Source organism: Cyclopterus lumpus, chromosome 7, assembly GCF_009769545.1.
Source record: "Cyclopterus lumpus isolate fCycLum1 chromosome 7, fCycLum1.pri, whole genome shotgun sequence".
Lineage (NCBI taxonomy): Eukaryota > Metazoa > Chordata > Actinopteri > Perciformes > Cyclopteridae > Cyclopterus > Cyclopterus lumpus.
In genome coordinates, this window is record NC_046972.1 from 10,756,806 (window position 1) to 10,896,761 (window position 139,956).

Here is a 139,956-nt window from a genome sequence, read left to right on the forward strand (position 1 = left end):
CTGCAGGCAGCACAAGGGCAACAGGTGCGGCGCTGGCCAACGTTTGTGCAAATTAGACTAATCACAGGGCCAGGCTGGAACACCTGAATCATGCTAGCGGGCATGAGAGGAGGGGGGGGGGGGATAACATTAAGGGGGATAGAGGGTTCAAGCACTGACTTCTTCATGGCTCTTTGAATTCACAATGGGGCTCATCTTCTGTTAGCGCCGCTGCTCAACTCTTGGAACTCGTACATAAAGGACGAGGAGCCCACAGCTGTGCGAGCGAGTCTGGTGCTTAAAGGCTAACGTCAGCACGCTAACACCCTCACATTGATTATGGTTCTATGCTCATGATTAGCAGGTATAATGTTTTCCATGCTCACAGTCTTAGTTTTAGCATGTTGGCGAGCTAACATTTGTAAGTGCAGCTGAGTTCTTCAGGGATTCGGTCATCATGGCAAAAATAAATGTGAGCTGCTGATGGCGCTAGTAGAAAAGTAGGAGGATGACCAAAGTTTGTACAAATCCATCCTGACGGAAGCATGAATGTATGCAGAGTAAATTCATTTGACATGTATTTTGTAGCCCCGTGGTGACTATTTATACTTTTCTAAACCCTGAACTTTGACATGAAGATAAAGATGGACCAGAGCTATCGGACCGGCCCCATCGGCTTTCCGTCTGTTCGTTGGCCACCATGAGCCTCGTGGTAGAATTGATCGGTAAAGTAGGGTGGTCCGTGAAAAAGGGGGAAGGCTGCACATTCACCGACCTTGTCCTCCAAAATTGGCAAGGATTGTCACACCGAAATACAATCCACATTTTCATGCCCTTAGTGAGGAGGACAGCGAGTGAAAAAAATAATCCCAAAATCCCTCGGTGGACACCCAATGTCTTGTTTTGGAGGCTCTGCGGTACTCACAGGATTCTTCTGGTAACAGAAACCCACAGTGAATGATGGACGTTTTCTAATATTAGCATCAGCAGAATCTTCCCAACCTTTGCTTCTTCCATGCTACAAATATCACATTGCTGATGTATTCCATATTAAATTACTGACTTTTAACTGAGCGGGGCTGTGCAGTGTCTGTTATCAACAACCATAATGTGGAAGATTAGCACACACATGATGCCCACCTGTTGCCCAGCTCTGTTTTGTGAAGGTCGCAGCTGTGACACTGAAACCGGTCTTTTTAAAGGTTCTCGTGATGAGGGGGAGGAGTTAGTGCTGGTGATATTCAAGAGTCATTCAACAGAAATAAAGCTGATTGTAATGCTTGGATTTTAGATGTAGTGCAACAGTATAATCAACCAGAAGAAACAATAACAAAAACTCCCAAAGTTTGAACCTGCTGCAACCTGCTAAGAATGTTCTTGAGTCTGTGTCAGAGTAGAAGATTATGAATTAACCACAGCGAACTAATCTGTTGGCAATCGTTCACCTTCTGCACAGTTGTGTTGTTACTTAGTTGCTTAGTTGCTCAATCTGCGGAGAACGAACGTGATCGAATACTTCCTGCATCTTCTGACATAACTTTGATTTCCTCATGTACATTAAACTCAATATGCATGGTGGCCCATGAGCAATTTAAAAAGGATTAGCTGTGTGTGTGTGTGTGTGTGTGTGTGTGTGTGTGTGTGTGTGTGTGTGTGTGTGTGTGTGTGTGTGCGTGAATCCTCACATTCAGAAATATGTGTTTGTGCTAACAGAAGAAAAAAAACATTTAAAATCTCTTCAGGATAAAATCATAATTTTCTTGTGCAGACATTACAATTTGAAAGGCTTTCACAGCATTAACATGAGAATGAGTCAAGCGGTTTTACAGTTCTGTCCGTTGTGTGTTCCAGCCATCATCGCAGAGCAGAAACACCATGTTGGCCCGTTCCATCTTATTGTCAGCCAATATGCCCGGCTTTTTCCCTGAAAGAAAATGATCCCATTCCCCTCGGACTCACGTCAAATTAAGCAAATTTACAGCTTAGCACTTATGAATTCTCCGTTTGCCAAGAAAGCAGCAGCAGCGGTGCCGCGCTGTGGCAATTGAAGTGGAATGAGAATTACTCTGGCCTCGGAGAGAGCGCTGGGCCATTAGATTTTTTTTATTTTTTTTTCTCTTTTGGTTAAAGACTTCTAAAGTGATGAAACACTCCCACTCCACTCTGGAGACCTCTGGTCCAGCTCTGAAGCGAACTACTTGAGGGGTAATGGCCGCATGGCCGTGAGCCAGCGCGGGTCAACCGTTTGCTACACTTGTTTCTGGTTGCTGTCTGCTACTAGTTGTTTGTTCCGCTGGCAAAGTCGTGTTTAACTCCGGGGATGACTAATCTGTGGCAATGGGCAAACTTGAGGCAAAGTAAAACAAATAGAACACAATGTTTGGTATTTCTGAGTAAACATTTATGTAACGTGGTTGACAGGAGGCTCATTTTTCACAAGCTGTTTAAAGGGCCAATACTAATCTTTCCACGGGATTCTGTTTGTGTTTATAAGATGACAACTGCGTGTTTACCAAATAACATCTCCCGTGTAACATTACCCCCCCCCCCCCCCCCCCCCCCCCCCCCCACCTCCCCCTCTCTGGAAATGTGTTCACTTCAAACAGAGCTCGCAGAAATACAGGAACCGTGTTGGTTCCCAAGTCGGCCCCATTTGAACCTGTGGTCAAAGACATGCACACACTAACTCTTCATTCAGAATCCGACTTCCGTCAGCATTTCAAAAGCAGCAGGTGTGAAGCACCTGATCGTCTCCATCTCGAGGACTTGTCGAGTGTGTTGATTTTCAGGAAACGTCATTTGTAATCTAAAGTGTTAAAATGTCTCTCAAGAAGAGCTAAACCTAAAAAAATCTCTGGTGAAGTCATATAGATTCACAATGTTCTCACTAACCACGAGGAGCCTTCTATCAAACCCTGACCTCGCTGGAAAATCTAAAAACTAATTGCTTTTTTCTTTTTCATCAAAGAGAGAAACACAATGTGGTTCATCACCGTGACGATCTGATCTGCAGTTTCAGGACGGTTTGCTCAACTTCTTGTCTGTGTGAACTGGCCACAGTTGAATCCAGTTTTTCTGGTTTTTGAAGTGAAACACGGCTGTTGTTTGTTTTCACTAACTGAATGTTCCATAGAAACTGTGAGAAGAATACTTTTGTTATCTTTATGTACCAACAGAAGAGAAATGTGTTGAAAGATAAATACACCACCCTTTAAAGAAATGTGAGGTGTGTTTGTGGAAAAAGGAGAAGAAAAAAGAAAAGGTTACCCGACCAGAAACAACACAGGTGTTGCGCAATGTCTGATTCAAAACCTGCTGAGCAAACACAGAAGTAGATCTGTGCTTCATGGGATCTATGGGGTAATTATGTATTTGTGTATTTGGAGGAGGATGAAGTCAACACTCTTCTGAACAGTGGTTGCTCTGTTGAAAAGCTTAACAACAGCTTTTAGTGCGGTTGGATATCAAATGTGGAAAATATAAAACGGAAGGAAATCTCTCGTTTTTGCAGATCTTTTTTTTACGACCAGCTTCGGTGTTAGATGTTTGAAACCGTCTCATGTTACAGCTCAGACTTTCCTACGAATGGTTTTAACAGTGCGTTTTCCACAGAGATGACATACTTGTTATTTGGGTCACCGTTAAGTACCAAATGTATTGTTTTACGGCAACATTTTCGGCGTTGTTGCTGTATATCGATTCTAGTTGTGAGAATTTCTTTGTAATTCTAATATATATCTATTTATTTAACAATACAGGGCACCTTGCCTTAAACCCACAGACATGAGATCACTACGTACACCACACACTTTGATCCCCAAACAAAGGTGCCAAGACTACCTCAGACTCCAGTCGCACATGTCGACCAGCAGCATATCTAAACAGAGCCACATAAGGCAAAGCCACATGTTCCTATGGCCCTGCATCCAATAAGGTCTTGTTAATGGTAAATTGGATGAGTGTGTGTCCAATTCTCCATTTCCTCAGAGGTGTCTCAGCAGCAACAGCTGCTACCAATGGCAAAGCAGCTTTTTTCACACAGCCCCCTTTTCCGCCGTGTGACTGAGGTCTTTCCAAAATAAGCCCATACACATGCAAAAATAGATAAATGGACATCTATTGCAAAGGGCAGCGGATTTAAAGTGAGGTCTAACTGGGGCAGCGTGCTGAAAGAGACGAGGGGAAACATCTCATTCAAAAACGTGAACTATAAACGGGCCAATGAAGCAGTAAAATGAGAGCTTCAGCCATCTCATATACGGGATATAGTGTGTACCCGTGGGGCCTATCATCAACAAGCCAGACTGTGTCTGATGACAAAAATGTGACAGACGGCAGGTCATTTAGTTTATGCAAAAGGTTACTCTTTATTTTGTTGTGGATTGAGCACAGCAATTTTGTTAGGATCCCTCAAATCAATGTTTTAAATGTTGACCAGTAAACAGTGTCTTAAAGATGGAAAGACTTTGCAGACTATGACTGCAGAATTAGTTTTGAGGATGTAAAATACTGTGAATTGATAATATAGCACCTAAACTTGTAAATTGAAGTTCAACTGCAACGATAACAATTACATAATTACAATATTAATGTTGCCGTAAGGGTTTCATCTCTCTTTTTACAAAGCTGAAGCACGTTCCGGGGTTTTCTGTTTCTATCCTAAACCAAGTGTGTGTGTGTCTGCTACTGGTCAATTTCATAAATAATAAGGTATTGTTTAAGGTCTTTGAGAGGATGCACCTTCCCATTATTTGTTTGTGGTGATAAACCTAAATTCATAAAGTTCAAGCATTGTTTACCCAAAGGTAAAAACAATAATGTTAGCATTCAACAACTAAAGCTCGAATGAGGATTCACCGATAGGCCAATGGCTAAGAATCATAACGCGTGTTGTCGTAGAATGTAAAAAAATATATTTGTATCATCTCGTTTCAATGCGTTTAGCTTAGAATGCACACAGAGAACCTCAGAAATATGTTGACCGTTTATTATTTATTAGCTAGGAGGTCCATGTCTCTTTTAGCTTTATTTTGGTCTCCACCAGCCTCTGAGCTGCTACATGCTCTATGTTAACGTTGAGCAGGCCGTGTGCAGTGTGGTCACCACAACCTTCTTTTTGCTGAAAACAACTGCTGCAACCAAACACAACGCTATGAAAGTGGCGAGAGTTGAACTCCAATGGGTATTTATTTAATTAATTTTTTTCTTCACATTTGCTAGTCTGGCCTGACTCCACCAATTATTAGTGGGATCATTTCTGCATGGGGAATGACAGGGATATCTTCCAAAAAAATCAAAAAGTTCAAATCATGTGAGTCTGGAAGGATCAACCAGACTCGGGGAAAGATGGCAGATTACCAAACCAGTGAACGGTCTGTTTGTTTGAATAGTGCCTGGAGGCAGCTTTTGAGGACAGAACTGAAGTGTGTTGAAGCAATCACATCCCACTGAAGTATCTCCGTCTCAGGCCCGACGCTGCAGGTGCTCCGTCATGCTGGCAGCCTGCAAACACACTGTAGAGTACGTGCAGTCCAAACAGACTCAGCCAATCAGAGCGCGTGTGCCGTGACTTTAATGGTCTGGAACCATTTTATTCATTTTTCTGCAGATACGACACCTGCACGCTCAGATGTATTCACAATGTGGTGATAATGACATTATAACACACATTATCACCTTTTTCTGTTGGCTTCATGCCTATAACTAAAAATAGATACGTAATGTATATTCTCATTGACCCACTTTTAGTTATCTGCATACAGCTTTAGTTGAGATATATTGTATCATGCCTATGTCTTAACACTTTATTTCAACCCAGTATTGTGTATATATACATATACATATATATACATACATACATACATATATATATATATATACTATATATACACACATATATACAGTATATATGTATGTCTATATATATGTATATATATATATATATATATATATATATATGTACATACGGTGGTGTAGTGGCTAGCACTGTCGCCTCACAGCAAGAGGGCCGTGGGTTCGATTCCCGGTCGGAGCGGTCCTTCTGTGTGGAGTTTGCATGTTCTCCCCGTGGCAGCGTGGGTTCTCTCCGGGCTCTCCGGCTTCCTCCCACAGTCCAAAGACATGCTGCAGGTTAATTGATCTCTAAATTGCCCATAGGTGTGAATGTGAGAGTGAATGGTTGTATGTCCCTACATGTGCCCTCGATGGACTGGCGGCCTGTCCAGGGTGTCCCCTGCCTTCGCCCTATGTCAGCTGGGATAGGCTCCAGCGCCCCCGTGACCCTAATGAGGATAAGCGGTATTGAAAATGGATGGATGGATGTATATATGTATATATATGTTTTAGCTGTTGTTATTTATAGTCTTAGTGGTTTTATTGCTCATACATCTGAATTTTCTTATAACTTCTCACCATTACAAATTCGCAGATTTGATTTATCAAAATTAATTAAAAATGCACGTCAAATTTGTGTATCACAATTCTCTGATATTTTGCTCATCATAAATGTATTCTTTTTTTTCATACTATCAAAAAACTTAAACTTAAAATGTTTTACTATTGGTTGTGTGTGAATAATGCTTAATTTGCCTTTTTCTGTGCGTCCTTTTTACTTTTTGTTACAACAATGACGGACTGTCTTCCAAGGTATTGCAATAGTTTCATATCATCGTATATGATCACACTCTGGGGCTTCTTGGCTGGCACATTTTTTCTCTCCGATGTCTTTCAGCTCTCCCTCTCTGGCTATAATAGCGCAGGACTCCACAACAGGCAGGCGGTGAGTCCAGGGCGGCCAAATCTTCATAAATCCTTCCACAATGGCGACCCTCTTTAGACTCCACTGTACAATATCTGTCTTCATCTCAAGAGTGCACAGGCCCAGCCACCTGCTTTTCCTCTGTTTACCCCCTCCCTCCACGCTTTGTGAACTTAATAAAAGCTGCCATTAAGCAGTGCTTCATCTGTTTGGGCCCTAATTTGCCTTATAGGCGTCATGTGACCACATATGCAGCGCACACCTGTCGTGTGTGTTCCAGCCGACTGTCGCCTCTCCACACTGATCACTCTCCCTCAACCTGTTCCTGGCACATCAACCCACAGCATGTCAGCGATGGCCGGCATGCATGCACACATTGTTGGCACTTCTAATATATATATATATATATATATATATATATATATATATATATGGCCTGGTGTTGTGTTTTGTGTAAAGGTAGAACGTGTGCATTGGTTGTCATATACTCTTCTTCGACATTCAAAATGACATCCACACTGAAAACAGGCCTAAAGTCGTTCAGTATGTTTTTATTTCACTGAGTGAAAAGCTCAATCTTTGCATAAGACATGCAGAAACAGAAGAAAAACATAAATATAGCACAATGAAGATGAACAGCACTGTATCCAAGTGGAAATAAGCAATACGACAAGAATGAATAGCAGTGCTGAGGGCAACAAATTCAAGTAAAAAATTGATTCATTGTTTACTTTTCATATAAAATGTCTCATGAGTCTAGCCAAATTGAACGCAAACGGGAGATGGCTTTTAGTCCAAAAGTGCAATATATTTTACAAAGTCTAAAATGTTGTTTATCCACTACGCTGCAGTAAGCAGGAGGCTTTCATATTACATTTCTCCCAGCAGTGGAAATTCATCTTAGTTTATTTCTCCACCACTTTTTTATATCATCCTTTTTACTCTGTTAATTAAAACAGTAAAATGATCTGTCGTTTCGGCAGCAGCCGATGCACGATTTGGAGGTCGTTTCCGTCTGGTTTTTGTGTAATATAATTTTCATGTTTATTCTTTTTTTCTGGTAGATTATATACAGGATGCCAGCTGGCTGACAGATGGTGATGCCTTTACCCAATTTTTTTCCTTTTTTTATTTATTAAAAAAAAAAAAAACATCACAAGGAAGAGAAGAAGGAAGGACAGGAACAGCTGTAGACGAAGGGACAGAGAGAACCAGCACATTGGCCACTGGGTGACATGAGGGAGTGGGAGGAGAACCCAGCACATGGCTCAAGGCAAAAAAAAAAAATAAAAAGTGCCCTGTTAACACTGAACAAGACACAGAGAGCCATCTTGTTAGCGGTAGCAGGCCTCAAAATCTCCCTAATGGTCCTCGGCTCTGATCTTGTTCTCGCACCAGAATGTCAAGCATGAACAACGGGTGACCCCAACAACAAATATTGTTGACTCCTCTACCTGCATGAATGCAGATGTTTTTTTTTTTTTTTTTTTTGTTTTGATGGTTCCTTCAAATTCTGTGACAGAAAAGTGTCCCAGTCGGATTAAAAGCGGAACAAAGCAGGAAAAAGGCGCAAAAGGTCATAAAATATGAATCAAAGCTCTGAGCAGCTGGGACGGAGCCACAGGTCTGTGTTTCGTGGGCTGTCTGTCTCTCTCACAGGGAGACACACACACACACACACACAAACACACACTCTTAGTGTCACTGACAGATAGAAAAAGACAGAGAGATCGCTGTCGTGACCTTTTGCCCTGCCGTCGTCCAGCAGCACCGCTACCCTCCACACAGCACCCAAAATGTCCTCAGGCTGAAGCACTATCAATCACTACATGTATATAGTTATAATAATTATAGTTTCTTTATTTTCAACTTTTTACAAATCCTGCTATTTCACACCCTCACACACTCACACATACACACACACAAACACAAACTGAATTCAAGTGCACAATGTCTCCCAGCCCCTACGGTTATCTGATGAGAAAACAAAACCAGCGCTTTGCAGCAGAGTCCCGGGAGACAGTTCAGTCTGAACGAGGCGTGCCCACAGCAAAGTCAATATAAAGCAAGAATTTCAATTCATGAGGAAAAAGAACAAAAAAGCACACATAGATAAATGACAATGAATAAAATGAGTCGTTGAATAAAACAGAAACATCGATGAATGAATTCAAATCAGTGTATTTTAGTTTGAGCTTCTGACAGTTTGGAAAAAGAAAAAAAAAAAATATACTGCAAACATCATAATGGAATCTGCCAAATGCTACAGTATGAACTACTTGTTCCAAAAGATCTGGGGTAGTTAAAAAAAAAGGGCACGCACACAAGCAAACTATGATGAGGCTATTTTAATTGTTTACGTTTTATTATTCATTTCTCCTTTTAACGGTTTTCTTTTTAAAGGAAGCTGTTGACGAAAAAGAGCATTTTGTTCATATATAGTTATTTTTTACAGAGGAAAATACTGTACAACCTTTTTTTTTCTTCTCAAAACAATATCTGGAGGAATATCATCTACACACATTATTCCCTATATTATGATCGTTTATTTCCAATGCCAAGCTCAGGAGATTATTCATGATCAGTGTGTCCACTTGTCGGTCGAACATATTCGCTCAATATAAACCAGCGGGTGGCTTTGACAGATTTATAATTTAGAACTACAGTAAGTGAGCATTGCCATGAACTTCTTAAGAATTCATTTAAAATCACAGTCCGTATTAGTGTTTCTCATCAGGGCGCTGTGTGTTTCCGGTGCACCCATTTCCTTTCTTCTTCTTTTTTTTTAAACTGTCGAATCACGGAAGCAAAATAAAAACCAGTCTTTAAATAAATCACAGAACAACAGTTCTTTGTCACACTAACATCTATTTGTGCATTAAAGCAAAAGTGAACTAAAACATCTTTAAAGCAAAATTCCCTGTTAAAAGATATTTATCATATTTTTTTTCAGACGGTAAAAATGAACCTAAAAAGTGCAATAACACCCTAGAAAATTCTCATTGGAAGGTCACATAAATATTAAATAAAAACCGTTACAACAGGAGCTAAACCACAGCCATATTGAATGGAAACAAAATGCCATTAAGACATTTTCGGTCTGTAAATTTTCAAACATAAAACACACTCTCTGACGTCCCCCTCGCTCGGCATCTGAGTGACTCATCGTTTTCTCCGTCACCCCCCCATCACATCCTGACTCTCTGGCCGTTAATCACAACCTCGCCTGCTTACAGATCGATATGCTTCGGACTAACAACACAACAAAACAACATAATAATGCAAAGATGCAAATGGTAACAAAAATATTTTTTAAATATGCTTATGAGTTATCTATCATCGTCGTAATCATCGTGGTCAGCTAATATAAAAGTGCACTATTCACACACAAACTTGATTCCTCTGCAGGGGGCAAAATTACAAGGGTTGAGCTTGGTTTTGGTGCTAGTTGAATGTTTCTAGCAGAATGTCGGAGAACTGTTGAGACCGGCAGCCGAGACTGACCAAATATGTACTGGTCAATTCCACATGTCATTGAGAACAAAGAAAAACCTCAAACAGAGATGGGAACAAGCAACATGTAACTCCCTTTTCACTCAGTGTCTCATAATAATAATAATAATAATAATAATAATAATACAGCAAAAAAGATCAAATGTTTGAATGTATCCTGCTTCCCCTTAGTGATCTACCTCCCTTTTTCTATGTATTCACGGCCCTGCAGTTCATGTCGCCTGTACCAGCAATTTCCTTTTGTATATCGTCGTTCACACACACACACACACACACTCACACAAACACACACACACTTACATATATAGTTATATAGAGAGATTTGTTTTTGTTTTTCTAACATTTTTTTTTATCCACACAAAAAAGTGAAAGAAATTAAAATAAATTAAAGTCAAACATGCACGCACACAAAAAGACTGATGTGTAGTAAAATGCTTTACATTGCTGCCCTGTGTGTAAACCAGGGCCTAATTCTGTGTCTCCGTTCGTATTTTTTTTAATGCATAATTGAATTAATAATGTTGGTCATCTTGTAAACATCATAATAAATCATTTTGGGCCGTCATTTCTTTCCACGCTGTTGTTTTTTGTTGTCATCTGAAGTCTCTTGACATGATAAATGAGGCCACTTTCATTTTTGTTGGTTCATAGTACACAGAGTATTTCTTCAGTCCCTACAGTCACTGGTAGTTTTTCTCTCAATTCTTTTCCAGTTGGGAAGTATCAGTGTGGTTAAGAGAAGCATCAAAACTCTCGCCATTGTCCTTTTCACCATCAGGCTCCGGCATCGAATCATCATTTGAGTCACTGTTTAGCTCTGCCTCATCCTCCTCCTCGTCCTCCTCCTCATCCTCCTCGTCCTCTTCCTCCTCCTCTGCGTGTGCCTCCTCCTCTGGCGACAGGTCGTCCTCAGCCTCTCCGGACGTTCCCGTGGTGTCGTCCTGAGCCGCCGGCAGACACAGCGGGGGCTCCGGGTTGTGGCTGGATCGCATTGCCTCTTGGTGCATTTTCTTGCTGAGGTCCAGTGAGTCGCTGAGACCCAGACCGATGGCGTTCTTCAGGAAGAACAGGGAGCTGCTGGTGTCGGTGCCCAGGTTGAGGGAGCCGTCCAGGCTGATAGAGGACGGTGGGTACAGGTGGTTGTACTCTAACCCGATGCCACCTGTTGGATAGAGCATGGAGGGAGCGCTGCTGTTAATGCTGCGGGACAAACCGTGGACGACGCTCGGCGAAGAAGAAGAAACACCCATCGAGAGCAGAGGGACCGTGGACACACTTCCTCCCAGGTGGTGCACCCCTTCCTGCTTGGGCGACACAGACGGCAGCTCACCACGCTCCTGCTTCTCGTGCTTTCTCTTGTGGGAGTCCATCTGGGACATGCCCACCACCGTGTGCTTACACTCAGGGAAGGTGCAGTGGAAGTGCGAGCACTTGAGCTTATATTTGCAGTCGGGAACCTCACAATCAACACTGGAGCTGAACTGGCAGAAGCCAGCGGCGCTGATCACATCTTGCTTGCCGTGGTGCTTGCGGTGGGCCGTCACCTTGGTGCTGTCGGTGCAGCGGAAGCCGCAGCGCAGACAGTGGAAGTGGGTGCTGTTGCCGGAAAACTGGCAGTCGGGGAAGTTGCAGCTGAGTGAGGATTTGAAGCGCTTGAAGTCATCCAGGACCAGGTTGTCCACACGGTCGTGGTGCTGCGCGTGCTTATACATGTGGGTGCGGCCGCAGAACTTGTAGCCACAGTTCTCACGTGTGCAGTGGTAGTGGGTCACTTTCAGAGAAAACTGGCAGCCCGGGTCCTTGCAGTTCTCGTAGAGGTCATAGCGCCTGAAGCCCTCCAGCATCATCCCCTCATCCAGCATCTTACGCGACGACGGGGTCTTGCGGCGCTTGCCGAATGGTGACATGTCCTCGATGATCCAAAAGCGCTTCTTTGCCCCAGTGGCAGTGGGAATGGAGATGGTGTTGCCTGAAACGAGGAAGGCAGCACATTAAACTATAATCACTTGGTTCACAAAGTAAACTACAAGCAAATTACATCGCGAGACCGGCCTGGTTGAAACTCTAATGGGCGACCCTACTCAGCCAGAAGTGGTTCACAGCTGAGTAAGCACAGAGAGCCACAATTTGTTTTATTCCTAATTCCCAGAATGATTAAAGGAGGGGGGAAATGATAGATTGACTTTGGAACATGACACTTTTACAGGGTGTCTCCAGCCTCCAAACAGAGGTGCAGCTGTGGGTCTTAACCGACCCTCTTATCTCCATGTTGTTTTATGAGGGGCACCCACCTTTTGCTACACCCTAATAATGTGATCCCTGTTCTGCAAGACAGGAAGCAGTGGGCCTCGATAAAACTTGAGGCGTGATTAAAATAAGAGGCTGGTAATGCAACCTTGTTAATGAGAGCTAAACAAGGTCCAGGCTTCACACTACAGGGGCCAAATGTACTGCTCTGTCTCATAATCCTGGTCATAGTAAAAGTCAAAACACACGCAAAAGGTGTAGGTGAAGTCATTATACACATTTGTCTTACGCTATCCACTCGGTAAGCATGCACGTTTCTTCATGAATTTTGTTCTTTCTTTTTTTTGCATGCTGGAAAGCCCTTTGAGTTTCCCTGTCTTTCCACAACAATACTGCAGATAAAAACTGGATCACACAGTTAAATACGGCACAGGACTCAATTGAGAGTGGCAGCTGCAGTGTTGGTTTGCGCCGGGGATAAGTACCTGCAGCATCCTGTACTATAGGGACGTCATTTTTAACTGGAGACGGAGTGGCAATGATGGGGCTGAAAGCTGGTGTGTTGGTTGGCATGACAACACTCCGAGTGGCTCCCAGAGAGGCGCTGAGCAGAGAGTATGACAGACAGGATGGAGAGAGGAGGTATGGGAGTGAGGACAGAGGAGGTCGGAGGAGAGCAGGAGAGAGGGATGAGGCCTGGGACTGGAGGCCAGGCTGAAGAGCGAAGAGAGGAAGAGATGGTGGAGGTGGTAGTGGAGGAGAAGGAGGTGCATTGTGGGTAGCGCTAGTGTCAGCAGGGGTGGTAGGAGCAGAAGTGGTGGCGGGCCAGCCTTGTCCTGGAGAGACAGGTTGACCAGAGAGGGTGAAGGACAGACAAGAGGGGAAGAAACACACAGACGGGTATACACACACACACACACACACACACACACACACACACACACACATACGCGCACACAAACAAGGACCACACACACAAACACACACAGAGGGATGGGAGGTAAAAAGGGAAAGATAAAAGATAAGAGAATGATACAAAATGAGGCCCATTCCAGACAAGTAACCCAAACACCGGCCAAAACAACATTGATGCGAGTCGTGGATATTATTGGTCCCACATGGAGAAATGTGAAAATCACAGGCAGGTTCAGATTTAGAAAAATAAGCAGAGAAGAATTCATTTATTCAGTCTGTTTGAGGGACAGGAGACTGTTTCTCCTTTCCTTTCCTTTTCTCCCACAATTCAAACTACTAAAAGTGCTAAAATAGACATAAAGCCACAGGGATGATCTCTGGCCAAAGGATTGCACATAAAGTGCAATAACTCAAACCACTGATGTACGAAATAGAAGTGTTATGAGGATGACCAGGCAAACTGCAAAAGACCTTGTCCAGGACTCAGAACATAAGAATACAGCATTGCCATCAACCTCATGTATTAGACTATATGTGTCATTATGTTATTGATTGTCAAACTGCTAAATCACAAAATACATGATTGAAGAATGAAATGACAAGTCGCTGGTTTTTCTGGGTACGGTAGAGGAATGTGGACTTGAAGTATGATGTATGATGCTGAATGTCAGATTATAAAAACTGAATTCACCTTTTAGACCAAACCACAATAAAGCTCTACATGCCGACACTGATACAACCGACAGGTTGTTGTTGTTGTTTTTGATTTTTTAAAAACATATTCTCACCTGCTGGAGAACCATCGTTGCCTACAGGTGTGCTGCTGCAGCTCCGGTCCTGGTTAGAGGACTCGGAGGAGAGGCCCAAGGGGCTGCCCCCTCCTCCCATGTAGTCCATGTAATCATCAGTCTCGTCCATGAAGCTGTTGATACCAGGATGGGTCCCCATCATGCCGGACCCGTCTGGCCTCTGTGGCATCCCCTGGAAAACAAATCATCTCTCTTGTAAGTGGCGTGCGGTCAGGGTAGGCAGTGCCTCACGTGAGCTAAAAAGACATGTTGAGACCAGAGCCATGATGGGAACTCATCTGTGCTATATTTGCGTTGAATCGGAGACGCTCCGATGAGGCAGATCGCCTGGCGTCACGTGACATTCATTCACTCCCTCCCTCTTGCCCTGCTTGGCTTAACTGTGACTTGAACAATATCTGCTGAAGCGTGACAATTTCATGGACACGTCTACTTTCAGATGGCCTTAAAAAACCTCCAGCAAGTGTCGCATTGGTACCGCCCAGGGTGAGGCCCGCAGGCCCGATACCGGCATGATGTAGACATGTAAAGGTAAAGGAAAACACTGGGCGCCGTCAACCTGCCCAGCAGGAGCTAGCCCTTCGGGGGAAACCACTTCCTGAACAACATTGACGTCTTTACACATGTTTGTTTCAGATAAAGTGCAACATGGATATGTGAATTGATGTCACAGCTTTCCACAAGTTTCATTGGAAACAATTGGAAAATAGTTTGATCAAAAGAAATAGTCTGCTTCAATTCATATATATCAATCAAGTTGTTTTTCTACTTTTTTGTTTTCTCTCTGGGTGTTTATTGTGTTGTATGTCTGCCTAACTAATATATATGTTGTTTTCAGACTATAACACTACAGGAAGATGTTGTTGCATAATGTAGACATATCCATGTTGCACTTTATCTGAAACAAACATCTTAAGATATAGCCTGTCATTAATGCAGGTGTTGGCTCTTGGCATACGACCAAGCATTTCTCAAGAATTCAAAAGTCTTCTGAAAGAATGAACGTCATACTTCTGTCATTATATGATGTTCAAAATGAAAAAAGAACAAACAGAACTAGAAAATCCACATATTTAAGTCCACTTACAGAACATGATGTACTACTGAGGTTAAGTTAGGAAAAGGAGCTCCACGGTGAACATTTTCATCAAAAGAATGTCATGAGTGATTTGTAACTGACTGGTATGACTGGATATGAGCGGTGCTTTCTGTTTTAACCCAACAAAAATTGGTACTTAAGTCTTGTAGACTTTGGATACCAACAAATGATTGTTGAGCTGAAACATTAAAGATCCAAAACAAATTAAACATTTGTTTTTAGAATCAACAGTAAAACACTTTTAGCAGCTCATTTGCATTTTCCTTTTCACTTTCTACAACCAGATTTCCAGAGCAGTGCTTATTTAAGCAAAATAGTTTTTTTAAAACAGAAACTACACCGTATGTTTTTTATAGGAACATAAAATTGAAGTCATAAATCAATTGGCTTTGATAATAGGACAAAAGATCTAAACCGCATTAATAAGCACAAAACATTCCCCATTGAAGCACTCCGTCAAAGGGCGTGACAAACTTGGCTTTGTGTGTTTGTTAGAATATGTTTTAATAAACTGCTCAACGCCCATTTTAGTGTTCAGCTTGTATTTTCAGTCAATTACCCTTTTGAGTTCATCATGCGAACGTACCTGTGACGGGACTCTGTCGAAGTTCTTCCCGAGCATCCGCCTCATGTGTTTGCGTGCATGCGAGGTCATCTGGTGCTTGAGCAGGAAGGAGAACTGGCAGCCATCGCGGATGCAGTGGAAGTGGCTGTTGACTTGGTTATACTTGCAACCTGAACAGAGAAACCAGTCGCAGTTCTTAAACTCTCCATTTGCAGATTCATTTATCTTTGGCTCGTTGTGAGACGTCTGAGAACAGCAACTGCGGCGAATGCAATATTATCAGTGCGGCGGTGGTTATGATTAGATCAAACACAAAGTGAAATATTTTTAGTTTCTTTTTTTTTTTTTTTTTTCATGATATAGCGCCGACAAAAGAGGGATCGGTTTCAAAGTGTTTGGGAGTGTACATGGAGGAGGAATATTAGATCACTCCGGTGTCACACTGAGCAAGTCAAGGCTTCTGTGCACTAAACCTGTGGAGCTCTTTTATTACACTGACATGCTTTATTCAATTAGGAATTTACATAAATAAATTCTCATTTTCTGTGGGCCAATAAAGCACACACCCCTGCAAACCAAAGTAAATATACAATTATTACCATATTAAATTCATTTTTCAAAGTATCTCCATTGTCATTTTTCCTTTTGTTCTCCGTTGTGCTGCTGCGTGCTCCATATTCTTCTCTTCTTTTCTAGTGTTTTAGCCGGTCGAGCTCTAATTGCTTTATGATTTCAAATTAAATGAATGTTCCGTTTTGTGTCTGTTAATCAAATACCATTATATAAAAGCAGGCAGAAATAATTGAAAGAGTAGCATGCTGGGCATGTGCTAGCATGTCAGTAACCATGGTACCCAGTTTAAGAGCACAACACGCCCGTGTCATCAAATAGCTTTTGCACACACAATGTTTTAAACACGCAGAGTTGTGCAAATAACAGTAACCCCTGGGACACGGAGGGCTTTTTGTGAGACAGAAACCAGGTAACATCATCAGCAGTGTTCAGTTTAATGCCGCTGCCATGGATACTGGCAACCCATCAATTCTTTATGATGGCAGTGCTCGCAATGGTAATCCTTTCTGTGTTTCCCACAGCCCGAACAATACCGTTGGCAGATCAGGCTGGGGACAAAAAACAGCTGTTTAGGGCCTGTATTTGTTTGCTTTGTCTCCGCGTTCTGAAAAGCTTGTGTAACCGCCTGAAAAAAACAGATCACTTTTAATTCATTTCTGTCGTGATGGCTGTGTGGCGCAGCTTCAGAACACAAACAGGATCAACCAGACAAGCCGGATAATTAACAAACGCAAACCTAATTGCTCATTTCTGACGGGGGCAAAAGGAAGACGAAAACAACCTGGATGTGATTGCCCCCTTTGATTGCTAATATAGTAAAGGCAAGACTACCTTTGAGACATGAGGTGCCATAGTGGATATATGCACAGCAACACAACCTACGAGGCGGACTTCTTTCATGCCTCTTTATCAACTCACATAGCATGACACTGTGTTTGCCAACACTGGTCTCTCTCCCTTTGTAAACACAGATCATATATCCTCATGCAACAGCCACCAAAAGAAATCAATCTGCGTCGTTCTCAATTTAAAACTTTGTAATCCACACAATTGCTTCAGGTAGAATATTAATAAAAGCTGGAGTGTGACAAAAAGTGACAGCAGGCCAAACCTTCTACTGAACTTAAATTATATCAGATGTAATTTTTCCTTACCCAGCCTCCCACACACCTCCCTCTTGGTGAAATATTTGAAGCCATTGGCGGCGCGGCGTTCTGCCTTTTCGTGCTTCTTGACGTGCCATGGCAGCTTGGTGGTGATATTAGTGACAAAGGAGCAGCCTGGCCGCAGACAGTGATAGTGGCCCCTCATTCTGAACTCGCAGTGCTGCGGATGAAACACAGAGTTTCCAATTTCATAAGTCAAATATGTTTGAGAGCCTGACTTGATCTTTCTTTGTATCTTTCAAAGGTAAAGTCAACACAACACACAGTTTCTCCAAAAACATAAACAAACACCTCACAGCCCTTTTTCTTTCTGCTCATTTGGAACGTCCCACATTTCAAAGCACAGTGTTTCTTTTTCTCTTTTTTTCAGGTTTTCCCACAAACACCCCCCTTTTTCGAACATGTCTGTACACCACCATCTGTTTGTGAGGCCCAGTTCCCTAAGGACTGGTCCAAATATGATCAGCTCAGTTCAGGAGATGGAGACTAAGGGGCGGAGGAGGGAGGATGGAGGAGGGAGGGAAGGAGGGAGGGAGGGGGAGGGCAAGGGCTGGGCGGGGGGGGGAGACTTTTTGTGAGAGGGGTGATTTTCGACACATTAATGAATTCATTTAAATGGTTTTCCAAATACGGGCTCATGAGAGCAGGCAGGGGCTGCCATTTAGGTTTCATTTGCGAAGCATTCCCCTGATTTTTGCCCTATTCCAGACAGCCTTGTTTACTGTGCAAGTGACAATGATTTATTGGGTAATATCAGCTAAATTGGCCTTTTCTGAGAGGAGAATGCGGCAGTCAAAATGACATCATTGACATATAAACAGGCATTACTGGGGTGAGTCGACTGTCTTTTTCAGGAGAGATGGAAGACGGGGAGCGGCGGTTGTGAAAGCCTTGAGTCAAATAACCTCAAATACTGGTCTAATAGATGGCATACTTCATGCTTAGAAACCTCCGGGAGATGACAGTAGGTGATTCAGCTCCTGGCTGAGTTATCAAGCCTCACTCACCTGGTTGGGACAGAGACACTGGAGAGAGTAGTAGGAAAACTGGTCACGGACGTTGACCAGGTTGTTGTTGGGGTTGATGTGGTCCAAGCAGTGGGACTCGGCCTTGCCAGATGTCTTGCACACATACTTGCAATTCCCAAACAAGCAGTGGAAGTGGAACTTGTTACTGTATTTACAGTCGGTAGCCAAACAGGGATCACTGGATGGATAAAAAAACAAACAGAAAATGCAGTTTATGGTCGTATAAACGTACGGTACTGCAATGTAATGGGAAGATTAAAGTTTCTCCTACTTTTCCTGAAACTGCAGAAAACCAGGTTTGACCTGGGGTCTAGCATTCTCCAGGGAGGTGGTGGCAAGCGGGGAGTTGGCTGGCAGGTTGGGCATCGAGGCCGACATCTGAGGGATGCTGCCAGTCAGCTGCTTCCAGGCCAGCAGGGCGGGAGGAGGAGAGCTGTACCCACCAGAGGAGGTGAGGTGTGCCACATCCATGGAGGGATTGTTGGCCATGGAGACGGGGGCAGCAGGCTGCAGCGAGGCCCCCTCGCTGGAGTCCTTGCCCTCGCCGAACTGAGGCTCTGACTTCACTTTCAAGGTGGCACGGAGGTGGAAGCTGAAGAACAAGATTGAAGTTCATTTTTACAATTTTATCAATAAAGCCAAAAGCTAAAACGCAAAAAGGGTAGGTTTTCAGATTATGAGCCAGGGGAACACTCACTTAGCATGTTTTATGGCCCCATCCACAGTGCTGAAGAGTGCCCCACAGTCCTCCACCAAGCAGTGAAAGTGCACTTTCTGTAGGAAGTCACACTGAGCCTCACAGAAGTCATCTGTGTCAAACCTTAACGGAGACAGATAATAAAGACCGTCATAAATGTTGCACGTCTGTTGTACGACAAGTCATTACAAATTCCCGCAAGACCAGATTCTTCGTATTTCAGGGGGTTTTCAGTGATGCAGTATGGGAGGAATTGTATTGACAGAAAAAGGCCTTCTGCGTACAGACACTTTCAAACACTCTGACTGTATTCTCGCTACCAATGAGTCAGAGCGAAGTGAATCCCACTCCGGTGACTCTTTGTAGCTCCGCTATGTGTTATACCTGCGGAGGTATGTCCTCCAGATCTCGGTGGATTTTTCTGGCAGGGGCCTCTTCAGCACTCTGTTCAGATACTGTGCTGCCTCCGAGGTGTTGCCTCCCTGGCCGGCCTCCATCTCCGTCTTCAGGTTCATGGCGTTGAACAGGGCAGGGTTCACCTGTGACATCTACAAAGACACACGCTGCTGGGTTAGCTGAACATACGGGAGCTGGGCACTCGCATATGTTAGTGAGAGGGTGAGAGTTTACAAGCATGCACGCGCACAAATGTTTTGGCAAAGCAAGAAAAGCACAGCCAGATTTACAAACATCCAGGCTTTTGCTTGACTGCGGGCCAAACGTGTTTGCCAAGTGTCCTCTGGGAGTAACTGTTAACCCTTTTATGTGCTGGGGTGGCTTGAATAAAAAAAAACGAAAGCTGAGATAACGTGAGGAGCTGTCGGACAACAGGTCTTTAACCCCCTCCACTGTCTGGGTTTAATGACTGCTTTGAGGAGAGCAACTAGACGGCGCGTGTGTCTGTGTGTGGAGGAGAGGGAGGGGGTATTTACCAGTTGGCAAGGGTAAAAAAAAAAAGAAAAGAAAAAGACTGATCCCTTATTACATCATCAATGTGATTGAAACCACCTGGCACATTTGTATAAATCAGATGAGATGCATGATTAAGATGATGTCCATTTTAATCTTCACCAAAACAAAATAAATACACATTTAAATTTCCATATGTCAACCTTTAGACCAGGTAAAAAATGAGGGGCAGTGCCTTCCTGTTGTTTTTTTCTCCCCTGACTTTTTAATCAAATAATTTACAAAGTCTATAAATAAATGTAGAGCGAGGCGGGGGAAGAAAAAGTATAAAGGAGAAAAAATGGACGGCGAGTTCAAAACAGCTCATCAAAAAACAAACATCTCTATATATCTGGCATGGCACCCAGCTACTGCTTCATTATATTAATTTGTGAGAGGTGCAGTGAAAATTACACTGTATGAAAAATGGCTGGAAAATTTAAATGATACAAACTCATCTTATTAGCGGGGAAACATAAAAAAAAACAAAAAAAACAGGCCCCTCCGTGTCCCGCTAATTTGTCTTGGGATGAAAGGCGTTTGATGGATGAATCTTACCTTATTCATAAGCGAGGATAAAAGAGATGTATTCCCTGGTACAGGGTGTCCGTTTGATTCATTACTGGAACAAGGAAAATGAACAATGTTTAGTCAAGATTTGCATGAGAACAGTAAATATTACTATTTATCATGAAGGTGTGCCTGTATAATGAAGAAGAAAAATGCTGTCTTCTCGTGAAATAAGCTATAGTGTGAGTTGAAGGGAAGATTGGAGTTGACGGTTTATACAAACATCCTTCACACATGCTTTTTTGTTAATGTACGCACATGTAAGTTTGATAAATAATTGTGAACATAACCCTGGCTGCTGAGACTGTAGAAACCTTAGTTCTTTGCTCATTAATTGCTGTTAATACATTAGGTGAATCAACATTTTTCATATGGCATTAACCCTTCATACACCAGGCTGCTGTGTACCTGTGGTCTTTCTTGCTCAGGTCCAGGCTGTGCTCCTGCGTGGAGTTGAGGTCCATTGGCTCCTGCTTCACTTGAACCAGATTGAACTGGCTCGCTGAAGCCGACTGCCCATTCCCTGAGGATCAAACCAGAGACGCAGATGAGAGAAGTGACAACAAAGTTATTGTTGGTCAGCATTATTACCCTATGATGAGATCCAATCTGACTTCTGTCCTGGCCCGAAAAGAATACTCCGAGTGATAATTATTGCAAAATTATGTCAGGCCGTCAAGCCTTTTAAATGGTGATTGAGAGGCGGGAGATATGAGGGAAAAAGACTCCTTTTTCTGCAGCACTTGTCACAACTCATTTGCCAGGCTGCCTCTTAACTGGTCATTAAGTGAGATGCTAATGCTGAGGGAAAGTGGCAGTCTCAGATTGTCCGACCCCCCCCCCTTCCCACCTTCCCAGGCTGCTTGTTGGCCTGACAACGGACGGCAGCCAATGCCACTGAGCGTACCCACAAGGAACAGGGGTGCTATGTCGGTCAGATTGGAGCTGACAGCCAATCAGATTGGTTCAAATAGCATGACCTCTTGATCACATTCTCCTCCAAATAGGTATTCAGTGAACGCTGTGAGTGCTGCAATGAAATAAATAAAGACCAGGGGACGACATGGGGCAGAAATGCTGACGGGAAGGTGAATTCTGCTCCACCCCCTCCCGATCCCCAAGGGATTGAAATATTAATTTGTCCTGGGGCTACACGGAGAAAGCTGGGCTTTTTGGTCGACAGTAAGTGGGGTTTTATTTTATTTTTTTAATGTGTGCGAGGGGTGACCCTGATGTAGCCTCTCAGACACTTTAAGACTGAGGAGCACCGGCGGCCGTGATTGGTTTGGTGAGGAATCTGTTGTTTAGAAATCAGGGCTGGTGCTGAGGGATAGTGACAGGCAAGGTCGTGGGCAACCAAGTGTGTGCCCTTGGCCCTCAGCCTGGTGAGGCTCCTCTCCTTTTTTATCGCTGGGGAGAAAACAAGACGCGCCTACGTAAGGGGGAAGCTGGCCAGAGTCCTCCCCCCCCCCCCCGCTACAAGATGACCCAGAGACATATCAGGCAGAATAGGAGTAGAAAAGCCAGTCTTGGGCCTTGTAAGCTGAAAGCTGGGAGACGGGGAAGTGTCAGTATCAGTTCAGTTTGACAATGGCTGAGGTTGGAGGGGCTGGAGGTGGAGTCGGGGTGGATCTAAAGGAAAACAGCTTTTTACGTCTGGTTTGAGGTCGCCGAATGCTCACCACGTCTCTGTCCGGCGCTCCTTCCCTCGCCCCAACTTGAAAAGAGTGCACCCAAAATTAACTAACCAGACAGATCATGTCGTGTCTTTGACTACCAAATCAACTCTCAGACCAAATGAAAGCGCATCCAATCAAGAGCGGCCACTCACTATATGATCTTTACACGATCACCAGGCAGAATAAAGCATTCCTTTACTATATCAAAGGATGCATTTGCATTTCCTTATTCTGTTGCACATCATGAAGTTGTTGTTTTTTCTATTGACTTCCCAAATAGGGTGAACAAATGGTTACGACTCGAAGCAGCTTCTTTCTGGAAATTATCCAGGAATTATGTATCACCATGTAATTACTCTGGATAAGATACAGAGCTTGTGAAAGATCATTTGTACTGTGTGTCTAATTAGTAAACCCTTCAGATGCTTGAATCTCTGGGAAAAACACTTAGGGGTAAATTAGAGCGGAACATTAATATAAAAAAATACTGAAAGCAGAAACAGGAAAAATACAGATATTTCACAACCCCATGAAAAAAAAACAATACTGTGAAAAATAGCCACAAACATTGTGACTCTTCTCGCACCTTTTTGACAAAGAAGCTCAAACCACTTCCTCCTCATTTTAGCCATAAATGTCTGGTTCACACATTTTATGAAGCAAATACGAGAAACAAAACCGAGGCTGATCCTCCATCCCGTGTCTGCTCGTAAACTTTTTACCATAAAGTATGTGAGATTATTTCAAAACGGCTTTGTTTTCAAGCAGAGCGATCTGACATGCAGCCTCTGTGAGACAACGAGAGGGGTGGTGAAGGCACCATCTGTGGAAGCCCCACCCTCAGTGGGGGCCTTCCTAGTGTTCAGACTACCTGCTGGAAGCCCAGAGGTGGAGCTCCGCCTGACAGCCTGGGCTCAGCCCGGCTCCCCGGAGCAGCTGCCCCATCTCTCTCACAGGGCCTGTCCTGCTCCAGGAACACCACGAGGAATTGTAATCCTTCCCAGTCCCAACATCCGGAAGACGCACCCCCCTTGCAGCCCCATTTACAATCCGCACCCCACCTGCTCCGGCTAAGCACAGGAGGCCCCACTGCTACCGAATGCAAGACCTGCGCTCTGCAGTGTATTACCAATGTAATGCTTTAACTTCGTTTTCATTTTCAGAAGCTTTGTTTAGAGTAATATGATAAACATAGACAAGGCAATTACCTCCAAAATTTATGTGAATTGTGTTTATGCTAAACAGGTATTGACATGTTTTTGTGGGAACAGGAGGTTTCTAGAAATTCAAAAATTGTTTCTTTGCTGATGCATGCAAGTGTGTCTGAGTTCTTGTGACAGTGAGAAAAAAAAGCCCCTTTCTCAGCTCTGGTGCATTGAGTCATTTCTGCCTGAACGACTTCAGTTTTTTTATCGGTTTGCATAGAGGATAAGAGAAAAAAAACATCTTTTTTTTTTTTTTTTTGTTCTTGCAATTTCTGATCTTAATTTCATTCCACCTCCATTTGCTTGGAACGGGCGCAGGCATAGATAAGAGACCAATGATGAGGAAACATGTTCGACACAAGCCCCAGGAGCCCCCACTCTGAACATCATAAGAGACTTTTACAGGCTCTACTCTCCCCTGTCAGCGCATTTATCTCCAAATGGATTGTGGGTATCTAACAAACGATCAACACAATAACAAGCCCAGAGCAGAGGAGTATGCCTCCAGTGTGCCCCTTTAAGCCTGAAAGCGGCAGTTTTTCTGCCTTTCTCTCCACTGTGGTACAGTGATAGAAATGACCTCTGAGTGCACTCTCTGCGCTCTGGCTGGAGCGGAGCGAAGTCCACACACAGAAAAAAAGGATGTACGCTTTTAGTATACATGGAGTACATTCTCTTTGGACTTTGACATAGCTCAAAAGGTTATTGTTTCTCATTTATTTCAATAGCCTTGTCTATAAATAGAGTAACAAGCAAAGTTAACCTTTACAACTGCCAATTTATTCATGGTTTTATCATTTGCAAGTGTGTTAAGCTGGTTCAGTTACAATTTCAGGGAAAGGCAGTATTAAGAGGGCTGAATTAATTTGAGTTATTTTTAGAGTAATCAATTATTGATAGTGGTCTTCAAATTGCGTGCAATATTACAAAGCAGATACAAACAAGTATTTGATTATCAACATAGTTGGAGATTGTGTTTGAGTTCAAACTTCTATTTTCTATTGTGTAATTGGCTAGTATCCACACAAATTGTACACAACGATCACACAACGTATGACTTTTTGTGAAGTGACTGACCTATGTTGAGGTGGTTGGAGGGCTTCAGGGCAGCAGCTGCCAGTCTGGCCATCATGGGGGATATCAGACCCTTGCTTGCAGAGATCTTCTCCATGATGGAGGCGGTGGCGAAGGATGTTGGGGTGAAGGCCATGGCTCCGTCTGCACCAACTGTGGAGCAACTTTGGGTCAGTGAGTCGGTGGGCATGGAGTGAGCCCCAGAAGAGACGGCGGACATCAGGCTAGCGGCCGGTGGAGGCGGTTGGAGAGGCAGCCTGGGAATGAGGGGGAAGAACGGGTTGGAGGCGGCCATGGCGCTGTTGGAGAGAGCATGGGCCACCGGCATGTTGCTGGGCAGGGCCTGGGACAGCAGGCTGGACATACGCTGGCCCGCACTGGACAGCGAGGATGTGGGTTTGAGGGTATGGCCCGATGTAGAGGAGGAGGAGACAGAGGTGGTGGGTGTGGCCAACAGGTGCGATACAGAGGTGGAATGCTGGGTGGTAGGCGAGGCACTCAGGCTGGAGTTCTTGCTGCTGATGGTCGAGAAGTCCATCAGGTCATCGTTGCTCGATTCCTCTTGCTCATCCTTTGGCACCATGTAGGCGGAAGAGAGGCCCATGACACCGGAGGAGCGGATGTGCCGGCGCTCGTGTTTGCGCTTGTGAGAGGTCATCTGGCTAGTGGAGGTAAAGGTGAAGCCGCAGCCTGAGCGGATGCAATGGAAGTGGTTAGTGGCTTTGCTGTAGACGCAGCCCTCGTACTTGCACTCCTCATACTTGTAGAACTTCTTGAAGCCATCTTTGGCATAGGCATCATCCTTGATGTGATAGCTCTTGTGCTTCTCAATGTCACACTTGTTCTTAAAGGTGAATGTGCATCCTGGGCGCCTGAAAAAAGAATGGGGAAAACAACGGGAAAACATGATTTGATGTGACGCTCTAGCAACATAGCCTCATAAGTACTGTGGTGCAGTTGGAAATCATGGATAGGGCCCACACGATTAAAATGTTTAACAATGAAAGAATGACAACTGAGGCAGCAACGACGCCACCTGCAACCGGCTCCAGAGGGATACATTCCAGGGAGGGAGTTTGATGAATCAACCAATGATTCTTATGTCCATTGATAATAGTTACGTGGCGCATGTGCTTCAACCTACGAGCTTGATGGTTTTTTTCCCTTCTAACTCTGATTCAATGATGTTTAAAGAACCTCATGGTGGAGGACAAGAAACAGGGGAGCCATTAGTCAGGATTTCGCTTGTGTGCTGCCTATTATTTTAGTTTTAGTTTTTTTATTATGGGTCTGTGCAACTACAGTCAGCGTTTGTTCATGTGTAAGTCATGATATTGAAATTAATAATAAGAAAATATTATATATATATATATGTTGTGTTACTTGTATGTGTTACTTTTGAATGCAGTTATGCTTAATATAGTTTGTATAAATGTAAAAAAAACGCCCACCACATTAGGAGTGCAATAATTACCTGCAGTGGAAGTGTGTGGTCTTCTGCCCGTAGAATTGACAGCCGACGGTGCCGCAGTCCTCAGTGGCACGAAATCTCTGGAAGCCATCGTTGATCAGCTGGGCGTTCTTTTTATGGAAGTTCTCATGGGTCATGACATCGGAGGTGCTGGTGTACACCTTGCTGCAGCCCACCTGCAAAGAAAAGCATGACAATCGAGAATCAAGATGTTGGCCCAAAGCGGACATGAAAGTTTCAGTTTGCAAGAATGGTTTTAAAAGAGCCAGCTACTAAAAGGCAGTGCTGGTATTCTGTGCGTGCTGTAGAGATAGTGTGGTTAGGAAAATGCTAGTGGCCTAGAAATGTGTGGAAGATGGTTGTTTTCTCATGTTCACAAGTTTCAATTCAAACCCGTGAATTGAAAAAAACGATGTTGTCGCTGTGGCAATTGGAACAAAGAAAAAAAGGGACTGAAAGAGGCAGTGGTCACAGCAAGTAGCTGAAACTACAGTACCTTCCTGGCAAAGCTGCCTTTTAGTGTGTGACAATGCAGTCACCACCAACTTACTGTAATTCTGAGAACAAATTTGAGAGGTAGAGGGGGCAGAGGAAAGCAGATGGGAGTAGATGACTGTCTTGGTCTTTAGTTTAAAATGTGCTGGTACTCAGGAGCCCTCAGAGCCAACAGAGGGGGGAAAAACAGGTAATGTTTGAATTAAAAGCAGCAATTGTATATCATCTCTGGCACTTTTCACCCGCACACAAACCGGGCAACTTCTCCATATTGAGTCAAACAATGAAAAAAATGCCACTCTGTTTTTTTCCCCCACTAAATCAAGAGAGCCGATGCCAACATCTGCAGGTTCTCAGGGACTGTTAAAACAAGGGCTGAAACGTCTTAATAACAATTACGCCGTTAGAGGGGTTTAAAAGAGAATATATCTCAAGCCATCCTCCACTGCGCTGCTGCCCTGCCGGCGAGAAAGCTCTCGGCACAATGACACATTGAAAATAAGCAGATGTGAAAAAAATTAAACAAATCCAGAAGGGGGAATAATCTTCAACTGGCTGCTTGGTACTAAAAGATGAAAAATGTGTAGTTTATATAAACACCTTACTGAATTTTATCCACGCCAATTAAGGAGCGAGAGAGTGAAGAGGTGGGGAAAGCACAAGCAGCCTCACGTGTATTCTCCCGGGTTTTGTATTTGTTTTAATTTTCTATTATTTACTTTAGGACAAGTTTTGCCAAACTTCTCTTTGAAGACACTTTGGTGTAAATGGAAAAAGTGTGGAACTTTAATTCCCTTTCCCAGTTGTTTTAAGGCTCTTAATGGTCACAAAACCAGGCTTTAGGCTGGAGACGGATTCCACTTTTATTGTGTGGCTCCGGAATGTAAACTTATTGATGAATTATATTTCACATTTTTGTATTTGCATAGCTGAGTTGTGGATTGTTTGTACTGTATGTAATGCTTAAGCACGAGTGGCCATATTTGCAGATACATTTCTGTTTTCCATATCTGGGTGCATGAGTGCCTACTGCACGTATTTGTATGTTTGTTGTGGGTATGTGCGTAGGTGGAGGAGGAGCTGTGAGTCTTTGTAGTGTACCTGCATGCAGTGGTAATGGGTGCTTTTTCCATTGAGGTGGCAGCCATGGTAGTAGACACTGCAGTCGTCCAGAGGGCTGAAGCGCATGAAGCCATGCTGCAGAGAGTTGTCCCTCTTCTTGTGCATGTTGTAGTGCCTGATTACATCCTGCTTACTGGTAAACCTCTGCAAAAGGGGAGAGGGAAAATGTGTGGCAACAGGTTGGCGTTTATTTAAACCAGTCATAGAATCAGCAACAAGTCACTTTATCTCTGTGGAAGCAGCAGCTGCAGCAAGCAAGAGCCAATTGGCAGTTGGGGAGGGTTGTGCCGACTGCAATGGAGAGGGCAAGGATGTCTTTAAAGATGATGCGTTCTGTGGTTATTGATTTACTTTGCATATCTCAAAGTTGTGTCCTATCCAAATGCAGCACCAAAGGCTCTGGGACTTTCTGAGCGCAGGAGAAGCTTCCACATGGAACAAGGAGTGTGTTCCCCATACCCCCACTGTCTCGACATGATTTCCCCCCCCCCCCCCCTTCCACCAAAACATTTTTTTTTTTTAATTAAGATGAATCAATTGACATGCAAGATCACAGTTCTGATGTTTCTGTCTCTGGAAGAATTATGTTCCATGCAGATGGTTTCTCAGACATGCACAGGGGAAAACAGAAGACAACAGAAACAAACAGACAAACAAACAAGTGAACCAAAAAACGTTTTCCCTTTCTATTCGCTGACATATGATTTTTTTAATTAAAGCGTTAGCGCTCGCTTTTGGTGCAGGCTTCGCCTGTAATGATGAGTGAATATGCTAAGAGACCCGCCTTCTAAAATTAAAAAAAATTAATAAATCAAATATCCCTCCCACACCTAGGAGTCAGGAAGGGAAACCAGAAAAGTCACCCCACAGAGACTTGCAGCAACCAAATCTGCTGTAATTGGGCTTAAGCTGATGTTACAGAAACTGTAACAGGAGAAGTGCAAATCAATGAGACAGTTCTGCCTTCAATCCATATTTATCTCCAGCTGAGGGGAAAACATCAGAAAGAACTATTCTAAAAAGCAACTAATTGTTGTACAAAGTAGGGTAATTGCTCTGTGTCATGTGCTCCACTCCGCAAAAATAAAAAGCTAAGATCTCACACAGCCGTTCATTCTCTCGCTCTTGGCTTGTTTCCCACTGCATATTTCTGAGATGTTTGACTCCTGGAAGAGCAAACACTTCATTAGGATTTTATTGCAATCTAATTAATGAATGCAGTGGATTCGTCACGTTTTGAACAATTTCCCTGAAAGATCCTAATACAGGTCTGGGCTTTGGGCTCACTGGTATCTAACGGTTAATGATGACCAGTAGATAAGTTGAGCTGCGGTCATGGTACATTCGATCCATCAAGCCGTCCAAAATAGGCCATGGAGAGAGCTGACTGGGAAAAAGATCTAATTTTCAGTTGAGTGGCGATGAAGGTTGGGAGCCACTTGCTACATTTATTTTAGGATTCCCACTAGTGTGGCAAGATGCACACTCTCCCTCATGTACAAGTCCATGAAAGGAGAATGTTAAGACTCAGCCAATAGCCCGCAGGCTGGTAGTGGGATAATATTCCAGGAGTGTGTCATGTAACATTTCATGAGTTATCGCTTCGAAAGGGGCTGCTCGTCACTGCCTGCTTCTCCTTCTTTTTCCTCTCTTTTCTTTCAGGGTATTGACATCCCAGCGAGCTGGCTTGCAAAGCATATCTGTGTTTCCACGCAACGCACAACAACAGAGAAATGTGGACCTGACCATGGAAATTGCTGTGATAACCTGAACTAACACTCTAAATAATGACATGAAATGATTTTCCTTTGTATTCCTCCAAGAATGTGTCCCATCAGACTGTGAAGTGGGGATTCATGCAGAAAATGAAAGCTTAGATCTGTAATGCTTTTCACCACATAAACAATATTTATCGAGCGGTAATCTCTCTTGATCAGGAGCAGACAACGGAGATTACAGATGAAGATGGCTTAATTCAGAAAATTGTAAGGAAAGGAAAACACACACACACACGGCTCTCACTGTGCATGGATCTTTGACATCTTTGACAAATCTTCCTGTGTTTGCCTAACTCTCTTTGGCCATATGCTCCAGCAAACACAAGGCCTGTATTATGATCTGCGTTGTGTTTTTTCTCCTTCCTGTGCCATACATGACAACTCCTGGGACCAAGACTAGATTAATAACGTGGAAGGGGATTAAAGACAGGCCCCCAGTCAGTGGCAGATGTCTTTAGATAAAAAGAACACAGATAAAAAAGAGCCATGTTTTAAGCATATTTACAATAACCCTTGTGATAAAAGGCCAACTGCCAAAGACCAACTGTGCCTAGAAGATGCCGGCATACCGAGCGGATGTACACACTCGGCAGATTAAAGGCCAGCAAACCTTTCATCTGCGTAGACTTTGGCCAGGTGGGACCTCACTAATGAAAAGATGACACATTATCCTGTTTGTCTATCCTGGGATCACCACATCCCCCTTTGTCATGTCCTGAAGGAAGAGACGATGCTTAGCTTCAAGTCACCTAACGTAACCTTGCAACTTCACCTTCCCTCACTAGTTTCAACCAGTGAGGGTGGCACGTTTACCTTTAATCTCACTTCTCTAGTCGTGTGAGCATCTAAAGTAAAGTTTGCAGCAAATGTGTATATGAGGGATGCTCAAAAAAGTTGTAAGGTACTCACGCTCACCTGGTAGTTACACTCAGGGTCCATGCAGTGGTAATGCTCCCTGTACTGGTAGGCACAGTGCACGTGTCCACAGTGTTGACTTCCAGAGAACCTGAAAACCAAGTTTGTCAAAAATTAGATACTTTTGAACAGCCACACAGAGCACAGGGACTGAAACGACACATCGGAGCCTGAATACGAAGCAGCTCAGGAATATGTTGGTGTGACTTGAAAATAATCAACAGCAAATCAAGAATGATTAGTGAAGAAATGATCTGAAATACCAGGAAGAGCACAGAAGAAAAACAGGCGAAGGAGCTTTCAAAGGCACTCTGCTCGTCTCACCTTCAAAGTAACACCATTCACACCTTCAAACTGACTTCTGCTTTCCACACTGCTGCAACAATTTACCCGTCTGTCACACCAATTTCAGCCAAATTAGCTCCATTTATTTCCAAAGCAGCCGTAAGAGACACTTATTACACTGAAACCCTTTCCCCCGACACGCATACACACACCCACTCAAGGATCGGGGAGCCGATGACTACTTTATTTCTCAGCACTGTAAAAAAAAAACTTGTCAAATCAATGCACAGTCCTTTCAGGTTAACCACAGTTCTAGTGAGGAACGGGTCGGGTATCCTGAGATTGAGGAACAGCTACTTTTTCACCCCAAACCCTTTCACTGTCTCCTCTGGAGTCCAAACACAACTACAGATTTCAATCTGGCGCTGCTTGCTACAGTACAGACACTTTTACGGTGGTGATTATAAGGCTGACGACGATGACTGTTAAAATCCTCCAATTACCAGTGAAAACACACAAATAAACATTTGCACTGCTGCTGCCAAGAGCTCCATCTGCTAGAGCAGAAGAGAGGGAGAAAAGGGGGCTAAGTAATATTTTTTCCATCTCTCTTTCTGTTTTTTCCTTGTTAGGATTATCCCAGAGCTGCATTTACAGATCACTTTGCTGAGTTCATTAAGCTAATTGAACGGCATATCCACTACTCTTTTTAAGTTGGCTGTGAGGGTGTGTGTGTGTGTGTGTGTGTGTGTGTGTGTCTGTCTGGGAAATGGTGACATAGTTAGAGGGCGCTTTAGGACGGTTTGAAAGCTCTTTTAGAAAAGACAAAACTAGAAGTCAAACTACACATTAAAGGCAACATATGTCCCAACCATTAATGTTTTCTATACTCTTCTTTCACATACATACACACATGTACTCTTATGCCCCCCTCCCCCCAACCCCCCTGAGACTATGGCCCACCCTTCTGCTCATTGCCCAGCTGTATCACTTTGCCTCTGGACAATTCCCACTTGCCGCGTGAGGGGGCCTAATGGGCCGCTGCTATTCAGCAGCAGATTAAATATTAATATCGCCACGATACAGAGATTGCAGCGCATCTCCAGTTACAATAGAGACACACAGATCAAAGTGCCGCGGCAATAGTGGGTGCATGAAAGCATTTAAAGAGTGAAAACTGCAACTAAACACTACCAGGGAAGCTCTTTAAAACATCAAACTGTAGTGTGGTGAGCAGATGAAGAACTTTTTTTTTCTCTCTTTTCACAATGATTGGGTACAAGCGCGTTTACAAAGCTGTTTTTTGGTATTAGTGTGCTCTCATTAGCCCTAGCTCCAAAGAGGACCCTCCCCCGCCTCTACCTCCCCTCTCGGTGCTACATTTGCCCTTTTTATGAGCCCTCCTTTTCCATTTTTTTCCCTCCCTCCTCCTCTTCTTTCCTTTTTCTTTTTTTTTTCAACCCCAACACGGAAATTGAAACTGTATCTGGGCTTATCTGCAGCCTCCCCGTGCATCAACTGCCGAGATGTTTAGACAAATTTTATGCATTATGCAGCGCAAATATCAAAACAGTTCTTGGCAGTGCCAGCAGAAGCCTCATTAAAAATTCCTTAATTAAATCTTCTTGCAAAATGTAATCAGTCCAAGGAAGGGGTTTTGTGTGCGTGTGTGTGTGTGTGTGTGTGTGTGTGGAGGAGGACGTGTGTGTATGTGTGTGTCTGTCAGTGCCAAGGCTTTGATTTGTGCCCTTCATGTTATGCCTTGGAGAAGTAATCATTAACGCCAAAGCCACTTTGGCTTTTCAAATGCTGTTTTTCTTTCTTTTTAAACGGAATAAACAAACAAATGATAATCACCTTTCTAGTGTCGGCTCAAAATGAATCCGGAATGGGGGACATTGTTCAGTGTCCATTGAAAAGCAAGATACCTCCCTTCCCCTGATGTTTTTGTCTCTGTTGGTGTGAATGACAGACTTTTTAGATCAGTCAGTTCCTGGTGTGTTCAACAATAAGCAGCAGAACTCAAGAAGAACCCGGCCTAAGCTCATATCCTCTCTGTGTCAGTCATTGCTAACAGTACATAGTTGCTCAGAATTATGTCCTCAATGTCTTAGTGCTATACACACCGTGAGCATTTACTCAACCAGTTACAGTAAGCTACCATCAAACCATTTCACTTTCATTACCCCTCATCCTTCTTCCTCTTTTCTTAATCAATTTACTGCACACAGAACATTCTCATGCCAGTCTACGATCTAGTTACATCACTGAATAAAACACACCATCAGTGGATATATATATCTATATATATATGAAAAAAAAAAAGGTTCATCTCAGTTTTTGGGTATTTTTTTCCATCGGTGTAGCACATTGAGGGATTTGCATACCTGGCAATATATTTCTGGTAGAGGTTGATGTCGTCGCTGGCGGGTTTATCTGGTGGCAGGCCATTCCTAATGCAACAGCAAACACAAAAGAGACAGGATTAATGGTGTGGTCGGGCTGCCTGTTGTTAATAAAAACAAACTGACACAATATTTACTTACAAGCCGCTGCCAAACTTCGGACTATCAATATACATTTACTTGTGGCATAAGAGCGTTTTCATGTGCCGTATGAATCAGGGATGGAATGCGCTCACTTTGATGCATGGTCTCCCAACCAATGAAAGGCAAAATGCAGGAGCAAAGGGACATTCATCTTTTATGGGGGCATTTTGGTGAGTGCTCATATGCAAAACTGGATAATGTGGACGTGGAAGGAAAGCTCTGAAAAGGTCTTTTCCGGAAATCTCCAAGGGCCTTGGCTCTAATGCCGATGTCAAGTTGTTGAGTTGTCAATCTGTCTGAACTCGGTTCAAACAACGATCGAGGACAACACTGCAAATTCAAATGCATATGACTCAAACCTATCGACCGACTCGATCAGTTTCACTCAATCAGATTTAATTCAAAGTAGGAAATCAAGAAGGATTCATCACATTACAGTGGCGTGAGCTTTTTGTCACCTCTGATGTGGTGCCCTTTGTAAAGCTGGTCGCAGTGACAGTCGTAATACAGTATTGGTTCTGCTTGCTCCCTCTCAGAAATGGCATTTAGCTTCATGTGAGCAGCTCCACACGGGGGGATGACCTGAGGTTAATCTGGCCCAGAGGGGAGGATGCACTGCCAGACATTCTCACTAGCACCCCCCCCCCCCCCTCTCTCCTCCCTGCATACAAGCACCAGACTGGGTCAGTTAGCCAAGCTTGCAGCTCCACTGAGCCCCAACCTGACAAAGGCCAAAGCCTGAGGGAGAAGTGCCAGAGGGCTCTTGAACAGTGTCTTTGATAGGTCTTGACTAACTAGAGACAAGGTCAAAACCAATCAAACAGACTCTGGGAGCTGTTTCCTACTAGTCGTACACACAACTGTAGGCTAGCTCCCCAAACCCCTCGTTTGCTTCCTTTAAAGTGCACTCGTCAGGCAGTGTAGAGTCGGCCCCTGTGACTCGCCGGGAGGTTAGTCATGGCTCCAAAGTAATTAAAGGGAGAGTTGTTACACCCTAGCCAAACGAAAGAAGTCAGTCACTTTGCGATGACTGTGCTAAATCAGTCTCCACGGAGTGCTACAGCGAGTAAACACTTCATGTGCCTTCGCAACTCATCATGTCGTGGATCTATTGGGCACTATGCGCTATTTCACACTACATTCCTGTTGGCTGCTGTGGAGGTAGCAATTACCTTTGCGTTAGGCTAACTGACTCACGGTAGCAGTTAAGCGTATGTGAGCTTCACATGGGCTCCAAGGTGTTCCACAGGAACTTGGGATCTTTTCAATGCACCAATAAACTTTAAATTGGAATTTTAATGGATGTGTTATACTTTTTATTAACGGATTTTAAGAGCGTACGCATTGTTTTTGTGCAAATAAATTGTTCAGTATGTCATACAATATTTTGAAAATACTGTGAAATGTATGAAATTATTTTCCGACTTGATTCCCTGGTCATATAGGCCACGCCCATTTTTGGAATCACAGATTTCCCCCAATTTTTAAACGCTTTATATTTCTAGACAGGACTTAAGTATCCTCAAAATCTGCTTTATCTGTGAGTATTTTAAATCAGATTAAAAAACGCATTACATCAATAAAAAGCATTGCGTGGCCTTGGTGGAGGTATGTGCTCTCTAAAGGCCTTCTAGTTTCATATGAAGATGTTTGAGCAGACTTACTTAACAGAGGACACAGTGCCTGTGGTGATGGAGTCAGTCTTGGAAAAGCTGGACTTCAGGTAGTCAGCGGCGTTGAAGCTTATTTGTCCTGTCTGGTCCATTGTGAGCCCTGGGGCGATGCTGGCCCCAGCTGCACCCACAGTGGGGACACCAGGAGCTCCTGGGTTCCCTGGTGCTGTAGCGAGGACATTGGGCATCAATGAGGCCTCAGGATTTCCCGGCATCAGCTTCTGAATTGTTCTGACGTCATACTTCGAAGGCCGGCCCACTTTGCAAGTCTTGAAGGCTATGGAGCCGCCCATGTCAGGGTTGCCCTCACCAGGCTTGAAGAGGTGCAGAAACTTGACGTTCTCAAGGTCGTACTTGGAGGGTCGCTTGTAAGCAGTACCGTTCTGCTGCTGAAGACTTTCGCCCATCTTCAGCTTCTGAATAAAGAAGTCATACTTGGAGGCTCGGGAAGCCATGCTCTGGATGTGAGAGGGATTTGGTGACTGAGAAGAGCCCAGCTGAGGTCCTCCTGGCTGTTTGTGGTCTAGGCTGGGGGGGTAGATCTGTGCCTCGGCCCCTGGGAGGCACCCAGAGGTGTGGAGCATGGTAGCGCTCTTGTCTTGGGCCAGTTTGGGGTTGAGGTCGTCTGGTTTTGGTGGGGCAGCATGCATGGGCAAAGGAAGGGTCTCGCCGGCTTTTAGCTTACGGATGTACTCTTCGTACTTTGAGAAACGGGCACGCCGTGAGGCCTCCTCACTGCTGAGGGATGAGGGGTCTGAGGTAGCGGCTTTGAGCTTCTCGAAGCTGATTTTCTTGGTCAGCTCATCCCTTACCTGCTGGTCATCATAACCGAACATTCCCAAAAATTCATTCATGGTGTTGGCCGCATAGTCTCGCAGGGCAGATGCTTCTCCTGCACAGAGAAAGAGGAGAGTAATGAGCTCCTATGTAAGAGATGCAGCTCTTACTCTGCTTTCAGATCTTTTCCTTTTAAAGCTGCTACAAGCAACGTCGCTCGAGACATGTCAATCAGTGGCCAAATTCCCGTCAGTCAATCAGTCAACCAAATAGTGTTCACATTGACTGATTCACACTCGACAAGTGTTTCACTATCGCCATGCCGTGTAGCTAAAGAGGATAGTCTCTATTCAACAATGTATGGTTTGGTTTGGCATCAAATGCCTCTGTTACAAATGGAAGAATCTGTAGAAAATATATTTTGTCAGCCCAATTATTGAAACAACCCTCTCTCATAATATGGCGAACACACTGCATTGTGATAACAAAAGACTTCTAACCTACTGGAACTAAATAGACTACATTATAGTCAATCCCTTTTTCTGAACCGTAACTGCTTACAATCGATGTCACACTGCTATACCTGTTGTTTCTGAACGGTAGTACATTTAAAAACAGGAACAGTGATTTTAGAGCATCGGCTACCCTGTACATCTCTGTGCATTCATGTGTCTACAAGCGAGCAGTCTGAGGCAATGCTCTTCCTGTTTTGGTTGCACTATAAGTCAGTCCTGCACAATTTGCAAGTGACTGTACCAAAAGACACCCTGAATAAACACACTTCTTCTGATTTTCTATTTGTATTATGTTATACTATCAACATTGATTAGAGAATCACTTTTGATATAATATAACTATATCAAAAGTGTACATGTAAGAGCAGGAGATCTCCGATCACATTTGAGACTGAAGAATAAAAGGGAATCTATCGGGGGACATTTTTTATACAACTTCTTTGAAACAAAGTAACATCATCAGCTCACTTCACCACAGATTTTTACATGATGATGACGATTTGAAAATGACATAATTATTACTGCTATCTTCCAGGAAATGACAGCTTGTTAAGTGCAATTAATAATCCCGAGGCTTGGTGCAAGGTATTTGAAAATAACATGATTAATATGTCACCTTTAAGAGTGAAAAGAATGAATCCTTTCCCCTTTTCACACATTTGTGAACTGAAACGTCCCTTTCATTTCAAGAGTCCATTAAATTGGACAACTTCCCCAAGGACACAGGCGAAATATAGTCAATGTATATTTTAATTGCATTATGTGGTGATTAATTCTGGCCCATTAACTTTCATCCAGGTTAGTGCAAGAGGTCAGAGAGTGGGAAAAGGGGAAACATGATTTTGCCTGGAAGCAAAAGAGAAGAAAGGGTACGTGAGAGAGAAACAAGGCAGTTGTGTGTTGCTGATCCTGAACTTGATTCCATAAATCTCCTCGTTGTGTCAGTTTGCATATGAGGCAGGATACCAGAACACTGACATGGCAGAAATGTACCAGATGAGGATTTCACATGGGTCATGTTAAAGCTGTTGGCCTTCTTAACTCATCCCTGGCACGGTCAAAGGACCAAAATCCTTTTAAAAAAAAATAAAAAATGTTTTTCACAATATCACCAGCAAAACACGAGCTGGTGAGAAGTAATACCACCTACCACCCAGGTAATTAATACGCAAATATTTCTGCTCTTGTCTCAGATTTCTCAGTTATTGCTAAATCAGTCTCTGTGGCCTGCTTTTCACATCTCCCACGGAGCATGTAAAATAATCCCCAAATTTCCATTCACTGCGTTGGGGTTGCTCCTCTGCTCAGTGGATCAGTATGAAAGATTATCCAGTGGATCGAAAGAGCATGAAAATGTAACAGAAATGGATCATGTGTTTGAGAGGAAATGCCTCACAGATCCTTTCATCAAACCTACCATGTTTTCACATGAAATATTGTACATAGAGTATTTACTGCAGGGTAAAGTACAACATTAATGTATAGAGTTGTGTTTTTGTTTTTATTCAAATTGTTTAACTGATCATCATGCACGGCATAAAATAACATTTTGAACATGTCCACTCAAAATGTGTCTAAACATTCTTCCCATTAGATGTAGGTCTTGATAACCTGAGTGCTTGTTTTTTGTAAGAGTACCTCAGGTCACAGTATATCATATAGCTCTAAAGTTAGGACAGCACCCGTATCATAAAATTCAGAAAATGGAACGATACTTACTGACTGAGGGATGGTATTTAAAAAGTGCAAAGCAGATGGAAATCATATTTAAAACATTTCCAAATATAAATATATCTGTATATATACTGTATCTGTATGTATATTTTTGTATCATTCTGATCACTAATATGAAGAGTGTCAAGGCTGGTTCTGTATTGACTGTGAATGGATTCATCTCTGTCGACTTTTGCTTTGGAGTAGGTTTCAAATTAAATAAAACATCTATTATTTTTGCTAATTACTCCAGACAGAATAGTGGTTTCTGTCATGGGAGCACTGACACCTCTTTTTTTCATATTCTATTTGCTTACAGTTTTATCATCACCTTCTCTAAAAAAAAAAAATGATCCAAGTCTCTTTATTCATCAGTGGAGCCATGTGGCCTGCTATCAACGAAAAGGCAAATGATTGGACTTGAAAGGATTATGACTGGAACCGACAGGAGATAACCTTTCTAAAACACCATGTAAATGAGTTTTCTACTCAAGCCCTATCTGGCTTCCTTTTAATGATGCCATGTGACACCAGGTTGGAAACTGTGTACGGGTTAAGGTGAGATTGGCCCCTCCACTAATGCGACCACCCAAACCCATCAAGTAAAAGAAAGGAAGAAAAAAAAGAAAAGACATAAATAAACCTCACATCTGACATTTCCCTTCTGCACTCTCTCTGGTGTCACGGGAAACTCTACAAACAAGTGCTTTCTAATCTTGACACTTCAGGCAAGCAAAGCCCGACACACGGCACATACCTGCTAGTCTATATTTGAGGCTATTGGGCCACTTTTTCCCTCCCAGATATGATAACAGATGGGCATTATATCTCCTTTTGGCTGACCAAACATGGCCATCAGTGTGGCAAGCTCCTCTGCTCACAGACTGAGGCAGAGGTGTCGCTGATGATAAAGGTGCATACTAGTGGCTATATATGGACTAATCTGGGGTTTAAATACAGCTGTCACTTTTTTGAATCACACATGCACAATGTAAACTATTTAGTTTTAAAAAAAAGAAGAAGAAGAGTTTTAATAACATGCTGTGTTTTCAGAAAATTTTGCATCGTGGGATTCTTTTATATGGTGCAATAATTTAAATTGAGTTTTAAAAAGCAAATTGTGTTGATGCTGGTGAATTAGTTTAAGTGTGTTTTGTTTAAATGGGCAGTGGTAGCCTAATAAAGAGTTGCTTTGAATAAATGACATTATGCGCATTTGTTTGGACTAATTTGACACACACTCAAAAGTGCATGGAGCTTCAAACTTCGTCTCTGTTTGGTTAGTTAATTAACAGGCAGTAAATAGCGGTGGCTTTGAAACGGCTTGAAATGAACAATAACCTTTTACAGTGAACCCAGAATTGCAAATGGAAGTCACGGTCAAGCCCGTTTGATCCATCGCTATGAGCATCTCTGTCTTTGCTTTCATAGTTTTTATTCATAGTTTTTTTCCATTGACTGGCTCACGAGGGCTCTAATGCGACATCTAAATTATCTAGGAAAAGTATTCTGGGGTTTCGCGCTGATAGGAAATCCGCACGATGCCTCAATGTGAGGAGTTAAATGTTTTGAAGGTCGCAGTTTCTCTCATTGATCTTGCAATGTTTGTTAATTACATTGTCACTGATGTTGTGAGAGATAATTAAGCCACTATGTTTATATGCATAATTATGTGCACTCCGCATCAGCCTTTGAAAGACAGCGGCGAGAGAGAGAGAGAGAGCGAGAGAGAGAGAAAGAGAGAAAGAGAGAAAGAGACCAAGAGAGAGAGAGAGAGAGAGAGGGGAACATTTTTTTAATTGTGAGCTGAGCAGAAACACGGCAATATAGATGCCCTAGTTACAATCAACAAAGAGCAACTCTGAGAAGAAAAAAAAACACTCTAAAGACAAGATTTGCCACTGATGCCGCGTGCTCTCCCCAGTCTTCAAACACTCTGGCTTTGCTGTGAGATGTAAAGTAGTCAGGGAGCCAGTGGAGGGAAAGGTGTAGGCCCAACAGTAATACATATACAACACAACAGTAATACATATTTACAGACAGGCGTTTTTATGGTCATGAAATAAACACAAAATGACTAATTAAAACCACAAAGCCTTTCTCATTTGCCTCTGAAATGAAACCTGCTTCGTTTTCTGAGAAGCCCCTGCCCCCAATTGTTTGTGTGGCCAGAGCTGCTGCTGTAAAACAAAGAAATGCACACTAAAAGAGCATGTGCACATGACTCTGAGGTAGATGGCTAAACCTAGATGAAAGGCCAAAAAACTGTAAAAGTGAAGTGAGCGAGCACAAAACAAAACTTGTTTTTGTACCGCAACAACCGGTCTCACCTGCAAATTGCATTTTTTTCTTCCCCTGGGTGTCTGTGAGACACGCTTTATCTATTCTTATAAGCGAGCCATGTTTCTTCTCCTTTCTTTTTTTTTAAGCTCTGCGCTTTTACTCCTGCTATGAAAAAGGCCAAACTCTCTTATAGTGCCTATGCATCTAATGTCACTAAGTGTAAAAGGCACTTTTAAAAGATGTGTGTGCTGTTGACACACTCTTGTTACTTCTATTTGATAATCAGTGAAATATATCGTGGGAACATCATGTTTACAATTTATCAGGGGTTATTACGAGCAATTTACAAAAGCATTTTATAAAGGAATTTATAAAAATATGTCTGTGTGCTCACAATAAATACATGGAGTTTGTGACGAGAAAAGAACACACTTAAGTCATAGGAACTGCGATATGAGTTCCCTGTTTCTGACTTTATTTGACAAATGAAAAAAAAACAACCAAGCTCCCCTACGGCAGACCACAACTCCATGTAATAGAGGAGTTTGAAGCGGTGGCTAAGTTTAGTGAGCTTAGGGAAAATCAAAGACTCAATATGTAATCCTGGGTGTAATATGAAGCTTAGCCTGGTCCTGCCATGCGCTCTTGGCCCACAGCTGCTGGGAGAGCGCATAAACAGCCTTACATTGTAAGCCTACTCCATTTATGAATTTCTTTTTGCAGTTAACCACACACTGACAAGTTCCTGTCCCCCCCTCCCACCCCCGCCCCCGGCCTGCCAGTTGAATCTGTCTTTAGGGTAATAATGTCACTGGCTATTCATAATGTAACTCTAGAGTGTCTGTTCCCAATAATGGGAACACTTAAGCTTATGTGGATGTCACCCACCCTCCATCTAAGGGTTTGCCCCTTAATACTATGAAGTGTAATGTTTTGAAGGTCAAAGGTTATGTCGGTTTAAGAAGTCTAAAAAGGGTGAAGTATAAATCAGAGTATGGCGGGGACATTAGGAAAGTCAAAATGTACCTGTGGAGGAGAAAGGTGCTTGGCGACTCTGGGCCTCGCGCTGTGGCATGTAGGTGTCTTTTGAAGGCCTGTCTTCAGCTTCTTTGTCGTCACGGTAACTGCCATCCTGGGAGACTGCCACCGGCTCGGCCTCCTCCACGTTGTCCTCGTCATCGCTGCAGCCTGTGGGGTGTACCATGTACACGCCATGAGGAGGAGCATCTTCGTCATTGCTGACTTTAAGTTCATGCTCGTGTTCGTGGCCGGGTGCTGGCGGCTCATCACCGTACTCGCCGTTCACCCACTTCTCAATGGCCTCGCGTCTCTTCTGGTCTTCCTCCAGACTCTGACTGAGGTTCAGGCTCTCAGGGAAGTTGGTCTCATTGTCATCGTCGTGGGAACTGCCACGCTCACTGTTTTCTGCTACACTCTGGTCTCCCTCTGCATTCTGGGAGCTGGTGTCGAACACCACCTGACGGCTCAGCTTGGCACAGATAGCATTGAGTTTTAAGCCACCTTTCCTTTTGGCGGCCATCTTGGATTTTCCTGAGGTCGTTTCAGTGCATAAACTCCTTTTAGCTAATGAGAAGAAGAAAAAAGAAGATTAGTTCAAGTTATTCAGTATTACAATTATCTGCATAAGGAATGTAACTTTTCACTCAATTAGCAATTTCCAGTATCACCAGAAACAAAATTTGAAACAGCTTTCTTCCATATCGGTACAAGTTGTACTGATTTTCAACGTCACATTGGGAAAAACAACAGTGAACAACTGTGACTGCTGCTATTAATAATATCCAAAAGCACTTAACAATAACAGACTAGAAGGACACACAGAGATACTGTACATATCTTTCTAAGTCACACCTCTTTGGTCAGCTCAGAGTTTAAAGCAGTAATGAAAAAAAAAGAAAAAGGAGAAAAAAAGCCCAGGCAGCTGAAACCACAGGCAGATAGGTATCAGACCCCCTACGGTACTACAAGCAGCAAATACACGGCTACATAATCCTTCACATGACAGCGCTATAGAGACACTGTGAAATGTTATCTTCTCTCTCACCTCAAGAGGCTGTGGTCCTGCCACTGAGTGGGGGGCTGCACAGCGTTAAAGCTGTGAATGCTGAGCGCATTCTGGTCTTTTTGGAGCTGTGTTCTCACGATGGCTATTCAGCGGGATTACACCCGATAACTGTATTGTAACTGTATCTTTTCTGGATAGGCTGCTGGTTTGTTTTATTCAAAGGATTCAAAAAGTAATATACCATGTTCACGAGCTATTTCTACCCTCTGCTGTCTTTTACTGTTGATCTGGCCAAGCAAGTAACATGGATATTATTTCTTTTGGTCGTCACCATGTTTTACATATCTTTACGAAACAAGACAGACTGCACAGTCTCAACATCCTTTCCCCCATTGCGGCCTCTCTGAACAATAGAGCATGATAGAGTGTGCTTTGGGGCAGCAATGGGTGGCATTATTTCAACCCAAGTGGGGCTATCTTTATAACATGTCCTCTGATGAGGCAGGAACAGCTGCCTGTGGCATTCCGTATCCAGAGCTGCCTTTTTAGGGCAGAAACTGCACTCTAGTTCCTTTCACTTTACTTCCAGAGCCACCAAAGTTCACCTTCCAACAGCATTTTCCAGACTCAAAATCAAGGCCAGATCATTATCAAGTTGTAAATTACTTTTAAAAAGCGAGGAGGAGGTGACCGTGAGTTACAGTATTTATGGTACGAAAAAAAAGAAGCAATATAACCACCAGAGATCAGACAAGCATTTAAACTTGTATTGTGCTTTTATTCTGTAGTATTTAATGCTTTGTTGGTTGAGGCTCTGTGAAAACAGTTAAACAGCATGCCACAGTGGAGATAGTTCTCCCCGTGTGAAGTTGTATTGAATCCTAAGTCAGCCACACAGTGATTAAGATAATACACCATACTAAGCTATGGACACACCATTTCAGCAGACAGAAATGTGTGATATGAGAGGTAACAAAGTTCTATCTTAAAGACTCAATTCACTTTATATAACAATGAGCACGAGCCTCTTCATTTTCTCTCCGTCGTAAAGCCAAGCACAATCATGTGTGAGGCATTGGAAGCATTATGTAAATCACATCGGTGCAACATAAAATCCTGTTTTCATTTTCTTTTGCAAAGCTGTGGATTCATTAGAGGATATACAATTTGAAGGTGCTTACAGATCACCTCGTCGCCAGACAATGCACCCCCTGCTCCCCACACATGCTTTCTCAGTTACTGTATTTACGTTGCGGGCTTCCTCTCTGAAACAATAGCTTCAGGAATTATGTAGGTTTGAGGGGGCCGTATATCAGCGGCACATTACTGTGCAATTTAGTGTGAGACAATTGCAGGCGGGGGTGAAAGGGTCACCTTTTAGAAGCAGCGATTTTGAAAAAAAAAGAAAAAGGAATCAGCTTGAAAAACTATTAGGAAGTGGACGACATAAATTTTCAAGTTATTTTTTTTAGTAATACTCTCCAAAGGAAGATTGAGGTCATTTGGGTGTTGCAGTGGAAGTCATTTTTTTCTGTTTACTGTGTTCAGTATTTCATGCTTTAACTGCCGATTTCCTTTGCATTGCAATCTCAAACTCCTTGTAGGAAATGACCCCGACACAGTTGTTTCTTTCCATTAGTGAGTATTTATGTTTGATTTTCTGTTAACAATACAGAGCGTGCGTCAACGACTAAGTGCTACTGGTTGAGTATCTAACAGGCCTCTAACTGAATTATCAGACAGCTTAAGCACATATTCAGTGTTTTCTTTTTAAAGGTAGGGCGTGCTTTAAGACAAATTTAATACTGTGGGTTTCCTGTGAGCAGGAACATGCTATGGTTCGATGGTTTATGGAAGCTGTCTGAACTATTATTTATGCTGAGGGTTTCTGTCCACGGCTGCTTTTTTCCTTTGCTTACAATAGGGATTGCTATGGTAACACCAAGCTGTTTACCTCAAGTCGTTTGTGTGCATGATAGCGTACAATGAGATCAAATCTGTGGGGACCTACATGAAAGAACAACTTTTCCCTCTGGGACCAACTCCCGCACCTCTCTGAGCGTCCAGTAAGCATTCTGCCTTATTAATGAATATCAGACAGAAAAACAACACTGTCACATGGATTGGACATTATTTACAGTCTGTTTTAGCCTGGTGTGCTAATTGTCAAGGCGGTGACACCTCAGTAAGCACTGGGAGTTGGAAAAAAACAGGCCGGTTTGAATTTCAACACAACAGCTGAAACTAATTTTTCCAACTGCTTATGTTAACGGTGACACTATTTTTATTGGAAACAGTGCAGGGCTGCAAAGGAGCGCCACATACTGTCTGTATAAGGCCAAAACCTGAGGAAAAGGTCCTGAAAGTATTTTGAATACATTTGGACTCGGTGAGGTTCTTTTTCATCTTCAGACCAAAATAAGTGCATCAAAGTTCTTTCGAGCCCTGTTTCTTCTCAGCGCTGGATGACACAGCTTGTGTTTTAGTCTGGCCCTCCCCACTGGCAAACTAACTCTTCCACAAGCTCCGAGCCCCACAGGTCTTGTTGGTTTTTGATGCAGAGTCTCTGTTTGTGTGCCAGAATGATATCATTCCCAATCAAGTGGCGTTTCAAATCCTAATAACGCTGTTGGAAGTGCATTATTTGTGTGAACGTGCACAGAATGTAATCAAGGCAGCTCCGGGTAGAGGACGTGGGAGTTGAGACGGCGTGTGACGGGCAGGATCATGGCTTTACCTCTTTTTTTATCACACGAGACGAGGCAGCTTACGTCCAAAACGGGTGTTTAATCATCTTACGGAAGATTTAAAGTCGCATAAATAACATGTAGAAAATTGAATAGCTTGACTTTATTGTTCATTCAAAGTGCAGTGCTGCGCCATAAACACACCGACTCCCTGCAGTGTTTGTATGGAGCGAGCACGCAGGAGGATCTGTATATAAGAGACGTAGATATTAGCTGTTTAAACTGAAGCTTATCTCTTCACCTAATCAAACACAGGTACAGGGCTTGTTGAAGATTCCTGCTGAGTTCCAACATGACTGACACAAGGACAACCCCCCCCCCCCCTCCCCCCGCACTATCAGGAGTTAATTAATACAAACAGGTCTGGGAGATGTCTGTTCAGCTCAGGATTATTTTACAATATGCAACCGAGAGTTGCTGTAGCTCTTTAAAAGAAAATCCTAGTTATAACTTTATGAACCTTTGGCAGATTAATCGGCAAGGCTGCAGCTCCCTGTGTGTAGCTCAGTGAACCTTTTGTGTCTCTGGCTCTCAAGGGAGATGTATGTGTGAGAGAGAGCGTGTGCACGAGTGTTTCAGGGAAATCACTGAGCCACACAGGCAAACATACACAGACACACTTAACAATTATCATGTTTTAATATTTGTGAATTTACAGCTTGCAGGAGGAGACTGTCTTCCTCGTCTCTCTCATCCCGCTGCACGGTAGAGGAGCTGCGGCAGCCGCCGCAAGCAAGTCAAGCAGAAAGCCACTGATGGACAACTACGCCACGACACCCAGACCCCAGCATCTGGCCTCTCTCTCATTTTTATAACACAAGAATAACAATAAGCAGGTTGTCGACCCCGCCGTGAGATTTTACCACAGTTTTCCAACAGTCGGTGTAGCCGATGCTCAGAAATTTCCATTTTTCCGCATGCATATTTAATTGAGTTTTGTCCCAGTGGTGCGGAAATGATTTGTTTTTTGCTCTCTGTTCACTTGACTCCTCTTCGGAGTCGCTAACCCTGATTAAGACGTTCCCGTTAATTTCCCAGCGCACACCTTTTTTTTGTGCATTAATGGTTCTGATCGTCTAATTAAAACTTCTCAGCTCGGCTGCTGATCACCGCTCGTTGTGCCTCTGACCTGAAGTTTTAATTGCCGCATCAGAAGCGATAATAATAATTTTGAGGTTCTGATGATTAAAAACAATGCCATTGCCAACTAGTTGGATAGAAGGGGGTTTAGGGGTGGGCTCATCTGAGGAGAAGTTTGTGTAGAAAAGAGATTTAGAAAGGGGGGGGGGTGTAAAAGTGGGTATACACTAACTACAGAGCAAGAGGGGGGGGGGGATAACTCTAGGTGATCACTGAGGGGAAGGGGGTGGCAGAGCATATGGAAATCTCAAAGCACTATTGTCTCTCAGAGTCTTCCCGAAGGAACAGGTCGGGCTGGGAAAGGGACTTGGCTTTCCCCACCTCAACAACTAAATCTGCCACTGAAGGATCCACTTTGGAGACCTACTCACTTGGCAGGTTTGCCAGGTCGGGGAAGAGAGAAAAGAGAGCACGCGCGAGAGAGCGACAGAGGCACATAAAAGATGACGACAGTCCAATGCCCTGTGCTTATTTTCATAAAAAGATAATGGCACAATAGGTGCAGTACAAAAGGCACATTGTTCATTAAGTGACTGAATGGAAAAAAGGAACCTGCGGTGACCGTCATAAAACACGATACTGATCAGATGTATATGATACGTGGATTACTGTCGAAACAAGAGAAGTGGGTTGCTTGTGATCTTCTTTTAAACGGTACTTTCACACTGTACTTTACAGATCACACAAACTGCAGAGGAGACAGACTGTGCACCAGGGAAACCGCCACCAGCATCAATCTGTCACGTTTGGTTCTTTTTTTAACTACTGGATTTCTCATAGATTTTTCTTTTTAGGTCCCACTCCAGGATCAATGTTGTTCTGCAAACATATTGTACATGCATGCAGGACGGGGACACGCATGCAGTACACAGACATATGGAGATACAGTCGGGAGGTGGCTGTCTCTTCTTCCCCTGCCCCCAACCCTCCCCCTGTCCCTCTCTCTCACAAATGTATTTTATTATTAATCAGTTGGTTGCACATCTGCCTGCTTGTTGTTGGGTTTTTTTTCTATCAATAAAGCACTTATTGCTTTTAGTCTAGAACATAACCTTGCGCATTGTGTGCCGTCTTTCTGGGGATGCTGACCTTGAAGGACCGGTTTGGACTATTTCACTTCAGCTCGGTCCACGGGCTGTTATCAAACTCAAGCACTCAGCCAAACGCCACACTGCCGTCACACCGCCGCAAAACACAAAGAAGAAAACTGCAGGACAAAGGCAGACCCAAACGGACCCAGTAACACACACACTGACTGCACAGGACAATGGCTGAAGAATACAAAGTATATTTCAAGTCCAGGCGGAAGAGGAAAGACGTTGAACTTGAGGGCAATCAGGCAGGAAAGTTGAAATCTAAGGACAAATACGCCCTCAGGCCTCATCACAAACAGGGTAATTATGGTGTTTTCTAGAGCAGAGGACAAGCTGCTTAAAATGGTCTCAGGGAGAAGAAAAAATAAATAAATCTGACATGAGTGACAAGAACCATTCTGACAGCCACAAACCAAAACAGCCAACTTTCATTGAGTTTGCTGCTTAGGGTAATTCATGGGACACACGGCTAACTTGTTAAAATTGTACATCAAATCTGGACACCCAGCTGGCACCAGATGACAACTTCATTTCTAAGTGTTTGTGTTGAGGGAGGCAAAAAACTTTTGCTCTAAAAAAATACACAATGGCACACAGTCCCATGCTTCCACAAATTGAAACAAGGGAAATTTATTCCTGCAGCTTTGTTTTGAAGCTCAGCTCCCATGTTCAGTTTCAAGACACCGGGAGTGCAATTTGATAAGCCAACCGCCACGGTAAATGAGCAGACGACCCCTGTGTCCCTCCCCATGGTTGCCCGGCTTGGTGCGGCAGCAAGGCAGTGTGGGTAGTACAGTGGAGAAGGGGCTCAGCGGTGCACCTCTCAAGGGTCCTTGAGCTAATATCTGTACAGATTAACTGCTTCAGTTGTATTTTGGTCACGGGGATCTCTCTTTGCCTTTGTGGCTTGTTGGGAGGGAGAAGGGGAGATGTGTGTGTATTGTGAGTGTTACTTATACACTTTCTTCTGTCGCGAAGTGAGCGGCCGGCTCGCCTAAGAGGTCAGGAGCCGCCAGACTGTGTGCATGTCATTCGATGTCATTATCTTTGGGGCCATATTTAATTTACCCGAATCCGGAGCTGCACTGCTGAGTAAGTCATCCCCATCCCCTTACGATCACCTAGCCCCCCTATCTCTCCACAGGACACACACACAAATACACACTGTGTCAATCCTCCAGGGTAAACTCAGCACACGCCGCTCCATTAGTTATCAATTAAGTCTGGAAATCTCCACCTGTCTTACACACACACACACACTCGCGCGTGCGGATGAAGCCGGCACACATACGGTACGTAGCACCCCGCTCAACAGGAAGTTGCGGAGAGCGCGCCTTATTTAACTGCGCGTGTGGAAGAGCGAGTGAGTGTGTTTGTGTGTCCGTGCGGGTGGCACTTATGTCCATGAGGTTAACCTTGATATGAGGCCCTGTCAGGCCAGATAATGTCAATCAATGACAAGCCCTCACAGATAACCCCTAATGTGAAGCCTAAAAAGCAAAGCTGTTTAGATCTTTAGACATGCCCCCTTTCACCTGCATACGACTTGCATTACAAGGAAATGAGCGCTGGCATTTCTTTAATAAGACTCTCAAGACATTTTGACAGCATATAAGGCACTCTGCCGTTAAAAAAAAGAAGAAATAAAGCACGACTGACAAAGCCTCCTCACACAATACCGTGCTCTGATGGGCAGATCCAAGTCCCCGTTAACCGGAGGAGAGAAAAAGGGACGTGTCGGGTGGGGGAAGAAGGAAAAAGAAGGGTGGACCTTTCTCTTTTTTCCCCTCAAGCTCCCGGGGACTTCTTAATTGATTTCCAAGGTTACATTTCACATTTGTTTTTCAAATACGGGGGGGGGGGGGGGGGGGGGGGGGGGCCTTTGTGAATGAGAGTACGAGTCAATGTTTTTCAAGCGATTTCCCTAAATTTGGCCTGGCTCGGAATGTTTGCTTCCGATCTCGCTGACCCCCCAAAAAAACTCTTTCCTCCATTTGCTCTTTTTCTCTTCTCTTCTCTCTCCTTGAAAAGAAAGAAGGAGGTGACATTAACCCAAAACGGCATGCATTTCCAGACAGGATGCCTGCACTGACAACATCGATCCCTGGCTCCCATTAAAACATTTGCTCTGCCTGACAGACTTTTCCTCTTTTGGACTTTATACGCGGTAGAATGAATCAGAGGTGCCCGAGCAGGTTCTCTACCTGTCCGAAAATGACCCATGGCTCGCTCAAAATCTAAGGCTTTAAATGCTGACTTTTTAAAAATCGCATGATAATCTTTTAATGCTCCATTTATTCTTATGAAGCGCGATTAAAGTTTGATCACAATACATTCTTTGATCGGGCTAAGAGAGGAAGTGATGAGAATGAGTCTTCCTGCTCGTGGGATTTGCAGTTCTTAGACCCTGTGGCTGTAACTCGGCTGCCAGAACTTTAGTTTGCTTTCTTTTTACTTTTCTGATTGGCAGAATTAAAGTGGCAATAAGTTGATATGTTATGTGACATTTTAAAGTGTGTGTGTGTCCATCGATGGTCGGGGGGATAATACACTGTAAACACATATGTTAAGTGGCTGTCGCCAATATTAAGTGTGTGCGTGTGTGTGTGTGTGTGTGTGTGTGTGTGTGTGTGTGTGTGTGTGTTTGCAAGGTTGGAGACAGCAGGGCATTGTGCTTTGTGCTCTCCTTCTGCTCATCTGTCTCGTTGTTGCAGGTCACATCATTTGCTGAGACACACATTGTCAAATATGCACACCGACATATACTACACACTCAGGAAATAAACAATTTGCGCGAGGATAGACACACCACCGCGACTGCACTAAAACAGTGTGCTTTACCAAAAAAAGTTCAATGTGAACTGCAAGGCAGTACAAAACGTGGCAGTTTTCACCTAAAACAGGAACATTCTTGTTTCTGGGACTTCAGTAGAGGGAGGAATGTGCCGAGACTGAATTTGAAGGTGTGATAAAACAACACTCACAATAATAAGGGGGAGAAAAAAAGTAAAATGACTGTTAAAAGATGAAACAAACAAAGCTGCTTTACAGGAAAAAAAGAGTGCTGTCTATTTTGGGTCTGCAGCATACAAAAGGAAGTGCTGCTGAAGTTGACTCAAACAAATAAATTTGCTTTTGATAAAACCACAGCGACTACTTTTGCATTCCACACCAAACCCACTTTGTCTCCGGCATCTTTATCTTCATAACTTGCCCTATTTGTGAGAAGCCACTCGCTAAATTGTCGAGCACAAACAACTGCGGGTTTTCAAACGGTGCAGTGTTGACGGCTAAAAATGTAATTTTATTTTAAAAGTGACAGGTTAAAGGAAAGCATCAGAAGTGAACATGGAGCGCTCACCTATTTGCACTGTATCCAGCTGCCCGTTTTACATTTCTCCAACATTAATATTCCTCTTATTATTATTTTAAAGTGAAAACGGATACTCTGTTGAAGTGCAAATCTGATGAATTACGGGAGCAGATTGCTGCTATTAATTATTGAAACCTATTTTATAAATATTCAGGTCTGTCATGCATCTAATAATGAACGCTTTAGAGGAGGTTACTTCCCGTGCGCATCCTAATGTGTCAGAAATATCACTTTTAATCACGCTCGTGTCAGCGAGTTCTGGGTTTGAACCTGCAGAAAAGATTTCCACCAAATCAAGGAAACTCAGCCGGCCTACTTCTGTGCTCGTCACAGCTCCACCGGTCCTGCTGTCTGCCACAATCCCGGTTCTTCTCCAGCCCGGTTTGAAGAGGTGGAGAACACCTCTCAGCTCCTCGCCGCATTCTTACCGTGGTAATTTGAATGAAGAATAATGCATCGGCAGCACTCTACCCTTCTGGACACACCTAGTCCCAGTGCTACTGCTGCCATATGCTGTGTTGATACATATTCATAATACTTTCTCGTGTGTTGAGTGTTGGTGTGCAATGAGGCTTAAATGAGTGTCTCACATCTTCAAATGGGAAGAAAAAAAAAGAAAAGAAAAAGCCCGGTTCAAAGAAAGTTGGACTGCTCTTCCCCCCCTTTTTTCCACTCTCCTCCTTTCTTCATCCCTCTTCTGCAAAGTAGACACATTTGGGTGCTGATCGGTGATCCCGGTGCTTTTTGAGGCTGCCGGGTTTGAGGATTCTCTTCAAGAAGCTGTGAGAAGCGGCAACTGTCAGCATGCTCGGAGAAACCGTTCTGTCAGGTGGTACTACTGTTACTGGGAGGGCAAGAGTCAATGGCACTGCACCATGACCTCCATACACCCCAGCAGCATATGCTGAACAGAGCATACACACAAGCAGATAGACACACACACACACACACACACACACACACACTGTAGAGTACTCTAAGATTAACGCTGTCAGAGCTACAATGATACCCCTTCATTATCTGCACACGGGGCCTCCTTCGTGCGCCCGCTTGCCTCACTGTCCTCTCCACTGCTTCTCTATGGAGGTAGTAATTACTAAAGCTAACATTTCTTGCACTCTGTGCCTCCAACTACCCTCCACTTACCCATTATTTCTTTCTCTTTTCGCAGTGCTTCCAAGTGACTTGCCAGCCTTTTGCCAACCGGTGTCACAGCTGAAGGGATGCCAGTGTTGATGGCAGCACCAGCGTGACTCACCCCGTGTGTGTGAGCGCTGTATTATGAGATTATTTGGTGCCCAGCTGATATCCAATAAAGGCACAGTGTGGTACCCCAGATTCAGATCAGTCCTCTGGGTCAAGCACGCATTGTGTTGCAACAACAGAGAAGTGCTTGATGTACCACTGCAGTATCTGTTGTACTGTACATTGTTGGTTTAACAGGCTGGGGATCAGAGAGAGGCTCCCTCTTGCATGGCATTTTTCATTACCAACAATGCTCTTACTCTTTGGCTTTCTTCTTCCTCTCCCACTGGAGCTATGGCTTTATCAAAGGTGATAGCTTGCTCAGGCGCATTTTCTCAAACGTCTTCTTCAGCCAGCCATTTCCCAAGCCGCTCTTGGGTAAACGTCACTCATAGAAACCAGGGAAGATTTGATGGTGAGATCAAAAAGAAAGGAAGGACACCAAAGGAGAGCAGGGAGATGGGGGATGCGTGGGGGGAAGAAAGAGGAACGATACCCTCCTCCCCCATCCGACACCCACGAGTGCGGAGGGTAATTCCTCCAAGCAGGGCCTGTGTTTTCAGACGCAAATACAACAAAACGTCGGATGCTGCCATGAGACGTCAAAATGGGTGATTTTGACTTCAGAGAGTCTTCAGATGCTTGAAGAGCTGAGAGAACAGAAGGTACCAGCAGGCTGTTAACAACCAATGTGGGAACCACGCCAGAAAGATGCTCTCTTCCCAAAATGCCAATCGGCACCAGATCAGTAAAGGCTTCCTCAATAATGTAATATCCCACCTGAGCACTTTCAACTGCTGAAAGTGCAAAGCTTGAAAGTTTATCAGCTGCTATTCATCGTACCATTGATATAGCATGTTCAAAAGTCAAGAATTTCCACTGGTAGGAAAGACAAAAAACGAACCACACGCAAAGAATTGTCGAAGGAGACTGATGTCTTCAACAGGTGCCTTGAAATAGGAATTTGATGTCCTTTGCCTTACAGAAAGATTTTCATCAGCAAATTAAATACTTGCTTGGTTCTTTGAGACCTGAGTTGTGTTGTGACACGCCGAGAGGGATGTCCGCATTTTCTGCGGTGTTGTTCTCGCTCATTCTTGGAGCATTAGGCTCACTCTAAATAGCCTCGAGGAGATTAGGCTGGCACATATTCAAATGCACATTTCTTCTAAAACCCACTCCACGAGTGGGCCAAGGAGAGCCATGCAGGAGCCTTGTGAGACGGGAGTCAGAGAAGATTCTGTTATGTATAAATCAGCTAAGAGGAGGAGAAGAGACAGAGAGGAAGAGGGAGAGAGAAAGGCTGAGGTAAAAGACAAACAAGTATTGGCTCTGCTATACGAGTTTAGTTAGCTAGAGAGTTAGTGCATGAGTTATGGATAGCGAATGGCTGAGGGACGCTGTATTTATGAGGGGACTGAGTGAGTGTTAAATCCCTGGTAAGAAATAAAGTCGTCCCTGAGCGAACAGGGGAAACATTTCACTCAGTCTAAGAGGTGCCTCGAAAAAAATGAAAGCCATCCCTCTTCCAGGGGAAGCACTATTCCGTATTCCCTAAAATTGCTTTATTCCTTAAAAATGCTATAGATCACATCCAAGTGGATTGAATCTCTTATTTGAATGTAGAGGAGGATTCTGCGTCTGCATGATGTCAAGGGAGTTCACGAGCCAAGGAAAGGAAAAGAATCTGATTCTTCTAAAATTGCATGCAGATTTTCTGAGGGATCTTCGGCTAAGGGGGGGGGGGGGGGGGTGCCAAAACACACAGTGCACTTGTTGCAGTGCAAGGGTTCATCCAAGAAAAGTTTTCCACTGTGGTTTACCCAGAAAAAAGTTTAGATTTTTTTCTATTTAATTGTATCTATTTTAATTAATCGTAATATCTATTCATGTATACATCTAGATGCATCTTAAGATACTTGTATGTTGAATGAAGTCAATGTTTAAAGGTCAGAAACAAAGAAAGGCACATGGCCAATGGGAAAGCAAAAGCTTCTCATCGCACTTTGTGCACATCCAACTCTAACTCAGACCTCTCTCCAAACCCAGCAGTGGTAATAACAATTATTTCTTAAAAAGGCTATATTTTTGCATTAACTTAAAAGGCTATATCTTTTCCTTTCCCTCCAGCCTGTGCGGCCTCACTTACCCTGAGTATCTTCATAAATCACCAGTTACTGTTAACATGTACTCCACAATTCAGCCATCAATCTCCTACCAGGTCAGAGTGAAAACAGAGGGGGAAATGTCTGCTTAGTAAAATGTCTCTCTGGTGGATGCTGCAACCACCACCCACTACTCAAACACACACACACACACACACACACACACACACACACACACACACACACACACACACACACACACACACACACACACCACGGCAGTTAAATAACAAACACACGCGCCCGCCACACAGCAACCAGAGCAGTCCTAAGGGACAAGGGAGCGGTTGCCAGATCGCCACGGTAACGCAAGCCAAATTCAATTCTGACTTCACCTTTCACTCAGGAAGCTGGTTCCATTTGTTATATAAACAAATAAACAGCAAGCGTGAAGTTGGAGCCGGCCAACTTCTGCCTCGTCTATTTTTTTTCTTTTTCTTTTTTTTTGTGCTGTGGGCCTCTAGAAGAAATATCAGGCCCATCAGGCTGTGGCACTCGGCTGTTTGAGAGACACCAACAGGACCGCATGCAAATCTGTGTTTATGTTCACATAGTATTTATTTAACCAAAAGGAGAACATCTAATTGTCCATGAAGAGGATTATTCCTCTCACTGAACTCCACGAGAGAGAAAGGGACTCTTTAGCCTTTCTTCAGCCGACTCTGTTTACATCAGCTGAGTGGGAAACCTCTCCATCACAACATCTGTATCTAAACAGCCCAATCACACTCGACCAACACCGCAAATTACCTCATGTCATATCAGAAAACATCTGCACTTGACATTAGAGCAGAGGGATTTTAGGTGCTTTTTAAATGATTTTATTTTAAGATTGTGGAAGAGTATATTTAGATCTTTTTTTTAAAAGTGTATTATTATAGCCTTAAATCACTTTAATGGCCTGAACTTCCCTTATAATAGATACAACTTATTTCCTTTAAAGTGATGTGTAACTAGTGGTGGATAAAGTATTCTAATCCCATAAGTAAAAGTAGCAACACCCCAATTTAAAAATACTCAATTACAAGTAAAAGGGTTACATTCTAAAAAGAAAAGGTCAGTTCTTTAAAAGTACAAAAGTAAAAGTTTAAAAAAGTCCTCAAAGGTAGAAATAGTCACTATAACAAATGGGCATAGTGTTATATTTTTTATCATTCCTGATTAAAATGCAAAGGCTGTGTTAAGGCTGCTGCTAATTTAAAAATGTTTCGGTAGTTCAATCAATGCATTATATTTTTAAAGCCAATCATGTATTTTATTTGTAAAATAATAATCTATTGAATAAGAGTAAATGTAAACTATAACTGTGAAATAACTGTTAATGTAAAATAAAGTAAAGTAAAAGTAAATGCACCTCAACGTTCTAGAGTAAAGTACAGTACGTGAACAAATGTACTTTTCATAAATATAACTGTAGAATATTCAAAAGTGGAAGTGTGGCGTGCTATAAGGCATAGGACAAAAAGTCAATAACAAAACTTTTGAGGAAGCAACACTAATAAACTTTAAATGAATTAAACACATCACTGACATTCAGTATATCCACTATAGGCACAAATGTGCATTTGTAATTAAAAAAGGCATATTTTTTCCGAAAGGACTATCATTACACCTGCTTTGTTTCCTCACACTGGCTTAGGCACACACTCTCTCTCTCTCTCTCTCTCTCTCTCTCTCTCTCTCTCTCCCTCCCTCTCTCTCTCTCTCTCTCTTTCTCTCTCTCTCTTTCTAACACACACACAAACACACTTTGACACCACCCACCACATCACTACACATGCGTGCCTGACTCATGCCAGCTGCAACTAGTAGCAGACCCTTTCACCTCGAGGTAGCACTCAACTCCAGCGTGAGGAGAGAGAGAGAGAGGGAGAGAGAGGGAGAGAGAGAGAGAGAGAGAGAGAGAGAAAGAGAGAGAGAGAGAGAGGGGAAGGTGTGTGTGAGTCTTACCTGGCAGCAGACCGCCCTCTGCGCTCTGCCTCACCTCTCCCTCCTGCCCTGGAAGAATTCTCTCCACAAAGCAAGGCATTTTTTCCTCAACTGCTCTCTGCCAAGGCTCTGCTCTCTCTCTCTCTCTCTCTCTCTCTCTCTCTCTCTCTCTCTCTCCCTCCCTCTCTCCTTCTCACTCCTTTCCTCTTTCCCACTCTGTCCTCCTCTCTCGCTGTCTATCTCTCCTCCCTCCTTACCCACCCCCTCTCTCCTTCTCTCTCTCTCTCTCACCACTCCTTCCCCTCCTCCCTCCCTCCCTTCCTCCTCCTAGCACAGATGTCGAGGCTGTGCGAGTTTACCCACTTTACCAGTAGGGGTCCTTCATCGCCCTTCTCCACCCCACAGCCACATGGGGGAACAAAACACACACAGGCCCCAGGAAGAGAGAGCCACTTAACGGGCGCCCTCCTGTCACTGCTACAATGAGAGCCCTGTGCCGAGCAGCACGGCTGTATGAGCTGTGTGTGTGTGTGTGTGTGTGTGTGTGTGTGTGTGTGTGTGTGTGTGTGAGAGAAAGAGAGACAGGTGTGAAGTGGGTGGTGTGCTCACGGGGAGCTGGCCCTCGGCCCTTTACAGCCCTGTTCAGCACTGTTCGGCTAGGCTCGGTCCTAGCTCCTGGCCCCTGAAGTGTAGTACAGTACTGACTCTTTTTCACACACACACACACACACACACACACACAGACACACACACACACACACAGGCATATGAACACAGAGATTGACTTACACTATGTCTCTCAGAGCGAGCAGCCAGAGAGAGAGAGAGAGAGAGAGAGAGAGAGAGAGAGAGAGAGAGGAATTGTGGGCATGCACAAGTGTGTACACACTTTCACTGATACACAACACGGACACACACAGAACAACTGCCGTGTTTGCTACTGCTGCTGTTGACAGTGATAACATGTGCTGTGTGCCCTATGTGTGTGTCAGTGTGCATGTGCACGAACATACAAACACGCAAACACACAGTTGCCTATCGTCTCTCATATCTCGGGTCTTTTTTTTTTTTTAGCATGTAAAAAATTAAAATTAAACTGCCTTCAATGACACTGGCATGTTATATTTGAAGGCTCTTAGCTAGTGCCCAGTAGGGAATTTCCATTTTCTCGCCTACTTGTGGGGCACTTTTCACATTGCAATATCAATACTGGAGAATATCAGCTGTCCTCCTGAAGAATGTCAGATCTCTGTTTGCCGTTGAATAAGGGCAGATTCCCTCGGGTGAAAGAAAGGAAGATCTATAAAGAGTCCCTATAATCCTGTAATAATATATAATCTGCTGTGTACAACATTGTGTTAACATCTGAATTAAAGGTGTAAAATGCCTTTAAAAAAATTGGAAAAAGGAATGAAACCATTGTTTAAAAGGTAAGTGGAGAGAAGATCAAAGAATACTCTTTGTACACCTTAATAATCTATTAGGCAACAAACTAATTCTAGCCAAGAGAAAGGACTAAGATTACCACTATGTGGAACTTGAGCCCACATTTTTTATCAAATATTGCCCAACTTTTATGAGTTTATATTGCAGGAAAGCAATGATCCTGATCAGGATCCTGTGCTAGTAAAATATCAGAACAGTGATTATCAGGCCAACCTCTGTGTGAGGACTTGTTTCCATTTATTGCTGACTGAAACAGGATAAGGGCATCTGCACTCAAGACGTGATATCCCGGACCTGCTGTTTGTATCATTTGAACAGAGGGTGGATCGCCTTTATTTGAGTCAAACAAAGCCTTCTAATGACACAAAAATTGTAGTCACTGCTTGACAGACAAGGCTCCAACGCCCAACCAGACTGCCTTCAAAACGTTGACAAAGAGTAATAAAGAAAATAGGATGTTAAAAGAGCAGGACACGGATGTTAAATAAAGCCACTAGAAAGTGTACATACTTAATAACGTTGTGATAAGCCGATGAGAGAAACCAAGCTTTGCTTTTGGTTAACTCGTATCACTGTTTGCATCAGTAGCAAATCTCCCTTGACAGCAAGACTGAAATCAAATACAGGTTTTTAGGCAGATGAAGGAAAGTCATTTGTATTTACAGGAAATAAGAACGATGCTCTCAATCATTATTCCCTTGCTGCGCTAACTAGAACGCAGCCCCTGTATTAGATGTTGGAGGAGCAGCACAAGGACAAGTAAAACATACCTTAAATAGACTACAAATGAAGTCACTTAACACCCACTCGCTTCCCTCGCCACCCCCTGCTCTGTCTGTCTTCAACAGAAAAAGCCTGTGTTTGACTATCTCCCTCTCAGGTTCATAGTTGTCTTTTTGCTTTTTAAACAGGCACCTCGCCTGTCACAGTGCGGGAACGGGCGCATTCCCCTTAAATGGCTCCTTTTGACAACTGATCTGTAAATACAGCCGGATCTGCAACTTCCCCGTTTCTCTCACTGCCTCACTTTCTCCCTCATGTCTTTGCTCTCCCTCCCTCTTCCTAAACTCCTGCCAGACCCACGCACACACACACGCACACACACACACGCACGCACGCACGCACGCACGCCCACACACACACACACACACGCGCACACACGCATATACACCGAAACACAACCACTCACGCACTGTTACCCCCACCCCCCGCTACCCCCTCCCAACTTCCCCAACTCCATTCCCCCAGCCTCTATAAAAACACAAATATGCCATAACTCAGGCAGTGCTGCCACATAGCCTCCATCTTGCCCTGTACCGGGGAGGGGGGAGGCCTCTCAGGAAGGTCACCAACAAATGGTTTTCCGATTCACTGCCCCTGAAATAATTTTGTGTATTAAAACCTGAATCTGCACTTTCTGGCCTGAAAGCTTTTATAATTATTCCGGTGTCCTTGGGACAGACACAGATCCTTCACACGCCGGGGGAAACAAGCTAGAGCAACCACTACAGCCACAAACACCCCTCCACCTCTCTCCCTCCCTCCCTTCCTCTCTCTATCCCTCCATCTCCCCACCTCCTCTCTCCTCTGCTCTCCTCTGCTCTCCTCTCCTCTCCCCGGTTTACAGCCACCCCCCACTCCCTCCCTCCCCCCCTCCCCAATCTGTTTTCAAAGCGTGTCTGTCCTTTATTAAATTGTTTTCTTTTCCACATTATCAGTTGCCATGGAGACCTCATCTCTCGGATTATTTGAATTTCATTATATCTATTGATTTGGGAGCATTTCATCTTTTTTATTGTTTTTCTGTCAATTTTCGAAACGAATAACCATCTAATTTGCGTCAGCGCTGATTACGTTCGTCCCTCAATAGAGGTCGGCAGCTGCGCCGGGGAAACAAATCAATGGAAAAACATCATAAAACTCGAAAGTACAATCAACCAGGATATGGGTGACATTCCGTGGTTGCTGAAACGAAGTCATCAAAAAATATATACTTTTTTCCCTGCGCCTCTGCATGTATGGGGGTGCAGTGAGGAGGACACATATGTGTCTGGGCAGATATATTACTATATTTCAGCAGATAATATACTATGGTAAATTTCCATACTGATAGCAGCCCCTCCCTGCCTGACCAAAACAAAAAAATGCTTACTGTATCTAAATAATTTATGCAATTTTAGCATTTATATATAAATTTTTTAATAAGCTGCTTGGAGCAAAGTGGCCATTAACAAAACACACAGCTGTCCAATGGGCTAAGCCCAGCAGATCAATTGCGCTTTTTTATGACATGATAAAATGCTTTTAAAGCAATTTACACAAATATGGAAAAAATGACATGGGCTTCATTTATTCATAAGGACGTGTATTAGGAGAAAAAAGTCTTACAAAAGCCAGACAGGAGAGATCGTCCCGGTCCTAACTAGAACGGACTTGCTGCCCTCTCCACAAGGACATAAAGTTTCATTACTGATGCACGCAGTCAAAGGCAATTTAGCAAACACAGTGTGCAAAAGAAAACATCAGCATATTGCAAGTGTTCCTGTATTAGGCGGACCTTGCATGTTGTTTTCCAATTTTGATTCATTTTTGTGGGGGTAGGGTGTGCGGGTGATGGATTTTTTTTTCCTCCCCCTGCCCAGTGTCACCCTGACCCAAAGCCAAGGGGAGGTAGCCTCAGTGACAGGGACGTGTGCTTTCTGGCCCACGAAAGCAAGCCACACCATGTGCCAGACAATGGGGCCTTGCAGCAGGACAAATGCGTACGCACACCTTCAGCTGTTCAGTGATATACACCACATGACACCCAGGCTCATTCGGTGGGAAATCAGGCCAACAAATATTTCAGCAGATCTGATCATTTAGCATCTTAGTGCAGGCACACTCACACACATTATGCACAGGGGTATGGAGGGGGGGGGGGGGGGGGGGGGGCAGGCAGGGCCATTTGGAGGCTAATCTTGTTTCAAAGCATCCTCTCTTCATGTGCCGACAATGTGCCTGAGCCGCTGTACGAAACGCTGCTGCTGCTGAAGGCCCCATGTTTGCAACATATGTCAACATTTGACAAAGCATTACTTTCACCCCCCCGCCCCCCCAAATAATATTCTCCTGCTCAGGCCTCTGAAATGAGGGCGCTAACAAATTAGCTTTTTATGTTTATTTTCTGTGTGGGTGTGTCAGAGGGGGGAGAAAAGGAGATCTCATTTTCTATGGCACCAGTTCTCAACCCGAGAGAGCGAAAGACAAAGAGAGGACGAGAGAAAAGAAAGAAAGGCTGAATGTTTTGGAGTCACGATTCTTCTCCTGATTGCCCTAGCTGTCTCAGTTGTGCAAAACATGACCCTCCCCTCCCTCAGCCACGACAGAAACACGGGCGGCTGGATAAACACTATTTTATGCAATGACTAGATGAATCGTCAGACAGTAATTACAGTCTTCCTCTCGCCCAAACCAAACGCAACTGTACAGGCTCTTTCTTTGACTGCAGTAGCACGTACTACAAAAGTGCAGGTGTGTGACATGTTTGTCAATGCCTCTCCCAACTAGATAAATATAAATATTAGACCCTGTGAACAGTGAATTGCTCTCTGCCGCTTCCAGCGATGTGTTAATAATCTGTAGCTGAAAGAGGACTTGTGTGGACTGACGATGTTATCATGTGCAGTCAAACGTTGCCGGGCTGGCTTTGTAGAGAAAGTTTGGTGAATTTTTTTTTCCTGCCACCCTAGCAGTTTGTGCTTTCCTCTCCTCGATGTGACAAAAATAACACGGTTGTGTCCCAAACTAAACATTCCCACAGAGTGGCCGGTAGTCTGCGTGGTCTCTGACTCCAACGCGGCCAGCGCCGACAACTCGGTGCTGACGTGCTTAAAAGAGATCCAAACTTTAGCAATATGCTCTGCAGAGGAGGCGATGTGTTCATTTGTTGTTGACGCGCATTGAGATTTCTGAAAGGCAGATCGTGGCTACATCCGTTATGAGTGGGCGAAGCTGGAGCAGTGAAACACACTCACACACTCTTTCTCTTACTCTATACTGATTTATCCGGTCAGGCCATGCCTCAAACGTGGTGCAGTAAACCATGCTGTCAATGTCCGAGCTCTAAAAAGCACAATTACAGAGGACCTCGACTGAATAATTTAAAGAGCATAATTATTGACCTCTATCCGAATTCCTCTGAAAGGTGCATTAAGATATAGAAAAGCTCCAGAGGTGGAAGTGAAACTAAGGAGAAGAGAGGGAGTGTGTCTCCCCAGGCCTCCCTAATGCACTCTCCTGCTGTACTCTAACTTCCTGTGGACCCCTAATGTGCCCGCTGCTCACTGGCCTGATGAAGACTATGGTTAATGAGGCCCCTGTTTCTGAAATGAAGTATCTTTGAAACCATCAACATGCATTACTATCAAGCCGCCACCCCCCGCCAAACCACACGTATACACACAAACACACATCCCCACTGTCCCAAACCAGCACACACACACACACACACACACACACACACACACACACAAAGACCAGTTCTTCAACCCCCTCCCCACCTTTTAGTGCCACCACAGGTTCTGGTAGGCTGGACCAGTCTGGGGGAAGGGTGGCAGTGGGGAGTGAGACTGCACAAGAGGGTGTTTTTTTCTTTTGGAGGTGGGGGGTGTTTGAGGGTTAACTGTCCCTCAGGGGGCTATCAGTGAACTGGGCAGCCGTCACTGCTGGTGACGGTGGTCCCTGGTTCTCAATTGACAACCAGGCTCTGACAGATTAGCAGCTAGTCAAGAGGAATCCACGGCCCAGCACACAATTAAAGTAATCACTTTTCTCAAATGTGGCTCAATGTATGTGACTGTGAGTGTGACTGGATTTGAACAAGGCATCGCAAGAGAGTGTGTGTGTGTGTGTGTGTGCGTGCGTGCGTGCGTGCATGCGTGCGTGCGTGCGTGCGTGCGTGCGTGCGTGCGTGCGTGCGTGTGTGCGTGCATCTGCAAATGTGAGTGTGCACGAGAGGGGTGGGGGGTCGGTGGGCGCTGGCAGCAGGCTTGGGGGAGGATACAGCGAGATGAGGCCTTTTTAATTAAAAGAAAATATTTGTGTTTGCATACTATCGAGGTTTGAACCTGGGACAATTCCGAGAATTCTGGCTGTTTAATAGCTCGCTCTTTAAAGTGATTTGGGGTATTTCAGAACCTCTATGCATACATGCATTTTAAAAATTTCAATTAGGCTATACATCTTTTAAGTAAGATTCGGAAGTTGTATGTTTGGGTTCTTTATTGACATTTAGTTTTATTTCCTTAGATAAATGACCACCAATTTCTATTAAAATCAATTCAAAGAAGAAAACCTTTAAAGATGAACTTATTTATCATCAGAAGAGTGATGCTGTCTCTGCTGTATTTCAACCAGGAAGGATAGAGGGCACTGAAATAATTAGGCGACTTCTGCAACATCCTGAATGCCAAGGACAGGTGGATTAAAGTATTAAAACAATCGCATTTCAGTCTTGAAATAGTCTTGTGCACGACTCAGCACCATGCGCATCCGTTCAAGTTCAGCTGCCAGCTCCATAACGCCACAGGAGAGGGGTAGAAAAAAAAGCCCAATCCCATTAGCTACGTACATGCATCTCAGCAGACCTGCTGGAAACGTGAGCAAATCTCAGTGATGATTATCCCCTAAAGCTCTCAAATGATAATACATAATCAAACCGTACAGCAGGCTTCTCTGAAATCACAAAGGCAGCTTGCACTAATGTGGGTTTCCCCATTTGTGTTCAAATCTGGTGCTTTCCAAATGAAAAACAGAAGAGGCTGCTGCAATCAGCCGCCTCTGCACCCGAGGAGACATTTAACTGCTGTCCTCCAATTAGAAGCACGAGAACAGAGCTCTACATTGGGAGGAGAAATTATTTAAGACAAAGGTTACGACATGAGTTCACATTTGATTCTATTTACAGTGCAAAATTAATAAGAAACCAAAGGGCTCCGTGGTGCTGGTTCACTCAAACATTTGGGTGAGTGATCTCCAATTTCATCAAGGGTGTTGAACACATCTCTGTGCCTCGACAATCAGAGACTTTAGGAATAAAAGAGTATGAACAACATGAAAAATGTTTGTTCTTCTATAACATTAGAGTCAAGAATTAAACCACCATCACTTTTTACTACTGTGAAAGAGGGGTTAAGGGTACTTGTTCAATTCTTTTTAAAACTCCATTAGTGAGCTCATTACTATCCTGGGGATTTTATCTTATCAGAGTGAACCATCTTTTTTTTAAAGATAGCAGATTTATTTCATCAGCATCAAATGGCCAGCTCTCAGCTGAAGAGAGCTTACGTAAATGCCTGAGAAGAAGACCAAAAGAGAGATATGATATCTACTGTAAAACCACTCAAAAACAGTTCTCTATTGAGAAAATAAGTGATGCGGTGCAGATCGGTTCATTTCATTGTGTGTGTGTACTGTATATAGGTTACACAAGCAGTGAAAAGATCTTTTCTTACAATTGACAATAATTAAGGTGAGTGCTCCGATGAAATCTAAGCCTCTTATCCCACCTCCTGCCATCTGTGGCTTCAATATTAGAGCTCAGGGAGGTTCACTCTTTCACCTTCCTGAAGGAACAGGGAAGGAATAAGTGCCGTCGATACTATGAGTCAGAGTACCACGGTCAACCTGCTTTCACGGCCGTGCCGTGGAGGTGGAATAACCCTCTGTGACACAAAACAAACAGAAAACTGAGAGGAGAGAGAGAGAGAGAAAGAAAGAGAGAGACAGAGAGAGAGAGAGAGAAACCTGTGCCCTTCAGTCTTCCCCAGTAAAGACGCTCTTAACCAGGTCTGACAGCTGACAGCTCCTTGGCAATTGGGGTCAGTTAAAGGAAAAGTAGCTCAAGTTTTGTTGGGGCTTTGGCTTCAGAGATGTTCAGGAGCCACTGCCCACCGCAGCATCAAAGGGGATTATAGGGACAGGGCCATCTGTTGCCAGAATACGCGTGAGCCCTTTTATGTCTCTGCCTGTATGTGTGCATATGTGCGCGAGTGTGTATGTGTTTATTACGGAAAGGCAGCAAGAGAGAAAGACCCTTGTGTCTTTGTACTTTTAACTTAAAGGGCAGCAGAGAAGAGGGGGTGCTGACAACTGGTTTTAATCTGGGCCGGGGGGCACTAAAGGTTAAAATCAGAACAAGCAGGGCACCGCTGTTAAATAGTGGAGTGAAGTCTGCCAGTCAAGTATTACACTAAAGCAGTGTAATGGAGTCTAAACCATCAGTTAGGATTTACGGATTGTATTTATGTTCGGCACTGGCTTGCTGAAAACAGGGTCCGGCGCTAATCATGAAATGTCTGTCTTTTGTCGTTCAGGCAAAACCGGGAACTTGTTTTTGTTGTGGGTTTATTGGAACACAGTGCCAATCCTGTCCCCCCTTCACCTCTCTAATTTGTTTTGGTTCCTGTTCCTGGCCTCCGCCCGGGAATGTTTTCTCCTCAATAGTCTGCTACCTTTTAGCTGAGCCGCCCAGTGCTTGACCTACTGCTGACACTTACTTTCAGCACTCTAATTGTCGTTTAATCACATATCAACCTGTCACTTAAAGACCCCCTTTTTTTTTGAAGGGGGAACATTTGCATATGTTGTAAAACTAATTCCTATCAAAAGCTCCAGTGGCTGTGAAAGCCGGCGCTCGGTCTCTCTTTTACTTTCACACATGTGTAGACACAGTAAAGCACAAGAGAGAGAGAAAGAGACAGACACACACACACACACACACACACACACACACACACACACACACATATATGATACAGATAATACAGTAGTTTACTGTATCTCACCTTAACAGACAAAAACACACATAGGCAGACGCCATTCCTGATATTCTCGATTCAGGTGGTTTTAGCACACAGTGTGTGGTGACACGTAACGTGTTAAAATAGGGACGGCGACAAGACTGATTCAGAGCGCATGTACTCGTGCGAGCCAAAGGGAAGGTGACAGAGAATGTATAGTGTTATAGAGGAATCAATTAGAGTTAATAATGTATCACTCTTTCAAATGTTACATTCATTTGTTCACACTTAGATAAAGCCACTGCAAAATAGCTTGTGCCGGGTATGCCTGGCAAACTACACTACATTTACATTATCACCCTTATACATCGAGGCGCCATGTTCCGCTTGAGTGACGGCGGCAGAAAGGGGGGGGGGGGGATTGCGAATCATGTTTTTCGGGCCCATGGAAGGGCAGTCCTCAGGAGATCTCCCCCTCTAATTACAGATCGGGGGAAAAGAAAGCTCTTTGTTCCACCTTTTATTACATTAATTGATAAAACGGAGCTCGGGTGGAGCCATCTTATAGGGATGGGAGGTGTGGGGTGTGTGGGGTGTGTGTGTGTGTGTGTGTGTGTGTGTGTGGGGGGGGGGGGGGGGGGGGGGGGGCAGATGAAGGTGGGTGAGAGGCTTTTGGAGCTGAGGTCCTATTTTCAGAGGACCCCTAATCCCGTTAGGGGCCCCGCTGGTGGCGCAGCCCTGGCGCTCTGCTTTCCCACAGGCCCCGGCGGCTGCAGAGTTGAGGAGGGGAGTGGTGGCGATGGGGGCAGACGATGGTGTGGAGGGTGAGAGTCCCGGCAGCGCTGTCTGGGCCCAGGCCTTAATTAACTGTCTCTTCAGGGGGTACTGAGGGCCACACTGAGACCCTATGTCACAAACACCAGAAAGCACCGAGAAGCTTTAAGAGGAAGTGGCATCTCAGCCAGTGTGGAATCATGGGAAACCCTGTGGATCTTTAATATGGACCCCATACAGCTCAAAGCCATATAGATGTCGCAGGACATTAGCTGGGCTATTTTATGACTGGTTATTAGCTGAGCACAAATTGCACAGGTGGTTGATATTTTTAACAACGTCCCAGCCATTCAATTAAAGCTTAAAATAAAAGTTTGGAACACCAAGGGAAAAATATTGTACTCGGCATTTACTTTAAATATGATTTAGATTTCTTTAAATAAATAGGACAACAACTTCCATGTCTTATTGTACAGGATTGGCCAATCTTTTTTGTCAGTGGTTAAGTAGCTGTAACAGGCTTTGTCATGGCTGTAATCTGCTTCTGCTCGTTTAGGCTACCTGCAGACAACAGAGGCAGGGAGGTGCTGCTACAGCGGCCAAACGGAGTCCCAAAATGTTACAGAGGCAATTAAGCATGTTGCTGTGTGTGCACGCACACAACCGTGTCAGAGGTGCTAAGCCGGGCCAAACACGCCTCATTGAAATGTCCGTCTTAAAGCCACCCAAGTTCCTCATCTCCCCCGCCCTTCGACAACCAAGATGCTTCAAGACTGTCAAAAGCATTTTCCACAAAGCTGAGGAGAGGGCAAGGGGAAAAAAGGACCTGCCACTGTCACATGCATACTTGCGCGTGCACACACACTTGCAAGGCTGTCAGGTAAATTAGATCTGAAAGCTGACAATTTCTGACCATATTTCCTTGATTATTTCGAACAAATGCACACCAGCCGCTCTAAGGAGATTAAAGTGACATAAAAGTCCCGAGTGGGAGGAGGGAGGGCAGAGAATCCAGGTCACCCCCATTTGTCCCCCTGTCTGACAGCAGCTATATCGCTATCCAATCCAATAAAAGTCCCCCCCCCCTCCTTTTGCTTTAATTAATTTTACAGCTAGCTTGCTTAATTACTTTCAATCAAAATCCTCTTGCCATCACAAAATTAGAAATGGTTCAACTCCATTAGTCTAAATTCTTCATTTACATACACAAAGACTGTCAGCTCTTGCTAAGCAAACGGCCTCCTGCTTGATGAGATTGTTTTTTTTCACACACTCTATCACTCTCTCGCTCGCACACACACACACACACACACACACACTCGCACAAACATGCGCGTGCAACTGTGGTGTTAATTTTTTTGAAAGGAGAAAAGTAGCATAAAATTATTTGATCCCTTTACTTAAGACATTCTCTGCCTAATCGGGGTGCAGGTAAGCTGCGGTGCACACCATCCAAGGTAATGGAGAGTTGAGTGTGCATCTACAACTGTCAAATTTGATAACATCCACAACTCGCAGTCGAAGGAAAACTGCTCGACCTTAAACAATGCAGCACAAAATAAACGCCGCATATAAGGGATAAACTGAATTAGTGAGGCCGTGGCCGAGATCATGTAAATGAAGCCAACTATTTCTTCCTCAGGATAAGATATTATTTCTAAAGCAAGAGATGAGCTGCGGATTACCCGCTGACAAATAGAGCCCTATAAATCTGTCTCCTTTGTGGCAGGGTGTCACTAGTCCTGACTAGACTGTGGAAACTGGCGACGCACTACTGCCGGTCGGCTGCTGTGAGCAAAGCACGGGTATTTTTTTAGAGGAGGACCTTGCCCTGCCGTCTGATCACTTCAACTTGGCACACAGGCATCCTCTCCATCACACACACTGCCTAGGGCCTACACATCATCAAGAATTAAGGACATGCAGATAGCGGTTGTGCACTGACCAAAGTGAAAACCCAGGCACACAAGCACATCACCACATGTGTGTGCACATATACTTTCCACACACAACTAGTGTCATAATTAGGTCCCGAGATGAGGGCACTAAACTGGTATACTGCACCCACTGCCGCAGCACACTACACCACAGAATATATGGAGACGGAACCTGCGCGCCAAGTGACACCCTGCTATCGCCTTTATTTCCCCATTCACATGCGTCCTACTCAGCCGGCCCAGCGCAAAACCACACAACACAACTGCCTTTGATCCGCTGTGTTCAGATCATCTTACAGTTGTCGAGTTGTGGAGAAGAAAAAAAAAACACCTTGAAAAGGAAAGCGATAAGGGGGATTTGTCGTATTTCCAAACGGTGTGTGGTAACACTCATAAAATAATAATCCCCAACAACTGACAAATACACGGAAAAAAAAGAGAGAGAAAAAGGGCCATCCCTTTGGGCCGCCGGGCCGACTCCAACGCAGGTCTGACCTGTCCCCTTTACTCCGTGTCTGCAATCACCGGTTTCCTTTTGCCCTCTTTAACCAGTCCCCATTAACACTGTTAATTATCCAAATCCATCATTCTTGGGGTAAATGAAGACTGCCTCTTTAATTCAATTTAATAGGATCATTTTCCAACTCACGTTCACTTTGGCCCCAGCTGCCCGCCCACTAGTCCCCCACTGTGTCTGCACCCCCACTGTATCTTGACTCCCTTGGCTGTATCTTCCATGGTCTGGCTCTCTCCCATTGGTGGAAGGGGAGGGGGATGAGGGTTCAGGCTGCATGGCAGCAATGGGCTGACACACTGTTGATCTCCCATGTCTTGTCTTGGCTCGGCTGGTGGCGAGCAGCAGTTCTGGGTTCCCAGTCTGCTGTGTACACCGCTCGCTCGGCGCGCACACACACACACACACACACGCACACACACACACACACACAGGCTCACAGTACCAGCCCTGCTCACCGGGGCTTAGCTAATCCTGTCACATCAGGCCACATTGGCTGAGTTGAGGCCTTTAGTAGCAACCCCCCTCCTCAACCCACCACCTCCATTCACCTCCACACTTTGCCACCACTCCTTCAATGACTCCTCTCACTCACTTTCTCTCTCTCTCTTACTCCTTTGTTCATTTCACAAGGTCACGGGTGGCCGACTACAGCACGCGAGTGGTGAAACGGGACAGCAGGCGAATCCCTGTGTGTCCCAGCCATGCTGGTAGACCATATCTTATGGTTAACGTGCAATAAATACTGTGTTATGGAATAAATAAATACATTAAAGAAGATGATTGCACATTAACTTTATCTATTTTCAAAAGAAAACTTTAAAGTGGCAACTTTAACAATCACTGTTACTGGCATGCATGTCACTCACTACGAAGGCGTGTTTATAAAATATACAGGTGTCATTTTCTCTTTTCTTGCCTCTAGTGTGTCATAGTGGTATCAGTATCAAAACACATTTTCCGTGCAGCATTGCCTGGCTGTTGGAACTTGACACTAGTGCCCTTTAATCTGACTTTCTATCTATAAAAGTAGAGCTATATCAAGACTGACTTAGGTAGTGTTTTATATGCCTTCTGAGAATTTCCTTACAGAGCACTTTCCATGCTTAGGTTGTTGACATTTTACCATGAATTGTAATAAAATTACAAATTACAGCAAAACTAAATACAGAAAATAAAAGTTCATTTCTAAATAACTTTATACTTTAAATTAACAAAGCACCATGTCACAATGCTGTCCTTTTAAATTATCTTAAGAATGTGTTAATATTGGCTTCCCTTATCCCATTATGCAGTGTAAGGGTAAGTTTGCCCCCATATCCACAGTACACCCCCTCCCATCCCCCGCAACTAGACACACTTGAACCCATACTCACGCACACCCAAACGCACACAGCGTTCCCTTTTAAAATGTTCCCAGACTTTCATTGTTTAGTCATTTGAGACAGACTCTGGGAGAGTTTCAAACGATTTTAGCCATGATTTAATTTTGTTTGTTAAAGGGTGATGTCAGAACAATGGGAGACGAGCCTCTAAATCCACTACATTCACCCAAAATGCCCAGATGAGATAATCATTGGTGACGTCTACGAAAACACTTATTATATTTGCCCATCGCCTGGCTGAAGCTGTTAAAACTCATCAGCGTTATTCCCATTTTTTTTTTCTCTGGGAAGAGAGGAAAAAAAAATGTGCTCAACTTAGTCAAAACTGTCACCCCTTTTAAAGAGACAGTGCGACATTGTTGTGGCTGTAGACAGAGTTTATAAATGGAAAAAGACAGGGCAGAGGGCTATCGGGTGTCTATTCAATACTCATTTTGTTTGCACCCAATACTAATTAAATAAAACACGCACAACTTTTTAATTGGTTTTACAGAGATGAACAGTTTCAAGGAAGTAGAGTATCTACTGTAGTTATACATACCATTGTTCAATAGTTAGTACTAATAACAGGATCTTTTTATATGCTAGAAACTGTGAATGAGGACTGCTTGTCCCTTAACTTGTCCACGTATTTGAAAGGACTTGGGGCTGACAAGGCAGCAGAGGAGATAAGAAATGGATCAACGTGAGCCTTTCTCATAGCTTAATTTATTTTAAATCCAAGCCCTATTTACACACCACACACCGGCAAGCCTTGTCAGCTCCAACTAGCATTGAGATATTTAAAACCATTAATGCTGTACAGCGGCAGCCTGAGCGTGTATGACACAAGCTGTCGCTGTGGCTGAAGCAAAGCCAGATCTCTAACTGCCACAGCTTCTACTTTTGAACAGAGCACGGTTAGAAAAAAACTTGACCACATAGTCAAACGCTGCGATAATACTGCCAGACATTCATGAATGTGAGGAAAGAAAAGTAAAAGTACCAAAAAAAAACCTACAACGAGCCATAGAAGAAGAATACTATATTGTTCATCTTGTGAATGCACGGGCCAAATAAAGTGCATCTTTAGTGCAGGGGCAAGCCCAATAGAGGCAGGGTTCAGGATATGAAACACACCGGCTATCCGCCTCCCGACAGGCTATCCTCATGGATCAGCAGCGGTAGCCATGTTGACCCGCCCCGTTATTAAAGAGGCTAATCTGTTCAACATGTCAATGTTTGCACTTTTAGCTGCGATTAATAAAAGAAGACCCCAAGAGTGCTGTGTGTGCTTTTTCAGAGCCCCAGGTTGTTTTCATTTGGTTTGTATTTTTAGAGGTTTTCGCTGTTTGGTAATTCAACGGTCCTCTTTCCTCCTATTAGCATAAACAGTGTAAATTATTAACTTTGTTTAAAGAATTATAATCGGCCCTGAATCCTAAGCTCTGTAGTGGCATTGTGTGTTTTTTTCCCTTTCTGCCAGTGGCAAAGAGGAACTATGGCATATCAGATATCATTAAAGCAAATGCAACTTTTTTATTTTATAGATACGGAACAATGTGCATGTGATGCCTGACTTTGTGGCCATTTAGGTGATGCTTAAAATGTATGGCCCAGTGGCTTTCACAGGCTGGTAGTAATAGAACTGCTCTCTAACAGACTTGCTTTCTAAGTGCCTGGTGCTGTGTCTTAATTTGTAATCTAGTCAAACCAATTGTCCGCTAGCTAAAAAGGTCATCGAGACAATAGACTACAAAGCTTTCCGCAATGTAGAGAAAGCCCAGGGTGTCTTTTGTAGCTTTTTAACCAAAGATGTAATTAAGACACCCTCATCTTCAGGGGAGAGAAGGGCACCAACGAGAGTCTGCTGGAAACACAAGAGTAACTTCACATTTGTGGGGACGGAAGTGACACCGAACTAAGAAAGAGCATTTGGTTACAGGTGAAAAGCACCTCTCTCCGCAGTAAAATGTCACCACGGAGGACATTTGCTAAGTTAACCTGCTCGTGCAGTCAAAGTGAGATTTCATACATTGTGACCAACCACTGTGGCGAAGAAAGCTTGTTGGGGAAAACTGAGTGATGCAAAGCAACACAGGAGAGGCAGAGGGGGGGACTTAAAGGACGTGATTTATCTGGGCTTGATTGCGTGTTAATCGAGGTTACGTGTATTAAGTGGAATCTAATTGGAACAGACACTGGCAGTCTGACAGATCGACATGATGCAGATGGATTGAGAGGGGGTTGGGGGTTGGGGGGGGGGGGGGGGGAGGAGACCGCGAAAGGAAGAGGGAAAGGGAGAGAGAAGGGTAGTGCAGTCGAGGAGAGCCAGAACGGAGGCAAATGAAACACCATTTTGCGACTATAGACGGCCAAACGGAAAGAGTTTTGTGACACCAGACGTTAGAAAAAAACAAAAAACACCACCAGAACCTTTTAAGCAGTCGATTCATAAGAAGGACGACTCTGCCGGTAGGCTCGTCTCACGTGCATCTCATGATAGGCGGCTGATGAGACATGTAACCCTTCTAGAGGAGGACACACATGGGCGAGATTGTGAGTGACAGGGCACAGCACTGGAGTCTGCCCTCCCCCTCCAGTTGCCACAAACATTCATTTTTGCTTTATTGCAAATGAAGGAGAGAAAAAAAAAAAACACCCATCCAAAAAAAAACATGAGGTAAAGAGGCCAAGTGACAGCTGCTGGAAAATTCTCACCTCGACGAGGGGACGAGCAAGTGTTTCACCGGTGCTCCGGACTCTCGGCTCCTCTTGACAGGCGACAACTGTTTACTCCTCTCCCCAAATCTGAAGTGTTTAGCTAGTGGGCTGAATGACCCTTTCAAATGTTACCAGAGTAATAGACCGTTAAAGATGACCACCTGTTAAGGCCAAGCAACTGCTGCTAAGTCATAACTAATAAAACACAGACTCTGTGGACAAAGAAGGAGAACATAGTTTGTGGAAAAGGTTCAGAGAACAGAAATTAAGATTTTAAATGGAAGATATGGTGTCGCAAAGACATCATTTGGGTTGTAGCATTGTTTTTGAATTGGTCAGTGTTGCTATAATTGGTAACGAGGACATACAAAGCGTGAGTGACATGAACTGCCTCAAAGCAGCGAAAAGCCCAGAAGCAAAAATGACTGTCACAGTGCCATTATCTAAATCTGGGTTAAAAATACAGTAGTTCCCAACGAAAGGGTCACTTCTACTGATAGCTGGCCGAAATGAAGGATGGCAATAGCAAATGGATGTTCAAAGAAAGTAAAACTGATTAATAAAATGTTTACAAAGAGCAGAGGACGGAGGGAGAACAAAGTAAAAAAGAGAAATAGATAAAGAGAGGAACTTACAGGCATAATTTAGTGGCAGTTTGCAGGATACGACAACACTCGAAACTTCACTCATCAACACAAAATACCCAAATTGTTCCCGACATGATCCCGTCATAGCGCAGCGACAGAGGAGTTGCTTCGGTCATCCGTTGATTTGATCCATTATGACTGTTACACTAATGGCATTAATAAGGGCAAAATTGCTATTTTGAAACACAGAATTTTCATCCTATTCATTTGGCTAACCGTACCGGCTTTCTCCCACATGAAAGCCCACTGCGCGCGCGCATGTGTGTGTGTGTGTGCATGTGTGTGACTGAGTGTAGGTGTGTTTGAGTGCATCTGTGCTCCCACCATGTAATGGCTATAAGGTCATCTCTATTTTCCAGGCTTGGTGTACAATGTCGTTGAATTGCAACATTTTACATGGTCTAAAAACAACAACAAGAGCTTTGAAATTTGACTCCATGCTATTTTAGATTGACTACAATGCACTCACCAGCTGGCCCTGATGAAATAGCCAAACCACATTCAACATCGTCTTAACACATTTTGATTGAAACATTGTACATTCATTTAGTTGTAAAAATTAAAACATGCAGTAAACTGAAGAGCACACCAATACATTTGGTATAAAATAAGATACCAAGAGAGATTGTTTGAAATGCAAGTGAATTCATATATTTGCCCTTTTCCTGTTTGTTTAATATAAACACACTTAACATATTCTATCAGAACAGTGAATGTGTCTGCATTCCCTGTATATTTGTGCTGAATGTGAGTATATGCGTGTGTGCTCAGCCCTCATCAGCCTCTAACATTGAGAGGAATGACACCCTGTGATCAAGGACATGAATTGCTCATTGATTTTTAGGGGCCAGCTTAACTATCCATTCCAATTGATTTTTAGCTTTGCTGGGTGTGCGAGTTATGGCAGTTTTAATGTATCATCTGTATGTGTACTCATCACCCACTGCAAGAGGATTTACAATAGTCTGTGGAAAATGCATATACAACGCCGTGTGCAAATGTGGGACAGGGACTCTTTTTCTTTTATATTTTCCAAGAAATGGAACCCATAAAACTGCTTATGTCCTAAAGTGAGTGAAAAAAGAATCCCTATAACATGTTTGTTTTATACCTTTTCCATTATCTGCTTCTGAACTTGGTAAATGATCTGTAGGGAATAACCTACGTAGTTTTTTTTTATCTTGAAACCAAAGAGTGTGAAGGAACTGAAGTCCCCTTTAATACTAACCTGTGTTGTTTAGAGCATGCATTTCAGTTTCAGTATCACGTTGCCACGCTAACCATTTCAACAGGACTCAGGCTCCAAATTCAACACCAACAGACTTACTACCATGGAAAACATGGTTTTAGACTTTTTATGTTTATAAAACACACCAAACGGTAATCTTTTATGTTTATGTTTAACTCATTGTATGTTTATGTTTAACTCATATTACCAATCAATTAACAATTCATATAAACTATTAATAATCAATGGTTTGATGATGTAAGAGACAAAGTCAGAGCAATGTGATCCAAAAGGCGGTCTAAAGTCATCTGTCAGGTAGAAAGTCATTAAAATAGGGGCTCGTTTTCCTGCGCCAAGCTTAGGTTTCACTGAGGCAGGGATACATTTCTATTCTTCAGCAAAAGGCTGCGCTCTCGTATGATATCATCTCCTTTGGAACATTACTCTCAATGGTTTGTCTTTTTTGTCTTTTATGTTTTTCTTCAATTTAAATTGCCCTTTTTTCCAAAATGGTTTGGGTGAAGCGGTTCTCTATGTGAGGTAAGTGTCTTTTGTTCAGTGAAAAGGACTGCATAAAGCACACTTTCCTCCATCCTTTAAAAAAACAAGTCTGCTTAATTAATGTTTTACAAGTGCTGCTGTATTCTTAGTAAAATTTTTTTTTAAAAAGCCTCTATCAAAGCCGGCAGGTTCAGATTACGTACGCTAATTGAAATTCTGAATATCTAAGCCAACTCCTTTTTTTTCTCTGCTCCCGCTCTTTCTCCCTGCTCACACAATAAAGCCTAGTGTTTTGTAGTCCACAAATGACATCAAATCATCTAAGTAATATGGGCTTTTCTATTTTCCCTGTATTCTCATGTTCTGCTAGTGGGTTCATGAGACAGCTTAATAAAGCAGTAAATGCTTGGGGAAGCCTGAGAGCCTACTGTGTGTGTGTGTGTGTGTGTGTGTGTGTGTGTGTGTGTGTGTGTGTGTGTGTGTGTGTGTGTGTGTGTGTATGTATGTATGTGTGTGTGTGTGTGTGTGTGTGTGTGTGTGTGTGTGTGTGTGCGTGTGTTTTACCTCCACCAGGGACCTCAAAGCAGAGAAGGAAAAGCCTGGTTCCATACTCAAGCAGATTTTCCAAAAGAATAAAGCCACTGAACAAAAGAGAATGACTAATACCAAAACCAAAGCCCAAACTAAGACACTTATCTCATGGGTTGACATTGATAGAGCCCACATTAATGCAGTTTGAGCTAAATGAATACAGCATAATTTACAGGTTATACATGCGTTAGGTGCTGGAGGAAGGCAGGCTGTGTGAACACCTGCAGGTGTGGGAGCAGCGGAGACGAGGCCGAGCTTGGACAATCATCACAGACACCAAACGGCACAATAGAGGTTTCTACGCTCTGGTGGCAAAGATCTGAGATTGGATCAACTAGGATATGGAACACCATGTTTTTAGCTCAGCTCATCGTCTGCATATACAGGTATGTATGTTTTCTAGGGGAAAAGTTTCGACCTTTTCTTGCGTCCCGATTTATCTGGAAAGGTAGCTATAGCAGGCAATTAAAAAAAATATATCATCCTTGATAACCTTTGTTCTGAGTTAATCATTGCAGGGAAAGAAAAGTGCTTCTCTTTTCTTCTCTTTTATATTTACCCAAACTCCTTCCTTTCAACGGTGTAATATTTTATTGGCTTGTTTTGCAAGCATAATAACTTTGCATTCTTCTCCCAAGGTCAGTTTCTAGTGTGCCACGAGGATTATGTACACACAGGGCTTTTCAGGTCAGTTCCATTGTATTTACATCAAATAATTTTTGATAAGGGATGTAAAAGACCTATAAACCCAACATCATAAACAGGAGAGGTGTAGCTGAAATAAGGACAAAAGATCAACGGCTGAATTTGTTCTTATCTTAGACACGTTGATATTTTTGAGCCAACTATCTTCACCTTTCTCTCTCTCTCTCTCTCCCTCTCTCTCTCTCTCCCTATCTCTATCTCCCTCTCCCTCTCTCTCTTTCTCTCCCTCTCTCTATCTCTCTCCCTATCTCTCTCTCCCTCTCCCTCTCTCTCCCTCTCTCCCTTCCTCTCTCCCCCTCTCTTTCTCTCCCTATCTCTCTCTCTCTCCCTCTCCCTCCCTCTCTCCCTCCTCTCTCCCTCCCTCTCTCTCTCTCTCTCCCTCTTTCTCTCCCTCTGTCTCTCTCTCTCTCCCTCTCTCTCTCCCTCCCTCTCTCTCTCTCCCTCCCTCCCTCTCTCCCTCCCTCTCTCTCCCTCCCTCTCTCTCTCTCTCTCTCCCCCTCTTTCTCTCCCTCTGTCTCTCTCTCTCTCACCCTCTCCCACACACACGGAGCTTGACAAGAAGCGTTGACTTGTTAGATTTAGTCCAATGGCTTCCCAGTGCGGCCAGCAAGAAAGCTCTTGTTTCATAGAGAAGTACCTCCCCTGTTATCTCCCCAGCACTATAATCACTTAACAAAGACTTGGGCATTTGCACAAATTAAAACATCAATAATGCATAAGTGCTTTTCAGTTTTGAGCTGTAGTGTCCCTGTATTGGGATGAAATACCACCTCTACCAGTGGAAAAACTCTGGCTCGCCATACTCCGTCCCACAAATGGCTTAAAGAAGCCACGGCCCTGCTTTGAGCCACAACCCCCCCCCCTTCTTTCAAAGTCTAAGCTAAAGCTCTGGTGAACATTTGGGATCTGCTCTGGTAACGGGACAAAATGGCTGGGCTGAGTGGGAAGTTGTTTTAAAGCAAGAGGCGGTAAGTGGTGGTGGTGCATCAATGCAAACAGGCAACACCCTTGAGTGGCGCAGTGTGGCATCCTTCCATAAACAACACCACCGCCGTGTCCCCGACATTTATGATTTGTGGTCAGAATGGCAACACGGGCCTGATTCTAATCCAAGTCTGCATGTTTGCCCTATCGTTACATGGCTAAATCTGCCCGGCCGAGTCTCTTATTTTCCCAGATGAAAACGCCAGACGTTTCAGACGGCTGTCGGAGAGCTTTGCTTAAAACAAGTCACACTGTATGAGAACATTACACTTGGCCAAGGAAGGGAAGGGCATCATGGGAAAGCAGCTCAGTGACACTTTAAAACCAAGATGCTGTTCAGGGCTACTGGTTAATTTGAGAGAAAAAAACCCTCCTTCATATTTATTACTGCAGTTATGAATATGAACTGTTTCACGCTGACTATGGAGGTTGGAGGAGTTAAGTATTATTATTGGACTTGTAAATCCATGACCAGTACCGTTCCAACACCAATAGAGGACGAGCCATCCTATACAGATGGCCTCAAGGACAATTAGCAGTAATCATTGGTTGCCACATAAATGAGGAAAATTATATTTGCTGCTGCACTTGCGGATGATCACAGACCAAATTCTTTGACAATAATATGGATAGCTGCTTTAAACCTAATTGTTACTCGTAAATGTCTGAAAAAATATACAATACGCTGGAAAAGAACACTTAGAAATATGTCTTTGTCTATTATTCAAGAAATAATCCAAAGAAAGGTAGAACCTGAACTCTTAAACAAACAACACATTACCATGAAGAATAAAGAGATGAGATAAATAGCGTGGTGATCTAAAATATTATCTCTTCAATCATATTCTTTTCCCCAGATATCTTCATTTCCCCCCTCCCCTCTCTGTCAGTTAGTCTGGCAAACAATCCCCTTGTTAGCAAACTGTTAAGACAGCCGCTTGGTACACAAATTGCGCTCGACCAAGCGAATTTGTTTTGCAAGGGTGACCTGTTTAATCATCTCATTTTCTTTGGCGGACATTTATTCATCTGGTTTCCACGGTTACAGAGAACATTAAGGGGCTACAGTAATAAGGCTGGAGAGTCAAACAGGTAATAAAAAAATTAACGCCATTTTCCAGCAGCCGAGGACAGTGGGTGAAATGAATCAAGGGAGAGGGGAGAGAAGCAGCGGGGGGAGCAGGGGGGTGGGGTGTGTGGGGATGGGGATGGAGGGGGGGGGGGGGTCCAATATTGTCCAAACAATAAGCCTTAGCGGTTATTTTACTCTGTAGATCAGGTGGTGCTGTTATGGACATGACACTTTGGGCACAGAGCAGGAGAGATAAAGCTTTTAAAATGGCCCTGCTCCTTTTTTTATTGTCATTTTGCGATTACATATCAGAACAATTAAAAGTTAGCCTGCGATATCTATTAACTTTGCTCTTTTTTATTTCTCCTGTGCTTCAGAAGAAAGATAATATGGCAATGCAACGTGTCAATAACGTGCAAGGGACGACATGACATTTAGTTGCCCTGGTGAGAAATGTGTCGTAGTCCTCCCAAGTTGAATCATGTTTTCTCATATTGTCTTCGGATCAACCGAACAACAGCAGAAAAAAGAAAAGGAAAAGAAAGGAGAATACACAGTTAATTTCTAACTATTAGAAACATTGTCCTCCCCACCAATTGAAAGGGTTTCAACTTCTTGCCAAATATAGAAAATTCCGGCACAATAGGGGGAACAGGTGCTGAGAGCCCATAGAAAGTGACGAAGCCAAAGAGCCGGGTTGCTGCTGAATGCCAAATAAGGCAGTGAGACACGTTGCACCGAGGCACAAAACAAGCTACTGTAATGCAATTTTCTGAGTCTGACGACTGTCACCGATTCCTCCGCCAACGGTCTCCTGCACAATATTTCCCGGTCTTCAGACAATATTCGGGACTGTTTTTCACTTTAATAAATCGCCCAACAAGAGAAAACAAGCAACAAATTTGATGGATTACTCATTTCTCCACTCCTTACAAAAGTATTTCTAATTGACAGCAGGGCTGTGGCACTCCTAAAATATGCAGAAACGTTCTCAACCTAACCCGTAATCATTTAAATCGTCTGGTTTAACCTGTATTTGGGCATTTCATGACCCTGCCAACACCTGTCCCCCACCCTTGTGGAAAACAAACCAAATTGAATTTGTTCTCTCGTTGCTGTTGTGTTACTTATATATACGTTGTTCCGGGGGTGGCTCCGGTGTGACTGAGGTCGTGGAGGAATACACAACTGATGGCAGATGTGTCTCAGGAGAGGGAGGGGAAAAAGAGATGTCAGCCGACCCGGCCTCCCACACACAGGGACGCTTAGGGTACGCTCCCGAACATCAAACACACACTGCTCACGTGTCACAAGGAGCGCTCCCCCCGACCCACCCCTCACCCCCGACTGAGGCAAGAGCCCGGAGAGACACAAAACTCTCGTCATACATGCCGGGTGAAATCCTAAAAAGCGGATGCAGAATGGACAGCAGCAAGAAAAGAAAAAAAAGCAGCAAGAAAAGAAAAAAAAGCTAAGCTGTGGTTATGGGACTGCCAACTGTTGTGCTAACAGCCTCTTAACAGGTGTGGGCTCTGGAACCATGTAATCCTATCAAGTTACCAAGTAAAAAAAGAAAAAGAAAGAAAGACAGAAATCCGGCAAACTGGGCTCTGCCTCTCTCTCTCTCTTTCTCTCTCTCTCGCTCTCTCTCGCTCTCTCGCTCTCTCTCTTCGCTATCTTTCTATCTGTGTTGGCAGTGACAGAAATGAACAGCTGGGCTTCAGATTTATCATGTACAGACAGTAATTATTGCTGGTGCTGCCTGCTACTGACCCAAGTGAATAGAATGTCACATGAAAAAACACATGGCAGAAGGGGGACCTGAGGCTGAGGGGTGCCGGGTAGGCGACTGTGTGTGTGTGTGTGTGTGTGTGTGTGTGTGTGTGTGTGTGTGTGTGTGTGTGTGTGTGTGTGTGAGGAGGGCAGTGTTTAAACGTCACTACGTTCCTGTTTGCAGTCAATTACGGACGAGGACAGGGGTATTGGCTCTGTAACTCGGCAGAGCAAACACTTTCCTGCACGCGCTGAAGGTGACAGAAAAAGGGCTCCTGTGTTTGTTTGTGCTGATTTTTTTTTCTCCCCACTTTCCTCCTATCAAAAATAAAGCCACAGTCGGTACAACAGCCACCTTAATCCTGTCAAAGAAAAGCTGATAAAGAATTGAAATTAAGAGATGTGCTCAATGCTAAAAAAAACAACAACAAAACACAGCAGTAAAGTGAGGAGACAGATTTAGCTCAACACCTACTCTCCTCGTCTTTTAAGCCTTACGTGTATGATTAACTAAACTCACCTACATATTGATTAATAAAAAATACAAGGAAAAGTACAGCACTGATGTTGGACGACACAAAGTGTCTCCATCATTATATCAAGGCTCACCCCACCTGCTATATTTGTACCAGAGATAAGAGGGTCAGCAGAAAAACTAACAATTTATTACCTTTGCCAATCCCTGTCCTCATCATTAAATAATTAACCCCTCATCTGCTGCTTCCTTTTCCACACATTCAGCTGTATGAAAGTTGTGGTCTGTCACATTCCTTACCCACTAACCTACGTACGGACTGGTTCGCACCTTAAAGACCCCCTGCCACATTTAAAAGGATTAGTCACCACATTTTGTGCTGGCTTAATCTCTCTTTCAGCTGGCCTAATAAGTGTGCTTCCATAAACTAAGCATGCAAATTCATTCATGGCCAGTGGAGACCATGCTTTCAGACAAATGTGCCAAAGTCTTCCACTCTGCTAATTACCTCTTCATTTTCCCTCTTTCCCCTCTTATATAGCATATCAACGACGAGAGATTATTCTGCCCCCTTACTTTGCATGAAATTATAATTTCATATGTAAGATTAGGAAATCGAGTCGGGGAGGATAAAAAGTTACCGGAAGCTTTTCTCTTGACTCTCACAAGAATACATGACACGGCATATTCAGCTGTGAGATTAAAAGCAGGATTTCTTTTCAGCTGGTTACGCTGAGACAATTAAGACAGAAATATGGAAGAAAAGGACTTTAAAAAAAAAGAAGAAAATAATACATAATTCTAACTTTTTTTTTTTTAATTAATGACATAATGTATAATTCATTGCCATCCTTTTTAAGATAGTATAATTAAAAAGGATACTTCCCCGGTCTCATTTCCCTTTTTTTTTTAAGTAGTGTAGTTTAACAAACATGCATTATCTGTGATAATAAAAACTTGGCCCGTTACATTTTAGATAATAAAGGCAATGAAGACCCAAGGTGCAACCTGTTTATCATTCTGGAATATTTCTTCACCGAGTATTAATTAGGCCATTACTCCAGATTGGTGACGGGGAGCTTTGAGGTTTTAATTAGGTGCTGGCCACTGCATGAGTGCACAGGATTGAAGAAAGGGGGTGGTGATGCCACTTGCCTCGCTCCTGGCCCATATCAAGTAGCCCTGAACACTTTGGCTACCGCGGGAAGATGCATGGCAGCCCACGTGCATCTGGAGTTTATTTGATCGTTTGATCTCTAATGTTTCCTCTTTCTGCCGGTAAAAAAAAAAAAATGCCAGTTGGTGTGATTTGGGTATTAAAAGACGGGGGGGTTAAGGTAATTATGGTGTTGGGTGGCTTGTGTCTGATGACTGGGCACATGCTCAACCAGGACTCAGCTGTCCCTCTCTTTCTGTCTACCCCCAACACACACACACACACAAAAAAAAAAACACACACACACACACCCCTCCCCTTGTCTGCTGTCTATATTCCCCCTTCTCTCCCCCTGCCACTCTGCTAAAACCAGGCATAACACACACAGCCTCGCGTAACATCAATCAAATACTGAGAGCGGACCATAAAACTACACAAACATATACACTGCCATTAACTACTGTATTTGACACTTATTTAATAGTTCTTGTCGGATGCGGTGTAAAATCAGAAAAATAAATTTAAAGATAGAAAAGGAATAATTTAAGGCAGGGAAATTAAAAGAATCGATTGGAGAGATATGGTTTTAAATATAATATTTCAAATATTGCAATAAAATGTGTCTATTTTTGACATTTGAAAAATAAAAAAACATGACTATGAATATATTCAATTCTGATTAAACACTCAATTTATACTAACGCAAAGAGAGTGATGTGAATTGCGTCAGTATTATTCAACATGCATATGAAAGTGATAACAAAAACCATATATTTTGGTATAATTTGAACAAGGTATTTAAAAAATAAATCTTGAGAATGTGAGTGTTTTTCCTCGGTTGACAAGGCGATACTAATCACCTCGTTGCTGAGAAGCACTCTTCCCTGACAAGGCTCCTTAGAATACAAGGATCCCCCAGGAGAAATCGGCATGAAAGAGGTTAAAGACAATGACTCGCATTTTTTTCCTCCAAATGTCTCCCTGTTAAATTTATTTCAAAACTCTGTTAATCTGCTGTACACAACATTCCCATTAGCATAGCCCAGCCCCCTAATAAAAATTCCGGCTAGTTTAATTAAAAAATGTAAATTTACTGTCATCCAAGGAGCAGCAGAAATAGGAGTGCAACAGCATATTTTATTGCTTAAGACATCAAATTGATTCAGGTTATTGCTAAATTGTGATAAAAGGTTATTGAGGGCCTTCAGAACTGGGCTTGTTTTTCTCCCTCATTTCATCCTGGTTTTGTGGAAGGCCGTAAAAGATGGAGAGGGCCACAAAGGGTTAATGAGACAACTCAGTGAGGGAGAAGGCAATCAACATTATGACTCATATGAGGGTAGAAAAACATTTTCCGAGCTGACGAAAAGTTTTAAATTAGGGTGTGTCACGATGACAGTTTTACTTGTTTGTTGTTATTTTAAACTATCATGCAGGACACCTTAAATAACCTGACATAATAGCCAAGCCTGCATGTCTGTCTCACAAATGTGTTTGTGAAAGCCTGTGCTCACAGTGGTCTGCTATGCAGTCTCTCAGAGTTTTATTTAATTAGAAACAATATCTTTAGATTGGGATTTATTTTTCAATAATGCTGCCAGAAAGAGCAGAAAAGCCTTCGTGGTGTCAAGAGTGAAAAAATAAATAATTGTTAAGAGAATTCAAATGAGAGAGAGCGAGTACATAACTGGCACATAAACGTATTAAAAAGAACAGCCTGGAGCAAAATCAGTTTGAATTAAGTTTGAATTAAAGATAATTTTTTTCTAGAAAAGTGAAAACACCTCAAATAAAAGACAATATAATAATATTTTTCGCAGCATCCTTTCTGTAATTTAAAACCCTGATTATCATTTCAAGCTCATTTTAAAAAGAACACAACCTTGACTAAATATGTATATACTGTATGAGTTTATAGTAAAGTGTTTTTAAAAAAAAGGGCAGATAAGATTTAAGATTTAAAGTCAAAAGAAACCCATAATGTCTCTAAAAAGTGTAGTTATTGAGTTGGTACATTTATCTGTAGTGCAAATAGTGACATACGGAGGGGCTATTAATACACACACGTATAAAAGGAAGACACCACTGCATGCAAACAGAGAACACGCATACAGACAGAACTGAATGTGAGTGTGAAATAGGACTTATTTTAAAACACATTACAAGTAAAGTGGCGAGGAGAGTGACGCTTATGAGTATATGGTGCAATCCAGTTAGAGCAGGACAAGTTCATCCTCTCAAAAGTACGCACAGAGTGACTGTTATTAACCCGACAGTTACAGGTCGCATTAAATATAAAAATATCTGCCCCACAGATGCATTTACACAAATAATATGAAACAATGAGAACGGTCTTATTAAACATTTTAAATAAATGTTGTGTTTTGTCCTAGTTTTATCGAACATGTCATGCACTTGATTTATCAGACTGTTCACATTTTAATGTAACAGTGGCCAATGTACTGGCTATAAACTGATTGGAAGTACCTGGAAAGGTGTTAGACCTGCTCCCGTTGCCTTTACATGTGTGACAACAAGAGCAACACAACAGTTTGTTTGCTTTGTCCCCTTGGTAACAAACCCTTAGGCCATTATATGTACTCTCATGGCATTGCCAGTGCCTCTGTGGGTAAAACCTATACCTGTATTTCTACAGTACCAATACTGGCTCGATCAAAAACATGTAATTAACTGAAGCGACTAAACAAGCAGGATGAAGAAAAAGAAAAGCCTGACAGGGAGTTTTGCTGGTCTCATGTCCTAGACGAGAAATAGACTCTGACAAGAGAAAATGAAACTGGCTTTGTGAACTTTCTTCTCGTGTGCACTGCATGTAACACGGCGTCCTGAGTCCTCTGCTGGGAAAATGGGCAATCATATTTGATATTGCAGTCACCTTTGGGCACTGTCAAAGAGCTATAAATAAGGGTGTCGCAACACTTGGGTATACGTATGCTCTGGCACATAGTTTAAATCATGAACAACTTCCACCTCTCCGTGTATTCAGTCAGAGATAAAGGCACACCTTAAACTGTCAGCTAATAAAACATCTCTGGCAAAGATAGAAAAGAAGAAGAGTACTCACCATATTCAGGGAAGTCGAAGTTAAATCCTCTCAGACATGTAACTTTCATAATATTACTCAACTCTGTCAGAAAGTCATTTGAATGTTGGTTGGTGGAGGGGGAAATAAAGTGGAAAAGTAACTAGATAAAAAAAAAAAGGCTTCCTTCAATCATGCACTAAACTCCTTGACATGTAATCTGTCAATAGTTTGTTGCTGAGATAATGCCGGCTGCCATGAGCGGATTTGATTGGCAGTTTAGGGTCTGGCCCCTCCTTCCTGTGGTTTGACGGGGGGTAGGTGAAAGAATATGGAGCCTCCCCCTTCTCTTCTCTCTCTCTCTCTCGCTCTCGGTGTTGCTCTCTCTCTGCCTCTCACACGCTGCCTCTCTGTCGCTCTCTGCTTTCCCCCATACACACACACACGCACAGACCAAGCTGTTGGTGATGTTGTCTGAATAGGCTGATAGGAAATTATGGCAGAGGAACCGGAGCAGTTTTTTTCTCCCTCCCTCAGTGGGCTGGCCTTTTCCATCTTTGTGGTCTTCTAGCCTTTCAACTCTCTTGGGGTGGAGCCTCTGCTGCCTCTATTCAAATGAAGGGAGCACAACACTTGGAAAAAAAAACGTTTTGGTAGGAAGAGATTACACGTTTGTTCAAATATATATTATACTTTTACTGCGCACAAGTATTCAAGGCTTTTAGAATAATTATTTAAATCAAATATAGTACAAAAAAGAGATGCTTTTTAGCCACCATTATCCCTGTATTGTTTTATATCTAGTACAACTACAGTATGCAAAATGGTTATTTTGACAATTTTGTAAGCGAGTCAAGTAAATATTAAATCATTATTGAAAGGGACACAACTGCATATGATGAGCATGCTTGTCAGAAGCAAAACATATTTGACGAAGATGTTACTTCAACATTTTAGCTTGAAGCAAATAACTCTTTCACTGCTCTCACAAAACAGAGATCCTCTCTATTTCAGTGCCGTGTAGTGTACTTTCTTCGCTTCTCTCCCTCGGAGCACACTCTTTCTCCCCCCCGCCGCCCTCTGATAAGCTATCAGTTTTCATTGTAATTTCAGGTGAAATGATAAACGACAGCCGTTACCAGGTGACAATTAATACTTTATAAGACAAACCCTTTTATTTGCCTGGCAGTTTTTTCCGCAGTGGCATGCAAAGTACCTCTGGACCATTTATACATAATGGTCCATATCTGTAAACATGACTCCGTATGTCAAGAATGGGGAATTTACATAGTGACACCAAATAGCAAAAAACTCTCAACTTTGAAAGGTCACTGGGTATTCCTGTTTTCCACAGCAGTTGTATTTTTAATAAAGGTGATGTATAACTAGCATTTACTGGTTGTAGAAAAGAGGAAATGAACAACTTTATGGCTGTGAACCATAATGCAACAATACGTAGTCCGGGCTTCAGTTCCTGAGTGCTGTCAGCAAAGTCCAAAGTATGTACATAAAACAGGTTTTGGTTGATTTTGAAATGATGATGACTCATACCGGTTAATACAGGGGGGGGGAAAAGCTTTGTCTCCTCCTTCCTAACTCTCATAAAGGGAAATGTCCTTAAAGCATTTCTATCAAAAGGTCCCACCCTTGATCTAACATTGCACTGTAAATACAACTTTAGTTTTTGTTAGCCTTGATAAAAAAAAGTATCTAGTATCTAAGGCAGCCGGGCCTGTTCTGTTGTAAAGGTGTTGGACATTTGTCAAATGTCAGCCCTGTTTTACATCAATCATATGTTGAACAAACAAACATATTTTGTGAGAGCAGGTTCTACGAGGTGAGCTCAACATCCTATATTCTGGTTTTCTGACCAAACTAACCCTGACAACCGTAATCCCGTTAAGCAGTCCTACGATGGTGATTATCAACTCGGTAAATCAACCTGGGTTTCTTAATCTCGCGAGCGTGTTCACATAAAACGAGCAGTGTTAGCAGCATATGACCGATAGCAAACAAGTCTACTGTCAGAAGAGCTGCATATTTTACAAAAATGATGAGCACACTATGATATTAGACAAATACGATTAAGATAACAACGTATTCCAGGCTAAACGTGACACGGTTGCAACTGCTCAACGCAGGAAGTATAGCTGGCATAACATTGCAGACTGTGTTCATATCTTATAATCACATACAGTACACATAAAAGTACCAGTCAACACAACTGTTAGGCACGACTCCGACATGTCGCACTGACACATACGGCTCAAGAGGCTGACACATAAGTGAAGATATGATATGAATATATGATAAGGATATTAACAAATGTTGTGTTATTGTGGTTTTGTAAATGTAATTAGTGGTGCTGTTAGATTGCTGCTAGACCAACTCGTTGATATTGGTAAGTATTGCATGCGGAAGACCAACGATTTTGTTTTTTAAAGGCTAAACACAAAGAAATATGGAATCTTTTTTTAGAAAGAATTAAACATACGTGTTGCAGCGTATCTTGCAGTTTACTAACCACTTTGTATTATTAGAGCCTTTTTTTTTTCACACAAAATAAGGCTAAAATATTGTCGCACACGCCATAAGAATACTTCTTAGCAACACATACATTTATTGGAATACCCACATGTAATTATAGTCGGATCTAGGCTCGATGAACCAGTGATTTTATAAGCCTTAAGCAGGTCAAGTGTGCAACTTAAGTTGCCATGGCAATCTGGACCCGTAAAAAGTGAACCACCACCGTGGAACAAACAGAAACGGGTTCAACCTGAAGTTACCTCGCTAAACCCTAAATACTGCTTCGTAGCACAGGGCCCTGGTGAGGTCTTACACCCATGGACAAACTTGATCACAGTGTTTATAAACATATTACTGTAATGTCGTGCAAAAGACATAAAATGAAGTCATTCAAGTAAAAATATATTAGTCACTAAAAGACTCTGGTGCTGTAATTATTAAAATTGCTGAGCTCTCGTGAGAATCTTTGTATAAACAGCACAGTATATATGCACAGTATATATGTATAATATAGGGGGGGGTGTTTGTCGTCCATGCATTACAGCCCTCTGGCCCTTGAGCTGCCATCTTTGGGGCCGAAACCATTGCTTTTCAAAAGGAGCTGTGGGGATTTTCGTTTGATGTGGTCTGAGGGTATTGTATGGAGCATGCGGGAGAATGTTGAGGGCAAGGTGGAGTGTGTATGCATGTGAGAGTGTGTGTGCACGCTTCCGTGCGTGTGACATGGCAGGGGTACACCAGTCAAAGGGCCGCCGGGCCAGACGTTCGGCTGCCCCTGACAGTGCACTCCAGGAGGGGCTGGTCTGGTGAAGGGCCCACTCCGAGTCCTCCATTCCCCGGGACAAAAGCTAGGGCCCAGTTGATAGATGTGAATTCAGTGGCTTTTGTGCCCAAAGCTCAGAGACATGCCGAGTGAGAAATCTGACCTTTGCCGAGAGTCAGATTGTGTTTTTGAACCCCTCTTGCTGTCTCTGGCAGTTCAGGGCAAAGAGTGAGTGAACGAATGGGAGGGGATGGAGTGGGCGTGAGTTGGCGGTGGGTGGAGGTCTGTCCTAACTGGTGGAGTGTACAGGTAGGAGGTTACACAGGAGGAGCGGTACAAAGCCCTTCTGCTGCCTCAAACTTTAAACGCAACTAATTAATAGTTGTGTTTTTCAGCAGACAACGGATCAAGTTTGTTTTGGATATTCACTGTCATGTTGTTGTCAATTTGGCAGGAAATTGAACGTGTAAAAGCTTAATTCTGAAGCAAGGTCTTTTAAAGTGGGATTCAACAAGAGTTCACCCTAGTGTTATTCTAGGTTGTCTGTGATGTGGGATATTATTCCCTCTCACGTCTGTTTATATTGCATTATATATTTATTTTTAAGCAGAGAAGGAGCTGAATATTAAACGTACACACAAATACAGCCAGAACAATGATGATGGCAATACACCACTTCTTGATGATCATCATTTGCATTACTCATGACAATGATTCTTCAGAATCTCATTTGATTTTCATAATTGCTGTATAGCTGCATATACAGCTACATACATATACTATGAAAATCACATTGCAAAATCTCATTATAGGTACACACTTGAAAGTAATTAACATGGAGTTTGTATGAGGTATAAGGTGTATTTGTATAGTTGTCAGCGTGCTGCACTGCGTTTCTTATATTCATGCACTGTTTATGATATTACATGAATTATGATATAGCACGTTGCTTGGCGGCAGTGTGCTGAGAGCAAAGATTTTGTAGATAGAATAGGCCTATGTTTTTGAGTCATACATTTTTCTTGACACTGCTTTCATCCCCCGGCCGTAATCATCATATCTCCCCTTCTGCTCTCCCGGATGCAGACATCCATAATGCAATCTTCCTAATTTTGATCCCTCGCAATCTGGTTTTTAAAAGGGAGGGGAAAAAAGGGACATATTTCTGAAGGCTTGCTCCATAATCATTTTAGACAGATAGCCTTTCCCATCGCAGATGAGCAAATATTTGTAAACCAGCTATCTAATGGAAAATTAGAGTGAAATTAGAGTGAAATTCATGACAGTGAAATCCGATTATGAGTAATTCTATTATGCCATCTTAGCCCACACAGCATATTTTTGTAGAGTTTTTTCCATAAATACCTATGCCAGGGGTCCTGCTAATCAAATAAAATTGAAATTCATCTTCCCATTAAATTCAATTAGCTGCAATTTCTAAAGCCTAACAAAGATTTTAATTACTAAATTATAAAATTCTCCCTAGCCAAATTGGGGTGAAAAAAAATCGCATACCCTGCATCTGAAAAACAAACCCATGAAAGGAAATTGTTGATCAAAAAAGATATCCAGGGGAAAATAACATTAGGGAGAGCACTGGGGCCTTTATTCAGCGAGTCTGGGTGGGGAGTGACGTGTGCCAAGCGCTAGGCTCCTGGGCCGGAGGAAATGAACTTAGCTGAGGTTCTCTCGGTCTCTAAATGTCTGCCCTCAGAGTTATTATGCTGTAATTGACTAATTGACACCTTAATTTCATTTATGGGGCTCCTGTGTTCATAAAGCAACCTCTGGGTGGGGCAGTGGTCTTGAGCGGAAGCAAGGAAGTCAACATCCAGGACACCAGGTAGGGCCTTAGGCCTTCAGTTCTGTGCTCGGCAGATGACGATTATGCATTTGATAATGAAATAGTCAGGAAGAACATATTGACTTAGCAGAGGCTTAAGGAGCATCTTACTCATATGCTTAAATCCCTCTGATTCATGCTGATGGGTAATAATCATGCAAGTCCAGTCTTACAATCTGTCACTGCAGATACGAATGACCTCCTTCAGGGTCAAAGGAGTTTAGTCTTGGAAAGAAAGGTTCTTAAATCATCAAATGGGTATTCAAGCAATGTTTTTGGCTTCTTTAACTTCACAGGTGACCATGGGTGAATGTTGTATTGTTGTTTTCCGGCTCCGTTTCACCCCAGATGTGATTACCACTGAAAGCAGGAATTGTTGCTGATAACGTTTAGTGGCGACCACACTGCTAATAGGACAGCTCTGGGGTCTCAGGTCAGCCACCAGGTCCATTTCCCAGCCACCCCCTGCTCCTCACCAGTGGGCCACTAAAATAACAGCTCAGCACCCTCTGCAGACTACAAAGCTCCATCTGAAAAGGCACCTGCTGCTGTTATTCACTTTAGCCCCTTTGGCAGCTCACTCTGTCTGTTTAAAGGACACGTAGAAGAGAAAGACTGACTGTGAAATTATGAATTATTTAAGTGTGATGTCTAATTGTTTCAAGGCAGACATCTTGTTTCTGGAAGGTAAAGGATTGGGGGTGGGTGTGGGAGTGCATGTGGATGGAGGGAGGAATCTTTGTGAAGAGGTCTGTCTGCTGTGTAATGCAAGGCTGTCTCGTAGTTGAAGTGGCTGGGTAAATATGACCAAACTGAAACTTTAATCTGCTTTTTCCACACCCAAGCTGGCTGGGTATTAAAGATAATCTTTTTTGTGTGTCATATGGCGGGAGATATAGATGGAGCTAATTTTTTAGAGACAAATCTGATATTTGTCAACTGGCTGTAAAAAACCAGGGGATTTTCTCCTAATCCTCCCTTGGATGTGAAGGCGCGTTAACAGCAAAATGCAGATGGTGTTCTGTGCACGGAGAGTACCCAGCACTCAGCGCCGTGCATACGGAGAGGCGCAGCTAGCCTCGCTAGGGCTCAACGCAACCTGCAGATAGCGAACTCCCCCTACATTCAATTAACAAGTCACTTGTGAAAGCAGTGAAGGCATATTAGTTTATTCCAAAGAGCAAACTTTGCAAAAAACATTTCTTGGTTGTTTCTCTTTACTTTTGTTTCCCTGCTGACATAACATCCTCACTTCTAGGCTTTGTTCATCAAATATTCAGTTGCAACTCAATTCCAATAAGGAAAAGAAAAACAAATTATAAATAAAATGGAGGCATAAATCTTTCAGGATCCTAATTCTACCTTTCCCTTGGAGTGTTTCTGTCTTTATTTTGTCACATTAAGCAGTTTTTCTTTCCGTTCCCACTGCCAGGCGTGGCTGATTTTACACTGTTGGTTGGAGCCCTTTATTCTTCTTGCTCTCTTGTTTTGGAACACTTCTTTTATGCACAATTATCACTTGTGTAACTTCTGGTTGTAGATCATTTTCTGACTGAGGTATGTGCACCTGTGTGTGAACAGACAGAACAATTAAATCTATGTGATGTTCTTTTTGGTGCAGTGGGACTGTTGTAAAGCTGCACTTCACCCCATCAAGTATAACTACATTATGACTACAGCCAATTGCCACAGTGATGCAAATCTGCCCCGACTGCTTTATCTTATCAAGTATTTTCTCTGGTCATTTTAGCACCAGAATGCAACATGGCACAGCACTTTGAATGCATTCCTAAACTGCTTTGTGGTTCTGCATTACATTTAGCATTGGATTGATATTCATTGAGTGGCCTTTTACAGGCATCAGGTCAAATATATTTAGTACCACATTCTAGCCTCATAATGAATAAACAACTCAAGAAACCTACCTGAGAGGACCGTATGGTGCATGCACTGAAATACAGCATACCTTATTACTGTGTATGGGCTTATGGTTGTGTACTTCTAAACCAATTATTAAATATGTACCTAGTGAGGTTGACAGTATGGGACAGAGCAGATTAATGTCAAGAGGGGAAGGGAAGACCCTGATAGCATAAAAAACTACAATATGTGCAGTGGGACAAACAATACTACCTACAAACTCCTGATGAACTGAACTTATTTGCCTTCACTTTGCTTGAATGTTAAGAAGAATCGCTGTTTCCGTCCTCGCTATAGGTTCCACAACAAGGGACTACTTCTCCAAGAAAATTAAATCAAATCAGTAATTTATGCATTTACTGGAACAAAAAATATTTCACTCATGGATCCAAACAAACTGTTCACTATTAAAGACTATGTTGAAAATACTTATGTGAATACTACGGGAATATGAAGCTGCAGTGTGTCAGCTCTACATTTAATGGTAATAGCAGTAAGGAAGAATCTAAATTGAAATGCTACAGGCGAGGAAGCCATATTAGTCTGCCTTGTGTGTATTTGTTCTGTACAAACTGACTTCTATTGATTAGTACTACAATGGAGAAAAAAAGTTTACATTATATGCACTATGAAATTCAGCATTTTTTTAACCTTCAGCTATGCTTGTCATTTGCTTGTAGAATAAATATTTAAATACACACCAGGAGGAAGAGAAGGGAAAAAATCACTAAAGCTCTTTTGCTGTAATTGGATGAATAGCAAGGGCAGCAGAAAATGTACAGGCAGACAACAGTGTGAAGGGGACTCGGTCACAGTGCAAAACTAAGCCCTCAGCACCAACTAGGGAGTAAGCAAGCCAGAGCAGCAAGCAAGTGTCTAGGTGCCTGTCTGGCATATCTTAACTAGCATGAGGCACTTGTGTCTCCTTAGCTTTGGCAGTAAGCTGCAGATCACAGTCCATTTTCTGGACAAGTTAAGTAAATAACCCAAGCAAGCATGCATAAAACAGTGTCAGGGAAAGAAAAAAAAAACAAAGTCACAGTGGTGACACTCTACTAAATCCCATCAAACTGAGGAGGGAGAGGGAGAGTGGGAAGGAGGGAGGAAGGTATCCCCTTTGCGGCAGGTGTGTGTCCAACAGCATTGATGCAATAACACCTCATTCAGTGTTTAGCCCTCCTCAAAGGACAGGCAGGGATAACACTTTAAACCCTGTGGCTTTATCTCCTGCAGATTTTCCATAAAATGCCAAGCCAGGGAGCCCGGGCCATGTGACTACCATGTAGGTCAGGGCAGATGGGGGGTAGAGAGTGTGGAAGGTGAAGGGAGATACGGAGTGGGGGAGGATGGGAGTTTTCTAATGGAACTGTTGAAAATAGAAAGCAGTAACAAGATTAGATCAATTAAGATTCTGCCTGTGTGTGTTGCTGACTAGAGCAAGACAAAAAAAAAGACAAAGCTGTCAAAATACAAAACAGAGGGAAAATATTGTTTTGTGACAAAGTTAAAGTATGTCAATTTCAATGGAGTACATTGCTGCCAGATTTGACTTATTCTGTATTGTGTGTACTTAATTATATTTTCCTCAGATCCTTGCATCAGGTTGATAATCATGTAATATATTAAAAGAGATGCAACAGAAGGGACTGCTACATGCTCTCTGCAAGGACGTAACTGAGATCCTGAGAAAGATATCTTTACTGTCAGTTATTGTATGGATACCCAAACTGCACAGCCAACAACACCATGCTGCACAACATGGTAATGCAGATGTAAGCCAAACTGTTAAATTCTTCTAGTGGGCACAAATATCCTTCTGGAGTGACTGAGAAGCGTACTGTACCTTTGAGCAGCAAAGGTCTGACCTTATAGCTACAGTCCACAAATTCAATGCACTCCACATAGATCTTGGTTGGTATGAAAGTATTTTCTGGTGAACTGGTTCATCATTATCCATGACATTTTCAGAGTACAGAGATATGTCAATATTCTAAAGCTCAATGTGCTTGTATAATTGAACTATGGGCCCTTAGTTTCCATATGCTGTGGGCACAGGTTCCCAGTGGAATACCAGTGACGCTTGATGGAATACAAAAGATGGACAGGATTAGGCTTTGTGCTGTTGACTGACCTTGACCTATTTGTTGACCCACATCTTCACTCAATCACATGATTCTATTTTGATCAATAAAACTCAGGTGAAAGTGCTAGAAAATGTACCCCAACCAATAGTGACTGTGCTCTCTCTGAATATCTACATTTTTGATATTAGTACTGAGCACCGCTAGCTAGCTTTGTATAACATGGCCTCCATCAAACTCAAAGGCACTATCCCTGTGAAAATAGTATTGATCAAAACAAGCATCTATTCATAAATAAGAGCTTGTTTCAATGGATTTGTCCTCTTTGAGCTAAAAAAAAAACAAGAGTTGATATGAATTACAGGGTGTTTTGTAAATTCATCAATTCATCAACACAGCCCAGATAATGCTTACCGTTGCCAGAGAAACAGGATAACAAGTAGTGTCGGTTTTTTAACAATCAATTACTTAAATGGATTTATGCTACTGTTTACAGAGAAATACAAGACAGAAATACTGTAATTAGGTGGTGTGTGACAGAAACAGACAGCATGTAGGGTTCTAAATGGGCTGGTGATAATCAAAACATTTCATGCCATTGCAAAACATCTGAGTTTGCCACTGCATAGCAAGCATAGTTAGCATATTATGCTACATGCTGCATAGTAGTTATTGGTATCTAAATTGTAGGTTATCCCCATGATATTACATGTTGTTCTATAATATAGTATGTTCTTAAACAAGATGATAAATTCTGTAAAAAGCTGTTTAAAATATATATAAATTGCAGCCTTGTATCCCTCCGAACAATCCCAGTTGTCCCGTTATGCTCAAAGATTTGCAGTCTCTAATTCCCGAGCTCAAGGCTGATCAGTGTTATGCTAGTGACACTTCCCCTAAAGCCTCCGGACATTAAGCCTTTATAAGACAGTTATGGGTATTACATTGGTCTTGCAACAGAAACTACTTTGTATGCCTTGACCATCATGTTTAAATGAAATAGATATAGTAACAGATTAAACTGGCTAGTATTGGGTCTACTGTAGGTTTTAGGCTTGGGGCCTCAATATTATTGACGTAGCGGAGCTGCAGTGTTATATAATATATATGTATAGTGCCTGTTCACATGTATTTTGCTGCCCCTGCTTGAATCTCCATTCATGTAAATGTGGGCCAGTGAGACAGATAATAATAAACCAATATGAGTGGGCTTAGGTTAAATAATTCACAAGGAAAGACACTGAAGAAAACACGGAAAATCAACTGATTCTTCAAAACCAAAATAATGTTGCTGATCTGACGCTTCATTCTCACAAACCACCTGAATAATTAACAATAATGAACTTCAACTTGAATGTGCATTCACTGTTGTTCAAGATGTTACTGCTTGGTCGCAATTTCATTGACATGGTGCAGAAGAACAAGATGTGGTGACACCGGTTTTGATATTTGGTGGTCAAAAGATACACAATATCTGCAGTACTGTTACGGTCATCAACAGGTCAAAGTATCACGTATCAGGTGAAATATCTTGAGATGGATTTCCATGAATTAGCAAAAGTAAGCATGCTAACCCACTAAACTAACGTCTCCCATTGTTAAGAATAGCTAGTAATAGTATATGAGGATCGTATTACTTTCTTGATAGAAAGTAGGTGCTTGCAGCTTGGCTGGTCACCTCAGTGAACACAAGTGTCAGTGTTCATAGGTGAGATCATAGTGAGGGTTCACACTATTGTCACCGAACTAATGACTTGTAGTGCTTGGCTGAAGCTACACTCTAAACCTCCATGTACATTGCATCCTCCCATTAAAACGCCTTGCTGTCTGGTGCAAACAAGCAACATAACATCCTTGGCAAAAAGCAGAGATGCAATTTTGTCATCACCGACCAAACACAACCCAACTAATCTGAGAGGTTTGTACAATGGCCAGATGGCCTCCTCAAAATCCATGAAACACGTGTGGAGTTGATGGCCACTTTTCCATGACCAGGAATCTGCAATGCTCCTCTTAAATCTGATATTTGACTCCATTCCAGCAGATTGGTATTTGCTTCCTCAGGGAAGCTAAAGAGTGTGATACCCAATTATTATAACACACCCACCAGTTTCATTATTTAAAAAAAGGGAACCACCACAACATATCAGGGCAAATCTTATCTCCCCCGTTTCCTTGCCACTGCTATACAGAAATTGTCTGGACTCAGTGACAAGGGTTCCCTCAAGGTTTCATCTTTTTTTGCTCTGCATCCTCTACAGACGGTAAGTTTCATGGATCAACATTGTTGCCTCTCTTTCCCATCTGAAAGCTTCCCAGAATCTCTTTAAAGCCAACTGAAAGTTCTTCTCTATACCATTCTCCATTCTTCAGTTGTATAAGGAAGACAAACCAAATGTAATAGCTGCAATGATGTATGCGGAAACTCGAATCAGAGACGAACCGTAATGCAGCATGATAAGAATCAGTTTCAAAGAGGATCAACCAGCATGCATATATAATGCCACCATAATAATTTGCTAATAAAAGCGTCTTTTGAATTAATTAATTATTTGCCCCAAAAGAAAAACAGCATTTTGTTTATAGAATAAGAGCCTAACTTAACCTTGAGTGTTTTTATAAGACAATTGATATGTTTAAAAAACAGATTGTCTTCTAGGGGGAAAAAAAGTGACTTGTTCAATCTCCTCTTCTTTGACCTTGAGAAGCACATCATTTTGATTGTCAATGTTTAGGCCAAGATTCAAAGAAGAGGTTCCTCTGAGCAACATCGAAACAGATTGCAGTTCCTTTATCACTAAAGCTGAGGCAGAACTATACATAATGGTGTTGTTGGCATAAAAATAGATTGTTATATAAATAATGTTGCAACACAAATTAATAACACATTGTAAAAATAATAGGACCCAGTATGGACCCTTGTGGGACACACGTGTGTGTTTGCTTTCACAACCCCAAATAATCCAGTTCTCTTGGCTTGTATGACATCATGTTGAATCATAAGGATCTCCAAAACATGGAGATGAAAACCAGGAACTTGTGACAAACCCAGCACAGCGTGGCACCTCTCACTCATCTCTCACTACTCAATTGCACTGACCTAGTATCCAGGAGTTTGGTTTCAGAGCCAATGCTATGTGCATAAAGGTGAACCCAACTAACCTGGGTAGTACTGCTAGTTTTGGCCTCATGGCAATAACCCAGGGCTTTAGGAAGCACAGGTGATTGAGTTCAAATGTGTCGTCATTGCTCCATAGCATACCACCATTTGACCAATGTGTGTAAATCATAGATATCCTTATTCCATTAGTTTTTTTTAATTTTGAAGTAAATTATTATAATATTTTAAAAAGGCTGCAAGGCCATTAGAAATAATTGCAACTGTTGAAAGAACTCAATGTAAATTAGTTTAAGTGAAGCTGGGGTTCTTCAAAAGATTTTAATAGTATGCAAAAATGGCAAGGATAAAAATAAATATGACAATTTTCACTAAGAAGTTGAGCTGTTAGATATTCAGCTTCTCATTACTGGTCCATTTTTATGGAATAATTTGTCATATTGAAATATCAAGAAAAGCCTTTACTGATCATAGGTGTGCTTTTGTAACAGTGTATATAGGTAATTTCATTTCATCAAGACAATTGTATAAACTTAAACACTATTTCCCAACATAGCATAAGCTCTTCTGACTTCACCTTATTAGATGAACAAAATAACATACTTCACTTATTGACAAAGTTTCTTAAAGCTCAACCGTCTTCCCCTATCCAGGTCTTTCGACTGAAAATAATATGATGCTCCATCTTTCAAAGATGTACTTTTCCTAAAGCATTGTTGATTGCCCTGTGTCCATTACTTGGAAGGATTATGATAATATTCCACATTGTGCTCGGCGTGATGCACAGGAAATTCAATACTCAAAAGGTTAATGCAATCAATTAGGATGACAAAGGAGTAAAGTAAAACCCTCCTGCTCGTGGAAAAAAGAGACAGGAGAAGAGAGGGGGAGAAAAGGTATTGAAAGCTTGAATGGATCCACAGAGAGTAAAGAGGCACTTGAAACGACAGAAAAATGGCATTTATTCAACGTTTCTCGTCCAAGGCCAACTAAATGAAACACACAGAGTGTATTCACAAAGACAGAAAAATAGCTCTTAGATAGTGAATTGCATGACTCAGCACTCAACCAGTTATAAGTGAACAATAAAGGGACAACATTTTAATTTGAAGGTAATCAGATACCTAAGCAAAGGAAAAAGTGCAAGGTACTAGAGGCTTAAACAGCGATTCATAATGCTCATAATGTTCTATGGACTTTTCCCCCTTTCTGAGTCAAGTTTGTCTCATCACTCCATTCCCATGTGCATTGTTGCATGGGCTGAATATTAACAGCACGACAATTGTGTATGGGAGAGATATCTTTTGTTATTTAGATAGATGTTACAATGCTATACAACACAAAGGAGTCTCATCATTGCAGATAAATGGATAAACGTGGATGGCGGTATTGAGCTCTACAACCATTGTAATAATCCATATTACCTTTTCAGGCTCAGTCTGTCAAAATTGTGATGTATTAATCACATTTCAGCAATCCTCCATGGCTAATGATAATGTTATGAGAGTCTGGTTGGCAATATTTCGCTAACGTCTGCAACGCCTATTTTCTGCCGATAAGTTGTGCAAGGAGAAAAGCCTAAAACCTTGTAATCCACTTAGGTAAGGCAGTAGACTTACCTACTTCTGCAAACGCACAACCTCATAAATCTACTGCACCTTCACATTCTTAAAGACTGCCGAGCTTGAAAAAACTGCAGCAGATCCTTCCTCCCACATTGTTTGTACCAAATGAAGACACGTTTCACATTTCAAATAATTGCACAATTCAAATAATTGTGCCTGCAAAGGCCGTAACAGATAGACTGTATTTGACTGTAAGTCACATCCACACTTGCAAGAGCAAATAACATTAAAATACAGGACCTCAGTACAGTCTCCAACATAATAACATTTATAACATTTTACATTTTGTTCCTGTGTGGAAGGATATAAATGCAGAATATTATGGATTAGACTTAAAACATAGATTTTCTGCCAAGCACTTTGAACTCCAGCCTCTTTATTCTACATTCCCCAACTTCCATTCAGTTCTACAATGAACAAATAAAGAGGTATGAGGACAACAAGCACAAAAGCTAGGGTTAGGTGGTAACCAGGGCTTTATGTTTTGACCGTAAGAATTCCTCTTTTTTTCAGGGACACAACTGCTGTAATTTGACCTACATCACATTTTTCTGTTTGGGCATTTTTCGGGTCCAGCAGCCACGTCACCGAAACAATGGACCAAAATGGGCTTTGAAGTCAGTCCTGAATGAAAACGGCAGGGCTGACACATGAAATGCCCTCACAGTTGGGCTGCCCCTAGTCAAAAGAAAAACAAATACTTTGAATAAGAGGGGGACACGCCGCTCCTGTCTGAGCTTCCTAAGGCCCTGAGCCACCACCGGGAGGTGGGCTTTCACGATATGCCCGTAATGATGGATGGATTGGGAGGAAAGTCTATTCACATGGAGATGTTACATCATAAATATTTACACAGGACTGCCGTTTCCATGTAGCCTTTGCTTGTTTTGACACATTGGAAAAATTTAAAGGACAAAAAGAGGAGTGAGAAAAGTGCAGAAAATGAAAAGGTGGGGTTGCGTCTTTGTTATTATACTATACTGGGAGGTAGGATAATACCAAATTGAGTTTCATGAATTGTTGCTCTTTTTTTCCCTCTGAGACAAATTGTATTTCCTAAGGCGAACTGTGGACTTTATTTACCTTTATCCATGACTGAATGATCTTTTATTAGACAATCATTGCCCGCCTACACACAAACCTTGAAAAACCAATAAAGCACAAAACAAAGTGACTGTGACTTTCAATTATAAATCATTGTCAAACACATTTCCTTGTTTTCCATGAATACCTACAAGTAGAAACAAACCTTAAAAGTGTTTTGTATTTCTATTGCCTCTGAAAGGCTCTCAACATGGCAACAGCTGAGCCGGCGTCCTGCAGCTAACGATGCTAAAGGCGCTAGCAGAGCAAACTACAGCAAAAGTGTTGACGAGCTCACAGAGTTTACCTTAAGAAGACCCAGAGGGCGGGTGCTACGCTCTGTGATGATGCTGATGGTTGGAACAACATTATCCGCTGAAACCGCTGCACGAGCACAGTGCAGAGCAGTAGCCATGCGCTAGCCAGCACTAAAAGCATGCACGGCCGGCCCGAAGCTCTGATTACATGCAGAGATGGATGGCATTCATTCTCTGCTCAGATAGAAATTATTCCACTACATCAAATAGTTGTTTGCTGCTATGCTAATGCTCTTAATCCCATGTATTGCACCAAATCTTTAGCAAAGTGTCGCATTATTTAGAAATCTGCCTGATCTTTCACTGAGACTCAAGAGAGGTAAAAGGGAGACACCATTGTTGTTGGTAAGCAGCCCTAGAAATTTCTGCTCAGTGAGCTCAATTAAAAGCCTTGAAGTCCCCTGAGAATGTCCCTGGAACCAATGAAAACAAATTTGGCAGTTTAATTTTCTTCCCACTGTCTAAGAGAGGGACTCCGCTCTGGGTGCGCTCTCTTGCCTGAGTCTGTGTGAGCCAAAAGGAGAGAGGGGATGTCATTTCAGCCCAGTGTTAGAGCCAGTTGGCCTTTATTATTAGTTGCATTAACATATATCAAAAGCCAATTAAACTAACTACACTCTGTTATGTTGTTGTTATGCGGTTCAACAAGGGAAGACTTAAGTTATTATATGTAGTCACACAGTTGACTCGTACTTCACTTTGCTTCCAAAGCAACCTGTTTAAAGATGTATTTTTGTGTCTGTCCACCCATGCATCTGGAACTTATGAGGGGAAATGTGGCTGCACTGAATCTGATCTGCAGCTCTCATCCTCCTGTTGCTGTTACCTATTGTATCTATGTGGACATTTGTGGATAGTGTCATCATCATGTTGTAGGGAGGTACACTGAGCATGTTTCTGGAGCTCTGATTGATGCAAGGAGTGTGTCTGTGTCTGGTGTGTGAGTGACACCACCAGAAACAAAGCAGTGTGGTGTAGCCCTCCGCCTCAATTCACGGCCATGCCACCCCCCGGTGATAGTGAGGGTCTCTGGCTTGACATGAGACAGCCCACGGTGTCACTTCTGAATGTTTAGATCCCTCTTGACTAGGAGGCCAGGGGCAAGGGCTGTTGTATGCATCCTCATGACAGACTCCCACATCAGCATTGTGCTCATACCAGCTAACATCATTAGCACAGAAGGTTTCATCTCAGGGAGAGAAAAAAAAGCAACCCAGTTTCTTCAAGTCACAAGTCATTAGCGTCCTCTCGAGAGTCAAATTGTACAGAGGCAGATTTTTTATCAGCAACAAAAGGTTTTATACTCTTGTTAATTTGGTGGATGTCATCTGTACTTAGATGTCTGTGTCTAATGTCTGTTACAGTAATAAATGCCATATAGTGGAAATATTATATTATTTTATCAAGATGACAATGTGGGATGTTGCAACAACAACATCTAGACATAAAGCAGACATAAAAGAATATCCAGTTATAATTAATGGAACAACGTAACAGGGTAGATAACAAACAGAATATGGCATACGTGCTGGCATATTTATAGGAAGTTAGGGTGTTAAAATACATGTTTATTACACCACAGAAAAGCTTATGTAAATTCAAATAGTAGCTGTTTCTTTTCCAATTCTGTGTTCATTAACGCATTTTTGTATTTTAAGTACTGCGAAGCACTATTCAACAGCTGTTTATGTCAGAAAAGTAAAACAGCAGTTCATATATTTCAAAAGCTGCTTATTGCTCTTGTAGTTTTGGAGTCGTTGCAGCCTGGCAGGGTTTCTAATACGGAGTGTTAGAGGTGCATTTTACTGTATAGATCCCTCATAACACAGAGAGAGTGAAAGAGAGACAGAGAGAAAGCCATCTTTGGAAAACAGATACATCAGTGTGCCTGTATAGTGTACGACATTGCTGTGAGTTAATCAGTTGGAAAATAAAACGGTGGGATTCTAATAAGTCATTTGTCAATTTTTACAACCCCCAGACACATTGATCCATGGGGATTAATGAAGATGCCTGATATTGTTGTAGATATGAACAGGGGAGATGGTGGGGACAGTAATCAGTCATGTTGGAGATTTGTCCTACCTCGTTTTCTCTTCCTGGGGAGTCACTCCATACGGGGGCTCACTTCATCTGAGAAGGAGCGCAAAGGAGAAACATTAAAAACCCAGACAGACACTGATTATTCCCGATGTACATACGCATGCACATGCATACATGTGCTGCAGAAATCCATACATTTACTCAAGTCATCTGATCTACAGTGGTTGATATAATAGTAACAAGCCTACAGATGATGCAAATGGAATTTGTTTTTACTTTTGTTCACTCCTTATGATATACCGTGTAAAGGACCACAGACACCAAGGGCGCACATCCTAGCTAGGGGAAAGGGGCAACAGAGAAGCTATAGTTTGTAAAAGCCCATGGAAGCCGGGGAGCAGTCATAGAGTACAGTAAACTATGTCATTGCATATTTCAGCAGTTTGCCAGGCAGTAATCCTAAAATCACACTTGGGTGAGAATAAGTCAGAGCAGTTTCCTACTTCCTAGCTGAGAGTGACTCAGTGTCTTGCTGAATAAAAAAATAAACAAATCACTTAACCATGAAACCTCAGTTATGACAGGAATAACAAGATTTCTGGATCAAACACTGCTTAGACTAAGAACATATCTGAAGGCTCAAAGTTGTAGTAGTAGTAGTAGTAGTAGTAGTAGTAGTAGTGGGGGTTCCTTATTCATACTGTTCTAAATCCATATAAATGGCTAAAATATAAAGATTATGTCTATATGTCTTTCTCCTATATGCAGAAAAGCACAGCGCCCCTGTATGACATCTATTAACCCAGAGGCAGTGTAACATCAGGACAGGAACTGACTTTGGAAGAACCAGTTGAGTCACTCTTAAATCCTCTAAAAAGTTTCCTAACCTTGAAAGCCCATGCATCCCCGAAAAAGTAATAATAATTCTAACCTGATCTTCCTACTTATTTTATATCTCCCCTCAGCAACCTAACTTCTTCTCAGCAACAGTGCAGTTATTAATTCATGAGGCACTAATTAGTTCTTTGTTTAATTTTGTGTTAAACAGACTGACCGGAATGATAACGACTCGCGCTGTAGCGCTTTGGTCCCATGCCACTCCTGTTTGCTACAACAAGGGAGCATCGTGCGACTAGCATGATGAACCCAATTCCCTTCTAAGTTGCACTTCATTAAGTCAAAATGTGACAAGGAGCTTAGAGGAAGAACTGGCAGATCTGATCATACATAACAATGCAGGCCCAGTAAGTTTGAGGGGGTGCTGGAGCGGGAGGTGTTGTGGAGGGTAGTGGATTCCAGCATGCATGTTGATAATTTTCTATTTTTAACCCTTGGGGGCCGTCTTTCATTTTCCTTTAATTGTTTTTGTTCAGAGCTGCAGTGTCCTCTTTTTAAATTGCAGCTCCTATCAACTCCCCTGATCAACCCCCTGTGCAACATTGCAGGCAGACAAGTAAACAACAGGGTTGCCCTTTTCCATGATGTAGTGCAGATGCTCTAGTAAAATCGGTGACACTTTCATACTGCACACACATATTCATATATATATATGCATCCGCGAAGGTCAGAGGTGCAGCGTCGAGAATCACTAAAAAAACTAAAAAAAATCACTTTTTTGTCCGCGTAAGTTGAAAAACCTGCCGAGTGAAAGCAAAAAGTAAGAGACAAATGCTCGTTCATAACGGAAGAATGTGACACGGTGCTTCCATTTGTCCATATTTCACATATCTTGTTCGAGAGTCTTTTCTTGAGTATGTATTTGAAAAATGTATTCAACGACAATCTCAAAGATTTTATTGTTATCTATAGAGCTGATGCCAAGTTTTCTGTCTGCAGGCTCATGACTAATAGTCCCCAAAAAGTTCAATGCTGTCTCGGTAACTCATACCTTACATATTCAGGTATGACGTGGCAGCATATATATTTGTATATAATATGATCTCAGGAGAAGCCCTGCACAGTGGGTAAACCCATCAATAAACTACAATCGTCGGCTTTGTACATGTGGCAGATAGTACTTTCGTTTGCAAACTGGGGTTCTTTTTTTGTTTCCACTGCAAATCGTCAGCTAAGATGTTTAGCCTCTCCAAGTATCTTCCCACTGGCTGAAGATATGATAACATCAAAAAGCAGACAAGTAATTACACTGTATAATAGGCAAGATTGGCATTTTCAAAATCATTTTCATGTGGATGGAAATGACATCGCATAGACTATTCTGTATTCAGTGGTGCAGATAAATAAACAAGGCATGGAGAAGAAGGAGGGCACACAGAACGCACAGTACAATGGCAAGCAGGTCAGTAATTAGAAACTCTGTTTGCACAGTAATAATTTTAATATATTCATCAGGAAACAGAGCATGCCTAGCATGATAAAATCCTATCAAGGAACATATCCCGACTGCCTTAACCTTTTAAACAGGCTGGCAGCACATTGTTGAGAACCTGAAATAACGAAATAAATAAATAATACATACATACACAGAAGTTACAATAAGATGCAGCTACACCTATACCTATATTTTGACATTTTAACATTACCGGCTATCATTACAGTATAAAAGGGATATGCAATCCTTTTTTAATGCTTAATTTCCTAAATATGATAAATGTGCTTCTGGAGCTTTTGACCTCCCTCATCCAAGTGTGAACAGGCTAAAGCCCTCCAACAGTAAAACACATTTAGCTGTGATTGCTTGTGTGTAAAGAGCAACACGTGTGTGTAACCTTGTTTGTTATTGAAGGTGGCAGTGATGATGCTATGAAAATTATTGCAAATTGCTTAAAGGACTCCTGACATGCAAAAACCTTGACCTCACGATGCCATTTCCCAAAGACAGAAGAATGCGTAATTGTGAGAAGAATTCGACGTGGAGCACAAAGGTAATCACTACACAACAATTTAAAAAAAATAGCTCTAAACCATTCATGTGTGAAATATAAGGCTGCATGCAAATGTTTACGCAAACCAGACCTGCATACAGAAAAGTCATTTAAACTTTAAGTTAAAAAACAAGTTAAGCTGATAAATCACACCGTAGTGTCTCCTTTGTTACACATTTAAATAACAGGAAGACAGAAACAGGCCCTCAACTGAACAGAACAGTTTAAAATAATAATCCTTTTTGCTGTAATGATTGCCGATCTATTGTCTAAGTTCCCTGGTTTCATTTCCCACACATGAACTGAGAAACATACAAGTTTAAGTGACCTCATTCTACGTAAAACCACATCTATTTATGAAGTGAAATTCGCAACAAGCATACACTTCTCACTCCATAGGTCTGTACTTTAAGTACTTTGTGTATTCTTGTCTGTGTTCCGTTCAGACTTTTTGAACACACTGCGGAGTGAAAAACTGACTATTTACTCATGCATATTTGACAGCACCTAGTAGGCCCCTTTTTGTGTTGTCACTTCTGGCTCCTATTCTCCCTTTCCCCTCGGAGGGAGCAGACTCGGGGGGGGGGGGGGGCTTGAGGGCAGCTACCTCCACAGTCCCGCTGTCCCCTCCTCGCCTAATTTTTGTTGTCCAGCCCTTTGAAACCTCAATCTCATGCAGAACCAAAGAATGGTGATCCATGTGCAACAAGTGCCGGTGCCATGGAAACCCCCGTTTTCCCCCCAAAATATTCCTTTTTATTCCTTTTGAAGAGCTGTCACCGGGAAGACCAGGCATCACACGACCCCAGGCCAAGCCATGACAAAGCCTATTTTCTGCCTGCTTCTTGATTGATTAAAAAAGACTTTTTAGTAAAACCATGTTAAAGGACACAAAAAGTGACACACAGAAGAAAGGGTCCTTGGGGATGGCCCAATCAGACTGGTTCCCCAGTAATATCACACAGAAGAACGGACAACATCATATTCGCCTCAAAGGAAGGGTCAGAATGAGCATGAAACTTGAAGAACAATGATCATTGTGGTAGTGATCGAAAAAGTTTGGTTTTGGTGGGTAGGTGACATCAAACTACGCATTGTGATATTGTATTCTGTTATATGAGAGGAGTGTTGGATTTTCTACAAACCGCAGTTTTCACTGTAAAACCTTTGTTATCAAACAACTGTGCCGCTGGATATTTCAAGTCATTAAAACTTATGTGGATCTAAACATACAGACTTCCCTTTAGATTAACGACTCTTTGCCCAGCCGATTCAAATAACAGCACAATATCTCAACATATTCACACTGTAGTATGCATTTGGATTATTACAAATGCTTTTAGTATTACGTTTCTGCCGCACTTGAGAAAGAAATCTGACATGTAGTGTTGTTGTGGTGTTATTGTGTGTGGTTTGTGTGTGTGATATGGGATCAATATCCTATGCATCGGACATTTTACTCCTCCAGTTGACCTAAGTGACAGACCATTTAAAACAGAGAGAGACTGGCTCAGCTACTCTGCACAGCACCAAAGGGAGACCACATTATTAATTTATCTCAAAAGCACAGGTCGATACGAGAAGCCTATTGCTTACACGTTTTCTTTTTGTTGGCAGTTTTTGTGTCCTATACAGTGGCTTTAAATAACTGGCCTTTTTTTCTAAGATTTGATGATTGAACCGGAGGTGTTAAACAGGATTGAAAAAGAGTTGCGTCATGTGAAAACTGTTGGTCTATTATGTGATACTTTCAGCAGCATTAAAGAAAGCTGCTTCTGTGTCTTTGTTTCTGTGTCGAGATGTGGAGGAGATATTTACCAAGACGATAGGGAGGGGCGGGGGTGTAGAGAGGAGGAGAGGCATTAGAAGCGTCCACACATAAGCAATTAGTATTCCAGATCCTGATGGTTGGAAACACAAAAAGGCCTCACCAAATCCCCACGGCGGAGGTGTCAGACGGAAAATGACGAAAATCTGCTCCTTGACAGGGAGTCATTTATATTTTAGCTTCGTTCCATTATCTTAACGAATCCATCATCAGCCAATGCAATATTAACAGCAGAAAATCAACTCATTAGATCCAGGGGGATTTAATCAAGATTGCAATCATGTATGCGGTTCCTGGAGAGTTGGCTTCTTCTTTTTTTTTTTTTTTTTGGTCCTTTCCACGTAATTGCCGCATCTCAGATCTTAATAAATTATTCTCGATCTGAGATTGATGCCTTTTTTTCCCTGCCTCTCACGCCATGCACTCACTGTCTCCAACTATAATATTTACCATAAACATTATTATGTCATGGGCACACAGTTTAAAATGGCCTTTAGCTAACTCACAGAAGTAATTGGCTTCTCCATTTCTCTCTCGTTTCCTTGCTAATTGCCGAGTGATATTGCTAACAGTTCCCTCAGAAAGAAAGAAAAGGCCTCTTTTGCCCAAGCTGGGCTATGTTGCTGCATTTATATGGGGATGTAGAAAAGATTTCCTGTGTTTGATATTGCTTAACAAGACATGTGAGCAGATGAAATAACATTCCACTTTTGATATGTAAAACTTTCTGTGAAACCCGGGCATCAAAGAAAAAAATAGAATGAGCTCGTATTTCAGGTGGAGATATTTTAGTCTTGTTTCTCAGAAAAACGCTGAGCAAAAAAGAAGCTCCACCCAATAGATAACTGACAGAAATACATCATTTTCAAATCTAAATGTCTTAGCGTATGGAGGTTTTATCAAGGAAGAGAACAAAGGCTCTGCAACTGTACATGTATATGTGCATTACCACCAATACGTGCCATTTATTATTAACACCTAATTTGCTGAAACAAAATACAACTGAAATGTATTTGTATGAAAACAACACTCAGATGATAACTGGTTCATTGTTCAACAAAGAGAAACACAAGATACATTGCATCAACTGGCAAAGGTGACATGATTTACCGTTACATAATATTGCTATTGATAATTCTTACTTGCACTCTGCTCCTCAAAATATCCAAATCATCATTTTAGATCTCAGAAGACAAAAACTAATATGTTTTTGGGATACGACTCTATGGCTTGTATACGGTTCTTTCTACAACAGGAACAAGAAAGAAAAGAAAAGCTCAGAATGATGTTGAAATACATCGGAAATAAACCATGATAAGCCATTAGCTGCATCCCTGAAAGATAACAATAGGTTGTGAGTAGCAAACTGTCCTCAGACCAGGTAAAAACATTGACTTGAACAGAACGACCAGGAAATGTATTCTTCGAGACAACTATCCAGCTCACAAACAAAACAATCTCAAGACTACTGTTAGTTTGTTTCACTCAAAATGGTTATGACATCATTGTTTGCGAACGTCAACAACATGACCAGAAGACCAAGACTCTTATCATATCATCTCAACTCAAAGCTGCTTCATTATCAGTGAAAAAGAGACATTGAGCAAACCAAGTGTCCTTAAATTATCGGTTTCATTTCAGATTTTAAGATTCTGCAAAGGAAAATGTATCCTTAACTGTAAAAGGTCAGGGGCACTGTCTTCACATTACACAGTGGTGTAATCATGTTGTATCTGACCATGAGAGACTATAGCAGCTGTTTCTTTTAAATACAGGCCAAAAGTGGCAGAGGATAGACAATAAACATACTTCATAGCTTCATTTGTTCAACTTTAAATGTCCCTTGTTTTAAACTCATTCCATCACTAGCACCCATTGTACTTACTCCTAAAACAATATGATTTGGCATCAATGGGTCAGAGAGAATATGGTGAAAACTAAAAAAACAGGATCACTAAGTAACTTGTCTATAACATAAAAAATAAAAAAAATACATTCATTGTCAATTATCTGAAACGTGTGAAGTAATTTGGTCTGGAGCTCTTTTTTGTTGAACACAGTATGCTCACCATTCTCTGCACCTATCTCCCATTTGTGTGGCAGTGGGGCTTCTTCCCCTCACAGACAGGATTAACTCCTAACATGTTCAACATGATCCAAAAGTGTAAAAACTGTCAAAGAGACCTTTAATCTGCCTATGGAACAAAGCCTTTTGTACAAGGACTAACCTGACCTTGTCACTGTGAGTTTAACTTGATGTCTGTTAGGCAATATAAAGCCCTAGCCAGCTCTTCTCCTCCACTCCCTCCCTCTAAGTCTTCTTCCCTCCTTCACTGCCTTGGCCTCTCTCTTTCTCCCTATGCACAGAATTGGGAGTGTGTAGCTACAGCACCAAATGCTGTGTTAATCCCTGTTTCTCTGAGATGGCCAATAGTAAATCCAAGCCCTCTGTAAACCAATCTCAGAGTTTTTTATCTTGATTTATTAGATTACGAGTCCCGGGTCCCTGAGCCCATGCTACACATACTAATCCTAATCGGAATAGACAAGTATTAGCCCAGTTCAAGGGGAGCTAAACAGCAGCAGTGGCCAACTTTCAGCAAGAGGGAAACTACAAGCTTATAGGCTTGATGGGGCTTTTTATCCGTTTTCCTTTTTTCTCCACTTACATTAGTAGAATGAGTGTGTAATTAAATACATAAATCCTGACACACAAACCCTCAAAAGGCCTAAAACCACTGAACCCCGTCCAGTTTGGCTTTCTTTTCCCTGCACAATGAAGTTACTGAGCCAAACCCAATCATTTGTATTTTTCTCAGATTTTTAACAGTGAGCAAGGCAAACATGAAACTCCCATTGAAAACAACTGCAAGAATTAATTTTACATCTCAGTGAATTCAAGGCAGTGTTGTCAAATTATAAGCAACAGGGCTAGATAACTAATTTCCCTTGGTCTAGAGACTGTTGAAAAAAAGGAATAAATCACTTTTCATCTGTGATAATAAATCGCATATAATTAAAAAAGTGTGTGTGTGGGGAAACAGAGGCCAACCAAATCGCCAGCACTGGTCACATTATCGTTACTAATCTTCAACCAAAATGAAAGCATAGTCTTCAGCATATTGTAAATTGCTGGTCTCACACCGCTTTCCACCAATCCAGTCATTGCGGATGGCAACTGGGTTAGGCTGGATGAAGTCCATGTGACACATGAGGCCAGGGCTGGGGAACATTAAGAAGTGTCTGCTTGTACACTAATGCTGGTGGCAGCTGTTAGTCTGCCAAAAACTGCAGCAGCAGCAGCAAGGATATCCTGAAATACTATTGAAAACCACTAAACCTCCTCCTCACTGATGTAAAGCTATACAGCTGCTCGGCGCCAGCACAATCATTGATCAATCTGGGAAAGTTAAAAATGGAGCCAGGTTTGTGGACTAAATCTGCTTCTTTTCAGCTTGGAAGGTCAGACTGGTAAACTCAAGAGGGTTGTTCAGGTTCAACACCACACTAGTGTTTCTGCTGTATTTGAGAACGTTTGTCCAGAAGCCCAAACAGATATATGCATGCAAATTTGTTTGTATGCACTTTAAATGTGTATGTCTGGTCATGCATTTCTGTCCCTGCATGAGTACATGTAGATTTCCGTGGCACTACTACAGCGCAGAGGTTGCCCCTGCCCACTGCCCTCGGGGGTGACAGGGAAGCTAAGGGAGATGTGACAGCCATGTCTGCTCCCTGTATGTGTTTGTTTGCCCCTGAAAATGAGACACCGGTTTCACTCTCGCCCCCTGGGCATGTTTAGCTCTGCCTTCACCGCATCGCCTCCATCTGATACAAAGTGGAAGTCCACACGATAATAATATGTATCTCTGCTGTTGGGGTGAAAGTAGATACATATACACTACACAGCATGGAAAACGTTGATTGATTAATTCCGATTTTAAACTTACACTGAAGATTAAAGAGGTTGAAGAATATTTTTTAGCCATTGTTACTTGGTATCACAAATCATAATACAATAAATGGTGTCAGAACAACACAGCTTATTTTATAGTAATGTCACCATAAAAAGTCTAATACACCGTGTAAGGTATTTTGTAATGAAAAAAAAACTATGATCCAGTGCTCTTGTATGCCAAATAAAAGTGAGGAATGGATTTCCTTTGCTCTTGTGTTTTGTCCTTAGACCTAAGTGTCACCAAGTGTACTTTGCAAGGAATATTCATTTCCTTAGGAAGGCCTCGTCAGCCTTGTGACCCAATCCATATCCATTCTGTCCTGTCTGCCCTCCCTAGTCTCTGCCTCTTTTCTGTAAGTGGCAGATATTTCACCTGCCTATCAGTTTCCCTTTAAACGTGCTGGTATGTGCAGGAAAGGCGCCCATATAGGGTCACTGACTGTCCTCTACAAGGCCCTCTTTGAAGCTACTATCTTGCTTGCTCTACCCCCCTCCTCCGATCACTCAAATTACAGTGTGTAGAGGTCACTGGTAGAAATGGGATTAATTTTGATAATAGTTTTACATATTATTGGGATGACAAGAGCTCAAGTCTTTGGTAGCTCATGACTTAAAATGCAGACCACGAATTTAGGCTAATTTATATTTACAACAAGTCAATTGTGGCCTTCTTTAATTTTTGTGGCTTGAAAAGAGCCTAAAAGATGTTCGGCAATGCGGTCTATCGACAAAAGAGCAAACTGTATTTGCAGGAGTTTGTTTGTGTATGCAGCCCGTAGCAAAATACAGTTTACGACCAAATAATGGGAATCAGATCATTTCCATGCATAAATATGCCGCGGGAAGGAAAGCAGCTGCTTCAATGTGAGGAAGGTAGGAGGAGGTTAAAAGGAGTCAATAGAGGCTAAAGAGACAGCAGGTCTACTGATGACAGAAAGAGTGGCCAGGGACTGCAGTTCAGGACTTCTGGAAACCACATCAAACAGACTATGGAGCACTGCCAAAACGAACACACAACAACTGTTGCAAAAAAGGAGGGGGAGAGCGAAAGAGAGGGAAGGTGGGGGTAACAAATATCTAAACACACATGTTGTATATTACAGGATCAGAGAAAAATAAACATAGATATTCTGGGCATTTTGGCTGAATGAGAGACTGAGAAGCAAGACAAGACAGTTTGCTTACAGGAATAGATCCATTCATCAATTATATTACGAGATACATTACCATTATTATTATTTGCTGTGGTTCCTTTGTGAGTGAACTCAATTGGCCTAACCCATGTTATTATTCAATGTTTTGCTATAGTGCTTTTTAAGAACCCCCTGAGAACAGGTATGAACTTACTGCTAAGTCAAAAGTGTGGTATGAGAATATAATCACAGACAGCTTAAATGAATGTGAATATGAAAGGCATTTTAGTTCTAACTGGGGCTTACAAACCAGCAGTAGCAGAGGACAACTAGGCCTTAAGGTGGCACAGAAATAAAGATGCACACCTCTATGGACACAGGCACCCAGTTGCAAATTGCAGTGTATTCGAGTGGGAGGCCTGCAGGGGGATCAAGTCCATGTCACTGTGCTAGCAATTCCTGCTGGTTGGTTGGTTGGCCTGCTCAGATGGGAATGTTTTGTCTAATGCCAATAACATAGCTATTTCTTAAGTTGTCTATTAATTGGCACACAACCTGAGATGGTTGCTTAATAAAGGTCTAGTGTGTAAGATCTGGAAAAATATCCAGCGGTGAGGTTGCAGATTGCAGTTTGCAACCAACTGAAACTTCTAAAAGAACTACGGTGGCCAACACGAAAACACAAAAAACACTAATGGCCCTATCTATAGCCAGTGTTTGGTTTATCCGTTCTGGGTGGCCATCTCCATGAAGAGGACCCGCTTCGGTCACAATCACATCTGCTCACCTTGTTTCCAGCATCACACACCATCTCACTATCCCTTTGCGTTTACAATCTTTTCGGACAGAATCAGAACGACCAAAGGTTTCCAGCACACGCCAGCAGACCCTGCTACAGAATCTGAAAACTCCTTTGCTGCCCCCGTGCTTGAGACACACTTTCCCCAATCCAAAACTCATCTTGGAAGCGAGTGAGTCCAGCAAGCCATTACACAGTATCTTCAGTATCTACCATATCATCTCTCCTCAACTTACAAAACTACTACAGTTTCACCCAACCAATCTTCCAGGTGTCCCAGTCCACCTCCCTCATCAGAGTAGAAAGGATGAGTCCATTCAAAGACAGTTATCACCGTCAGAGTTCCCAAATTCCATTGCCTCCAAGAAAGAAACTAACCTCCCCCCCATCGCCCTGACTATTCCGGCCTCACTATGAGCAGCCGGTAGCAGCATCAACATACTGCAACCAGTCTTCATTGATCTCAGATTGGACTATAGCCCCCTGCTGCCCACTTCCAACTGCTGCAGCTGCAAGCTCTAGCTGGGGCTCCTGGAACTAGGATTTGAGTATCCCCTGCTACCCTCTCTCAGCAATCTCAAGAGTTTGGTATAGCTTCTGGCATCGTGATGCTCCCTTTGTGGTCCGTTGCATCCACCCTTTTCCTGCTCTTCTCTTGCCCAGCTGAGCGAAAGAAAGTCTATGGGAGAGCTTTGGTTTTCTCTCGCCAGCCTCACCTCCAGCACCCATACCTCCAAAGGCAACATTGTCAGACCCATCCGTTAAGAGTTCCCACAACAAACAGCATAAATAACACCATCTTGATCCAACATTCGTTCAGTTCAATCAGGGAGAGACCAGTTTAGATAAAGAAAGGATCATGTTTATTGTTAACAGATGATATGAAATGATGAAGTCTCAGAGTCTTTGACACTTGGACTCCAGGGGAGATTTGAAATTGAGGGCCGATTGCCCTGATCAGCAACAAGATAGATCCCCCCGTGGAGTCCAGACCTGGTGGTGGCTGATAGAATGATGAGTTGATGAAGCTGATGGATCCGTGAAGACTGGGCGGAGATGGGGAGGTGGAGGGGTGCGTAACAGCAACATGAATGAACTGAAGGTAGAGAGACAGTCATATTTAAATGAGAAAGCAGCAAGATGATTGGCTAACCATGTCATTGTTTCCGTGTGCTTATTGGATAGAGGGATCAGCTGATCTGCTCAGCTGGTGTCATGATTGACGGCGCAGAACAATGACAGCGAGTAAACAATGAGTGAGCATGTGTGAGAAATGATTGCCCCTGCCCTACGCATTATTTACCACGGCCTTTACAGTATATCTCACCACATCAATCACCTCGTCCATCTGATCTCTCTTGGACTCCATCGCACTGGACAGTCCAAATTGTTTAGAACTCCGTTTTTGGCTCAACCTTCTTGCCAACTGGACAGGGAAGACCTTTTTCTATGATGATAAACTGATACACTGGCACAACTTACATCTCTACACCAATGATACTCCTTTTGTCGGTTTTAGTTTTTTTTACAATGGAAGATGGTTTGCAGCAGAATGGCCCTCTTAAATTGTAAATGAATGCCAAGTTGCTTCTACCACAAACTCTTAACTGGCAGCCCATGCCTGGCCACCTGAGTCAGTTCTTAAAGGTCTTCAGGTAAAGAGCCCACTTAAATTCCTCGTCACCTTCCTCTTACTATCAACTTGATGTCAGTATGCATCCACTCCACATGCTCCGGATACAGCAATCCTTATGTTGCTCAAACTTTAGAAGCCATGTTCTCTCTTGCCTTTTTGGTTTCCTTAGATGTTCACTGCTGCAACCGTTCACTTTGACTTTTGATATCAGACAGTCAATCCTGCTAGCGTACACTTGTTTTTTTTACTTCAAAATACAGTTACCGCTGATTTCTTTTGAGATTACTTGAAGTTCCGGAAATCCCAGAGCTTAACCTCAACTAATCTACTATTCATCTCAGAGTCAGGACAAGAAGCTACTCGATTTTGGTTTCATCAGTACTTCAACCACGTTCTTTTTTTGTCTGGCATTTCTCCCCTTTTTCTACAGACACTCAGGGATCAGGGCATCCCAGAACACTTCATTCAGATCATGGGCCACTGGTCCTCCCAAGTGTGGCTACATCCGCTAAGATATTTGTCAATATCTGCAAAGTACGTTCATCTTTACAATTGTAAAGCTGCATGAGCCCGTATTCTTTTCTGGACAAAGTAGAGAGCAGTTTATAGCTTTTATATGCTGTGGTGCGGAATCCCAAGCATTGTCTTGAGTGGCTGCAATTAGCTCTGGCGGCCCAGTTGCTGTGCTCCAACTGCAGGTGGCAAGCCAAGGGTACTAGTTAGAACTACACTGAGCCTAGCCCAGCAGGTATCTTGATTTGTCAAGTCTGTGTTGTTGCCTAACATAGAAATAAGGTATCTGTTTGCTTTGATTTGAATGATTGATTGATTAGTCAATCGACAGATATCGGTATCATTATCGGTGCATTTATCATATTGATGCTACATATTTTCTGGTTAAAGCTGCTCAAATGTAAGCATTTTAAGCAGGTTTTGCAATGAGGGTTGGCAAAAACAAGCCAAATGATTAATTCAGAAAATAATCAGCAGATTCTTTGTAAATAAAAGCACACTAGTACATATTTGTTTATACTGGTTATCCGACAACAATGATAACGTCAACCCCTGTATTAATGCTGATGTGTGGCTCAGGATCCGCCATTGATCTGCCAGTGCCCCCTCATGAAGGGAGGGAAAATTCTAGGTGGCTGCATTCTGCTAACTCGTGCCTGGGAACAAATACAATAAAGATACAGAAAGCAAAACAAAGAATTAACCAATTTACACATTTTGACACAATGCTATCAAAGCTAATTTGAAAATGATATTGATTTACTGATGTACCCTAGATGAATGAGCTTTAAGAAAGTTTTTTTTTTTTAAAAGAGATACAACTTACTAATTCTATCAGTCTTTCCACAGTGTGTCTCATCAAGTCTGGCCTCACAGCCTGCAGCCCCATTCTTAGGCCTATCAGGAACCAGACACTTGTTCAGAGGAGCACCTGACTAATACCCACTATAATGTCACTTCTATATTTGTATCCTGCTAATCTGCTCTCAGGCTCCAATCTTTTCCACTTTCTTGCAAATTTATCACGAGACTGAAAGACCGGTGCCAGATCCTAAGTGCCTCACCCTTTTAAATTAAATAGTGGCATTTGTGATAAAGCCACTACATTCCTTATCTAACTGCCCCGAAGAGTCTTTCAAGGCAAAGTGTCACTTTTCCTAAACTGAAGCACTTCTGACGCAATACACCCCACCTTGTACGACAGCCACACAAACACACACATGCACGTATGCAAACACACACAGACTTTCAGTTTTCTTGTCCTTTCCAAGGACAGAATCAGGTCAATAATAGAACAAAAGACAAGTGAGGCCTGTTATGGAAAAGACTGGCCACTTTTTTTCCAAGTGCATCCATAAGTCTGTATTTGGTTATCTATTTCACAATTTATTTAACCAATAATGACTAATTTTCAACTAATACTTTACTGAATAACAGTTCCGTAGTTAGACTCTCATATGAGTAGAGAGCCATTTCCAACCTTACTACCCTAATATAAGAGGGATCTGAAAAGCTTCAATATGCTTCACTGCCAGTTATGTGGTAAGTTATTAAATTACTCATACAGGTGATGTGCCTCTATAAGCCTGAAGCAATAGAATATGTTGTTGTGTGTGCCTTGTCTGTACATTGTCCAACATAATTTTACCTAAACTAATATAACTAAACCCAGTTTAATGTATGCAAACATTTTGTAATTGTTGTCTAAGTAAAGCCCACAACCAAAAACTCTATCTTAGGTTATGCTGTCCTTTGCCGAGACTCAAATGAACATTGGCATGTCAATATATTTTTTGTTCATTTCCTTCCCACCGTGGATCCATGTCCTAATAAGGCACTGTCAGAATTCTGGGGTTATTTTGAGTTTGTGTGATAATGCTCACCCTAACTGTGTCCCTGTTTAGAGATTCTAAGAAGAGGCAGGCAGGGAACCTTTAGAGAATGAACGTTTGATCAGATAATAGGGATAGCTCAAGGACTCTGAATCACTGCTACCAATACTATCACTACTACAACTACTGCTACTCCTCATAATATTGTTCATTGTATGAGATGTATAATCGCTGTGTTATATACAAATGCAGAACAAAAAAATGTGTGGTCCATGTAAGACATATTCAGTAAATGTACATGTCTAGTATAACAGCATTAGCAAATATAATAACAAGCACAACCAGTACTAAAGAGGTTTATTTCAAAGACATATGGGGGGGGGATCTTGGGTGCTTCTATGTATTTCATTGCAACTGCTTTTGTTTTCATGTATTCATTTATTTTGGCCTTTTCTTCAGGTTCTAATCTGTTTTTGATATGGTGATATGTGACTTCCTGCCCCAGCCTGTTCCATTGTTGTCCTGCATTTTTAGAGGAATGTGGTTAAAACAAACTGTTCCTATGTAGAAGGTCAAACAACATTGTTATGAAACTAAGAAAATGAGACTAAAGGTGACAGCATGAGACCAATAGGGTATTCCTGTTCCTGAGCAAGGCCCCGTAAACACCACTCTGTTGATCTATAATTAAGAGGAAAAATCTTCACTTTGGCAGTGTGGGCTCCTTGCAGTGAAACTACCTCTTAATCTTAGCCTCTTGTGTTTATTTATCAGTTTTCACATTTGTACGCTGAAGGACTCCTTTATTAGGAGTATTTCCTGGGCCAACAGAGGGAAATCTCTGATGCAGAGCTCCAAGCAGGCAGCTTGCTTAATGCTTGACCCTTGACCTCTCCTGGGTAATAATGCCTCCATATCTATCCTCACACACGTAGCGGCACAGAACAATCACATATTCAGATGCCTGGAGAGGTTTCACAAAGCAGTAAGAAACACTGTTGAATAACCAAGCCTTGATAGAAAAGTTTCTATTTCTAGTGACTCTTATGTCATAAACTCTTTGAAAACTGATCCAGCATGTTGAACACTTTATCAAAACATTTTATTTATGGTATGAAAATATAAATATGTTGACTCCATCCTGCAGGAAGTTAGAAAACACTTACCATGTCCCAGCCCCCGACCCTTACCAAATGTTTTGCCCTCCGTTCCTTTCTCTTCTAACCAAGCAAAAGGAAATCAACATTGAGCACTTTAAGCAGCACTTCCAAAGATCCAGATTGCTCTCTGGTTATTATATCCATTTTTTTCCAGTTTCTTCACAATTTTCCACACATTCACCCTCTCAGCTGTTCCCCCCTTTAGTCATAGTAATTTCACACAATTCATCCAATCTGCCACAAAGTCATGAAAGCAGCAACTGCAAGCTAAGAACTGCTTGCAAAAATAAAAGGCTCTCAGAATAGATAAATAAAATCTCTGTTATCCAGCTGCCCTCCCTAAATCACTCCTAACCCCTTCAACAAGTGGTCACAAGCCAGGGCGAAGCAGACTCTTTCAATAGCACATCACAACCACAAAAGAGAATTCTTTGAGATTCCAAACTGATTACTCAAGTTTTACAAGTAAAAACTGGGCTGAATCTGTATCTTTGAACATAATTACAGTATGTCCTTGTATCATCCTTCCTGTTGGTAAAGTAACCGCTTACTGCACTGCATACATTCCTGGGAATAAAAAAAATAAAAACATTCTTAAAGAGGGGAAGTGGGAGGTTTTGTCAAGATTATTTTCAGTCAATATTTCAGGACTTCTCTGAGAGAGGAAACTGACTGAGAGCACCCATAAGCACAAAGTCAGACATTCCCCATATTTCACATTTCCTTCACATTTCCTTCACAGTATGGGGGTTCACATGCGGACGGAAGGTTCAATAAACTAGGAGGTTAAGCACTGTCAAAACATGCTTGTTTTCTTCTTTTTCATGTTTTGTTGAGTGAGACTGAATCCCACAACTACATGGCCTGCCGAAGAGATTAAGCTTTTTACTGTGTTGGCACCACTGCCTCAGTTTCTGCAGAGCAGTCCCAAACACTTCATCTCCAAAGGCCCGAAACATACACTTGCAGCCACAGTGCACGAGTGAGCATGAGTTGCCAGAGTTACTTAACATGTGCTGCTATGAGCCTGCCAGATTTTCAACCAGCTGCTAATATTAGAGCATTTTAGCTTTTTTGGAGATTGATCAAATAAGCTCAGAACACCCTTACCACATTGTAATGGAGTTACTGTGTGTGGAATTCAAATGCCTTTCAAAAAAGATATGAATTATGATACAATTGACGTGATAACATTGTTACACTGTATCGGCCTTTGAACAAAACAAATATGGATAACATTTTTTAAAGGCAATTTCAAAAACAGTTTAAAAAGAGGTGAGAAAACTTCGGAGAAATATTTACTATTCATTGGACATTAAAACTGTTAGCCTCTGTTCACATAAAGCCAAAATGTCCACTTGTCCACTTTTGTTAAGGTGTCTGTGACAAGGCACACAGTATATACAGAAGCCATTGCACAAGCAGCTGTGCTTTCATACAGCCAGTGTTCAGACTCACCGAGACAATAAATCCACAGCCAGCCCAGGGATGGTCTCTGAAATCCCTACAATCAGGCTGCAGATAAATGGTATTTTGTGCTGACTGCATTGTCTCCTGCCTCTATTCTGGTAATCTAATGTGTGCAACATGCTCTTGGTCACCTTGACTTTGGTTGCCATAGTGCTCAACACAAACATATCCCCACCCAGAAATACACCAAATAAGGCTTGGGGGAAAAATCTCATAATCAGACAGCACAGAAGGAGAGGCAGATATAACCTTAAATATATTGTAAACAGGTCAAAGCTATTCCAGTGTGTACATATACAGCACTTGCGAGAGGTTACTGGTGACACACGCGCACACAGTCTGGCTAATTAGTATACAACAATAATTGTCCTAAGCTCAGCTATTGTTGACTCAAAGAAAATGATAATTGCATGGGCATCAACACAAAATAAATTGAAGTTCTTTAGAATAGAGAGGTCTTTCAGGACGAGTCTGTTTGTACTCAAAATGACCTTTAAACACCTTCCTCCAACACAGAGGAATCGGGCTACAAGAAGCCAGCCGTCCTGTCTAGCTGTCGACCCCGGCAGATGTGAGTTCTGAAGAGTTCAAAAGAATTCTGCATGGGGGCATCTCCATTTACATAATCCTCCAGATATATTCCCCTGCAACCTAATCAAATTATTCAAGTCGAGCCCCTAACTATTTAGACCCTGCGATACACAGCCTTTCCATTACCAGCCTGTGAGCCTTAATCGTATCGAACCAACCAATGTCACTTTTCCCTTTAGAATGGCCAACAGACGTGGCAAACAAAGCATGTGTGTGTCTGACACAGAAGGACTTCAGACAAACAACATCTTTTCCCCCTCGTCCACTTTTTTGGCATTTGTCATTGTCCCAGGATTTTATTTACTTTTGAAGAAGAGAGTGCACTAAGAGAAAGATCATTGTATCACTGGAAGTACACACTCTTAAGACAATAGGACATTATGTTCAAATGGTGCTTTGAAGGGAAGTTGGTTGTCTGTAGTAATTAGCAGAGCAGAGTTGGAGCTATTGAGAATAACTTTGAAAGACAACTGCAGATGACACCAGGGATTTGGATAATCATGGGGTTGGGGTCTCTCAGGACCTAATCCGAAAAGGAGATAAACAAAAATGCTGATTCAAATACCAGTAGGATTTATGCAATTGAAATATGTCTTTTTCCCGTAATATGTATTATTTGTGGGACATTGATACAATTTCCAACGGCTGTCTATTTTATTCTATAAATACAGCTTAATTCAGTTAGATAATGCAAAACACCGCAATCTTCTATTTTTACATTTCTCAAAACTGACAAAATGTCACTATTTCACAAATACCCTACATAAAACACGAATAATAACCTCATAATAAACATTTGATCTGGCGGCTGCTTTATTTTCTGCATCTGACTGCAGCATTGTTTGAGCCTGAGAAACATCCTCCCATTGTTAATCAGCCTGTTGTTGCTTTGTGTTCAATCTGCTACAAGGGGGTAAAGGGTTAATGGATCAGCCAAAGTTTACATCCCATATGCGGTCAATTTTCAATGACTTCTTTCCCACAATGAAATAAACTATTTTATGTCTCCAAATATGCAGATCATTTTGCTTAATGAAAGATGCTTGACGTCTCAGATCCAATTAATATGCAAATGCAGGCGAGGATTTATTTGTGACATTCTGTATGGGTGAGAGAAAACAAAAAGGCTTCTTAACAGTAACACTAATTGCTGTGACTGATTGTCACATATCATCATTCACTCTGAATCTTCTAAATACCAAGATTCAGATAAAAAGTATCACATGCACAAGGTTAGCTGTATTTATTTATGCTTGTTAGTTGTTGTTGTTTTGCTGCACAGTAAATCCTGTCTTGTTTTGGTCCTCTACCTTTTATCTAAAAGGGTGGATAAATACATTCCAAAGAAAACCAAGTTCAATTTAACATAAAACAAATCAAATAATTGCATACATAAAATATCTGAGCATGTCCACACTCGTTACAGCATGTTCAAGTGGTCAATCAGATATTTTGGGTCCACTTTACTTTACCGCACAATAAATAACATATAACAACGTGCTAAGACGCAGGCTAGGTATAGTTCCTTCTTTGGATTACCCATTACCACGTTTTAAAACCATACTCTGAAAAGGCTGCACTCGCACAGTTGTAATGCCCACATTAAGTGTCACATATACAGATTTTATGGCTTTCACTCTTCCCATTTCTATTTCGACTCCTCAAAATGGCAGACTAATGCAATTCATCTTTGACGTAAAAAACCTTCAATCAGCGATGTATTTATCACAAAAAAATAAAATCAATAATGTAACTCAACTATTAAAATCCTTTAATGGATGAAGCAATATACTTAGCTGTTTGCATCATCCTCAAGCTTTAATGCCCGAGGCACTATACAGAATAGGGCTTACATTTCAAGAACCGTAAAGCGAGACTGACACCCATTGTGACAAATTGCTTCAACATACAATATATTAAATTGACTTATTTGTCTTAGGCAGGATTTAAAAGTAATGATCACTGATCCAGCACTTCATGATGTGGAAAACGAGATAATAAGTTCCTAAAAAATTATGCTCTGCCAAAAGCCGACAGATATTCAGAGCGATATTGCTATCTTTAAGGTAGGTTTGTCTTTAACCTTCAATGTACAGAATAGTCAGTAAAATACTTGAGTAGCTGCTTTGTCTGCGCACATGTACGACATGTTCCCCATTGGACAACCTTTAGCCATTTATACAGCATTGAGCGAGGCGATGATTTAGTGCACCCCAATCGAGAAACACTTCCGGGGCTGTAAAACCAACAATCAGCCTCTTTGGATTAAAAGGCCATATGTCCTTTAACAACAACTACAAAAAAGGTGCTGACTAGCAGTAGTGTGGGCAAAATAAAATGATCGACTGACATTGCGTCTAATGCTTTTAATCTTCTTGTGATATCTTTATAGCTTTTAACCTTTGTGATGCAGACAATGCTATGCTCAATGTTACATTATCTATGACAGTTTTAGCCCTGGTGAAACTGCAAGCAAATGCAGCTTTTTATTATTCAGGGTTTACTGGCTCGGTACGAAGCTGCAGTTTGTAAGTTTTTATAAAAAATGACTTTCTATAACCTTAGCCCAAACTGTTACTATATCCTGACACAGATGATCTAACTTATGTAATGGCTCACAATAGAAATGTATTCAAAACGTCTTGAGAACGTTTGAGTATTTACGTTGTTATCAGCAAATATTTGCTGCATATTGTGGTCTACGAGTTGACCAATTTAATTGAAAAGTTTTGACTTTGTACAAAGATCCAAATGACAATTAATAATTTGTTCCAATAGCAATGTAATAAAATACACATGGGACAAAACATATAGAGACATATCCCTACTTTAGTTAGCATACAATTACAATTATAGAAACATAATTAAGCTATAGTTTAAAAATCATCAAATTCATCCACAAAGAAAGACAACTGAATGTAGATAATGTTCGATATGTCAGTATGTGTGATCATTAGTAATTCTGCATTTTTGGGATTCACAACAGTGTCACGTCAGCTTGTGTAAAAGCACATGTGGTCAAATGAATAAGGAAGCCTGTCATGTTGCCAGTGTTCAAATGGCAAAGTTTACCTATAAAGTTGGATTTTATTTTATTTTGTATCCACATTGAAAAATATGTGCTGGACATGTTTTGTTGCATTTCAACTATAAGTGTCTGAGTATCAGGATTCAGTTTTGTCACACTGCTTCTGATTAAGAGAAAGTAAAATGATATACTCAGATCCACATATCAGCAAAATCACTGTTCTGCACTGTACACATGCAATAATAGATAGGCCAAACATATTCATACCAAAAGCTTTACAGGACCCTGCAAAGTCTTGAGCAAACGTATTGCTTGTGTCTGAATCTGTCAGTGTTTGTGTGTGTACTTGATGTTTGTTTGCATGCCGACATAGCCTCAGATTGCTGTTTGAGGATGTAATTGCTCTGCTCCTCTCCTCCTTGGAGTGGCCCAGGATGGATCTGCGCGGGCTGTTTAGCAGTCAATGGCCGGTGCAGATTGTAAACAGATCTCCCATGAATTGCGGGTTTAGCGGTTTTGTGAGTCTCCAAACAAGGTTCTACCGATAACGCCATTCTCTCCCCGACAAAATCAGCCACTTTGCTGCAAGGGTGTGATTTGAGAGGTGCCAGTCAATGTGATTGACAGTATTAATCCCCCACAGGAGCAAATAGGAGGGGAAAACAAACCATGCCCTTATAGAAAACATGTCCCTGTTTAAATCCGACTTTGGGTAAATATTTCACCTATCTAACTACACAGCCAAGAACAGTCGAGGTTATTTAAAATTAAGCTGCATAATTCACAAAATTGTGTTTTGAAAAAACAAAACAATGGGAACAAGAAGACTTCTCTTATGCTATATTACATATTACCCCATGCAGAGCTTTCACAGACAAACTGGTAATAAGAAGGATATCTACACATACACGTAGTTCTTACCTCATAAAACATAAAGGCTGGCCCCTGCAAGTTGTTCCATTTGCTTTCTAAATTCATCCTTGATGTGTGTGGTGCCATCTTGATTAAGACCTGAGACAGTTGCACGGCTCTGACATACTAAACACACTGTGACTTTTAAATTAAACATTAAGCTGGCCAGTAGGAAAGCAAGTCATCAACCATTAAGCACACATATTAATTTTCAAAGACGTTAATGGGAACATCTTGGAGACAGTGATGCTAACTTACCTGAAGCTGGCTGGACATACAAATTAAATACAACACTTAGCCCCGGTAAGCCAAAAATCCTGTTTTCTCGACACATTTTAAACATGCATTCACCCTTCATACAAAGTGTACAGTATGGTTGAATGAAAACATTTTATGCGCCAATTCATGTCTAAAGACAAAACCACTGACAGAGCGTTTCAATTTCATGAGGGACAGTGTGCTAGCTGTGATAAGGCTGATGACAAACACGGCAGATTTGTGGGAACTGTACGGTACAATTCACAAAGCTTTCAGTTTCAGTGTCAGTTTAACAAGAGAAAAGTACAAAAAGAAAATTTCAATAAAGAAAATTTGAATTACACACCGAAATTGTGCCCCTTTGATACTAACCTATTTGATGCTACTTGGATTGTTTCCAATTTCATAATTATATTTCAGTAATTAAAAAGAGTATCTTTCACAGGCCAAAGTGGTATTTATAGTTATCTTAGCTAACTAAAGTGGTAATGTCAGTGATGTGGACCTGGCAGCCAGAGAGTTACAGTATGTAGCGCCTTGACTGACAATTAACAAACAAATGTATTCATTTCTGACAATTATTCGAATAAGCCAATGCGTTAATCAATGAAACTGAAACAAACGCACCAGCCTGTTCTCACCTCTGAAGTCTTCTTGTGTTTGTTTAAGATCATTTCTTTTGCCTTTTCCTGTTATTTGACAGTTTTAGAGACGCAGACTTGAAATGGGGGTAGAGAAAGGGGTTTTACATGCAAGAAAGTTCCAGCGGCTGCAATCAAAACCTGGTACATGCCGTTATGGTGCCATGCGCTGTAGCCACATGGCTACGAAGGCGCTTCTCCCAAGTCGTCAAATATGTCAGCTTAGTCAGGGGCCCTACGTTTCAAACTGTGATGCTCCACGTGGCTGTAGTTATGGGTGGAGTCTGCATGAACACTGAACTTTCACCCAGGAGACCGGTGTTTGTGTCCCGTGTGAAACCAAAAGTCAGTAATGACTTATTTTAAGCTACATTATGTAATGTTACGTATTTTACAAATTTTACGTTATGTTCTTAACTTACATCTTGTTCATAATGTAGCCTATGAAATATTTTCCTGAATCTAGTGTTGCTGCCAAATTGTTTCCTGTGTTATTTTGAAAAGTGTAACGTGTGGAAATTGTCATAATGCCAAACTGAGCCTCAGGGGTACGTAGAGCAGCATAGAAGTGTAGGGCCACTGACCAAGCTGGGTGTGAGAATGTGTGAGTATGTCCACCCATACAGATACCCAATGTCGTATGCTTACTGTGAATACAGACTTTCAGCATAGTAACTGCACGAGGTGGAACGTCTGCACAATAAATACATGTAAAAAAACAATATGTTGTGCAAAAAGCTAAAATGTTACTTTAAGAGCTTGATCATGCTGATCGTCTCCAAGTTACTTTAAAGATTGCCAACTAATGAGTATAAAGGTATTATATATTAAATAGATACAGTGTTCACACAATTGTAGTGATCAGTGGAAACATATCAGGTACAGAAGCACATGCGCTATTATTTTTTTTCCTTACAAATGAAGTGAAAATGGGCCATTATGGCAAGGAACAAAGAGGATAGAGCCCCATGTTAAAGCCAACCCCTCATTGATGCCCCGGTGACTCGGCCAGCCACTCTCCCAAGGCCTACTCCTTGATTAAATGCATAATCCACTACTCCCCATCCCCAATGATTTAGTGTGCCTTTAAATCAGCTTGCGCACACATAAAAACCTCAAATAAAAATCACCAAGAAAAACCATTGCACTCTAACTGTTCTATTAAAATGATACCCAGCCCAGCCTTTCTTCTCTGCAATACAGTTTATTCCACATGAATGGATATCTTCATTTTTTTTCATAGGTATGCATATAAAATATTTAAAGTTTAAAATGTCACCGTTGAAACATCAAATGCAGGAGTCTCTCATTAATCAGCATGGATGGAGGTTCTCTTTTAAGGTTATAACCCTTTGAAAGAGCAAAAATTACATTTTTGACCTTGAAGATGAGACAAACTCATAAACGTAAAATAATTTGCAGTTTAAAGGGGAAAGAGATATCGGTTACCTCAGCCAGCAGTGCTCTGGGTTGTCAGGGGGAGACCAAACAAGTCTCATTTTCATATATACATCCAAGCTGTTGAGATTAATTTGAAATCACATCAAGAAACAAAATTAAACAAAACTCAGACAAAACATCAAAAGGGGCAACTGTCAAACTTCCAAATCCACGGGGCCTTACTATCTCCAACGTGTGAAACACAGACTTTTTTCTTGCACTTTTATTAAATGGTGCATGACATTTTCATTACTCAAGGAAATTAAATTGACTAATTTTCTTACAAGCTCTGTATGTCTGCTATTTTAGGGAGGTGCACAGAAGAGAGCAATTGTTTCAACACCTACACAAAAGGAATGCATGCAGGGATGTGCTCTCGGAAGAAAAGTGATTTCAAAGCCGTATATGAAATGTGTTCTTTAATGAAGGAATTTAGGGTTTTGAACCTCTCTTAAAATTAGGTTAATTCACATTGCTTGAACAAAACAAACACAATTATAAATATGTGTATATATATATATATATATATATATATATATATATATACACACACACACACACACACACACACACTAGGATATATGAGTGCAAAAAGAGAACTGCTCCAATGTCCCAGAGACCCAAACTGCATTTACTTTATCCTTCAATTTAGTTCAAGCTCTTAATCCAAAAAAGAAAACAAACGTTCATTGAATGACAAACTTCAAAGACCCATCGGAAGGCGTTTTTATTCAGCTTTACTTGTGTCATTAATCTTGGGAAAACTAAAGATGAGAGTCCAACATTTCTCTTCCATATGTTCTCTGAGGGGTAAGAGTCCTAACACACACACACACACACACACACACACACACTTAGTTAAAAAAGCATTTTAAAGGGAAATCATCCAAAACATCTTGATATACTAAAGCACGATTGGTCCACATAAGTAGAAAAGATTCACGACAGATAGAGTGAAGCTTTGCTCAGACAGTGCGGATGGCTGAGGAAAATATGGAGTCAGCCAGGACCTCAACGTTGCCCCTCCTCTGGAGATGAAAAGGCTGATTACCTTCACCTCTCAGGGGTGTAAGCCACATGGCTGACAACATCATTGGAAAATAGACTACTGAGCTCCTTTGGGTCCTATAACAGCTTACATTTAATATGGGGGGAAATTCACACTAAAAAGGAGGTGACACCAGCGCTATACTCTCATATTGTTGAATACATTATGAAGGAAACCACTTATTTCTTGTTGTTGGTTGTGAGGCAGTAATGTGTGGAAAAGGATAAAAAAAAAAAAATACTGTGTAGGAAATTAACTGGCTGGTGTTGTGGGAGTTAGAAAAGGATATTTAGACAGTTCCCAGTTACTATCACCCAGTTACATCCCTGTTTAAAACTGTTAAGCAGAGTTCTCCATATAAAAACAAAATGATATATCTCCAGCAAAAGAATGTTTGTATGATTTTGCGTTCCTGCTGTTTGTGACTCACAATTCAATTTACAACTCCTACGGTGCGCTGCAATTACCTGCATAATATACCTCTGAATGCTTCTAAAAAAGACACGTTTGATTATTTAAAAAGACTTCTTTTTTTTTTGCTTAATTCTGAGCACAGTTGCTCAGAAATGGTAAGAGCGAGTTAGCTATAAAAAATAATCTTAACCAAATTAGTAATAGCTTCCACAGTGTATCAGTGACACATTTTGTGTGCCACTGGATAAAAACAGCAATTCCAAAATGATATCCCACTAATCCTTTGATGAATAAGCTGGAACCCTCTGTATGACCTCTGTGTTCGTCAACAGCAACCACAATTTAGTGGCTGTATGAACTCTATTTCAAAAGGTTACTGAATTAACTTAAAATGACTTACAATGCTATTAAAATGCTGAGCTCTTTTGTTGTGGCTGTAAATTAATTTAAAACCTCAGCGATTTGAAATATTTTGACACATGTCAAATAAATGGCAGAAGTGGGGCTTTTGGCTCGGCAAATGCTTGTCTTGAATGATGAGAAAAAGAAACGGAGAGTAACAAAAAACATATGGTATTCCACTGAGAAGGAAGCCTTCGTAAGAGGATCATGACCGGGTAATAAACAAAGGGGCACATGTGGTGGTTAGCGTGGATGAGGAATTATTCTATGAAAAATAGATCCAAAGTCTTTTTTGAAACATCTCTTGACCAGAGCACTGGAAGAACAACAGAATGCTCCAATATACAGAAGGCAGACACACACACACACACACACACACACACAGTCAGCCATAGAGAAGCGGTGGAGTGACAAAAGTGAGTTTCTCACAACTCCATATTTCTTATTGCCATTTATGTCTGTAATTATCACTATCAGACTGAGTGCCCTTGTTGTAGCCAGTGTAATTTTGTAATTATAATTAGGATATTTTGATCTTGTCTCTATATGCTGTTCTTGATATGCTTGCTGAAAAGAAATGTGTCTAAGTTCAATCATTGCAACTCCAGAAAGCATCGCAATGTGGAAACGTTCTAATACTACAAATTTGTTTTAGGAAACAATGTGTTTGATAATTAGAATGTATCTTTAATAATTTATTGTCAGAAATCCCAAAACCGGAGATACGTATCTGAAAAATCATATGTACTCTGCACTAGGGCATATGTCTGTGCTGTAATCACAACAACAATCTTTTACAGATTGCCCATAATTAGAAAATTTCCTCTCCAAACCAGCTCCATGTTAAGAGCATGATTGCAGCCAAATTGAGCAGTAATTTGCACGATGTGGACGTGGGAGCTGTGTGAGGGGAAAAGTCTGATGGTTTAATGCCACTTTTATCAGGCCTGGTTAGACTGCCACACTCAAACTAAGCACATGAACCTTTAGATCAAACTGGAAAAAGAGACTCTATTGCATCATGGGGAAACAGACATCAAGCTGTTTTCTTTTTTTTTAAAAGAAGGGGGGTGGGGGCCAGAAGCAGTATACAGGTTTTCTGTCCTCAATAACCCCAGGAGACCCATCATGGATGCTAATGGAAAACACTTGCCCTACTATTATACAAAAACCTAAACATCACCTGGCTGTCTGTGTATGAAGAACAGATGCACTCATTATTATTCCACAAAGCCTATCAAGGCCATGCTACTGAGAGGTCCAATAAAGACGATCTTGTTACTGTACCACTGCTGTGAAGTTTCAACGTAGAATGTCTTTTTGAACCTGGATAAGAACTGTGCATCTTTATGGTGACCTCTGATACGGTTAGAGTGGCCTATTACAACTCATTTCTTTGAGCACTTACATATCCTCTCCTGCGTGATTCTCAATAAAATAAGAAACATAATTTTCTTGGTCAGAGTTTAGAATCATATTTTCCAACACTTCCCTTAGGGAAAACGCATCTTTCAATTTCTTGTTTGAATTAAGTTTGAGCTTGTCGGGTATTGCAATATGTGTATAAAGAAACCACGATGGATCTTTGTGCCGCTCAGTGGCAGGGATTTCCTGGTACTTTTTGTCGCCTTAAAAGCTTGTTCAAACAATATTTTATATGATGTTTCCGATTTGTGGTGTTACTCAGTTTAGCTAAACATTGTATGCAATTTATGTTATTTGAGTCATCATCATCATCATTTTTTAAGAGAATGTGACAGTTTTTTCAGGGAAGCACAATGTTTTTGTCAAAACTGTCTTGAGATGAATTTATTTCCTCTTTTTCTTGTTACTTTTCGGTCATTCCATCATATGGTGTAAGGTAGTTTGGTCATTAATTGATGCAACTTTGAAAAAGTACTTCGCCAATTTAGCATGACACTATAACGTTGTGGGACTCATAATGGACATTCTTTAAAAAGTATCAAAATTGATGCTGCAGAACCAGAGATATCCTTTTTTTATTCCACAATTTTTTTTTTCCTGGTGTCTGGTGACCTTTACTCTTTTTGACTCCACACATACAGTAGATTTATTTCATTTTAGTCTTCAGCCCCAAACCAATGCTAATGTGACATCACCTGAGGCAATTTATCAGACTTTGTGCAGCTCATTCTGGAGCCACAAAAACACGTTTTACATACTCTATGCAGCAGTACTCACAAAGACCTGTAACCAGACGTTGATGCATACTGTAAAATAGGTGGTTGTTTCCCTTTAAGAGTGCTTGGTGTAGATCACATTGCTAATAATAACACAGGAACGTTGTTGGAAAAATGAGATTGCATGGAGTAAGAATCAAATCTAATTTGGAATAGCATTAATTGTACAGCCCTAGTTGTCATATCAGTGACTAATAGATGGGTCAACAGAGCACGTTGGTCAAACAATAGATGCCCTAGTTTAACTTTCACAAGAGAAAAGGTCATGAATTTACCTGGAATATCACATATTTTACAAATACTACATCATTAGGAGTCAATTACTCCTTTATACGCTACATCATACTCTCCATTTTGTGTGAAAAGACACACATTAAATAACTTTTAATCATTTAAAACGGCAAAGCCCTAAGTGAAATGCCTGCATATAATACCAGGAAACCCTTAAACAAAGTGGACATACAGGGCAGTTGATAGACTGTATCAGCAAAGGTATGAGAAAATGTGTCTTTCACCTACCATAATTACTGCTGCCAATCCAGAGTGATTTTATAATTCCACAATCCTGACACTTCACAAAGACTCTATAATTGCATTAGGATGGCCTTTCACACCTCAAAGGTCTATTCGTATTTTTTTCCTAGGACCTGTCCTGAAATATATCTCATTTTTTTTCAGAAAGCCACCTCATGAGAAGATGTGGAATTTTTCATGAAAACATGAAAAATATCCACTTGAGATGACCGCTTACTCTCCTCTCCTTTCTGCCCTCAAAAACATCCCAGAATAGAACAATGATGTGGTGCTAAATACACAGTGAAGCTTCAAGAATTTCAGAAATGGATTTAGGAGGACAGTTTCAAGTCAAAGAGGCAGATTTAAATGCACGGTCAAAACAATAACTTTAATTAACTGCAGCATGAAACCTCATAAGCAAGAGTGAAAACTGATTTGCTCAACATAAGCTTTTGGTGCCTTTAAATGTGAATCTAGTTTTTAAAAAGTTACTGCATGGACCTTTTAACTAGTTATGTAATACTGATGCCTCTAAATTAACTACATAAATAAATGAGACCATACGCTAGAAGATCGTCTATATCTTAATAGTTGTTCTTAATGCTGGTCATCGGTGCCACCGGTTCAGATCTCGTGCAAAATGATGCTACCTAGATGGTAGATGGTAACCCTTGATTTTAAAAACTGTCAAGAAGGTTCGTTGAGATCCTCAGTCTGACTCATTGTGGTTTATGTACTGCACAGAAGGACCTGAAAAACAGCTTCTCTGCAAAGAATAGCACTAATAGCAACGGAGTGGTTCTAGTTTTAATAAGTATGCTAGTCAACTATAGCACTGGGTGTCTATACAGGTAGTTGGAAGGCTTTTCTTTAAATATTTTTGTAAAAGATATTATGTATCAAATACTTTCAATTGCTCGCTGGCAAAACGAGTGAAACAAGCTCGACTTCAGAGAAGCATCTCGTAAAAATGGTTGAGATGTCGAATATCTTTTTCTTTTTTTTGATACAACCACCCAAGCATAAAATATAACACTGCGTATGCAAATAGTCTCCCAGTCTTGTACAAAGTCAGCTCCAGTGTTTATCTCTTGAGTGAATCTGTCTGTTTGTCTCTTCAGAGTAAAGACTCTCTTGTCATGACTTGACCATTTTAGCTCCTGTGGCAATAAGACATAAATGTCACATTACTGCTGCTGGGTAATAGATAAATAAGTGAAATATTGTTGTTTTAACTTGAACTGAAGGTTTGCAAAAGTATGTGTTGAGTGATCTTTATGACAAAATCTTTATTATGTATGGTTGCACTCGACGACCGCACAATACAAATTCTCTTCTCGAATAGATTTTAGCCTTCAGGTGTTTATAGACGAGGACTTACAGCATAGCACCCATTCACAGAACTGAAAGTCTATTGACATCATTCTGAAATAAAATGATTTAGCATATTGCTTTCTATCCAAGTGACAGCCACGGATCTGCTCACTTAAGCAAATTGATGAGATCCATTGCCAAAATGGCGCCCTTGACAGACATTGTAATGATGGCAAGCGTTACGTTTTATGTGATGTAGTTGACTCCAACATACGACAGGTATACAAAGACACTGATCACCCAGTCAACGCATATGGCATCCACAGAAACTGCTGGCATCTTTTTCTCTCCCATAAACAAAGATACATTTAGTTTAAATGCAACCTCCATTCATTTAAAAAGCAAGGCTATTGGGCGAAAAGTTTGTTGTCCGTAAACTCCAACTTCTGAGAATTATCAAAGTTAGAGATACAAAAAGAAATATAAAAAGAGAAAACCGCCATTTATTTGGTTCAAAACCTGATTGTTTTAGCTACACAAGTGCCACACATGTGGGACTGAAGAGGAAGAGGGAGTGGCAAAATAGTATTTAAACAAACAGACAAACATAAAATATTTCTGGAAGATGCTAAAATCCCTGCAGAGCACCAAAAGCATGGGGCTTAAAGATTTACTGCAGTGCTCTTATCTTTCATTACTGACGAGTGTGACAGTGTGATCCCAGTCCAAGTCCATTAAATATTTCTGTTTCAGAGGATGCGTCAACTTCATTCTCAGAGCACTGCTTGGATTTTTCTATTTTAAAAGAAAGAGAAGAACTCCCTCGGAAATTAAGTTCTTTAAGAACATCTTTCCCCTCTTCTGTTCTTAATAAGAGATCTGTCTTTATTTGTAGTTTTTTTTTCTCATAAAGCTGTGCAATGTATGAAGGCTCTGGAATGAAAGCCAGTACAATAGCATTATAGAACAAAGGCAGGAAGGAGATTGAGAGGAAAAACAGGGGGAAAATGGCATCATCTCTAAACTTAATGAAACAGCATCCTTTCATTTTTTCTAGTAATTATAATAAAGATGGAAAAACATAATAAACGTCTCCCTGCCCCCACCTGCTAACAGTAATTATAATAGACTCAACAATAAATGGTAAAGCAGCACAGAGCTGCATCTTGGGAATTCTCAGGAGTCTGTGGATTAGCTTGAAAAGCCTGAATGATTAAAATACACTAATTAAAATTTTGTGTTCCTTGGTAACTCGTCTTCCAGGGCCCCTTGTGCTGGCAAAATGGGAATAAATGCGACAAAAGCAAATACTCTTTTGGACCTGAATAAATAAACAAGTCTAATCAACTTAGTGTTTTTACAGAGCAAGTTACATAAAAACTTCCTTGGTGACCTTTGCTCACACTTTGCATCCACAGCAAGAATATTTTGACAATGTCGTTCTGTCATCAAGCCGACTTGACAGACATACCAGACAGGTTAGATGCCCTATTACACTGCTTTTGATTAGGCAGTTTAGCCTCATTGTGACTTTTTATTATTAAGACAAAGTGTGGCATCAGTCGACAAATGCCTGTCTTAGTTGCTTGCTGCTTAAGCTGCTAACTTTGTTTCAGAAGTTCTGCTTTTAATATTACACACTCTAATCTCTACATAAATCAGAATGTGTCTGTCAGATATGATGAAATACATTTCACATTTTTGTAGTTTCTACATACTGTCTTGTATTTACCATAGTCGTGATGAATGAGGCAAGTGCAGACTTGTTTTAAACTCTAAGGTGGAGTGAATCTATAGTTAAAAATCAGACAGGGAGGGATCAGAGCACTGGAGGTTGCATGTACAGTCAAATAGCTGCCATGTACTCTACACAGGAACCAATATCACTCCATTTATCAGTAAGATGTGTTTTATGTCAAATGCCCTTTTAACCTTGTGAGAAACAGACTTTTTGAGCAGTGCCTCTGCTCGGGCTCTCCCCATACCCAACCCCCCTGTACAGAGAGCATACGTTGAATCCTTTTATCTTTTATAGCATGCTTTCTTTGCAAATAATATCAAACTGTTCAAAGTCAGCAGGGACCATATCGTGATATGAAAAAGAAATCCCCCACCTCAGAGCGGTCTCCTGCTCTTCTGTAGCACAAATGAGGCAAATCCGTGCCGTGGTAGTACAATTGAAACCCCAAAAGACACAAGGAAAATGTAAGTATTGACCACATGTACGGCTACTGTTTTTGAGAGTGCCAGTGGCCATCAAATGATAAATGAATGTTTTGACTAATTCCTAAAACAAATACAGACACCATCTGGGTGCACATTGTCCCGGCATTCTTCCCCGTCTACAGCCACAGTAAAGACGACGTCATGGCTCTGGATCTGTCAGCCGGTTTGTCAGTTGTGAACTCGGTCTGGTCACTGGGACTTGGCCCCTTTCTGCCATGGCGTCAAAATAGAGCTGTGCTTCAAAAACGCTGTAATCCCTGCTGGTATTACCGAAGAGGCTAAAAAGATTCAAAAAGCCTGCTTACAAATTTAATTACCTTTGCAGTTAACCAGAGCTTAGCAGCCAATCACCCAGTATTTCCACTGAAGACTAGCTGAGGGGAGGATGGATTGGAGACGGTCTCATCGAGTGGGCCACAGAGACTGGCAAGCGTGGCAATCCAGGGCGGCTCAGAGGCATCCGGTGGGCATACTCAGGGCTAGCCAGGGCAACAACAGCACACATGTGGCCCTATCTTCTACTAGAGTGCAAATTAGATACAGTTGATTAAAATATTGAGTCATTTCACAGTCACTGTTGGGGGAATAAATAGAGTGTGAGTACTAAAAATGTGCGGTGGTGTGTGTGAGCATGTTTGTATGTATGAGACAGAAAGTGAGAGAGAGGAAAAAGAGGCTGTCAGAGGAAGAGAGACCAAGCTCTCTTAAATTTGAACAATGAACACATTTCTCATTTATATAGATTCCCTTTGACAAATATGCCCTTTCCCAAAGGACAACTTTCAAACACCTATACTTGCAATAGCAGAGAAGTCTCGGTAATCAATCAGTTCACAGCAATATAACAAGTGTTGGGAAAAGCAGCATGCAGTGTTGTATACTTGTGTTCATGAGCAGCATGTTCCACAGCCACCGTTTAATACCCCTGTTCCCCCTTTTTCAAGAAAATCCAAGTTCTTTTTTCACGGAAAAAGTGAATATGACTTGTGGAATAAAAACTTCTGCCTCGCTGCAATATAACAAAAGAAAATTAACAGTTTGGGGTTGCCCTGGTAACCTAATTGCATCACAACACTGCGCACAGGAGCCAAAGTAACTGAATTTTGATGAAAAGGCAGTGATAATTTACGGCATTGAGAAATTAGTTGCCGTGGCGACGCGTTAATTACATCTCAAATTAACAATGCAAGTGTAGTGAAATTAAATATAAATCATATTTTCTGCATAAATTACAGGGGTTGATTAGTGCGGGCGCCAGGAGAGAGAGGTTGAGATTCCAAGGGCCTGTCACATCCCCCTCCTCCTCCCTCCCTCTCTCTTTCTTTCTCTCTCCGTCTTTCCCTCCTCCTATTCCTCAATGCTACCCCCTCATCCTCACTGGTTCCTTTAAAGACAGGGACTGGATTACACCAGAGGACACAACTCAACCGGAGCATGTTTGCATTTTTCAATAAATTAAAGCCATCGGGTGCTTAGTGTATTTGAGTTTTGCAATACCCTGCAGTTAAGGTACAATACTGTATGTCAGTTTTTTTAACTAGGTGGCAAACTCTGGGTCTGAAGAGTGAAGCCAATGCGAAAGTGCCTTAAACTTACATTCAGGGCCAAAATGCTTAACTTGAGGCTTGAAAACGGTGGTTCTTAGCCTAGAAAAAGCCATTTATATCTTCCTTGGGCGCCGGTTATCTCGGAGTCCGCCATGTTTCTGCAGCAGCCCAGAACAGACATTTGCTCTAGCAAGAGCCTTTTGCATTTTACTTTATCTAAAGGTTGCAGTAATAAACGGGCACCGATGCTAAATAATTAAAGATCATAGTATTGATAAGCCCCGACGATACTAGTGTTTTTTATTCTCTTTTTAGTTTCTTTTTAGTCTCTGCTGACTAAGACAAAGCAGTCAGGTGGACAGAAGACAGAAGACAGGAGGAATTACTGATACTGCCGGAAAGTGTTCATTCTTTTTATACATTTTACATTTGTTTCCAGTGCGATATTAATTACTTTATATAGTGACTTTGCTGTTGCTGCTCTATAAACTATTGAACTCTAAATTATCAATAACTTCTAATTCTCTTTTTAAACGATTATTTAGTAATAAATAATAAAGAACTGAGAATCGATAAGAGCAGCCTAGTTCCTAAAATCCTGAAGATATCATCCCCACCTGTAGGCCATCGTAGTTCTCCGACACGCTTGGAAAGGGCTGAGCTGAGGGGTATTTAGTTGGTTGCAACCTGCCACAAACCACGAGATGCCACTAAACAGGTACTGTCACTTTAAGTACAAACACAGGACTTTTGTCCAGGAGACCACTGTTCGTGTCACGTGCGGAACTAAAAGTAAAGTTGACATTTTGTTATCTCAGTTGTCATTGCCGCTAATAAAGACACTCACGTGACCCGTTTGTCATTAGCTGGTCACGTGACATGTTAGTCCAACTAACATCAACTGTGCTTATTTTCTAAACATAACTAAGTGGTTTGTTGTCTAAACCGAACTTCCTGTGAAGACCAAGCTGCGTTATTTGGCGCTTTAGTGTGAGAACGTGTTTGCATACGTGCACATTTGTTTTAAACTCCCTACATTCACGTTACATGTGAAAAGAACTTGAACCAACTCTGCTCTGTTAAGTGCTGCATAATGCATTCATAAGTGCCATGTAAAAATCTATTATCGGTCACACCCAGTCTTATTAACACAATGCTTAGCGCACGCTAATGATCAGATTTTAATTATTGAAATTCAAGATTGTCAGACTTCAAACGTGTGCAAGGTGTACTGTATGTTTAGCTCCTTGACATCTACAGAGCCACCACTGGTTTGTGTGTGTGTGTGTGTGTGTGTGTGTGTGTGTGTGTGTGTGTGTGTGTGTGTGTGAGTGAAGGAGTCTATGGGTGTTAGACTGTTTATCTGAGGTTCGTTAAGGTCTAAGAAAGAAAGAAGAAGGGAGACAGAAAGCACAGCAGAGAGAGAAAGTGAGTTTCTCCTCCCCTCAATTCCTCATGTGGCCCAACTTCCCTTTAAGCATCACAAACAAGCCTCAGGAGTGATGTCAAGGAGGGAGGGAAGGTGGTGGGGGTGCTGAGCTGAGAGAGAAAGCTGAGCGCAAACACAACAGCAACAGGAACCAACTTGAGCCATCTAAATTATTCATACACCAGATGGATACGTTTCCCCAGGATTTCGCACTAAAACACCGCTATTCAGCTTCCCTACGCGTCTATTCAACGGACGGCGCCAGGAATCAAGATAACTATCACTTTATCTAAATCTTTTCATGTCTGATTCATATCAACTTTGAAGAGTGGAAGCCCCTCGACACCGTGATCTCACGTTTGTTCTATTCCACAGGCACAATGAAGGGGGAACATGTTCTCTTTCCTCTATCTTCAAAGACGTAGGCACTGCTATGACCTTGTCTGAAGGATATTATACAAATCAGAGGGTCCTTAGAGGCACATGTCATGTATATCACTGACTACACCTCACCCGCATGATGTGTGCTTGTAGGCAGCCCAAAGGTGGTGGGATTGAAAAAGAAATTAGCGTTATATTGTAATCTGTATATCTGTAATCTGTGTTTTTACCACTGTGCCAGCCACTCTACTCAAAACAGTATGAAGTAACTGGCTCCCTCAACTTTAGCAATACAAATATAGACTTACAAAATGATGCCGTTTGTTCAAAACTTCTGTTCATCAACAATACATTTGTGCAACAATGACAGAAACCATAATAGATGGGTGTTGATAGTTCAATGTCTTGGCTTGCCAGTACATGGATTATCTTTTTGTGCACTCCCATGACAAACATGTCCAACTTCTTTCACAATGTTCAATTCAAATACATTATATGTACATCATGTTGATGCAGCAGACGGTGCCAAGTTTTGATATTTAAAAAATAAATCAACAGAGCCATTAATAAATAAAACTCTGGCTTCTGTCTGTTAAGAATTTAATGTTGACATGTAACACACTTATTCAAAAACATAAATATTATGTTTACGGTTTTCATCTTGCCACAGCTATTAGTGGGCAGCCAACTAATCACAAATACCTGCCAACTTATCCACCCCCACAATAATTACTATGTGGTATGTGGCATTGCACTCCCCCCACTCCCTGTCAACAAATTCAACTTTTAATGCGAACTGTCCTGCCTCATTTCATAGAAAGTAACTTCCTGTGCTGAGACAAGAAGGTTGGGATGACCTCAGTCCCTGGGGTGCTCCTCTGCCGTACTCATCCATTTGTGGATGAAGAGGACGACTTTTAAAAGGACAAGTCATCATTAAGAGAATAAGTAGCCTTTCTTGTGGTCTTTTTGCACCCTCCTTTAAATGTAATTCCGATGCATTTATACAGAACTGAAAGTGCTTGAGAGTGTGGGGCTGGGTTGTGGTTTAATGGTCCAGTAATGTCTCAGCCAAAGTATAGTTACCCTCCCAAGATAGAACAAGAAAGTAACACACTGAGACTGACCAGTTTGATGATTTAAGAAGTAATTAAGAAGTGGTTAAAAAGAAGATGCACTGCAAATGCCTATATTCAGTCAAATACGGCTCTATAAGCAGTGAGAATAGATAGACTATCCACACGAACGGATGAATTCTATCAAAATACCACGTCAGTGTTTGACACTGAAACCAGAGACGGTCAAACGACATTTATTTAAGTGGCGTATCTTATACTGTAGATAGATCAGGGAAAAGGTCAATAAAAACAAGTCAAGGAGCTCAGCATCAAGCTGTAAAGGATGCCTCTGTCATCTCTCCTCATTTGTCTTTCTCCTTTGTTCCTTCTCTCACCTTTCAGGTTACCGTCACTCACAAAGTACTAAAAGTATGGCAATCAGACCTACTTCTAGGCATCTCAGCATCCATCATCTTATGCTTATGCCAGATGAGCTGCAGGTGTGGCCTGCCCAGCTCCACGCAGGCCAGGTCAAAAACCACAGGAAATTGGCACCAAAAGTCTTAAAACTCGAATCGATAAGCCAAATAAAATAAAATCAGTTTTATAAGAGGTTCTCCTAAATGTCAGATAACACATTGCATGAAAAAAAAAAAAGGCAAGACCTTCCCAACAAGTTTAAATAAACCCTGCAGGATAATGCTGGCTCCCCTTGGGGAACCAAAAGCTGATGGCTTTGAAACAGGAGGGAGGGTATTTTCAGCGGGGCTGCCCAGCATGAGAGATCCTGTATGTCTCACAGCTGAGCTTGTTTTATTGAAAGGTTGTTTGAAAGGCCCTGAACCCAAGACATCAGTGGTCATGTTTGTTTGGCTTAAAGAGGAGCAGCATTCAAAAGCTTCACTAAAAAGTACAGTTCAGATAGTCAGAGTACAGGGAAGAAAATGAGATGGGTTCGTGCCCATAGCAACTTGGACACGTGTGCAGGGAAGATTTGTAGAAATTAATAAAATGGCCTCCATATAGCTTCGATTACAACCTCCTACAAAATGTGCACAGCACAAGCATAGCTTCACTGCGCTGTGCAAATAAGTGCCAAAACCAGCAATGTTATCAGGTAATGGAGTCAGAGGAAGAGAGAGGGCCTTTGTGAACTTGACACTCCCATTAGGCCCCTACT

At 42.0% G+C, this 139,956-nt stretch overlaps 1 protein-coding gene across 2 annotated transcripts; it reads right to left on the minus strand.

Moving 5' to 3' along the window:
* Window positions 1–8,276: 8,276 nt before the first annotated feature.
* On the minus strand, window positions 8,277–85,259 carry casz1 (castor zinc finger 1). Of its 2 annotated transcripts, none has more exons than XM_034537348.1 (20): window positions 84,877–85,259; window positions 41,427–41,984; window positions 35,104–36,004; window positions 33,278–33,343; window positions 32,748–32,843; window positions 30,600–30,696; window positions 27,892–28,056; window positions 26,299–26,471; window positions 24,828–25,696; window positions 21,275–21,389; window positions 20,855–20,918; window positions 19,733–19,896; window positions 19,349–19,471; window positions 18,923–19,243; window positions 18,631–18,829; window positions 17,612–17,783; window positions 15,906–16,054; window positions 14,200–14,392; window positions 12,982–13,332; window positions 8,277–12,218 (listed from the first exon to the last, which is right to left on the minus strand). In XM_034537348.1, exons 1-20 carry the CDS (start codon window positions 84,923–84,925, stop codon window positions 10,948–10,950), a joined length of 6,096 nt encoding a protein of 2,031 aa, XP_034393239.1. In that variant the 5' UTR covers window positions 84,926–85,259; the 3' UTR covers window positions 8,277–10,947. The 2 variants fall into 2 exon arrangements, with proteins under 2 accessions (XP_034393239.1, XP_034393238.1); XM_034537347.1 differs by lacking the exon at window positions 84,877–85,259 and adding an exon at window positions 56,141–56,227 and having other exon boundaries at window positions 30,606–30,696.
* Window positions 85,260–139,956: the final 54,697 nt, after the last annotated feature.

Excerpts from the sequence above, each read along its gene's own strand:
- casz1 (XM_034537347.1), bottom strand. The coding sequence starts at position 56,219 with ATGCCTTGCTTTGTGGAGAGAATTCTTCCAGGGCAGGAGGGAGAGGTG. Across the intron at positions 19,897-20,854 it reads TATCCTCGCTTATGAATAAG|ATGTCACAGGTGAACCCTGC; the intron begins GTAAGATTCATC and ends GTGTCTTTGTAG. Across the intron at positions 18,830-18,922 it reads TTTCTGCAGTTTCAGGAAAA|TGATCCCTGTTTGGCTACCG; the intron begins GTAGGAGAAACT and ends TTATCCATCCAG.